This window comes from Macaca fascicularis, chromosome 9, assembly GCF_037993035.2.
Source record: "Macaca fascicularis isolate 582-1 chromosome 9, T2T-MFA8v1.1".
Lineage (NCBI taxonomy): Eukaryota > Metazoa > Chordata > Mammalia > Primates > Cercopithecidae > Macaca > Macaca fascicularis.
This window is the reverse complement of record NC_088383.1, coordinates 77,415,602-77,558,372: the sequence shown is the minus strand read 5'-3', so window position 1 is coordinate 77,558,372 and position 142,771 is coordinate 77,415,602. Positions and strand designations below refer to the sequence as shown.

Here is a 142,771-nt window from a genome sequence, read left to right as displayed (position 1 = left end):
AGCATGAGTGGATATGGTAAGCCTGTTTTTGTTTTTTTAATATACTTAGAATAAGTTTTAGGCAGATTTCTTTAGTTGGGAAGATGCAGGCTCCTTTTTGGTGAAATCAGGTTATTACATGTATGCTTTCAATCCAAATATAACTGTTTTTACTAGCTTAATTTTCAGAAACAATCATTGGGAGGGGGAAGTGTTCTGTGAATTAAAAACTAGTCATTGCAGCCGGCTGGGAATAGTGGCTCACGCCTGTAATCCCAGCACTTTGGGAGGCCGAGGCGGGTGGATCACGAGGTCAGGAGATCGAGACCACCCTGGCTAACATGGTGAAACCCCGTCTCTACTAAAAATACAAAAAAATTAGCCAGGCGTGGTGGTGGGTGCCTGTAGTCCCAGCTGCTGGGGAGGCTGAGGCAGGCGAGTGGCGTGAATCCGGGAGGCGGCGCTTGCAGTGAGCAGAGATCACATGACGCCACTGCACTCCAGCCTAGGCGACAGAGCGAGACTCCATCTCAAAAAAAAAAAAGAAGAAAACTAGTCATTGCAACTTTGGTGGAATACTGTCGAGCCAGAAAATATCTGCCTCCATTTATTAAAACGGTAAATAAAGTTGTTCACTTTTTTGTCTTTTGGTTAGCATTAAATCAATTTTAGATTTAGGTAGAATTTGAAACAGTAGAATGATGGTTGGGTTCAGGACCATGTGTATTAGTCAGTTAACCTAGGATTGGTTTTATTTATTTTTTTTCAATTGGTCTAAAGAATGGTGATTTTGGTATTATAATCTTACCCCACAAAACCCTTTTGCAGACCAAGTTTTACAGGAAAACTTCAGTGATTTTTCTTTTTTTTTTTGAGACAGAGTCTCGCTCTGTCGCCCAGGCTGGAGTGCAATGGCGCAATCTCGGCTCACTGCAAGCTCCGCCTCCCGGGTTCACGCCATTCTCCTGTCTCAGCCTCCTGAGTAGCTGGGACTACAGGCGCCCGCCACCGCGCCCGGCTAATTTTTTGTATTTTTAGTAGAAACGGGGTTTCACCGTGGTCTCGATCTCCTGACCTTGTGATCCGCCCGCCTCGGCCTCCCAAAGTGCTGGGATTACAGGCGTGAGCCACCGCGCCCGGCAACTTCAGTGATTTTTCTTTTTTTTTTTTTTTTTTTTTTTTTTTTTTTTTTTGAGACGGAGTCTTGCTCTGTCACCCAGGCTGGAGTGCAGTGGCCGGATCTCAGCTCACTGCAAGCTCCGCCTCCCGGGTTCACACCATTCTCCTGCCTCAGCCTCCAGTAGCTCGGACTACAGGCGCCCGCCACCTCGCCCGGCTAGTTTTTTTGTATTTTTTTAGTAGAGATGGGGTTTCACCGTATTAGCCAGGATAGTCTCGATCTCCTGACCTCGCGATCCGCCTGTCTCGGCCTCCCAAAGTGCTGGGATTACAGGCTTGAGCCACCGCGCCCGGCCTACTTCAGTGATTTTTCAATCAAACATTGCATAGGTAAATATTCTCTCAAAAAATATAAATTCCCAATAGCAAATATTGATATGTTGTAATAATATTTTCTATAGCAGTCAATGACTCTGACTTAACTCCATAGAGGCTGCCATTTGGGCACAGTGAGTTGCCTTTAGTCCAACTTGGTTGTCACACTTCCTGCCCACCATGAATAGGAAAAGCAAGAGACTTCTCCTGTGTTTCCTTTTCCCAAATGCCATTTGAGGGACACATTGTGAATGTTTATGGTAAATGTTTTAAAAAGATGCCTTGTTTAGCTTTAAAAATACGAAGTAATTTTGCAGTTTTTGAAAAATACTAGTTTTCCTTTAAACTTAATTGTTCACGTTGATCCTGAAGAATTTGTTAAAATAGTGGCACAAGAGTCTGGCAAGTTGGTACTGCAGAGAAAAGGGGTTAATTGAGGCTTGTTTGGAGTCGGGATTCCCCTTTCCCAAACATGCGTCTCACCACTTGGACAGCAGCCATTTGTACTTGTATACTTTTTAAACTTTTTCTTGGAATACTATATTTTATTTGACTGGTAGTCTGACATTACTCCTAACTTGTCAAATTGATCTCTCTGCAGGTAACCAAGGAGCAATGAACAGCAGCTACTACAGTAGTGGAAGCCGTGCATCTATGGACGTGAATGGAATGGGAGGGATATCTAGCATGTCCAGTATGCGTGGTGGATGGGGAATGTAATTGATCGATCCTGATCACTGACTCTTGGTCAACTTTTTTTTTTAAAAGAAAAAAAAACTTCAGTTTAACAGTTTCTGCAATACAAGCTTGTGATTTACGCTTACTCTGTAAGTGGAAATCAGGATTGTTATGAGGACTTGAGGCCCAGTATTTTTGAATATAGTACTATCTAGGATGTAACAGTGAAGCTGAGTAAACGGTAACTGTTAAACTTAAGTTCCAGCTTTTCTCAAGTTAGTTATAGGATATACTTAAGCAGTAAGCGTATTTAGGTAAAAGCAGTTGGATTATGTTAAATGTTGCCCTTTGTCACGTTACATTGAACACTGGATGCATGTTGAAAGACATGCTTTTATTTTTTTGTAAAACTCAATATAGGAGCTGTGTCTACAATTAAAAATGAAACATTTTGGCATGTTTATTAATTTTAGTTTCATTTAGTAACCTGTGAGGCACATAAGTTTAAGCCTTTTTTTTTTTTTTAAGTTAATGGGAAAAATTTGAGATGCAATACCAATACTTTAGGATTTTGGTCTTGGTGATTTTGGTCTTGGTGTTTGTATGAAATTCTGAGGCCTTGATGTAAATCTTTCATTGTAGTGTGATTTCCTTTTAGGTATATTGCGCTAAGTGAAACTTGTCAAATAAATCCTTTTAAAAACTGCACTGTGTCTCATCTGTGCTTCAGTGCCATGTGAACTGAGTCTTGGTGCTCTGTGCTCACATGGGGCCCAGGGCCACATCTCTGGCTGTGGCAGAGCGGCTTGGCAGTTGAGGCTGTTGTATAGATGTCTCCAGCTCACAGATGGTTCCCTCCCCTCCCTCCTGAGGCGTTCACAGATGGTTCCCTCCCCGCTCCCGAGGAGGAGTCCTACTCTTGTCTCAGGCTGGATTACAGTGGTGTGATCTCGGCTCACCTGCAATCTTCACCTCAGGCTGAAGCCATTCTCCTGCCTCAGCCTCCCAAGTAGCTGGGGTTACAGGCGCCCGCCATCACTCCAGGCTAATTTTTTGTATTTTTAGTAGACGCTGGGTTTCACAATGTTGGCCAGGCTGGTCTCCAACTCCTGACCTCATGTGAGCTGCCCACCTCGGCCTCCCAAAGTGCTGGGATTCTAGGCTTCAGCCACTGTGCCCAACCTTCACAGATGGTTTTCAAATTGAGGTTTTGAATTTTGTATTTTTGGCTCATTCCTAAAAATTCCACTTGGAAGCAAAATTCCATGTAAATCTCCTGAGGTAAAATGATGGATAGTGGTTGAGAGCTAATAGGACTAGTTGAAATGAACTCTAAATATATCCCCGTTTTGGTAGTTTGGAGCTCCAACGTGATGCTAGAAGTATTCAAGCTGCTTTAAAGTAGTCCTGAAAAGTGTGGTCCCAGAGTTCCTTCAGTAGATGCTTAGGGGCACTGCAGTTTGGGAACCGATGCTACTCTTTCATCCCATTGGATTCAAGTCCCTGATAATGAAATTAGAATGTAGCGTCTGAGCTAGGCTGTCACATAGGCTTGTGCCCTTTAAAGCAAAGTAGATAAGCTTTCTCTTTCCTGTGACTACACTGAAGCTTTTCTTGAGTTTGTTGTTGGGTTAGGGCTAGGTAGGGTGGACAGAGTGGCTTAGTATCGGTCATTTCTAACCATCTGCCCACAGGAGCAGTGCATGCAGGAGACATGGAGGGCTTTGCAGATCCTACCTTGCTTGCCCTACCAGGTTGCCCTACTAGGACTGGACACTAGCAGAGGGAAGGGTCTGGAATGTGTATTGTTGGTTTTGTCTTCAGCAGGTCTAGAGAGAGCAGCAGTTTTCAGTGGGGAGGCAGTGTTGAGAATTGTTGAGTTGTATTCTAAGCCTGGTTACTGCCCTTGAGATCTTGTGTTAATAGAGTTTGGTATTGAGGCCCAGTATTGAGAAGGCTTGAGGGTTCCTTCTCTGGGTCCTTTAGTTAACTGTGGTACATTTAGGGATAAAGCTTGCCCTGTCAGAGAAGGGACTAGAACTAGAAACTCGGAGTAATGTTAAACTAAATCCAGAGCCGTATGACTTTTAAGAAGTGAGTCTAGGCCAGGCACAGTGGTTCACGCCTGTAATTTCAGCACTTGGGAGGCTGAGGTGGGTGAATCACCTAAGGTCAGGAGTTTGAGACCAGCCTGGCCAACGTGGTAAAACCCTGTCTCTACTAAAAAATACAAAAATTAGCTGGGTGTGGTGGTGCACACCTGTAATCCCAGCTACTGAGGCAGGGGAGAATCACTTGAACCCGGGAGGCAGAGGTTGCAGTGAGCCAAGATCACGTCGTTGTATTCTAGTCTGAGCGACGAGCAAAATTTCTGTCTCAAAAAAAAAAAAAAAAAAAAGTCTAGAAGCATTATAGTTCTTTGGAATCTTGTGCTCCATAGCTTGTTTGCAGTGACTTAACCTCCTGACATTGTCAGTTGGAATCTGCATTTTAAACAAAATCCTGACCACTCACCCCTACCTCAGTTGACTTGGGAAGTGCTGTCTTAGAACATCTATCCTTCATTTCTCAGGCTGGGTAAAGGTGGTATGGCACCAGAACAGAGACTGGAGATTCCAGAGTTAAGGCTTGGAATATGTTTGAATTTCTGAGTAGGAAAGTTATCTTGACCAAATATTGCCAACTTTGAAAATGGTATGATAAATTTTCACTTAAAAATAAAGTGTCAGGCACAGAGGTGGGAACCTCCTGCATGTTTTGATTGAGCTGAACAGAACAGAACAGACTTGAAGTAGGGGGAGTGATAGATTATTCTGCTTTTGTGTGTGCAGAAGAGCGCTCAGACTCAAATGAACTGACTTGCCTAAGGCTGCCCAGCAAGTTAGGGGTCCAAACTGGGTGTATTGAAAAGGCATAGGCCGGGTGCGGTGGCTCCATACCTGTAATACCAGCACTTTAGGAGGCCGAGGCAGGCGGATCATGAGGTCAGGAGATCGAGACCATCCTGGCTAACACTGTAAAACTCCATCTCTACAAAAATACAAAAAATTAGCCAGGCGTGGTGGCGGGCACCTGTAGTCCCAGCTACTCGGGAGGCTGAGGCAGGAGAATGGCATGAACCCGGGAGGCAGAGGTTGCAGTGAGCCGAGATCACACCACTGCACTCCAGCCAGGGTGACAGAGCGAGACTCCGTCTCAAAAAAAAAAAAAAAAAGAAAAGAAAAAAGGCACAGATGTCATATATGCCAGTTGGGGGTAGTGAGTGATAGGCAGTTTTTTCTGAAAGTTTGGCCCTGTATGAGACGCAGCTGCTACAGCGAGGTGAGGGAAGGGGAGGGCTGCCAATGTGCTTCCCTAATAGGGTTGGAAACCTGCTAGGACATGCTTTGGAGCAGGGCAGACATCATCTTGAAGTCTGGCCACACAGTCCTAAGCTGTATAGGATGGAGGGTGAATCCTTGAGCCTTCCCCAAGCTGCCATCTTTTCCATCTTTAGAGTGGTCTGAGGGAGTGAGTGGCAGAGGAGGAATCTCAGTTGAGGGTGCCATGCAAGCATCTACCAGGGCTGACTAGGTCATGGAGGAGCCTGCTTCGTGGGAAGAGCCCGGAGGAGGGGTGGGATCCTGAGGCCTGGATTTGGTGGGAAGGGAAGGTAGGGTCGAGGACAAGGTGTATGTACAGAGGTGAAGGACTGACTGCTGGCTGTCTGGACTTGACAATGCTGTTATCTCTACTGTTATCTCTACCCAAAGAGATCCCCGGGCCATTGGCTCTTTGAAGGGGGGGTCTCTGAGGGAGGGACTGGAAGCCAGTCCTAGCACTGCATTTGAAATGTAAAAAATGGCTGCCTGGCAAGTGCCTTTCCACAGGTGTCTCTATCTGTAACCTATCAAACTCCCAATTATGTGAACTACTCTTGCACTTTGGTGACAGGCTTGGGGTCACTTCCTCTGCCTGTTGATGGCAGGCTGACCCTGCAAACTGCCCTTGGCTCACCAGGCACAGCCCTGCAGGCTCTAGGGCAGCACCTCCTGCTCACACTGGGCTGGGGAACAAGGGGTGCGCTGAGGCCTCCTCCAGTAGTAGGCTGGAGGTGAGGATGTGGTGGGCTCTTTGGAAGCTGACACAGGCTTCTGCACGTGCCAGAGTGAAAAATAAATGATTTTATTGCAGGGCCAACGACAGGTAGTCACAGGGCATGGAATGGCAGATCTCTTGACTGAAGCAGAGAAGGCACACTGACAGACCCCATGTGTGTCAAATGCTGTGCACAAATCAGGTTTTTAGAAGGGAGGTGGGAGAGGAAAACTACTCACTAGCAGAACTGAACTGCTGTAAAATAGGTTAAATTCTTTGAAAAGTGAAAAATGATAGTAGCAAAATCATGATGTTACGTCTGAACCAGAGCCGTGATGTAACCAAGTACGACGGAAGTTTCCATCCAGAGGAGTTAATTCCAAACAAATCACGGAAAGGTGAGAGCTTCTGGTTCCAGCACACTATCTTCTGGAGTGCCAGTGGCTGGGCAAGAAATTTGATTTTTTCCTTTGATTCTCTTGGGAGAGAACACATTTCTCAAGCCCCTGGTTGGCCCCTGGAGACCCACAGGGTTTGGCACTGTCGGTGAGGCTGTGTTCCTGAGGATGGATGCATAAGGGTCTTTTTTTTTTTTTTTTTTTTTTGAGTCTCTGTCACCCAGGCTGGGGTGCAGTGGCACAATCTCGGCTCACTGCAACCTCTGCTGCCCGGGTTCAAGCGATTATCCTGCCTCAGCCTCCCAAGTAACTGGGATTATAGGCGCCTGCCACCGTGCCTGGTTAGTTTTTCTATTTTTTTAGTAGAGATGGGGTTTCACCATCTTGGCCAGGCTGGTCTTGAACTCCTGACCTCGTGATCCACCCGCCTTGGCCTCCCAAAGTGTTAGGATTATAGGCGTGAGCCACCGCGCCTGGCCTAAGGGTCTTTTTAAGACAAAAAGTTTACTTTTGCTGTCCTTTACTAAGCCAGTGAGCTGCTAGTCCATGTTACAGGAAGAGTCTGGTTCATTCTCTTTGCTGCATTCCAAGGGGGTGGGAGTGGGTCTTTCACTTTCTAAACAGGTTCCCTGGGTCCTAATAAGACACCGAGATGAGCACCTGTGCAGCCTTTGCTTCTGTGACTCCACAGATGGGGACAGCCAGGCCTTGCAGACACATGTCATCTCAAAGGCAGCCTCAGGACATGGTTTCTAGCTCTGAGCTTACTGTGAGGCACTGCCTGAAACTTGGGGGGCGGGTGGTGGGGTGGGGGTGGGGGTAGCTGTGTCTTCCTCTTTTCCACAGAGGTAGGCTATTGATGGGAATAGACAGAACACGGCTGTGGCAGGAAGGGAGGTGGCGCTGGTAGTATTTCCTTTAGCTCCCAGGTTTGCTTATACCCAACTCTTCCCCTACCCACAAGCCCCTGGTTCTCAAGCCCCTGGTTGGCCCCTGGAGACCCACAGGGTTTGGCACTGTCGGTGAGGCTGTGTTCCTGAGGATGGATGCATAAGGGTCTTTTTTTTTTTTTTTTTTTTTTTATTAACAGTCTCGGTGAGACTGTTAATAAGGCCCTGTCAACCCTGGACCCAAGGGTGAGCCCAGGACCTTGTTTCCAGAACCTAAAAGGCAGGGGCAAGTACCCTGCCTAGATCACCAGTGATTTTTGGTGACCTACTGCCCTATAGGTTCCCCATAGATTCTGTTTTTGCCTAGGTTGGGCCAGATTTTGGTCCTGCCACATAGAATTTTCAATGACACTCCCCTGGAGCAGCTCTGCACACAAGGAGCCCCATCTCCCCAAAATTCATTGTCAATCACTGAAAGGATGTGCTGGAGACCAAGGGCCTATGACTGGCCAAGGCCTCCCAGAAAGAGGTTGCCAGGATGGAAAGCCATCTGCACAGGCAAGCAGGAGAGGTGGGGCTGCCCATCTGCCAACCAGTGAGCACAGTCACAGGGCAGTGAGCCTGGTCTGATGCGGGCTTCTGGAACCAGAGAAAGGGGAATCTCAGCGGGCAATGACTCAGGGCACTGGGAGGGTGGGTGGAGCCCTCACATACATTTCTCTGGGAAACGGAGAACTTTTCACACTGCCTACAGTGCATCGCTTCGTCATCTTTCAGCCAGGCATGGCCCTGAAGAGGAAAGGACATTCTAGAATCTACTTTCTGTCTAAGCCCCTGACGAGTAGATAGCTGTGTTCTGGCTGCATCCATTGTCCCTCATAGCACCTGTTTCCTAGTGAGGCACTGTTTTTTCTCCATCAGATGTGGCTTCACAGCACTGTCATCAAGGGGCCCTTTTCTGGTCTGGCCGCAGCCGCAGCCGGGATTCCTGCGTCCTAGCTCCGTGCTCCACCTCCTGGCCTCTGCAGGCTGCCCTGGGGCCTCAAGGCAGTCTCCAGCATCCGCTCACTCAGGCGCACTGCCACTTTCAATGAGTTCCCTTTGGCTGAAGTAAGCAGAGTAAGCTTCTAGTGCCTGCAACCCTAGACCTGCCGGAGACACTGGCCAAAGTGACTAGCTGAACTGGCAGGTGGGGGAGAAGGGCCAAATCTGAGTGAGACTGGCACACTTGCTGACGCTGATCCCTGTGGAGAGACAGAAGGTGATGGACGGTGGGCACCGTGTCCCACAGGCCTAAGGAAGCCCTTCTCTATGTGGGCCAAAACCCTGATTCTTGAACAGCCCTGGGGAGCAGACGGACGGACTCCATTCCACAGGGGAGGCAGCCGAGGCTTTGAAAGGTGGCTCTTGGGAGGGCTTTCTCAGGGAAAAGCAGCACCTGTGATTTATTCAGGCTTAGGGACTGGAGTGTTCCAGAGAAGTCAAAGGCATGAGGTACTTTTCTGACCTGTTAGCATCTGCTGGATGTGATTTTCTTGCTGACAAACAGATCCTCATGACTGAGCTAGAGTCACATACCCTTGGGGCTGCCAGTGTGTGCCCAGGACATTCATCCTGGCATCAAAGAGCTCTGGCGGCTCTAGAGTCCTGTTTTATGATTTTTATCCCTCCTCTAATGCTGTGAAACTGATGTTACCTAGAAGTCCAGGCTGCTGTTAGTTGCTGCCCCTGACCTGGCACTTGGAAGTTAGATGCCCAGAGACATTAGGGTCCCTGCTCTGCACCACGTGGAAGAGTGTGGAAAGGGACTGCTTTTGCATTGCTGCCATGGCACAGCTGAGGCCATAGGGTGGACGCTCCTGCAGGCAAGGCCATCTTGAAGGCCAGGCTACCATGACCCTGAATGTCTGCCTCCTCTCCCATACTCTCTGCCCTGCAGCTCAGCCTGGCACTCGCACCCGCACCTGCACCAGGCCACCTGCAAGCTGCTGCTCTTCAGTGGAATGTGCCATTCTGCCCTCTCCACAAGGGTGAGCAAACCTGGCCCAACTCCGGGCTTCTTTCCTTCCTTCCTTCCTTCCTTCCTTCCTTCCTTTTGTTTGAGATGGAGTCTCGCTGAGTCGCCCAGCCTGGAGTGCAGTGGGGTAATTTTGGTTCACTGCATCCTCTGCTTCCTGGGTTCAAGCGATTCTCCTGCCTCAGCTTCCCAAGTAGCTGGGATGACAGGCACCTGACACCACTCCCGGCTTATTTTCTTGCACTTGTACTAGAGATGGGGTTTCACCATACTGGCCTGGCTGGTCTTGAACTCTTGACCTCAAGTGATCCACCTGCCTCGACCTCCCAAAGTGCTGGAATTACAGGCGTGAGCCACCATGCCCAGCCTGGCCTGAGTCTTTCTTAAAAACTGAGATTAGTCTGAACTATCATCAGACTAATCTAAGTGACAAAATGGCAGGTCTCTGGGAAACACAGGCTAGACTTCTAAGGGAGGGATTAGAAAACAGCATCAGGACATTTAGAAAAATCTCTGTGGCTTTTACTAAAGATTGGGAGGCAGCTCCTTCCCTTCTGGGTCCGGCTACAGAAATAGGAAATAGGCCAGCAGATTGACAGGATCAGAAGAGGCTGCCCAGATGGACAGACCTTGGGAAGCCAGGTAAAGATGGCAAACTGAACATACAAGAACTCTGGGAAACACAATTTAGGAAGAATCCAGATGTTCCCAAGATAATGAAACTGGAAAACTGTTCCTGAAGCTAATGTAGGGTCTGCGAAGAGGCTTTGCCATCTCTGTCATCCAGTATAGGCTTGCAAGAGGAAGAAGGGAAGAGGGGAGAGAGCACAAAAGCAACTCTTCAGGTAGCCCTGTCTGGGTTTGCATACAACTGATACTGTGATACCCACAGCACTCTCTGGGAGGGAATGGTGACCAGGCAGCCTCACACTGGGATTCGGAAGCTAGGTGAGCCAGTAGCGCCAGGTGGCTACAAAGTGCAACAATACATTTTTTTGTTTTTGAGACAGAGTTTCACTCTTTTTTTTTTTTTTTTTTTTGGAGACGGAGTCTCGCTCTGTCGCCCAGGCTGGAGTGCAGTGGCCTGATCTCGGCTCACTGCAAGCTCCGCCTCCCGGGTTTACGCCATTCTCCTGCCTCAGCCTCCCGAGTAGCTGGGACTACAGGCGCCCGCCACCTCGCCCGGCTAGTTTTTTGTATTTTTTAGTAGAGACGGGGTTTCACTGTGTTAGCCAGGATGGTCTGGATCTCCTGACCTCGTGATCCGCCCATCTCGGCCTCCCAAAGTGCTGGGATTACAGGCTTGAGCCACCGCCCCTGGCCCAGAGTTTCATTCTTGTTGCTCAGGCTGGAGTGCAATGGCGTGATCTCGGCTCACTGCAACCTCCGCCTCCCAGTTCAGCAATTCTCCTGCCTCAGCCTCCTGAGTAGCTGGGATTACAGGCACACTCCACCATGCCCGGCTAATTTTATATTTTTGGTAGAGATGGGGTTTCTCCATGTTGGTCAGGCTGGTCTCGAACTCCCGACCTCAGGTGATCCACTCACCTCGGCCTCCCAAAGCGCTGGGATTACAGGCATGAGCCACCACACCTGGCCACAATGATACATTTTAAAGATTAGAGACCATCCACAGTTTCAAGGTCTATGGTCCACTAAGAGGGGACCTATGACACTGCCTTGCTGTCCATCCAATGTAAAGAGGAAAACACTGGCTGCAAACCCCAGAAGCCAGCTCCACACCAGCCTCTGTTCCACGTCTGCTTCTGGTGAGTGCTCTTGGGATGCCCTCACAGCTGGCCTATGCTCTAAGCATGGGGACAGACACTGGGCCTTGCTTCACTCCCTGGGGGTTGGGGAGGAACAGGGGCCAGAGCATGGCAAGTTGACAGGCCAGAGCAGCACAGGGCACTCAGCTGAGTCAGTGGCAGGCAGGGCGGAGGGTGGGAGGGGAGGGAGCGGTGGCCATGGGCTAGTCTAGAAAGGTAAGGGGTGTAGGAGAGATGGCAAGTGGACAGCACCTGCATCTGGGAGTGAACAGACCACATTCCCACCAGATATATCATATTCTTTGACCAGCTACTTTTTTTTTTTTTTTTTTTTTTTTTTTGAGACTGATGCTTTTGTCACTCAGGCTGGAGTGCAATGGCGCAATCTCAGCTTACTGCAACCTATGCCTCCCGGGTTCAAGTAATTCTGCTGTCTCAGCCTCCTGAGTAGCTGGGATTACAGGTGCCTGCCACCATGCCTGGCTAATTTTTGTAGTTTTAGTAGAGACCGGGTTTCACCATGTTGGCCAGGATGGTCTCGAACTCCTGACCTCAGGTGATCTGCCCACCTCAGTCTCCCAAAGTGATGGGATTACAGGCATCAGCCACTGTGCCTGGCCTATTTTCTTAATAGTACTAGACTCTACAAATTTCTAGACTGTGAGAAAAATTCTAAGGCTGCACGCATCTATACACTAGTGTTTCGAGCTGATTCTCATTTTGGTCTCCATGTGTGGACCTTTTCTGGTCAAATATATGCAGTGCTGGACCTGAGCCCAGGCTGTGCTAAGGTCGTGAGCCCCATCTCCTTGGTCATGGTGCTTATGTCAGGCATGGGTACTCGGTAGCAGAGAATCAACCTCGGGTGATCTTCGGAGCTATGCAGAAAGAAGAGGGACTTTGTTCCTCTGATAGGTGTTTTTGCTGAGTGCTGTTTTGCCCCTACAAGGTCCAGACCCACCTGTGAGGTAGACAGGATAGCAGAGGTAGGAGAGAGAGGTCGATTCCTGATGGCTTCTTTTGCTTAAACCACTTTGAGTTGGATTTCTGTTACTTGCAACCATGAGTCCTGACTCAAGGAGAAAAAGCTACCCACTGTTGAAAATGCAACCATCACATAAATGGACAAGTTCCACAATCTGCAGTGTGATCTACCCCAAGGCCCAGGTGTCCAGAGCAACGTGTCTAGACTGGGACACCAAGGAGGGGAGCTGTCAAGTCAGAGGGGAGCAGAACTGCCAGGGTCTGCATCCCATCAGCACCTGCAGCACACAGATGGACTCTGGCAGATACAGTGGCCAGTTCCCCGAAAGGAAGGGGGCTGTACTGCGCAAGGCCGGTGAGTGCACCTCTACCATGCCAGGCTTCCATTCTCAAACCAGCCACGCTCCCTCTGGCCTGACTGTAGGCTGACCAAGCAATCCTCTCATTGCCCATCTGTTCCCTAAGGCCCTGGATATGAAGCTAAGCAATAGGAGTGTCCTGGTCACCAGGAGTGAACATACTTGATGAATTAACTAAGAGCTGACTGACATCCCCATATGGTTAGCAGAAATCAGTCCTCAGGTCCTTCTGAGGCCTGGCTTCCTGAGAGCTCATCTGTGAACAGCAGACTGGGCTCCTAAATGGCCCACCCTCCTTTCGCCAAAAGGAGGTAGCTTTGGGGCCTGAGGGACATGGTGGGTAGACTGGTGTGCCTGCAGTTGCAGACGAGGGGAGTGGGGTTCTTACTGGCTGAGGTGCAGGCCCGTTTCCTGAAGAGGTTGTTCTTGCTCCTCACAGATCTTCTGCAGCTCTGCCTTCTCGTCCTGATGCTCTTGCAACTCCTAAAATGAACAGACCAACCAGAAGCTGGATAGAGGATTACACTGTCCTTTTTTTTTTTTTTTTTTTGAGACAAGAGTCTTGCTCTGTCGCCAGGCTGAAGTGCAGAGTCACGATCTCGGCTCACTGCAACCTCCACCTCCTGGGTTCAAGTGATTCTCTTGCCTCAGCCTCCCAAGTAGCTGAGACTACAGGCGCATGCCACCACGCCCAGCTAATTTTTCTATTTTTAGTCGAGATGGGGTTTCACCATGTTGCCCAGGATGGTCTCAAACTCCTGACCTCGAGATCTGCCTGCCTCTACCTCCCAAAGTGCTGAGATTACAGGCATGAGCCACTGTACTTTTTTTTTTTTTTTTTTAATTTAGCAACCAGAGCAACAAGCAGATCAGAATGTTTTTTCCTTTTTGTTTTTTGGTTTTTTTTGAGATGGAGTCTAGCTCTGTCACCCAGGCTGGAGTGCAGTGGAGCCATCTCGGCTCACTACAAGCTCTATCTCCTGAGTTCAAGTGATTTGTAGATGGCAGTGAGAAGTCAGATGGTGGAGATAGAACGTGGAGATAGAAGGGAAGCAGAATGGTTACCGAATGGCTTGGGAGTAAAAGAGAAGTTCTGAACGAGAGGTTTAGAGAAAGGTGGAAGGAGTCTGGTAGACATTTAGCAATTCATCCACATTTTGGTCCATTTCCACTCATGGTAAGACCTAGAATTTTCTCTGTTAAACCTTTTCAGACCAAGTAGTGGAATGGTCAATTCTCTTGGGTTTGGGGAACATGGAGCAATCAAGACTGGTTTCAGCATGTCGAGAAGATGATTGAGGGAATGTTTTTTCTTTTCTTTTCTTTTCTTTTCCTTTCTTTCTTTCTTTCTTTCTTTTTTTTTTTTTTGAGACAGAGTCTCGCACTGCTGCCAGGGCGGCAGTGAAATGGTGTAATCTCAGTTTACTGCAACCTCTTTGCCTCCCAAGTTCAAGTGATTCTCCTGCCTCAGCCTCTTGAGTAGCTGGGATTACAGGTGTGCACCACCATGCCTGGCTAACTTTTTGTATTTTTAGTAGAGACAGGGTTTCACTATGTTGACCAGGCTAGTCTCGAACTCCTGACCTCGTGATTCACCTGCCTCAGCTTCCAAAGTGTTGGAATTACAGGCGTGAATGATTGAATAATTGGAGAGTGTCTCTGTCTGACTCTCACCATACTGACAACAATGAAGTCTAGAGAGAAGACTAGCACTGGAGAACTTTGTGCAGTCCCTGTGGAAGAGCAAATGACATTCACTGCTCTCTTTTGCAGTGGTCAGACCACTCACTCTTGACTACTGGTTTTCAGTGGACCCCAATTGACTGACATACCATTGCATTCTGACAAGATTAATTGTTGTCACAACGACAGTGTAAACCCTGCTGCAGGTGCCAAGAGAGGTGGGTAATCTGGAATAGAAAAGACTTGTAGGGGAAGTAGAGGTGAGAGTATTGTTTTAGGGGGCCTTACAGCATGGAATCAGCACCAGTGAATGGAGGTTAAGAGAAGTATTTTAACAATGAAAAAAAATTTTTTTGAGACACGGTATCTGTCACTCAGTACAGTAGTGTGATCACAGCACACTGCAGCCTCAACCTGTTGGACTCAACTGATCCTCCCACTTTAGCCCCTGAGTAGCTGGGACTATGGGCGTAAGCCACCAGGCTTGTCTAATTTTATTTTTTGTAGAGACAGGATCTCACTATGTTGGCCAGGCTGGTCTTGAACTCCTGTCCTCAAGCAATCGTCCCACCTGGGCCTCCCAAAGTGCTGGAATTACAGGTGTGAGCCACTGTGCCTGGCAGAATTTTCTATTAGACAAAAGCTGTCTGAAGATGAAGTAGGCAGCTTTGGAAAGGAATGAATTTCCCATTGTTTAGGGCATTCGAGCAGAGGTTTGGTGATCCCTTTACTGATATGTTGCAGAGCAATTTCCAGAACTTAGTTTAACTGGCTGGCTGAACTATATGATTTTGAAGAATCCTTCCAACTATAAGGTTTTTAATTTGTTTTTTTTTTTAGGAGATGTGGTTTTGCCATGTTGTGCAACTGATGAAGTCCATCTAATTTTGCCACTGGATGCATTATGACACTCTGCCTGTTTTAAATGAATGTATTAAATGAATCAAGCTCATTATGAAACCAGTAAAATTTTCTCCTACGAAACTTATCATATAACACAGACATTACAGATGGGAGATTATTCTCTAAAATAGTTGACCTGCATTTTTCTCCCCAGTAATAACTGCTTTTTGTGACAACTTTAGTTATTGATTTATCTTTCCTAATGCAGTCTATTCTGTAACGAGAAAACTGTTTTCTTGAGGCAGCTTAATGATCTGAGCTTAGGAGTCGGACACAGGTTTGAATTTCAATTCCAAATCCTTCGTAGCTGTGTGATGGAACAAGTCACCAGATTCCTCTGAATTGGTTTTCTCGTCTGTAAAAGGGAGATAGTAATGATGTCTCCCTTACGGGATTGTGGTGAGGCTTGTGGATGATCTATCAAAAGTGCCCAATGTAGGCCTGAGCAACCCCACTGCAGGCACGGCTGTGGAATGGCTTCAGGTCTTAAAAAAAAAATGCCCAATGCAGGAGGTACCTATTATTATTATACATATATATGCATGTATTTTAATATATTTTATAGTGACAAAACTTGCTTGATAGGTAAATACATGGCCCACTACACAGGTCCCCTGTTTTTGTCAGGTTGTCTGGAATTCCTCCATTACAGATTTAGTCCTTCGGGAAGGTTATAGGATGTATCTGCCATCAAAATCCAAGTATGCCACGGGGAGGTATTATGCCTTTAACTAACAAGTTTTCAGTTGATAGCTTATAAGTAGGAATAAAATATACAAAATATGGGCTTATTGCAGACATTCATGTTTCATATAACATTCATTCTCTCTCATTTGAGATTTCAGACTCCTAGGAATCTCTGGCATAGCTAGGTTTTTTGCAAAGTATTTTCATTATTTCAAAAATTCTAATATAAATTGTACTCATTTCCTTTGCCTTACTCTAACTCCTTGCTAGCTAGAAGATCATTCCTTTACAAATAGTTGAAATTACACCAGCTCAGTAATACAACACTATCTCATGCTGGTGTGGTGGTTAAACTGCATTTGTATCTTATTCTTAGATTAGAATAATGACCATGGATCAATTATCCCTAAATACAATTTATCAGACAAAATGTTACAAAATTTCAAATCTTCTTTTTATTATTATTTTTTTTCAGAGTCCCGCTGTGTTGCCCAGGCTGGAGTGCAATGGCATAATCTCAGCTCACTGCAACCTCCGATTCATGCGATTCTCTTGCCTCAGCCTCCCAAGTAGCTGGGACTACAGGTGCGTGCCACTATGGCCAGCTAATCTTTGTATTTTTAGTAGAGATGGGGTTTCACCATGTTGGCCAGGATGGTCTCGAACTCCTGACCTCGAGATCTGCCTGCCTCTGCCTCCCAAAGTGCTGGGACTGGTCTTGAAACAGGCCGGGCCTTTTTTTTTTTTTTTTTTTTTGAGACGGAGTCTCGGTCTGCCGCCCAGGCTGGAGTACAGTGGCCGGATCTCAGTTCACTACAAGCTCCGCCTCCCGGGCTCACGCCATTCTCCTGCCTCAGCCTCCCGAGTAGCTGGGACTACAGGCGCCCACCACCTCGCCCGGCTAGTTTTTTTTTTGTATTTTTTTAGTAGAGACGGGGTTTCACCGTGTTAGCCAGGATGGTCTCGATCTCCCGACCTCGTGATCCGCCCGTCTCGGCCTCCCAAAGTGCTGGGATTACAGGCTTGAGCCACCGCGCCCGGCCGTTTCCTTTATTTTTTTAGTATTTATTTATTTATTTGAGATGAAGTCTCACTCTGTCACCCAGGCTGGAGTGCAGTGGCACAATCTCTGCTCACTGCAAGCTCCACCTCCTGAGTTCAAGTGATTCTCCCTGCCTCATCCTCCCAAGTAGCTGGGATTATAGGCAAGTGCCACCACGCCCGGCTAATTTTCATATTTTCTGTAGAGATGGAGTTTCACCATGTTGACCAGGCTGGTCTCGAAATCCTGACCTCAGGTGAACTGCCCACCTCAACCTCCCAAAGTGCTGGGATTATAGGCGTGAGTCACCACGCCTGGCCCCAGATCTTTTTTTCATGTAGCAGTGCGCACACATGCGCATGCGTGCACACACACACACACACACACACACACACACACCCCAAACCAAGGTGTCAAGTCCATGAGGAAGAGCAATGGAAAGAGCCTGTAGAAGGGAAAAGATTGGGAACCATGGCATTTTGAGAACCTATCTACAGCTACTAAGGCTTTTTGGGTGTTGGGAAAACAGGCTATTGCTTAACAGGGGTGGGGAAGAGAGACGTGAATGTCATGAAACAAGAATGGGGGCATCAAAGACAAATTCATGATTACTTTGCTGGTGTGTTACAGGACTTTCTCCCCTTTGAAATCTTAGCAACATTTTTTCCTCTTTAGCACAAGCAGCTTCCTTCCAAACATTACTTGGATAATGGTGCCCTCTTCTGGGAAGACTGATATGACTCTGAAACCCTCTCTCTACTACTTGGTTGAAAACATCCAGAAAGTAATTGACTACAGGAACAATGAGACTAAAGGTTAAGCACTTAATCATTTAAAAGTCTGAATTTAGGCGCTAGATACATGCATAAATGTACATATGATAATGTGCTCAAAGATGTCCCTTTTCCAATGCTGTCAAAACCTCAAGCTAATGTAAGCACCTCTGTACCTCAGTTCCATGGTGCTGTTACATCAGCGGATCCAATTTCCTGTGCCGCCAGCATTACTCTCCTCACTTACTAGCAAGATTTTAGAACTGACTTGGTTTAGGTCCCATGGCAATGGGAAAAATACCCTCCTCCTTCCCTTCTATTCTCTTTGCCTTTACTTTCTGCTTTTCCACACTCTACACTTATTTTGTGACCCCAGTGTGTCTTAAATCAGTTTTTAACTGCCCCTTAAACTATTTCCATGTCACAGCATTTTAAAATGATGGTTCATGACAAAGCTGCTTGGGATAAAGTAAAAAGAAAAAAGGTTCAATTCCTCTTGTCACATAAGATTGACGTGCAGATGCAAAATGGTTATTTGATGACTTTTACCTTCAACTCTCTAACTACAGAGTAAAACTAATCTAGCCCTGTAGTTCTAAAAAGATTAGAGAGAGGCAAGTTTGGAAATAGTCATCATATATATATATATACACGTGTGTATACACACACATATATATACACGTATATATATATACACACACAGACATAGATATATATATTTTTTGAGATGGAGTTTCACTCTTGTAGCCCAGGCTGGAGTGCAATGGCTTGATCACGGCTTGCCGCAATCTCCACCTCCAAGGTTCAAGCGATTCTCCTGCCTCAGCCTCCAGAGTAGCTGGGATTACAGGCATGTGCCACCATGCCCGGCTAATTTTCTATTTTTAGTAGAGACGAGGTTTCTCCATGTTGGTCAGCCTAGTCTTGGAACTCCTGACCTCAGGTGATCCGCCTGCCCTGGCCTCCCAAAGTGCTGGGATTACAGGCGTAAGCCACCGCGCCCGGCCCTTTTCTTTTTATATCTTAATGGTCAGTTTAAACAAGCTGAGGCAAAGGGCAAGGGAAATCTTTATAGGACCTTGTAACAGTAGTAGCAATTGAAGCACCCAACTCTTAAGTGTTGTAAAAGAGAGTGTATCAGTGACTCTGGTAAGATGTTTGGAAAATAAAGATGTTCTAATAAGATCGTATCTTGAATTGTTGTGCATTTTAATTATTCATGCACAGTATGCCTCCCCCCAACCCCAAATCTCATCAGACACAATCTCTTGAGATTTACAGAGGGAGCAAATATGAAGAAAACAAAGTTCTCCATTCCTGCATCCCATTCCCACGTTTTCTAGTTGATTGAGGCAAAATGATATCCCCAGAGACAGATGTGTAATGTGGCACATATTTTTTTCAGCTAAGCCACTCCTTGGTCAAATTACTGACACATCAGCTTATACTCGCCCTTTCCACCTGACCCAGACCACAGCCAGAGATTTGGTTCAGTGAATTTAGGGCTTAGAAAGGCACAGTTTGTAGTGTTGCAAGTCACAGGTCGTCATTCTGAAACACTCGTATACTTGTTAATCACTTGAATAGGGAGATTTGAACAATCTACTCCTTTCTTTTTTCAGGCCCGCTCTTAGGACCTCTGACATACAAATGAATGCCAGAGTGCTCAGGAGCTCAACTTTCACTTCATCTGTTATTAACCTTCAACCACAGGACAATACCATCTGTTCCTTTTATCCCAATTTTACGTGCGGCATTCTTAGCCATATTTACACTGTGTTTTTATGCACATCATCATACCCTGTTGTAGGGCGATAAAGACCCTACTATGGTAGAATTGGGAGTGGATTGAGGGATTAGGATAAAAGGATGTAGAAACCCGCAGATCTAGAGATGCATAGCTATTCTAATAACCTAGGAAGACAGGTGCCTTTCTGCGTCATCAATTACTGAACACTCCTTGTGTTTGTAAGTACTGAATCCATAAAGTTACATGCAAACGTATAGCCCTTGCCTTCAGGCCAAGCCGTAGTTATGCAGAAGGCTTGAAAAAATCACAGATTTAACATTTCTGGTTCCAGCTGTTCAGGACCAATTCCCAAACTCCACAACACCTAACAATTTGTAATTTTGCTAGGACACAGTTTGATGCTTAGGTTTTAAGGCGGTGTGCTAGACGTTATCAAGAGGTTTATGAGTAGCCCTGTGTCTCCATTGGGTTGAGTAGCTGGGTTGAAAGGATCATGAAGAGATGAAGAAATGACTGTGAAAAGGCAACTAGCTAGCCTCGGTGATAGTAAGCAAAGGTATACAAACACACTAAGGAAGTTACCATTTGTATTGTCAAAGGTTTCAGTTTTGTGTAAGGTGATTCACGGGCAGTTAATCCCCATCGCTAAAATTAAATCATTTTTTACTGCAAATAGATACTCTGTGGAAGACATTTTGGCTCTTTCGGCTAGCAGAAAATGTGAGGCTTCTTCGGGTTTTTCCTGTAGTTTCATGGGAGCATCTTCCCCAAAACACTGCAAAACAAAGTTTTCAGGTTGATGTGGCAGAGAAAGCACTGATCTCGGCTTCAGGAGCTGAAGTCCCTGGTCCTGACTGTGCCACTAACAGGCTGTGGGACTTCAGACAAATACATTCCTATCTCGGGTTTCTTCTTAGGTCAAATGGACAGCGTGAGAAGGATCACAATGAACCAGTGACCAACTTCACGATTAAAACCTAAGACTTCAGGGACAGACATCTGTCCGTTCCCGGCTATACCTCCGACCCATCTGGCCCACCGCAAACTTCGAAAACCCAGTCTCCACCGTCGCCAGGCCCGTGGCCTCGCGCTAAGCCGTTGGTCGTTAACATCTCCCCCGCAATGGGCGGGGCGGAGGGCTTCAGCTTCCGGCGGCAAATAGCGAGGCGGCGCGTGGCGGTGCCCACTGGCCTCAGCGCAGACCTGCCCACGCACCCGCCCACCGCGCGCCGGACAGTGTCTACCCACGTCGAAGGGCTTCCCAGCCCCAGCAGTGAACACTGGGAAGCCCCCTTCCCAGCCCCAGCAGTGAACACTGGGAAGCCCCCAAAAAACTATGCGGGGCCGTGGAGACCAGTTCGGAGTGGGGGAGGGGAAGATAAACCGAATTATTTATGCTAACCAGTGCGTGCTTTCCTTATGGAGATTGGCCAGGGCTTTACTCTAGTAGCCAATCACTTCACAATAAGGGTGGGCCAGTTGAGATCTCTCACACTCATTGGTTCAGAAGTTGCGGCGCAATGGAAGGACTTAAACTGAGAGTATCCGGGATTATTTTTCCCCGCCGCGCGGTGCGTGTCCCGGAAGTGACGCACGGCCAAGGCCGGGCGGCCGCCCTGCCCCCGCTTCCTTTCACGCTGTCGCTGCCCGTAGGTGGTAGTGGCCACTGTGCCCCGAGGGAGGCGGCGGTGGCCAGTAATGCCTGGGAAACTCCTGTGGGGGGACATTATGGAGCTGGAAGCACCCTTGGAGGAGTCCGAGAGCCAGAAGAAGGAGAGGCAAAAGGTGCGCTGAGCATGGGCCGCGCCTCCTTTTGGGCTGCGCCGGCTTGGGCGGGGAGGGGAACTGTCTGTCCCTGATGATGGCCTGTCAGAACCGGGCCGGAGCATCTGAGGGCCTCTCTTCGCGCCGCCCTCGGCCCTCTGAGGTCGCTCAGGGACCATTTCCACCTCCATACTCCCGACCTGGATAAAGATGGCCCTGGGCTTTGGGCCTCACCCCCGCGTGGCCCCTCAGCCGTTCCCGTTGGCGCCTGAATCTCAGAGATGGGCAGACTCAAGCTCGCATCACCGTGGAATCTGTTCTTTCTCTCCATAAGCAGTGACGCCTGTCATTTCGTTCTCATTGGCCCTCTTAGAAGATAATTAAGAAAAAATGATTGCTTTGAATATGTGTTGCTTCTGTCACTCTGTCCCCTGTGCAAGAATCCTGGGGAAAGCGATCTTAGGTTTACAAACCTCCATAACTATAGAGGCTTAAGGAAAAGTGTGACGGTGAGCCTTGCCAGGATTTGTCAGTGATGGAGATCGTGTGGGTTGCATTATTAATAGCTTTTACGGTCAGTATTTTCATTCAATCCGCAGGTGTTTATTGAACCTAATTTGTACCATACTCTTTGCTGAGCACCAAGGAGGTTAAACTAAATAAGTAAAGAAATAGTCCCTGCTCTCAAGGAGCCTGTAGAGGAGTTGTAGTCTTTCCTCCTCCCACCCCCATGGCCTCCAAAAAAAAAAAAAAATAGGAAAAGGAAAAAACATCCTGAAACACTCAGAGGATCACAAGGTGCTGAAAAATGCCCAGGTAAAATTATTACTGGAGACACTTGACCTGGAAAAAAGAAATCAGCTGAAGAGGCTAAGGTGGCAGTATTCGGAGGCTGACATTCAACCAAAGAATGAGACTTACTTGTATAGCCTTAGAAAGCAGAATCTACCTCTCTGACCTTATCACTAAGGTAAACTTGCCATTCCAGCTAACACTTTTCTTTATTGTGCTAAAATATACGTAACATTTATCATTTTAACCATTTTTAGGTATATAGCTCTGTGACATTAAGTATATTTACATCGTTTTGCAGCTGTCACCGCCATCCATCTCCAGAACTTTTCATTGTCCCAGACTGAAACTCTGTGCCCATTAAACACTCACTTCTCATTCCTCTCTCCTTCCACTCCCGGCAACCACCATTCTACTTTCGCTCTGTGAATTTGACTACTGAAGGTACCTAGAGTGTAAGCAGAAAACCAAGCAGGTATTTTTAAAAAGGCTTCTTTTGAAATTCTTATGTTTTGCATCCAAATCCTGTCCACCCGTCAAGGCCTAGTTTATGTCTTTCCTAACAACCCTAGTTTACAGTTACCTAGTTTCAGTGGCTATCTTTATCATTTGATTGATATTTATTATGCATTTCTATGTAAAATTAGTTCATTTTTCCTATATTATGCCACATATTTCCGAAAAGTTCTTGAGGAAAATGACCAAATCGTTTTCCATCCTTATGTTTCACTATATTGTTGTAAATTGGTGGCTTTCACATTGTAAATTCTCCAGAAATACGTGTTGACAGCCCTTTAACTATGAAATATAACCAGAGATTTGGAAATGGATTGGAATACCAGCTAAAAGAAATGGAGCATTAGAATACTGGTCTGGTGGCTAGCCGCAGTGGCTTATGCCTGTAATCCTAGCACTTTGGAACACTAAGATGGGAGGATTGCGTGAGCCTAGGAGTTTTAGGTAGAGTTTTGTAGAAACCCTGTCTCTACAAAAAATGAAAAAATTAACCAGGCGCGGTGGCTCATGCCTGTAATCCCAGCACTTTGGGAGGCTGAGGCAGGCGGATCACCTGAGGTCAGGAGTTCAAGACCAGCCTGGCCAACACAGTGAAACCCTGTCTCTACTAAAAATGTAAAAATTAGGCCGGACGTGGTGGCTCTGTCCTGTAATCTCAGCACTTTGGGAGGTTGAGGTGGGTGGATCATGAGGTCAGGAGATCGAGACCATCCTGGCCAGCATGGTGAAACCCCATCTCTACTAAAAATACAAAAAAAGACCAGGTGCAATGGCTCACGTCTGTAATCCCAGCATTTTGGGAGACTGCGGCAGGTGGATCACCTGAGGTCAGGAGTTTGAGACCAGCCTGAGCAACATGGTGACACCCCGTCTCTACTAAAAATACAAAAATTAGCCGGGCGTGGTGGCAGGCGCCTGTAATCCCAGCTACTCAGGAGGCTGAGGCAAGAGAATCACATGAACCTGGGAGGCTGAGGTTGCAGTGAGTCGAAATCGCGCCACTGGACTCCAGCCTGGGTGACACAGCCAGACTCCATCTCAAAAAAAAAAAAAAAACCCCAAAATTAACTGGGTGTGGTGGTGTGTGCCTGTAATCCCAGCTACTCGGGAGGCTGAGGTATAAGAATTGCTTGAACCCGGGAGTCAGCGGTTGCAGTGAGCCAAGATCCCACCATTGCAGTCCATCCTGGGCAACAGAGCAAGACTCTGTCTCAAAAAAAAAAAAAAAATTAGCCAGGCATGGTGGCAGGCGCCTGTTAATCCCATCTACTCGGGATGCTAAGACAGGAGAATCGCTTGAATCCAGGAGGCAGAGGTTGCAGAGAGCCACGATCACACCATTGCACTCCAGTCTGGGCAACAAAAGCGAAACTCTGTCTCAAGAAAGAAAAAAAAAATTAGCCGCCGTTGTAGCGCGTGCCTGTAGACTCAGCTACTCAGGAGGCTGAGGTGGGAGGATCACTTGAGCCAGGGAGGTTGAGGCTACAGTGAACCATGATTGAGCCACTGCACTCCAGCCTGGGAGATGGAGTAAGACCTGTCTCAGAAAACAAAATAAAACAAAAACGAATAGTGGTCTGGTATTGAGATGAAGATAACTTTGGTTTGGATGTGTTGAGATATGGAGCTGGTCCTTAGATTCTTAGAATTGGAATGTAGGTGAGGAAGGGAGTCTGGAAGTACGTGTTGAGCCATGAAAATAGTAATAAAAGTGAACATAGAGAACAGATACTCAAGGAGCATCCACTGGAGGAGGAAGGAGAGGAACATTGAAGAAGATATGTGGTAGAGGTAAGAAGATAGAGGTAAGAAGGGAATATAAAGTGTAACTGAAACCAAGTAAACGGAGAGTGCCAAGCATTGTGGGTCTAAAGTGGAATAATATATTTAATCACCTTGAGATGTTACTGGGCTTGGACCGAGAGGTTTCACTTTGCCTTGCTTCAACTTCTCCCTGAAGTGCAGGGCCCAGGAGCAATTCAAGCCCCAAGGCTGACTCTATAAATAATCTTGTTTTTCTGTAGAACCTATTGGTTTGGAAAGATATGGGCTAGTGCAGTTAACTGTAGATCAATCAGATGATGTAATGTGTAACTGCAAAGCATTTTCACAAATATTGTTCAATTCTCACAGCAATTCCAATTTTATGGATGAGAAAATTATATGTGAAAGAACTCTAAAAGTTGTGTAAGTTATGGTGAACATTTTGGTGGTGGTAGTTTTTACTGTCCCGAGTCACTGCTATCTGTTTTGAACATTTGACCGGGTAATTCATTTTTTTGAGAGTGGCTGAGATTACAGGCGTGTGCCACAACCCCCAGCTAATTTTTGTATTTTTAGTAGAGATGGGGTTTCACCATGTTGGCCAGGCTGGTCTCGAACTCCTGACCACAGGTGATCCACCCAACCTCTGCCTCCCAAAGTGCTGGGATTATAGGCGTGAGCCACCGCAGCTAGCCACCAGGCTAAAGTCCTAAATTCCCAAATCCTTTCTTGTGTTCTGTAAATATCACAACACTGACCAGTAGTTTGGCATTTTAAAATTGAAGTTGCAGAATAGTGCTTTTTTTTTTTTCTTTAACTAAATTAAAAAAGTAAAAAAAAAATTCCAGGGATTACTGTCCTTCCATGGAGGTATAACAATTGGACTTCTGTATGAATTATATAGTTTTGTTTCGTTTTCCTTTAACCTGTGAATTGTCAAAGTACAGGGAGAAAGTATAATGTGAAAAGAGAATGGGCTTTCAAGTCAGGCAGTGCTAGATTCAATTTCTAGTACTTAGAGCTGCGGGAAATCCCACATGTGGATCTTTGGCAAGTTGCTTAACCTCTTAGAGCTTCTGTTTCCTTGTCTATAAAATGGCAAAGGTGGCTGGGCGCAGTGGCTCTCGCCTGTAATCCCAGCACTTTGGGAGGCCGAAGCGGGTGGATCACCTGAGGTCAGGAGTTTGAGACCAGTCTGGCCAACGTGATGAAACCCCATCTCTACTGGTGGTGGTGTACGCCTGTTGTCCCAGCTACTTGGGAGGCTGAGAGGCAGGAGAATCACTTGAACCTGGGAGGCGGAGGTTGCAGTGAGCCAAGATTGCGCCACTGCCCTCCAGCCTGGGTGACAGAGCAAAACTCTATCTCAAAAATAAATAAATAAAATGGCAAAGGTAATACAGGTTCACTATCCCTTATCCAAAATCCTTGGAACTAGTTGTATTTTGGAATTCAGAATTCTGGGGATTTTTAGAAGGATAACACCCAGGTAGGGTTTGGGGCCCAGAACCTGTAATCAAACACCTTAATATTAAATATGAGTAGTCATACTAAGTGGGATAAATAAAGACTATAAAGAGCCTCACATTAGTTCAAGTTAAATTTTGCCATCAAATGAGTTCAGGTAAGGTTTTGCCTCCAAATAAGTTACAAAAAAACTTTCGGTTTTCAGAGCTTTATGGATATCGCAATTTCGGATAAGGGATTATGGACCTGTACTTCCCTTATAGGGTTGTTATGAAGATTTAAACAAGATAAGCTGAAAACACATTACACAGTGCTGGGTAGGTATTCAATAAGTATTAATTTTTTTCTCTTGGAAATGTTGCAAGTTTTTGTTTGTTTAATATTTATAATTCTGGAGTTGTCTTTCTTTCCTTAAGGAGAAACCGTTTTAATTTTCCTTAAATCTTATGAAGGGATTAGAGAGGGGCTAGAGGATGAGCCTTGAGAATGAGGAATGGGATGAGAAAGATAGCAATAGTCGAGGCTTAGAGCTTGGCATTAGTAACCAGTCTGGATTTTTACCAGGTAGGTTTTCAAAGTAACTGTAGATTGAACTGAACTGGTGGGGGAGTCATACGCTAACTTCTCTAGAGTCTTAAAAGAAAACCTCTGACCATCTTGTCATTGCTACTTTCTTTGTTCACAGAGTGACAGAAGGAAGTCAAGGCACCATTATGACTCAGATGAGAAATCAGAAACAAGAGAAAATGGTGTTACAGATGACCTGGATGCTCCCAAGGCCAAAAAAACTAAAATGAAAGAGAAGCTAAATGGAGACACTGAAGAAGGATTTAATAGACTTTCAGATGAATTCTCTAAATCTCATAAGTCAAGAAGAAAAGATCTACCAAATGGAGATATTGATGAATATGAAAAAAAATCAAAGCGAGTATCATCCTTAGATAGTTCTACTCATAAATCAAGTGATAATAAACTAGAGGAGGTATGGATGCTTTTTATTTTGCATTTGACATTATACTTGAACTATAGGTTGATTTTTTTAGGCTAATTATAATTATATAATATTTCTTGATTAGTGTTTAGTACTTACTTTTAGTTACATTAGAGAGTCTGTACAGGTGAAGTCTGAGTCTTTTTTCCTTTGGCCCTTGTTTATTTCATTGTATGACTTTTTTCTTGGAGCCTGATGGGAGAAATAGTCAAATTTAAACCTTTTCTGTACATTTGGGTTCCTAAAGTTATTCTGAATTGCTTGATGGTCACCTACTTGAATTGCTTTTCTTTCTTTTTTCTTTTTTTATTTTTGAGTCAGAGGCTCACTCTGTTCCCCAGGCTGGAGTGAAATGGCACAATCTCGGCTCATGGCAACCTCTGCCTCCTGGGTTCAAGCGATTCTCCTGACTCAGCCTCTCAAGTTGCTGAGATTACAGGCACGCACCACCATTCCTGGCTAATTTTTGTATTTTTAGTAGAGATGGTGTTTCTCCATGTTGGTTAGGCTGGTCTTGAACTCCTGACCTCAAAGTGATCCACCTGCCTCGGCTCCCGAAAGTACTGGGATTACAGGTGTGAGCCACTACCCCAGGCTGATAATTAGTAATTCTTTATATTCTTTAAATATGATAATTGCTGATACACATTTGAGCTTAATGCCTAATCTTTGGGGAGCATTGGGAAAAGATGTTGAATCCTTGTCTTATGACTTTTGACTTTTTTTTTTTAATTTGTGAATTTGCTGTTTGTCAGGAAGCACATGTGTTTGTTGATCTAAATAAGGTCCTTTAAATCTGTATTGCTAACAGTGGAATGTATGGCTTGCTTCTCGCTTTGATGGGATTTTGCTTGGTAAAATCTGTATTATAATAGGTTTAAGAGTTTATTATTTTGTTTAGATCACATGAGAGTTTAGGAATTCTACTTAAAGGAATTTATCCTAAGGAGATGATCAAGAGGTGTGCAGAGCTTTATGAATAAGTACTCTTATCACAGTAATATTGTTGATAATAGCAAATATTTAAACATCCTAAATGTCTGATAGTAGACAATTGGTTTAAATAAAACATACAATAGTTATGTAATAGAATACAGTTATCCCAAAGGGTCTACAATAGAAAAGGTAGTCATTGTATCTTGTTAAAAGATAAAAATTGGATGGGCGCGGTGGCTCATGCTTGTAATCCCAGCACTTTGGGAGGCTGAGGCAGGTGGATCACCTGAGGTCAGGAGTTCCAAGACCATCCTGACCAACAGGGTGAAACTCCGTCTCTACTAAATACAAAAAAATTAGTTGGGTGTGGTGGCACATGCCTGTAATCCCAGCTACTTGGGAGGCTGAGGCAGGAGAATTGCTTGAACCTGGGAAGCGGAGGTTGCAGTGAGCCGAGATCGTACCACTGCATTCCAGCCTGGGCAACATGAGCGAAACTCCATCTCAAAAACAACAACAACAACAAAAAAAGATTGTAAAATGGTATATATAGTGTGATTTTATTTCTATTTAAAAAATTTTATGTGCATAGAGTGAAGATTGGAGGAGTATGTTTCAAATGTGGCTTTAGCTGAGTGGATTATAAATAACTTTTAAATTTGTTTCTCTTTCCTCTGTAGTTATTAAAGTTTCTTTTCTTTTTTTGTTTTTTGTTTTTTTTTTTTTTGAGATGAGGTCTCACTCTGTCACCTAGGATGGAGTGCAATGGTGCGATCATGGCTCACTGCTACAGCCTCATCCTTCCTGGGCTCAGATGATCCTCTCACCTCAGCCTCCTGAGTAACTGGGACTATGGGCATGTACCACCACGCCTGGCTAATTTGTGTATTTTTAGGAGAGATGATGTTTCATTCACTGTGTTGCCCAGACTGGTCTTGAACTCCTGGGCTTAAGTGATCCAGCCGCCTTGGCCTCCCAAAGTGCTGGGATTACAGATATAAACCACTGGACCCTGCCAATTTCAAAAGTTTCTATGATGACAGTGTATTATTTATTTTTTGTTTGTTTGTTTTTGATAGAGACAGGGTCTCACTGTGTTGCCCAGACTAGTCTTGAACTCCTGGGCTTAAGTGATCCTAGCACCTTGGCCCCCCGAAGCACTGGAATTACAGGCATGAGCCACCCTGCCTGGCCAACAGCGTATTATTTTTGTCATTTTTTTTTAATCATAAAAAGGTAACAGCAGCCTTGAGGTTTGTTTAAATGGCATGCAATTTGAATTTGAAAGTATTTTTTATCTAATTCCAAGTTTGAAAATTGTTAGTGTATGTCTCTTTAAACACATGAACAGTAAAGCTGACTGGGTAGGCATACTGTTTTTGTTCTGTGTACACATTAGTGTACAAAGTTTTCAATAAATGTTAAATGATAATGTCATGCTAACTTGTATATATGTTAAAGAAATCTTCAAACTTACAGTAATTTTCTCTTGTATTAGCAACCTAAATAAAAATCTTTCAAAAGCTATAGAATAAATTAACTTATTTTCAGAAAAACTTTACATTCCTCATTATGTAATTTCTTTTAGCTTAGTTTATAGGCTTGTGTTAATCTTTATAATTTTGTCTACATCTGTATGATTTAGATTAATAAATAACCTTTTTGGCTGGGCATAGTGGCTCATGCTTGTAATCTCAGCAGTTTGGGAGGCCAAGGTGGGAGGATCTTTTTTTTTTTTTTTTCTTGAGATGGAGTTTCGCTCTTGTTGCCCCAGCTGGAGTGCAATGGCGCAATCTCGGCTCACCACAACCTCCGCCTCCTGGGTTCAAGTGATTCTCCTGCCTCAGCCTCCCGAGTAGCTGAGATTACAGGCATGCGCCACCACACCTGGCTAATTTTGTATTTTTAGTAGAGACAGGGTTTCTCCATGTTGGTCAGGCTGATCTTGAACTCCTAACCTCAGGTGATCCACCTGCCTTGGCCTCCGAAAGTGCTGGGATTACAGGCGCGAGCCACCGCACCTGGCCAAGAGGATCTCTTGAGGCCAAGAGTTTAAGACTAACCTGGGTAACATGGTGAGACACTGTCTCTACAAAAAATAAGAAAGTAAGTGAGCATGGTGGCGTGCGCCTGTGGTCCTGGCTGCTTGGGAGGCTGAGGTGTGAAGGGTTTGAGCCCAGAGGTTGCGGCCACAGTGAGCTGTGATGGTGCCACTGCACTCCAACCTGGGCAACAGAGTGGGACCCTGTCTCAAAAAAAAAAAGAAAAAAAAGAGTGTTCCACTAAGTTTCCTTGTAAGTGAATCTGTACAAAATTAAAAACAGTAAATGAAGAAGAGTTGAATATAAATTATATTATTTAGGCCATTGATTTCATTTTTACAGACCTTAACACGTGAACAGAAAGAAGGAGCCTTCTCCAATTTTCCTATTTCTGAAGAGACTATAAAGCTTCTGAAAGGTATGTGGTTTTGTTGTTGTTGTTGTTGTTTTTGAGATGGAGCCTTGCTGTGTTGCCCAGGCTGGAATGCAGTGGCGCGATCTTGGCTCACTGCAACCTCCACCTCCTGGGTTCAAGTGATTCTCCTATCTCAGCCTCCTGAGTAGTTGGGATTACAGGCTCGTGCCACCACGCCCGGCTAATTTTTGTGTTTTTAGTAGAGACAGTGTTTCACCATGTTGGTCAGGCTGGTCTCGAACTCCTGACATTGTGATCTGTCCGCCTTGGGCTCCCAAAGTGCTGGGATTACAGGCGTGAGCCACCACGGCTGGCCCAAAGGTATGCAGTTTTAATGGATATGCAATTAAAAATCTATCACTAGATTTTGTAAAACTCTTGTGCCTTTTCTGACCAAAAGGAGAACATAAAAAGAATGGAGAAGTAGCTCTTCTTTAATTGCACTTACTTTTACATCATCCTTTTCAATATTCTGACTTGTGTTTAGCTTTAAGATTTATATGCATTTGTCAAAAGTTTAGACTAATTTTTTAGTAATTCTTGTTTGTGGTAGGAATAGCTGTGTCACCAGGTGGTATGTCTTTAGGCAGACGTAGAAGAATCATGATTGTCATTTTCAAATGAATATATTTTTCCTAATGCTAGTCGTAAAGAAGTATGTTAATTAAATCTCATTTTACAGGTCGAGGGGTAACATATCTCTTTCCTATTCAAGTTAAGACCTTTGGTCCTGTATATGAAGGAAAAGATTTAATAGCTCAAGCACGGACAGGAACAGGAAAGACATTCTCTTTTGCCATCCCCTTAATTGAAAGACTCCAAAGAAATCAAGAAACAATTAAAAAAAGCCGCTCACCAAAGGTAATCATTATAGGGGGTAAAAGCTTTAAATGTTACTCTAACAGCAAGGGAAAGAAAGTTATACCAGTCCTGAGTTCTAGTACCCCCAAGATAGAAAAGTTAACACTGTGTTATAAAGCAAAAATACGTTGTTTTTCACAAAAAGAAATTTCAAGCATAGTTAAAATGAAGTAGTTTTTGCATATGAATGTGATGTGAATGGATCCATAGATAACTTTTATAATTTCATGAATTACAAAGCCAGTATATCTTATTTACAGTTTATATATTTAGTTGAGCCTTTTCTTCTCTTTTTTTCAGTCCTGACCTTTGCTTTTAAACAAATGAATTTTCTAAAGAGGTGTTCATTTATTTGTCATTCAGTAAATGTTCAGCATCATTTATTTCAGTGTTGACTTTTTTTCCCTTTAGTATGGAATGCATCATGAATGCTCATGTCATCCTTGTGCAGGGGTCATGCTAATCTTCTCTGTGTCATTCCAATTTTAGTGTATGTGCTGCTGAAGTGAGTACACACAGATGGACTTTTTTTTTTTTTTTTGAGACGGAGTCTCGCTCTGTCACCTAGGCTGGAGTGCAGTGGTATGATGTTGGCTCACTGCAAGCTGTGCCTCCCGGGTTCACACCATTCTCCTGCCTCAGCCTCCCGAGTAACTGGGACTACAGGTGCCTGCCACCACGCCCGGCTCGTTTTTTGTATCTTTTAATAGAGACGGGGTTTCACCGTGTTAGCCAGGATGGTCTCGATCTCCTGACCCCGTGATCCACCCGCCTCGGCCTCCCAAAGTGCTGGGATTACAGGCATGAGCCACCGCGCCCGGCCCAGATGGACTTTTTAAGAAGAGTATTATTGAAATGATATTGCTTGTTTATATATTATTGGGGTGCTAGACATCTGTCTTATTTTATAAATGTAAAATCAACCGACAGAGGGGTCTTGTAAAATGTAAGCCTAAAATATGACCTAAAAAGCTGTGTGCACTTAAGGTTTGTAAAAGTGAAGAAAAAATCAGCATCATAATATGAATAGTTGTATGACTAAAAGTAATTTGTTCTTTGTAAGACAACTGAGTGGTATTATAAGAGCAAATTAACATATATAAATATAATTAAATCATAATAGTCTTAGATTAACTATCCCAAATCAGGTTGGCTGTATTGACTTACAGGATAAATCTTTTCGGAGAGTTATGTTTTTGGGGTGAAATTAGGAAAAGACTGAAATAGGACATAGGATATAATCTCAACACTGCCTTTTTTTTTTTTTTGAGGCGGAGACTCGCTCAGTCTCCCAGGCTGGAGTGCCTTGGTGGAATCTCGGCTCACTGCAGGCCCCGCCTCCTGGATTCATGCCATTTTCCTGCCTCAGCCTCTGGAGTAGTTGGGAATACGGGCGCCATGCCCGGCTAATTTTTTGTATTTTTAGTAGAGACTGGGTTTCACCGTGTTAGCCAGGATGGTCTTGATCTGCTGACCTTGTGATCCGCCCGCCTCGGCCTCTCAAAGTGCTGGGATTACAGGTGTGAGCCACCGCGCCTGGCTTTTTTTTTTTTTTTTTTTTTAAAGACATGGTCTCACTCTGTTTCCCAGGATGAAGTACAGTGGGGTGATCATGGCTCACTGTAACCACGAACTCCTGGGCTCAAGCAATTCTCTCTTCCTCTCAGTCTCTCCAGTAGGTAGGACTACAGGCGGGTGCCACCACACCTGGCTAATTTTTTATTTTTTGTAGAGTTGGGGGTCTCACTGTGTAGTCCAGGCTGGTTTTGAACTCCTGGCCTTGAGTGATCCTTCCACCTTGGCCTCCCAAGGTGTTGGGATTACAGGTGTGAGCCTCCACACCTGGCCCCAAAGCTGCCTTAAAAAACTTTTGTATTAGAAAGATGTTACTGGAGATTCCAGCTCCACCATTTCTAGGTGTTTGATTTTGGGCAAGACTTTAATTCTCTGAGACACGAGTCTGTCATTTATGAAAATGGTGTAATAATGCCACTCATGGGTTTTTATGAGAATCAAATTAGATAATTCCTGTAAAGCATTAGTTCCTAGCACATGGTGAACATTCATTCGTTTATCAAACATTTTTGAGTTTCCTGTACTGTACCAGGCACTGTTTGAAGTGCAAGGAATACAGTAACCCAACCTGACATAAATTCCTGCCTTCACGGAGCTTACATTTTATCGGGTGAGATAGACAATCGCAAATCAGTAAAATATCAGTATCTTGGGTGATGTAAGTGCTGAGCAGAAATAATAAAGGGGCAGGAGGATATGAAAATGGGCTTGGAAACCTTACTGAAGAGACCTGAAGGAAGTAAGGGAGGATATAATAAATATACACCGCTGTTCTTGTTGCTATTTGTGTTGTATCTTTAAATACTATGACATTAATGTAGAGTTTCCTGGTTTTAAATGCACCTACAAAAAGTCTTCTCGGTTTTAATTCAGATATGTCTTTAGAAAAATATCTTTTTGTTTTTTAAACCTCTTGCTCAGGTACTTGTTTTGGCTCCAACAAGGGAACTGGCAAACCAAGTAGCCAAAGACTTCAAAGATATAACTAGGAAACTCAGTGTGGCATGTTTTTATGGTGGAACATCATATCAAAGCCAAAGTGAGTAAATATGTATGATAGAAACACAAAGATGTATTTGGTACTTATATTTAAGTAAATAATGTGAAAGTGTGAATTTTACATATTGTTGGCATTTCTCTTCTCACAGTTAATCATATTCGAAATGGTATTGACATCTTGGTTGGAACCCCTGGTCGTATCAAAGACCATCTGCAGAGTGGCCGATTGGATCTTTCTAAACTGCGACATGTTGTGCTTGATGAAGTGGATCAAATGTTGGATTTAGGTTTTGCTGAACAAGTTGAAGATATTATTCACGAATCCTACAAAACTGGTATATTCTAATTCAAAATAAGCACATTAGCAATTATTCTTCGATCTTAAATGCAAACGAGTTTTTATTTAATAATTCTTATTGCAGTGTCCCCTGTGTTCTAACAAAACTAAAATAATTTGGTATCTGTTCTGTCCTTGAAAAAGAAAGTATGATAGCATCCTTTTAACTATTTTCTTAGCTTTCTATGCTTTATTCTTTTTTTTTTTTTTTTTAATAGTCAGTGGTTAGATTTACTAACTCATTTTATTGATTTTTTTGTTCATTGTTCCTTCTTAAATTCTCACCTTCCTTTTAGGTTCAGTTCTCTTCCTATTGTCCCCCAGTTTTGCAAGTTGAAAGTTTTAATAATTACAATGAAGTCTCTGTGTTAAAAATTCACCCCAAGTTTTAAATTTTTCATTATTTTTTTGAAGCTTGGGGGAATTTTTAAAAGCTGGCTACATCATGGGAAATTAAGAAAACATTTGAATTCTTTTTGTTTATTTAAGATTCTGAAGACAATCCTCAGACTTTACTTTTTTCTGCAACTTGCCCACAGTGGGTATACAAAGTTGCAAAAAAATACATGAAATCCAGATATGAGCAGGTTGACCTTGTTGGAAAAATGACTCAAAAGGCTGCAACTACTGTGGAAGTAAGTAGCTTTCTAGCATGATAGATTTTAGCTTTTAGTTGGTATTTACTTTTGACATTTGTTGAAGCTAAACTTAAGTTTTGGGTACCTCTTCAGGCCTAATCTTTCTTTTTTGCTCTGAGTAAGATACCTATATAATTTTATAGTCTGAGACTGAGTAGCAGAATAGAATAAATAGAGGGAAAACAAGCACATGAATAGGCAAGTCCTAATAGGAAACACACAAGCAGCCATAGAGACAGATTTGAAGTGTTTCTTTCTCTCTTTAAAGCAGCTCAAAAAACAAAAACAAAAAACAACAAAATATTTACAACATGACAAGGCTATTTATATTGACTAGAAAAGAATAGTGTGGAGATAATTTGTTAAAGCTGAGGTGAAAAAAAGTTAGATCCTCATCCCATTCCCCCAAACCAAAAAAATTTCTCAAAGATTTGAAAAATTAAGCTGTAAAACAACTTAAAGCAGATGTAGGTGAATAAAGAGTTTTTTGATTTCAGGAGAGGGAATGCTTTTCTAACATACAAGTTGGGCGGGGCATGGTGGCTCATGCCTATAAACCCAGCACTTTGGGAGCCCAAGGTGGGCAGAGCACTTGAGGTCAGGAGTTTGAGACCAGCCTGGCCAATATGGTGAAACCCTGTCTCTACTAATAGAAAAATTAGCCGGCCTGGTGGTGGGTCCCTGTAGTCCCAGCTATTTGGGAGGCTGAGGCACGAAAATCACTTGAACCCGGGAGGTGGAGGTTGCAGTAAGCTGAGATTGCGCCACCGTACTCCAGCCTGGGTGACAGAGGGAGACCCTGTCTCAAAAAAAAAAGCCCAGAGAAGTCAGAGGAAGAATCCATGAGGGAAAAGGTTTATAATTTTGACTCCTTGAAAGTTAAACCAATGGTATGTTTAAAAAAAGAATTAGGGCTGGGCGTGGTGGCTCTCGTGTGTAATCTCAGCATTTTGGGAAGCCAAGGCAGGCAGATCACAGGGTTAGGAGATCAAGACCATCCTAGCCAACATGGCGAAACCCTGTCTCTACTAAAAATACAACAATTAGCTGGGTGTGGTGACGCGCAACTAATCCCAGCAACTCGGGAGGCTGAGGCAGGAGAATTGCTTGAACCCAGGAGGCGGAGGTTGCAGTGAGCCAAGATCGTGCCATTGCACTCCAGCCTGGTGACAGTGTGAGACAGCATCTCAAAAAAAAAAAGTAATGTTTACAGTATTTATGACAGTCAACTAGGTAGCATATGTCATCTTTCTATTTAATAGATGCATATATATGTGTATGTAGGAAAGACTAGGTGACTGAATAGTAGTATCTGCAGAATGTAATGCAGTGTTTAAGAATTAGTGATAACCAAATTATGCAATGATGTGTACAAAAATTACACTATTTAAAAAAATATACAAAGTGCTAAATGGATTCCTTAGGCATTTATGTAAATATGCGAAAACAGGTTGAAAGAATAAACATCAAATAATGATTACTTCTGGGAAAGGGAGTGCTGGATGGTCAAAAGAAGCTTTGTGGGCCGCGCATGGTAGCTCATGCCTGTAATGCCAGCACTTTGGGAGGCCAAGGCGGGTGGATCATGAGGTCAGGAGATGGAGACCAGCCTGGTCAACATAGTGAAACCCCATCTCTACTAAAAATACAAAAATTGGCTGGGCATGGTGGTGCATGCCTGTAGTACCAACTACTTGGGAGGCTAAGGTAGGAGAATTGCTGGAACCCAGGAGGTGGAGCTTGCAGTGAGCCGAGATTGTGCCACTGCACTCCATGCTGGGCAACAGATTGAGACTCTGTCTCAAAAAAAACGAGTAAAAAATAAGAAGCTTTGTATATTTTGTAATGGTTGAAAGTTTTGCAGTAAGAGTGTAAAATGTACCAGTAAAAAAAGTTGATAAGGACATTTTCAAGCATATAAAATTGAATAGTAAATTGAATAGAAAGATTGAATAGTATAAAGAACATGATGTACCCATTACCTATTACTAGTCTTTAACAATGATCTTTTTTTTTTTTTTTTTTTTTTTTTTTTTTGAGACTGAGTCTGGCTCTGTCGCCCAGGCTGGAGTGCAGTGGCCGGATCTCAGCTCACTGCAAGCTCCGCCTCCCGGGTTTACGCCATTCTCCTGCCTCAGCCTCCCGAGTAGCTGGGACCACAGGCGCCCGCCACTTCGCCCGGCTAGTTTTTTTGTATTTTTTAGTAGAGATGGGGTTTCACCGTGTTAGCCAGGATGGTCTTGATCTCCTGACCTCGTGATCCGCCCGTCTCGGCCTCCCAAAGTGCTGGGATTACAGGCTTGAGCCACTGCGCCCGGCCAACAATGATCTTTTCTTCACCCCTGCATTTGAAACAATCCCAGTCATTTCATCTTCAAGTAATAGTATATTCTTCTAAAATGGTAACTAAGGACTCTTTAAAACCACAGTCATTATCACAGTAGAAGAAAAACAGTAATTTATTCATTTTTTTTTGAGACGGAGTTTCACTCTTGTTGCCCAGGCTGGAGTGCAGTGGTGTGAGCTCAGCACACTGCAACCTCCGCCTCCCCAGTTCAAGCGATTCTCCTGCCTCAGCCTCCCGAGTAGCTGGGATTACAGGTGCCCACCACCACACCCGGCTAATTTTTTGTATTTTTAGTAGAGATGGGTGTTTCATGATGTTGGCCAGGATGGTCTCGAACTCATGACCTCAGTCTCCCAAAGTCCTAGGATTACAGGCATGAGCCACTGCGACTAGCATAGTAATTCTTATAATGTCATTAAATACCTAGTGTGCACATTGCCATTGCTATCTTTTTAAAATAGTTTGTTTGAATCTGGATCCAAATAGAATTCTTACATTGCTACTGATTGATATGAGTCTTAAACATTTTATAATCTATAGTTCCTATTTTTTCTTTGCAATTTGCTGTTGAAAAAACTGATTTGTTGGTCAGGCGCGGTGGCTCAGCTATAATCCCAGCACCTTGGGAGGCTGAGGCCAGTAGATCACCTGAAGTCAGGAGTTCGAGACCAACCTGACTGATATGGTAAAACCCCATCTCTACTAAAAATACACAAATTAGCAAGGCACAGTGGCACGTGCCTGTAGTCCCAGCTACTTGGGAGGCTGAAAAAGGAGAATCGCTTGAACCCAGGAGCTGGAGGTTGCAGTGAGCTGACATCGTGCCTCTGAACTCCAGCCTGGGCGACAATGTGAGACTCCGTCTCAGAAAAAAACAATAACAACAGAAAAACTCATTTGTCTTATGAGTTTCCCATAGTCTGTTTTGCTGATTTGCATCCCTGTGGTTTTCATTTTTATTTTATTTTTTTACTGTTAACACCACTCAAAGATGTGGTGGGTTTTCTTGTTTGTTTGTGTTGTGTTTTTGTTTTTGTTTTGAGACAGAGTCTTGCTCTTGTTGCCCAGGCTGCAGTGCAATGTAATTCTTTAATATCATTAAAAAATTAAAGCATAATCTCAGCTCACTGCAGCCTCCACCTCCCAGGTTCAAGTGATTCACCTGCCTCAACCACCTGAGTAGCTGGGACTACAGGCATGCGCCACCATGCCCGGCTAATTTTTGTATTTTTAGAAGAGATGTTGTTTTGCCACGTTGGCCAGGCTAGTCTGAAGTCCTTATCTCATGTGATCTGCCTGCCTCGGCCTCCCAAAGTGCTGGGATTACAGGCGTGAGCCACCATTCCCAGCCTCCATTCCCTCCTTTCTTTATCCACTGTCAATCACTAGTCTGTTTTTTGTCTCAATGGATATACCTGTTTTGGATATTTCGTGTACAGTCATGTGCTGCATACCAATGTTTTGGTCAGCGATGGACCATATATACGGTGGCACATATTCGATGGTGGTCCCATAAGATTATAATGGAGCCGTCCTATACAGGTGTATCAGTTTTTATCTTTTATGCCATGTTCTTACTGTACCTTTTCTGTGTTTAGATATGTTTAGAGACACACATACTTACCATTGCCTACAATGTTCAGTACAGTAACATGCTGTTTAGGTTTGTAGCCTAGGAGTGATAGGACGTACCATATAGCCTAGGTGTGTGTAGTAGGCTGTACCCTAGGTTTGTGTACGTACACTCTGTGATATTTGCATAATGATGAAGCTGCCTAACAATACATTTCTCAGAACGTATCCCTGTCATTAAGCAACGCGTGACTGTAAATGTAATCATACAATATGTGACTTTTTATGTCGTTTCATTCACTTAGCATATGTTTTTGAGGTTCATTCATAATATTTTTATTATGTACAATGAAATGCAAAATCTTTGTACATTTGCCTATTTTTGAAAAATTCATATGTATGTAACCCGAACCCTTATCACCATATAGAATATTGCCATCATCCCAGAAAGTTCCTTATGCCTCTTCCCAGTCAGTATCCCCACTTCAGAGACAACCAGTGTTCTGATTTTTCTTCCGCAGTTGATTGGTTTTGCCTATTCTAGAACTTCATATAAATGAAATTATACTGTGTGTGCTCATTTTCTGTTAAGACTTTATTTGGCACTTTTTTTAAGGTTCATATTGTTCCATGTATATCAATAGTTGGTTTCTTTTAATTGCTGAATGGTATTCTGTTTGAATATACTGCAGTTTGTTTATTCTTTCATCAGTTTATTGATGTCCATTTGTCTATATTGTTTTTAAGTGCTGTTGAAGAGAGTCTTTGTCTTACAGTCTCCCAGAGAGGCTAATTCTTGACCGGATAGAAAAACTACACAAGAGAAATATTTTTAAATAATTTTAATGAAACAAATAATGTGATATTTTCTTTCTTCAAAGCATCTGGCCATCCAGTGTCATTGGTCTCAGAGGCCGGCAGTTATTGGAGATGTCCTTCAAGTCTACAGTGGGTCTGAAGGGAGGGCTATTATTTTCTGTGAGACCAAAAAGAATGTAACTGAAATGGCCATGAATCCACACATAAAACAGGTAAGTCTTTTTTTCATGCTTTCTGTAATTGAAATTATGGGGATGAATCACTGAACAAAAATTATTTTGTCCTTTGTGGACTAAATTTGATAGTCATTCTCAAAATTGAGTTGTAAGGCTGGGTGTCGTGGCTCACACCTGTAATCCTGTGACTTGATAAGTCAGGATAGATTTTATCAGTTTTGTTTGTCTTGAGACAGGGTCTCCCTGTTATGCCCAGGCTGGAGTGCAGTGGGACAATCATGGCTCACTGCATTCTTGACTTCCTGGGCTCAGGTGATTCTCCCACCCCAGCCTCTTGAGTAGCTGGGACTACAGGTGCGTGCCAGAATGCCCAGCTAATTTTTTGCATATTTTGTAGAGATGAGATTTCACCATGTAGCCCAGACTGGTCTTGAACTCCTGGGCTCGAGCAATTCCCCGCCTTCCCCACTCCCTGGCCCCCGCACCCGCCTTGGCCTGTCGAAGTGCTGGGATTATGGATGTGAGCCATCACACCTGACCTCTATCAGGTGTTATCATTTTTTTTTTAAACTTTGAAAATGTGATCTGGAAAATATAAAAGTTGAAACAAAATGAATTTCTATGGGTAAGAGAGAGTAATATTTTAGAGTTGTGTTACAAAACTACAAATTTTTATTAAATTACTAAATCAGAATACTAAATCCATGTGTCTTTTTCTTTCTTAAAAAAATATATTTTGGCTGGGTACGGTGGCTTACGGCTGTAATCCCAGCACTTTGGGAGGCCGAGGTGGGTGGATCGCCTGAGGTCAGGAGTTCAGACCAAGCCTGCTCAGCATGGTGAAACCCCATCTCTACTAAAAATATAAAAATTAGCTGGGTGTGGTGGTGGGTGCCTGTAATCCCAGCTACTCAGAAGGCTGAGGAAGGAGAATCGCTTGAACCCAGGGGTGGAGGTTGTGGTGAGCTGAGATTGTGCCACTACAATCCAGCCTGGATGACAGAGTGAGACTCCATCTCAAAGAAAAAGAAAAAAAAACCTTTCATAGAAAATTTCAAACATGTACAGAAGTTGATAGAATCATGTAATGAACCCCTGTGTATTCATCCACCAGCTTCAATAATTATTTTATGTATATGCTAACATACCTCCTCTTTCAGAATTATTTTTATGCAAACCCTAGATACCATGTTGTTATATCCATACATGTTCGGGTATATATCTCTAAAAGAAAAGGATTTTCAGAAAAACCAACAATACAGTTATCACTTCTAAAAAGTTAATATTTCAAAATATTCATTTTACATTATCAGTTGTCTTAGAAATATTTATTTTCTTTTATTGTTTGTTTTCTTGAATCTGGGTCCAAATAAGATTTTTACGTTGTGTGATTATTAAGTCGCTTTTTATATATGGATTTCTCCTTTATGTATTTTTTATAGCTTTTTTTGTTTAAGAAACTACATTGTCATAAATCTAGAGTATTGCTTCCCCATGATGTCATTTAACATGTTCCTTTGTCGTCTATATTTTCTGAATATTCAGGTTTGTTTGTTTGTTTGTTTAGGGCAGAACTGCTTCATAGGTGGTGTACTTCTGGCAGGAGATATGTATGTCTAGTTCTTTTTGTGATGCTAACATCCACCAATAATCAGTGCCGTCAGTCCTTATGTCAGTGTCTCCAGTCATTTTTGTTGTTTGTGACTTGTTATTGGGTAGATTCCTGAGAAAGGGCTTATGGAAACAGTACTGCCTGAGCTCAAGCGATCCACTTGCCTCTGCCTCCCAAAGTGCTGGGATTACAGGCGAGAGCCACTGTGCCCAGCCAATATATGATATATATGTATATTTTATTTTATTTCTTATTTATTTATTTATTTATTTTTTGAGACACAGTTTCACTCTATCACCCAGGTGGAGTGCAGTGGCAAGATCTCGGCTCACTGCAACCTGCTCCTCTTAGGTTCAAGCGATTCTTATGCCTCAGCTTCCAGACTAGCTGGGATACAGGTACACACCACCACACCTGGCTAATTTTTGTATATTTAGTAGAGATGGCGTTTCACCATGTTAGCCAGGCTGGTCTCAAACTGCTGACCTCAAGTGATCTGTCTGCCTCGGCTCTCCTAAGTGCTGGGATTATAGACATGAGCCACCGTGCCCAGCCATGTATGTTTGAGTTCATTCAAAATGGTATGCTTTTATTTGTTTTGTGGATAAGCCTTTCTAGATCACTTTATTTGTGGAGATAATCTGCTTATTTATTTATTTATTTATTTATTTTTTAAGATGTAGTCAAGCTTTGTGACCCAGGCTGGAGTGCAGTAGTGCGATGTCAGCTCACTGCAACCTCTGCCTCCTAGGTTCAAGCGATTCTCCTGCTTCATCCTCCAGAGTAGCTGGAATTGCAGGTTCCAGCACCACACCCAGCTAATTTTTGTATTTTTAGTAGAGATGGGGTTTCACCAGGTTGTCCAGGCTGGTCTAGAACTCCTGACCTCAAATGATCACCTAGGCCTCCCAAAGTGCTGGGATTACAGGCATGAGCCACCGTGTCTGCCAAAATTGTTTTTTTTTTTAAGAGACAGAGTCCCACCATGTTGCCAGCATTGGAGTACCTTGGCACAGACACAGTAATAGTACACTGCAGCCTCTAACTCCTGGCCTTAAGGGATCCTCTCTCATCAGCCTCCTGAGTAACTGGGATTACAGGCATGTGCCACTGCTCCCAGCTTATTCTGTTTCCTCTTTTTTCCTTCCTAATTACTTTCTGTGAGATTTGAGTGTGATCTTTTCTGTTGCTCATTTTTAGATTAAGTTAAACTTTTTGAACTGTAGATGGGAAGGCATTGGTGAGAATACTTCTGGCGTCACAGCTCTAGAGCTGCTGCTTCTGTTATTTTTGTTAGTGCTTAAAATATAGTCTGTAAATTATATCTGAGTGAAGCTGTTAAAAAAAAAAGGTCTACTTTCTGGTTCTAGCTGTGTCTTTCCTCACTTTTCTCTGTATCTTTTTTTTCCTTTGATCCTGTTATTCTTGGCATCCTTAGTTTAGATCCTCTGTCCAGCAGTTTCTCCTCAGTATGGGGCTTTGTCCCGGAAAGTGAGCATTGGCTGTTAGTTTAGAAAGTTTCTATAGGGCCCAGCTTGCTCCAGTCCCCGCAGACCTTAACTCTGGCTCCTCACAATCACCCTCAAGTATATAAAAATCCTCCCAGGTTCAGCTGCTGTTGTCAACAATTTGTTTGAGAATACGCCTTCCAGGTAGCTTTTCATTATGCTTTCAAGATGGCAGACCTGAAAGACTAGGTCCCTGAATTGCCTGTTCTTAGGACTAGCAAATTCCCCCACATAGATAAAAGAATTTATCCTTCCCTGCTCATGTTTTTTTCTTTTTTTTGAGAAGGAGTTTTGCTCTTGTTGCCCAGATTGGAGTGCAATGGCGTGATCTTGGCTCACCACAACCTCTGCCTCCCAGGTTCAAGTGATTCTCCTGCCTCAGTCTCCCAAGTAGCTGGGATGACAGGCATGTGCCAACATGCCCAACTAATTTTTTTTTTTTTTTGTATTTTTAGTAGAGACAGGGTTTCTCCATGTTCGTCAGGCTGATCTTGAACTCTCGACCTCAGGTGATCCACCTGCCTCGGCCTCCCAAAGTGCTGCGATTACAGGCATGAGCCACCGCACCTGGCCTTTGCTCATGTTTTGGAAATCATGAGACTACTTTTGTCACTTGTTTGTTATGTGTGTTGTCTATGGATTTTTAGTTTTGTTATCCTAGTTGATATGTGTTATGTGGGAACTAGAGATTCAAAGTCACTGTCTTCCTCTGTGTCATTTTAACTAATTGTATAGCATTAGCTTTGATGTTTACATGTCCAGTATAGGCCAGGCATGCGTGTAATTCTAGTACTTTGGGAGGCTGATGTGGGAGGGTCACTTGAGGCCAGGAGTTTGAGACCAACCTGGGCAGTATAATGAGACACCATCTCTATAAAAAGTTAAAAATTAGCCAGGGCCAGCTGCAATGGCCCCCACCTGTAATCCTAGCATTTTGGGAGGCCGAGGCAGGTGGATTGCCTGAGCTCAGGAGTTCGAGACCACCTTGTGCAACATGGTGAAACCCAGCCTCCACTAAAATACAAAAAATTAGCCAAGTGTGGTGGTGCACACCTGTAGTCCCAGCTACTTGGGAGGCTGAAGGACGAGAATCACTTGAACCTGGGAAGCGGAGGTTGCAGTGAGCCGAGATCGCACTACTGCACTCCATCCTGGGCAACAGAGCAAGACTCTGTCTCAAAAAAAAAAAAAAAATTAGCCAGGTGTGGTGGCATGTTCCTGTATTCCTGTCTACTTGGGAGGCTAAGGCAAGAGGATTCCTTGAGCCCAGGAGTTAGAGGTTGCAGTGAGCTATGAACATGATACTGCATTCCAGCCTGGGCGACAAAGTGAGACCCTGTCTCTTAAAAAAGTAAAAAAAGGCCGGGCGCGGTGCCTGACACCTGTAATCCCAGCACTTTGGGAGGCCGATGCGGGCGGATCATGAGGTCAGGAGATCGAGACCATCCTGGCTAACACGGTGAAACCCCGTCTCTACTGAAAAATAGAAAAAATTAACTGGGCGTGGTGGTGGGCATCTGTAGTCCCAGCTACTTGGGAGGCTGAGTCAGGAGAATGACATGAACCCAGGAGTCGGAGGTTGCAGTGAGCCGAGATCACGCCACTGAACTCCAGCCTGGGCGACAGAGTGAGACTCCATCTCAAAAAAAATAAAATAAAATAAAATAAAGTCCTCTATAAACAGATATTTGCTAAATAGTGAAAGAGTGGTAGAGGGTAATTGATTTACTTTTCTTTTCATTGCTTTAAAATACTCAGTAGCAGTTGTCTTGCAGAAGCCATTTTTTAATCTTGAAGAAATTGCCTTGCTACAAAGGCTGGGGGAGAATTCTCCTTTCAGTGGACAATAATCTGTTTCTGTGATTTGGAGAATGGAATTCTCTATTCTCCATTCTGCTGGGTGACTTTTCTATTTAGGTAGAACATACTAGTAGTATCTCATTATGAGTTATATGGGATTTTATGGATTAACCAGAGAACCTGAATAGTTGCTTTTTTTTTTAGTTTAAAATTGTAATTTACTTGTAAAAAGTCAGATTTTACTTGGTTTCCCCCAGAAACGAATGCCTTCTAAATTCTAAACAGCTGGGTTTGGTTGTGCACTTGTAATTCCGGCTACTCAGGAGGTTGCAGCAGGAGGATCTATTAAGCCCCAGGCAACACAGCAAGAACCCCCTCTCTGAATGAATGAATGAATGAATGAATGAATGAATGAATGAATCGTTAAACAGTCTGTGTGTCTCACAAAGAGAGAAACACACACACACACACACACACACACACGTTTGGAAAAAAAAATTACTCAAAAGTTGGAGACCTGGAAACCATCGCTGATACTATGAATGTAGTATGTTCCTCTTAGGACAAATTATCAAGTAAAAAAAACCCTGTGTTTTTTTGTTTTGTTTTGTTTTGTTTTGTTTTTAGACAGGGTCTTACTCTGTCACCCAGGCTGAAGTGCAGTGGTGTGATCATGACTCACTGCAGCCCCAATCTCCCAGGCTCCAGTGATTCTCCCACCTCAGCCTCCCAACAAGCTGGGACTACAGGCATGCACCATGACACCTTTCTAATTTTTTATTTTTTGTAGAGACAGGATCTCCTTGTGTTACCCAGACTGTTCTTGAACTCTTAGCCTCAAGCAGTCTTCCCACCTTGGCCTCCCAAAGTGCTGGGATTAAAGGCATGAGAAAAAAAACCTGTGTTGCAATTGAAAAATTCACTATGAAAAACTGTCCAACTTATTTAAAGTATATTTGTTTATAACTTTCTTTCAAAAATTGGGTGTTTCTTTTCTTGAAAGATTTTTCTTAACTTGGGTTATATGATAACCACGCAGGTCTATTTTCTTCTTTGGCTAACCTTTCCCGGTTCCTGCTGATCTTTTTGTATTCTTGTCTGTACTTTAAATATTGGCGTTCCTCATGGATCTGATTCTTACTCTACATATTTTTCATGGAAGAAAAAAGAATAGTGATTAATAGCACAGACTTGGGAGTCAGATTGGGGTTTAAATCTTAGTTGTGCTACTTACTAGCATAATTTTGTACCTACGTACATATGTACACATACTTATGTATATATATTGTCCTGTTCTTACGAAGTGGTATTTCAAGTATCTGCTTTTGGTGAAGAAAAAGTAAATTAAAAATATATATATATATATTAGCCAGGTATGGTGGCCCATGCCTGTTATCCCAGCACTTTGGGAGGCCAGGGTAGAAAGATTGCTTGAGTCCAGGAATTTGAGACTAGCGTGGGCATTTCATTTATATAGTAGATATATTTTTAAAGGGAGTCTTATGCATAAATTAAGCATCTTAAAGTGTGTTATGGAAATTGTATTAATTAAGCTTCCTATTTAAAGGGATACTTTTGAGCTGGCTGCCATGGTTCATGCCTGTGATTCTAGCTACTCAGGAGGCTGAGGTGGGAGGATCTCTTAGCCCAGTATTTTGAGGTTGTAATGAGCTATGATTTTGCCATTGCACTGTAGCTTGGGCAACAGAGCAGGATTCCATCTCTTAAAGATAAATGAATAAGGCCAGGCTTGGTGGCTCACACCGGTAATCCCAGTATTTTGGGAGGTTGAGGCGGGTGGATCACTTGAGATCAGGAGTTTGAGATCAGCCTGGCGAACATGGTGAAACCCCACATCTACTAAAAACACAAAAATTGGTGGCACGTGCCTGTAATCCCAGCTACTTGGGAGGGTAAGGCACGAGAATTACTTGAACCCAGGAGGTGGCAGTTGCAGTGAGCTGAGATTGTGCACCACTGTACTCTAGCCTAAGAGACAGAGTGAAACTGTGTCTCAATAAAATAAAATAAATTAAAATAAAATAATAATAAAAGGATGTTTTCGAAATTAAAAGAATTTCCCTGGGAAGCCAAGACAGGAAAATTTATTGAGGCCAGGCATTCAAAAGCGGTCTGGGAAACATCGCGAGACTGTCTCTACAAAAAATAAAAAAATTGCCCAGGTGTGGTGGGACACACCTGTGGTCCAAGCTACTGAGGCTGAAGTGAGAAGCATTTCTTTTTTTTTTTTTTTTTTTTTTTTGAGACGGAGTCTCGCTCTGCCGCCCAGGCTGGAGTGCAGTGGCCGGATCTCAGCTTACTGCAAGCTCCGCCTCCCGGGTTCACGCCATTCTCCTGCCTCAGCCTCCGGAGTAGCTGGGACTACAGGCGCCCGCCACCGCGCCCGGCTAGTTTTTTGTATTTTTTAGTAGAGACGGGGTTTCACCGTGTTAGCCAGGATGGTCTCGATCTCCTGACCTCGTGATCCGCCCATCTCGGCCTCCCACAGTGCTGGGATTACAGGCTTGAGCCACCGCGCCCGGCCGAGAAGCATTTCTTGAGTCCAGGAGGTCGAGGCTACGGTGAGCAATGATCATGCCACTGCACTCCATCCTGGGTGACAGAGTGAGACCCTGTCTCCAAAATAAATAAATAAAATTAAAAAGGTGGTATTAAACATTTCTTTCTTTTGTACCATTTTAAGATTTAGATGTGCCAGGCACGATGGCTTATGTCTGTAATCCCAGCACTTTGGGAGGCCAAGGCAGGAGGATCACTTGAGCTCAGGAGTTTAAAACCAGCCTGGGCAACATAGTGAGACTTCGTCTCTGTTTTATTTAAAAAAAAAAAAAAGTTTATTTAAAACATTTTGCATACTGCATTTATTTTCTTGAAGCAAGGAGTCAATTAGTATAGGAATATAGAAGTATAGATATGTATAGATAGATCTAATCACTCCTATGGCTCCAGTTATTGAGTATACGCTAATGATAGGCAAATCTTTTTCTCACTGGGATCTGCCTCAAGAATACTAGACCTACTGGCTACAGACACACCAACCTGTATGTTTCTAAACCTAAATTAATTAACTTTCTATACTCCTATACGCAGTCTGTCTCTAGCATTATCCGTTGTTTAAACCAGAAATTTGTGTATCACTCTTGAATTTATTCCTTACCCTTGGCCATCCAGCCAGCTACATAGTATTTTTGGATTCTGTCTCCTATGGTTTAAAGTGTTCTGTTTATTTCTTTTTTTTTTTTAAGACGGAGTCTTGCTTTTTTACTAGGCTGGAGTGCAGTGGCATGATCTCGGCTCACTGCATCCTCTGCCTCCCGGGTTCAAGCGATTCTCCTGCCTCAGCCTCCCCAATAGCTGGTATTACAGGTGTGTGCCACCATGCCCCACTAATTTTTGTATTGTTAGTGGAGACGGGGTTTCACCATGCTGGCCAGGCTGGTCTGGAACTCCTGACTTCAAGTGATCCGCCCACCTCGGCCTCCCAAAGTACTCAGATTACAGGTATGAGCCACTGTGCCCAGCCTTGTCCATTTCTTTCTTTTTCTTTTTTTTTTTTTTTTTTTGAGACGGAGTCTCGCTCTGCCGCCCAGGCTGGAGTGCAGTGGCCAGATCTCGGCTCACTGCAAGCTCCGCCTCCCGGGTTCAAGCGATTCTCCTGCCTCAGTCTCCTGAGTAGCTGGAACTACAGGTGCACATCACCACACCCAGCTAATTTTTGTATTTTTAGTAGAGACGAGTTTTTCACCATTTTGGCCAGGATTGTTTCAATCCCTTGACCTCATGATCCGCCCACCTTGCCCTCCCAAAGTGCTGGGATTATAGGCGTGAGCCACTGCGCCCGGCCTCATTTTTTTTTTTTTTGAGATGGGGGCTGGAGTGCAATGGTGTGATCTCGACTAACTGAAAAGTCCGTCCTCCGCCCCCGGGTTCAAGTGATTCTCCTCCCTCAACCTCCCTAGTAGCTGGGATTACAGGCATGCACCACCACGCCCGGCTAATTTTTGTATTTTTAGTGGAGACAGGGTTTTGCCATGTTGGCCAGGCTGGTCTGGAACTCCTGACCTCAAGTAATCCGCCCACCTCGGCCTCCCAAAGCAGCCTGGTCCATTTCTTTCTTTCTTTCTTTTTTCTTGTTTTGAGATGGAGTTTCGCTCTTGTTGCCCAAGCTGGAGTCCAGTGATGTGATCCCAGCTCCCTGCAACCTCTGCCTTCCGGGTTCAAGTGATTCTCCTGCCTCAGCCTCCTGAGTAGCTGAGATTACAGGTGTCCGCCACCATGCCTGGCTAATTTTTGTATTTTTAGTAGAAACAGGGTTTCACCACATTGACCAGGCTGGTCTCAAACTCCTGATCTCAGGTGATCCACGGGCCTTGCCCTCCCGAAGTGCTGGGAATACAGGCAGGAGCCACCGTGTCCAGCCTCCATTTATTTCTTATACCAGTTGCAAAATCTAAAAATCTGAGAATCGTGTATAATGTATCTCTTTCCTTTATACGTAATTTCTACTCCCTTGAGTATGTCCTTGCAATTTCGTCAACTAGTAGTTCTTGAATTCAGTTATGGTGTAGCCCCTACTTACCTTTCCAGCCTCATCTTATACTTCCCTCTCATTTTTTCATTTTGTGCATACACTCCATCCATGGTTTTTTTTTTTTTTTTTTTTTTTTTGGGTGGAGACAGGGTCTCACTCTGTCTCCTGGCCTGGAGTACAGTGGCGCAATGGCTTATTGGAGCCTCAACGGCTTGGGACCAAGTGATCCTCCCACCTCAGCCTCTCAAGTAGCTGGGATGACACGTGTGTGCCCCTACACCTGACTAACTTTTTCTTTTTTATAGAGGTGGTATATCCTTATGTAGCCTAGGCTGGTCTTTTTTTTTTTTTTTGAGACGGAGTCTTGCTCTGTCACCCAGGCTGGGGTGCAGTGGCCGAATCTCAGCTCACTGGAAGCTTCGCCTCCCAGGTTTACGCCATTCTCCTGCCTCAGCCTCCCAAGTAGCTGGGACTACAGGCACCCGCCACCTCGCACGGCTGTTAGGCTGGTCTTTAACTCCTGGGTTCCAGCAGTCCTCCCACCTTGGCCTCCCAGTGTGCTGGGATTATAGGCATGAGCCACAATGCTGGTCAGCTCTTGAATTTGTAGTCTACCTTGCCTAACAACTCCTACTCATTCTTCAGATCTCAGTCCAAAGCATCACTTTTTAGGGAATCCTTTCTTGCCCCAAGCTAGGTCAGGTTGTCCTCATATAAAGCCTCATTGCCTCTTAGACCCATGCATCATCCATTACATTCATTGTCTAAATTTATTTGTGTGTCTAATTATTTGATTAATGTCCATCTTTCTGACCAGGATATGAAGACTATGAGGACAGAAGCAGTCTTTTTTTTTTTTTTTTTTTTTTTTTGAGACAGAGTCTCGCTCTGTCGCCCAGGCTGGAGTGCAGTGGCACAATCTCGGCTCACTGCAAACTCCGCCTCCCGGGTTTATGCCATTCTCCTGCCTCAGCCTCCCGAGTAGCTGGGACTACAGGCGCCTGCCACCAAGCCTGGCTAATTTTTTCTATTTTTAGTAGAGATGGGGTTTCACTGTGGTCTTGATCTCCTGACCTCGTGATCCTCCCGCCTCGGCCTCCAAAAGTGCTGGGATTACAGGCGTGAGCCACTACGCCTGGCAGCAGTCTTATTTTTGTTCACTTTTTTATCCCTAGTGCCCAACATGTTGTAGGTCATTATATATTTGTGGAGTAATAGGTGGTTATTGCCACCACCTTAGTGAGGCCACTGATAACTCTTTATTTCCTTTTTTAGAAACAGGGTATTGCTCTGTCACCCAGGCTGGTGGGCGGGTGACAGAACCTAAAAAAAAAAATTTATATATATATATATAGAGAGAAAGAGACGGAATCTTGCTCTGTCGCCCAGGCTGGAGTGCAGTGGCACAATCTCGGCTCACTGCAAACTCCGCCTCCTGGGTTCTCGCCATTCTCCTGCCTCAGCCTCCCGAGTAGCTGGGACTACAGGCGCCTGCCACCACGCCTGGCTAATTTTTTCTATTTTTAGTAGAGATGGGGTTTCACTGTGGTCTCGATCTCCTGACCTCGTGATCCTCCCGCCTCGGCCTCCAAAAGTGCTGGGATTACAGGCGTGAGCCACTACGCCTGGCAGCAGTCTTATTTTTGTTCACTTTTTTATCCCTAGTGCCCAACATGTTGTAGGTCATTATATATTTGTGGAGTAATAGGTGGTTATTGCCACCACCTTAGTGAGGCCACTGATAACTCTTTATTTCCTTTTTTAGAAACAGGGTATTGCTCTGTCACCCAGGCTGGCGGGTGGGTGACAGAACCTAAAAAAAAAAATTTATATATATATATATAAAGAGAGAGAGAATCTTGCTTTGTCGCCCTGGCTGGAGTGCAGTGGCACAATCTCGGCTCACTGCAACCTCCGCCTCCCAGGTTCCAGTGATTCTCCTGCTTCAGCTTCATGAGTCTCTGGGATTACAGGCACTCGCCACCACACCCGGCTACTTTTTTAGTACTTTTAGTAGAGACGGGGTTTCACCATGTTGGTCTCAAACTCCTGACCTCAGGTGATCCGCCTGCCTTGGCCTCCCAAAGTGCTGGGATTACGGGCATGAGCCACTGTGCCCGGTCGTATAATTTAATATGTTCATGATATTTTCCTGCTTATAATCATTCAATTGTTTCATATTGTCCTCAGGATAAAGTTTATATTCTATTCCAATCTCATCTCTCACTCCCTATCCTCTCACCCCCGCTCCCTTTTCACTCTGTTTCAGCAGTGCTCAAATATTTGTAGGTTTCACTCCCCACTCTTTATGTATGATATTTCTTCTACCAGGATCTCCCTAGCCTTCTGCTCCTTCTTTTACCTAGTGGTTCCTTATGATGTTAGGTGTCAGCTTCAGGGCTGCTTTCCCCTCAAACAAGATTGAGTTAGATTTCCCTCTTAAGTATTCCTGTAGCACTCTGAACCTACACCTGTGATAGCACACGTCATATTTATTGAAGATGTCTGTCAGCTGGTGGCCCCAGAGTCGTGTTTCTTTATGAATGTTCTAGAACCAGGTATAATTCAGACAGATAGCAAGTGCTCACTGAATTCATTCATGTATGCATTAAACTATTTAGATACCAAGGCTGAAATACTGTTGGGGTTAAATTATTGTTGTGAACTTTTGTTTTTTGAGATGGAGTCTCGTTCTGCCGCCCAGGCTAGAGTGCAGTGGAGTGATTATGGCTCACTGCAACTTTCACTTCCCGGGTTCAAATGATTCTCCTGCCTCAACCTCTCGAGTAGCTGAGATTACAGGCATGCACCACCACACCTGGCTAATCTTTGTATTTTTAGTAGAGATGAGGGTTCACCATGTTGGCCAGGCTGGTCTTGAACTCCTGACTTCAAGTGATCCACCCATGTCAGCCTCCCAAAGTGCTGGGTTTATAGGCCTGAGCCACTGAGCCCGGCCTGATCATTGTTATGAACTTTTTGACTTTAATATAGTGGCCAGGAATACTAGGAAGTGTATTTATAATACCAGGAAATTTGCAGCAGAGATGAAGATCAACCTAATATAAATCGGTTCAGCATCACTAAAAATTACAGACATGTAAATTAAAACATCATTGGGAAATTATTTTTGCCTATTAAATTCACAAAGATTACAATGATTTATAATATACAAGCTGGGTGGGGTATGATGAAATAAATACTCACAGAGTATTGAAGAATAAAAGGTACACAACTTTTTTTGTAATACAGTTTTTTTTATAATACAGTTTCTGTTAAAATGCTACGTGTTCATAATTTTTGGCCCAGAAATTCAACTTCTAGATATATATCCTACTGAAATATACAGATACTGAGGCATCCAGAGATACAAGTACAAAGTTGTTCATTGCAATATTGTTTCTTTCTTTCTTTCTTTCTTTCTTTCTTTTTTTTTTGAAACAAAGCTTCATTCTTGTCCCCCAGGCTGGAGTGCAATGGCATGATCTCAGCTCACTGCAACCTTCGCTTCCCAGGTTCAAGCAATTCTCCTGCCTCAGCCTCCCAAGTAGCTGGGATTACAGGTGCCTGCCATCACACCCGGCTATTTTTTTGTATTTTTAGTAGAGACAGGGTTTCACCATGTTGGCCAGGCTGGTCTCAAACTCCTGACCTCAGGTGATCTGCCTGTCTTGGCCTCCCAGAGTTCTGGGATTACAGGCATGAACCACCGCGCCTGGCCCATTGCAGCATTGTTTCTAAAGGTGAAAATTTGAATACAGCCCAAAAGTTCATCAGTGGGATCCATATGAATAAATTATATACAGTTTAAAAAAATTAAGTAGCATTTTATCTGTAGATGTGGATAGCTAAGATACACTAAATTTATAAAGTAGGTTACAAAACCCTACCTATGTAATATCTCATGTTATAAATAAATACATAAAGTCATAGTATATGCTTGTGTAATGTATGTGTGTATTAAAAAAAAAAAAAAAGTGGCCAGGTGTGGTGGCTCACACCTGTAATCCCAGCACTTTGGGAGGATGAGGCTGGCGGATCACCTGAGGTCAGGAGTTCAAGACGAGCCTGATCAACATGGTGAAAGCCTGTTTCTACTAAAAATACAAAAATTAGCTGGGCATGGTGGCAGGCACCTGTAATCCCAGCTACTCGGGAGGCTGAGGCAGGAGAATCACTTGAACTCGGAAGGTGGAGGTTGTAGTGAGCCGGGATCACTCCATTGCACTCCAGCCTGGGCAGTAAGAGTGAAACTGTCTGGGGGAAAAAAAAAAAAAGTCTGACAGAATATTTACCAAACTCTTAGCAGTGAATTATTTCTAAGTGACTAGTATTAGGGAAGCTTTTACATTTTATGTTAAATATTTTCTGTCATGTTTGACTTTTTTTAAACAGTAAGCATGCGTTGTTAAAATTACCAAAATAAGATTTAAAAACATGCAAAAGGAGCACAGACTAGATGATGTTGCGGTGCTATCAGTTGCAAGTATGAACTGTACACTTAATTTTCTCCCCCTTTCTCAAATAGAATGCCCAGTGTTTACATGGGGACATTGCACAGTCACAAAGAGAAATTACACTAAAGGGCTTCAGAGAAGGTAGTTTTAAAGTTTTGGTGGCAACCAATGTGGCTGCCCGTGGTTTGGACATTCCTGAAGTTGACCTGGTGATTCAAAGTTCTCCTCCTCAGGTAGGAAATGGGATTTGATTTGGGAAAAATAAGAGCAATTTTATAAATTACCATTTGATTTACAACATATTGCTTGGGATGTGAAAAATATGTCATCTCTTCTTGCTCTTAGCCATTTTTTGTTAGTGTGATATTAAATTGATCAGATTCTGATACCTTTGCAGATGATTAACTCTGTTGTTTGGATTTGAAGCATGGAGCAACAAAATCAGGCAGAGAATTTTAAAAAGTTGCCATGTAAAGAAACCTGGGATGAGGTGGATTAAAAGGTTTTAAATCATATTGCCTTTACCCCAAAATCCACACATATAATTGTTTGGAATGTTGAAAAGGGCAACAGGATTGAAATAAATATATTATTATTAACATTATTATTTGGATTCCAGAATAACTGGAACTTGCTAGAGTTTTAAAAAGTATTACCTCTTATAATCTTTAGGATGTTGAGTCCTATATCCATCGCTCTGGACGCACAGGTAGAGCTGGACGGACAGGGATTTGTATATGTTTTTATCAACCAAGAGAAAGAGGTCAACTAAGATATGTGGAACAAAAAGCAGTAAGTAGAGTTAAATTATTTCAGACTTATTGTCTAAATGGTGCCTTAAAAGAGAGTTCTTATAATTATTCTCACAAGTAGGTCTTCATAACTTTTCTCAATTTAAGCTGCATTTGGATGTGAAGCCTGCGGAGATCTAAATTTATATTAGCTTCAAGACTTTAATACAGCTTTTATTTTGAAGACAGTGGAGCTGACTTTCTCATCTTTTCCTTGAATTTCTCTCTTCAAAATCAGAAGTGCATTGTGATTTCACTGCTTCTTAGTCCAGCATTGTAAATGGGTGACTAAAAGATTGTCTTGGAATAATAGTTAAGATTCTTTTAAGTAATGGTACAAGTTTCTTTAGAAACTGTACGTTTTCTGTGGTCTGAATTTTCAGTTTTTCCTAATTTTATGTGTTTTTATATGCTATTTCATATACTTTGTAAAATAAGGAAAAAGCTGATAGATTTAAACATCTTTTTTTTTTTTTTTTTTTTTTTTTTTTTAAATCAGGCTTGTTTTACAAGTGAAATTCCGTGATTGTAACTAAGGGGCAGTTCAAAAAATTATTTTTCTCTTTTTGAAATTTGTAATTGATTATTTATTAGAAAAAAACAGATCTTGGCTGGGTGCAGTGGCTCACGCCTGTAATCCCAGCACTTTGGGAGGTGGAGACGGGCAGATCACTTGAGGTCAGGAGTTTAAGACCAGCCTGCCCAACATGGTGAAACCCCATCTCTACTAAAAATACCAAAATTAGCTGGGCATGGTGGCAGGCACCTGTAATCCCAGCTACTAGGGAGGCTGAGGCAGGAGAATTGCTTGAACCTGGGAGGTGGAGGTTGCAGTGAGCCAGGATCACGCCACCACACTCCAGCCTGGGCAACAGAGCAAGACTCTGTCTCAAAAACGAAAAAAAAAAAAAACAGATCTTTTAATCTGCTAGGGCTATGAAATCTTTAACTCCAAGAAATAGAAATTCAACGAACTATTAAAATATTAATTTAGGAATTAATTGTAAAGACTTCCATTTTTCTTTAATGTAACTCTTTCATTTTCAGGGAATTACTTTTAAACGTGTAGGTGTTCCTTCTACAATGGATTTAGTTAAATCTAAAAGCATGGATGCCATCAGGTATGCTTTCTGAACTTGCTGAATAATTGTTTCTTTTGTATTAGGCTATTCATCTGTAAGCTCTCCCTGTTTAAATAGCGGAAAATTTTAATCACCAGTTTTACCAGCAGACATTTAGTTATATTAAAATATAAAAATGTGGCTGGGCACTGTGGTGCATGTCTGTAATTCCAGCACTTTGGGAGGCTGAGGTGGGCAGATTGCTTGAGCTTAGGAGTTTGAGACTAGCTTGGCCAACATGGCGGAACCTTGTCTCTACAAAAAATACAAAGATTAGCCAGGAATGGTGGCGCATGCACCTGTAGTCCCAGCTACTTGGAAGGCTGAGGCGGGAGGATCGCTTGAGCCCGGGAGGTTGAGGCTGCAGTGAGCCAAGATCAGGCCAGTGCACTCCAGACTGGGTGACAGAGCAAGGCTCTGTCTCAAAAAAAAAAAAAAATTACTCTTTCTTTTTCCCATTTATCCTCTTATCTTTTATTTTTTCCCTGTGTCTTGACCAAGAATACTATTTTTAAACCATAGGTCTCTGGCTTCCGTTTCTTATGCTGCTGTTGATTTTTTCCGACCATCAGCTCAGAGACTGATAGAAGAGAAAGGGGCAGTGGATGCATTGGCTGCAGCTTTAGCCCACATTTCTGGTGCATCAAGCTTTGAACCACGATCTTTGATCACCTCTGATAAGGTAGAAATCTGTGAGAAAATTGTACTTGAGTGGGAAAAGGTTAAAATTGAACTATAGTAAATATTGTATAGTGAATTACTGTGCTTTTTGTGCAGAAAAAAACTGTTTTGCTCTATGAGAAACTGGTCTCTTTATTTCTACTCTCTAATAAATCCTTTTTTGACAATCACCTCTTCCAAATTTTTCAAATCCACAGAAAAACTGAAAGAATAATGCAGTAACCACATACAATCCACCTAGATTCAACTGTTAATAGTGTGTATCATTTGCTTTATATCCTTTTTGAGCTCTTAATATGTAATTTTTAAAAAAATATGACATGTAATAATTGTACAAATTTAAAGGGTATGTAGTGATGTTTCAATACATACTGTGTATAGGGATCAGATCAGGGTCATTAGCATATCCATCGTCTTAAACATTTATCATTTCTTTGTTTTAGGAATCATTCAATATCTTCCTTCTTGCTTTATAACTTTATAAGTATATATATATTTTTTGAGATGGAGTCTTGTTCTGTTGCCCAGGCTGGAGTGCAATTGCGCGATCTTGGCTCACTGCAACCTCTGCCTCCCAGGTTCAAGCAATTCTCCTGTCTCAGCCTCCTGAGTAGCTGGGACCACAGGCACATGCCACCACGCCCAGCTAATTTTTGTATTTTTAATAGAGATGGGGTTTCACCATATTGGTCAGGCTGGTCTCAAACTCCTGACCTCAGGTGATCCACCCTCCTCAGCCTCCCAAAGTGCTGGGATTACAGGCGTGAGCCACCTCACCCGGCCTGTATTTTTTTCCTAAACCATTTGAAAGTAAGTTGAAACACTGTGATATCATCCCTAAATATTTCAACATGCATCCTCTGAGAATAAGGATATTCTGCTACATAACCACAATCTAATAAGCTTATCTGTGAAAAGTAATGATAGTTCTGTATTATCATCTAATATTTAGTTTATATCCATTTTTTTCTCATTATCCTGAAAATGTCTGTCTGGGTATTTGGAGAGAAATATAGGAAGTGCTTACTTTGCACAGACCTTTGTTAACTGAAACTTGTATACCAGAACCTACATTTCATTTTGTAAGTTTCCATGGAATCCTGCAAAGTAAGAAATAGACTCTGCACAATTAACACAGTAGCATGCAAAGTAAGTAAATGCCTGTGTGTTTGTGTGTGTGGAGGGGTTGTGTAAGTGTGACACCATCTGAACTCGCCTGCTACCAGGTTCGTATCACGTGCCAAAACATACCACACCAGAACCATTGGTGCAGGTAGCTCAGATATTTTTTACTTATTCAAGTGTAAGTGAGGGGAGTTTCTTGGTGAAGTGAATTTTAAATAAGAGTTCTTTTATGTCTGAGTGGAGAGAGAGAGTTAGCGAGCCTGGTCCTGGAGACATCTATAAGACTAGAGCCTGCTGGTGGGATTTTCAAATAACTGAACAGACTAATTTTGGGCAGCACATCCCTGTGATGGGTAGGAGGGAACAAAAAGGGCAGGGCAGGTTCACTTGGATGTGACTTATTTGGTGTAGCGCAAATGAATGCAGCTGGGGTATCTGATGGTTTCTATCTGGTAGATGTTAATAGTTTAGCTAAATGTCATTTTGCTTCGAGTGACTTATTGGGCTCCATTCCATTTATCCGTATGTATACATATACCTGTTTGTATGTATCTTTTTAAAAATTCAGAATCTAGTTAAATATGTTACATTTGGTATTATGTCTCTTTAGTCTTTTTTAGTCTGGAACTGTTTTCCCATCTTTTTAATTTTTTTCTGATATTGATTTGGTGAAGAGTCTAGGTCGGTTGTTTGGTATAGTATCTCACTGTCTGAATTTGTCCGAATCTCTTCAAACATCATTTAACTTTTGCCTTTATCCTCTTTTAAACTGGAAGTAATATCAAAGCTTGGTTTTTATATTTAGGTTAAATATTTTTGGCAAGGGTACTTTATAGTTAATATGTACCTCATACTGCATCACATCAAGAGGCATAAAATGTTAGGTTGTTCCAGTACTAGTAATGCTTAGTTTGAGCATTTGTTTAAGATGGAAACTGCCATATTTTAAAGGTGTATTTTACTTTCTGTAATTAGTAACTTGTGGGGTGATACTTTAGCATTGAGCAAATATCCTATCCCTAATAACCCACCAAATGCTTCTTAAGACAGTATTTAAAACATATATCTTTAGAAAGCATTGAGATTTGAGCTAAGAAGTACCTAAGAAGTTATTTAGTCTCAACCCTCATCCAATAAAGAATCCCTCTTTGGCAGATGGGTCATTTAATCTCTGATTAAATATCTTAGAAACAGGGTGTTAGTGGCTTTAAATTTCTTTCATGGGTTAAACCAAAATCCAGTCTTTATCATGAATGTCCTATAGGCTTTTCCTCTTGCTGTCTCCTTGATATAATCTCTTATCACTCTCCCCTTTCTTATTTCAGACACCCTAACCTATTTGGTTTTCCTCAGACATAAACTTAACTATTACACAAGGCCTTTGCACTTACTTTCATTGTCTTGAATGTTCTTTCCCTCTAATAACCATGTTGCTTACTCCTTTACTTCATTCTGGTCTCTGCTCAAATATCATACCAGAGAGGTCTTTCTTGATCACTCTAAAATAGCTTACTCCTCCCTGTACTCTTTGTTCTCTAAGCGCTGCTTTATTCCTATTTGTGATGCTTACTATATGATATTCCATATATTTGCTTATTTGTTTACTGTGTACCCACCCAACCCCACATACAGGTGTAGGTACATGCACATGCACTAGAATCTACTCTCCATGAGAGAAAGGACTACTTATTGCCGAATCTCTAGCACCTAGTACAGTCTGTGGCACATATATAGGGGGCACTCAATAAATATTTGTTTGCTGAATGCATCCCCATATCTTCTTAATGTTGATTCTTTTGCAATTAGTGAAGCTTTACAGAACAAATAATTTTGGCTTATGTAACAGTCCTTCAAAAGTTTAAAGAAATTGGTCAGGCATGGTGGCTCATGCCTGTAATCCTAGCACTTTGGGAGGCTGAAGCAGGCAGACTGAGTCCAGAAGTTCAAGACCAACCTGAGCAACCCCGTCTCTACTAAAAATACAAAAATTAGCACAGCATGGTGGCACACACCTGTAGTTCCTGATGCTTGTGGGGCTGAGGTGAGAGGATTGCTTGTGCCCAGAAGGTTGAGGGTGCAGTGAGCTGAGATCATGCCACTGCATTCCAGCCTGGGTGACAGAGCGAGACCCTGTCTTTAAAAAAAAAAAAAAAGGTTAAAGAAATTTATGTTGTATTTATTTATTTATTTATTTATTTATTTATTTATTTATTTATTTGAGACAGGGTCTAGTTCTGTCACCCAGGCTGGAGTGCAGTGGTGCAATCTCGGCTCACTGCAACCTCTGCCTCCTGGGCTCCTGGGCTCAAGCCTCCCGAGTAGCTGGGACTGTAGGAGTGCGCCACCATGCCTGGCTAATTTTTTTTTTTTTTTTTTTTGTAGCAATGGCATTTCACCATGTTGCCTAGGCTGGTCTCAACTCCCGGGCTCAAGTGACCCTCCCGCCTTGGTTTCCTAAAGTGCTGAGATTACAGGTGTGAGCCACCACACCTAGCCAAGGTTTTCACTCCAAGCTGACTTTGACTCCCTCAACATTTCCTTAATTCTTCACTTCCATGTTGTCTTTCTTGGCTCTGGTTTGCTTAATTCTTAATTCTCTCTTAAAGCATAATGGTAGGCCGGGCGCGGTGGCTCAAGCCTGTAATCCCAGCACTTTGGGAGGCCGAGACGGGCGGATCACAAGGTCAGGAGATCGAGACCAGCCTGGCTAAATACGGTGAAACCCCGTCTCTACTAAAAAATACAAAAAACTAGCTGGGTGAGGTGGCGGGCGCCTGTAGTCCCAGCTACTCGGGAGGCTGAGGCAGGAGAATGGCATAGACCCGGGAGGCGGAGCTTGCAGTGAGCTGAGATGCGGCCACTGCACTCCAGCCTGGGCGACAGAGCGAGACTCCGTCTCAAAAAAAAAAAAAAAAAAAAGCATAATGGTTAGAATTAAATAGAGTCTTGCAGCAATACATAGGATAGTACTTTCAATTATCTGTAAACACTATTCTTCTAATAATGTAGTTTCAAAAAATTTTTTTAGCTGCAGTGTTATATACTTTTGGCTCATAAGAAATGCACAGTTACATCTTGAAGGATTATAGAGTTAGAATTTCGTTGTACTGCTGCTGCTGATTTATTTCCAAACATAATGTGGTTTTTATTCCTCAAGGGATTTGTGACCATGACTCTGGAAAGCCTAGAGGAAATACAGGATGTCAGCTGTGCTTGGAAAGAACTTAACAGAAAGCTGAGTAGTAATGCAGTGTCTCAGATTACCAGAATGTGCCTCCTGAAAGGAAATATGGTAGGCTTTTCTAGACAATTAAAAAGCTTTTTAATCAACTACCCCAAATGTTTACAAACACTAGCAAATTTTGTTTCCTCTTTGAAGCCTAATGGCGTGAATAATACTGTTTTCTCTTTGTTAGTTTGTTTCCAGTTATAAATTTGGGCATTATATATGTAACCCATTCCTCTAGAGCTGTAAGTCATTCTGTTCAGTTTGACTATCTGATACCCAAGTTATCTAAGTTTCTGCCACATACCGTATGTGGTTGTGTACATGTGTTTATTCTTTTTTTTTTTTTTTAATTTATTTACTACTTTACAGTGATGAGGTCTCACTATTTGCTCAGGCTGGTCTTGAACTCTGGGACTCAAGTGATCCTCTTGTCTTGGACTCCCAAACTACTGGGATTATAGGTGTGAGCCACTGCACCTAGCCTTTTTGTATTATTATTTTTATTTTTTTATTTTTTTATTTTTATTTTTTTTTTTTTGAGACGAAGTCTTGCTCTGTCGCCCAGGCTGGAGTGCAATGGCCGAATCTCAGCTCACTGCAAGCTCCACGTCCCGGGTTTACGCCATTCTCCTGCCTCAGCCTCCCGAGTAGCTGGGACTATAGGCGCCCGCCACCTCGCCCGGCTAGTTTTTTGTATTTTTTTTAGTAGAGACGGGGTTTCATCGTGTTAGCCAAGATGGTCTCGATTTCCTGACCTCGTGATCCTCCCGTCTCGGCCTCCCAAAGTGCTGGGATTACAGGCTTGAGCCACCGCGCCCGGCCTATTATTTTTATTTTTGAGACAGAGTTTCACTCTTGTCACCCAGGCTGGAGTGCAATGGCACAATCTTGGCTCACTGCAACCTGTGCCTCCTGGGTTTAAGCAATTCTCCTGCCTCAGCCTCCTGAGTAGCTGAGATTACAGGCGCCCACCACTATGCCCAGCTAAGTGCTATGCCCTCCCAAAGTGCTGGGATTACAGGCATGAGCCACCATACCCTGCCCATATTGTTATTATTGTTATTATTATTTTGGTAAAGACAGGATTTTGCCATGTTGCCCAGGCTGGTCTTGAACTCCTGAGCTCAAAGGAATCACCTGCCTCAGCCTCCCAAAGTGCTGGGATTACAGGCTTGAGCCACTGCACCTGGCATGTGTGTTTATTTTGTAAGACTAAGTAGCTTATGATTGCAGTAGTTAAGCAGCTCTATAATTTTGAGGGACATGCAGGTTAGTTTTTAAGTGCCCTGCTCTTCGTTGTTAATGAATTAATGATATGAATTAAATATTTTAATACATTTAGATAGCAAAATTAAAACTGTAATCTTGTGACTGATTTCTTCTAATGGTTTTGAAAAATGATGTGATGTTATTAATTTAACTTTACTGTATAGGTTCATTCTAGCTTGGAATTTATTAACTAGATTGTTTATTGCAAATAATCATCTCTCTCAAAGTTTAATATTACTTACCTTTAAAAAGGATGTGGTGGCCGGGTATGGTGGCTCACGCCTGTAATCTCAGCACTTCGGGAGGCCAAGGTGGGCAGATCACGAGGTCAGGAGATCGAGACCATCCTGGCTAACACGGTGAAACCCCGTCTCTACTACAAATACAAAAAATTAGCTGGGTGTGGTGGCGGGCGCCTGTAGTCCCAGCTACTCGGGAGGCTGAGGCAGGAGAATGGCATGAACCCGGAGGCGGAGCTTGCAGTGAGCCGAGATTGCGCCACTGCACTCCAGCCTGAGCGACAGAGCGAGACTCTGTCTCAAAAAAAAAAAAAAAAAAGGATGTGGGGCAAGTATGAGACAAATACATACTTTCAGGAAAAAAATGTAGAGGGGAGGGAAAAAATAACAAGACATATAGGCCAAACTAGTTGCTATACTTGAGTGTTAATTTTCAGCTTATTGACAACTAAGACCGTGGAAGAAACATCTTGGGTTATATAATTCTTATCTAATAAATATTGCAGCTTTTTTCTTTTTTTTGAGACAGGGTCTCACCCTGTCACCTAGGCTGGAGTGCAGTGGCGTGATCTCAGCTCATTGCCACTTCCACCTCCCAGACCCAAGTGATCCTCCCACTCCCACCTCAGCCTCCCGAGTTGCTGGGACTACAGTCATGCATCACCACACCTGGATAATTTTTGCTTTTTTTTTTTTTGTAGAGATGGGGTTTTCCCTATATTGCCCAGGCTGGTCTCGATCGAATTCCTGGACTCAAACAATCTGTCCACCTTGGCCTCCGAAAAGTGCTGGGATTCATGAACTACCACGCCTGGCCTATTGCAGCTCTTTATAAATGAAACTTTCCGTCATTAAATTTTAAAAGAAATTTATTAGAAGGATCATTTTACAGGGCACATGGAACAACATACAGTGTCTACACAAACTCTTCTAGAGAATACTCTAGATTCTTAGCAGTAGTTGTAAATGCTTATTGGATAATGTGTTTAGTTAACTTTTTAAATTTAGAAAATATATTAAGCAGCCACTGAGTCATGCATTATTAGTAAAATAAAAAAATCAACACACATATGCATGTAATTTAAAATGTTTTGCTTTGTTTTGCTTTTAGGGTGTTTGCTTTGATGTTCCCACAACTGAGTCAGAAAGGTTACAGGTATTTTTAAAATTTTATCTTTTAAATAGTTGAGTACATTCTCTAACATTTAGATTGGGATATTTTGGGAATCATAGTCACAATGTCATTATCATGCCTAAATCAATGAAGAATTCCTTAATATAAAATAACTAGTCTGTCTTAAACTTAAATGTATTTTTAAAGAGATGGAGTCTCTCTCAGTCTGGAGTGCAGTGGCATGATCATAACTCATTGCAACCTTGAATTCCTGGGCTGAAGTGATCCTCCCACCTCAGACTCCCAAGTAGCTAGGACTACAAGGCATGTGCCACTATTCCTGGCTAACATGTGCCACCACACCCGGATATCTTTTTTTTTTTTTTTTTTTTAAGTAGAGATGGGGTTTCTCCATGTTGGTCAGGCTGGTCTGAAACTCCCGACCTCAGGTGATCCACCCGCCTTGGCCTCCCAAAGTGCTGGGATTACAGGTGTGAGCCACTGCTCCTGGCCCCATGCCTGGCTAATTTTTTAAAAAAATTTTGTAGAGACAGAGTCTGTAGCACAGGTTGGTCTTGAACTGCTGGCCTCAAGTGATCCTCCCACCTTGACCTCCCAAAGTGTTGGGAATGTTGGTGTGAGCCACCATACCCAGCAAAAAATTTTTTATTATAAATCATTTCAAACATATTTTTTAGATGAGGGACTTGTATAATGAATCTCCATATACCCAACACTCAGCTTCAACAATGATCAGTTCATAGCCAGTTTTGTTTCATTTCTGTGTTCATCTACTTACCCACTTTTCTGCACTCTTTTGAAATAAATTCTAGGTATTCTGTCATTTCAACCATAAACATTTGCATATTTCTAAATATTAACGACTTTAAAAAATACATTATCATAATACCATAATTAAACTCCCCCAAAATAATAATTCCTTATTATCGTCCAATTTTGTTTAAATTTTTCCATTTGTTTCCTAAATTTTTTAAATATAGGGTCCATAAAGGTCATACATGGTAATTTGATGTTTCTTAAGTCTCTTTTAATATATAGGTTCTTTCTGCTCCCTCTCTCTTTTAAAAAAGTATCCCTGTATTTTATCTGTTGAAGAAAGAAGTTGTCTACTGGATTCCCATAATGAAGAATTTGTCTATTATATCTCAGTACATACTTATATACCTACTTTGAAACAAAAATGAGTATTCTGCTTTTGAAGTCTTTTTAAAAATTCAGAATATATTAAAGGCACATTTTTGTGTCAATAACACAGTTCCTTTTTTTCTTTTCTTTTTATATTTTAATTTTTTTTTTTTTTTTTTTTTGAGACAGAGTCTTGCTCTATTGCCAGGCTGGAGTGCAGTGGTGCAATCTCAGCTCACTGCAACCTCCGCCTCCCGAGTTCAAGCAATTCTCATCCCTCAGCCTCCTGAGTAGCTGGGACTACAGGCGCCCGCCACCACGCTCGGCTAATTTTTTGTATTTTTAGTAGAGACGTAGTTTCACTGTGTTAGCCAGGATGAAATTTTTGTATTTTTAATAGAGATGGGGTTTCACCATGTTAGCCAGGATGGTCTTGATCTCTTGACTTCATGATCTGCCCGCCTTGGCCTCCCAAAGTGCTGGGATTACAGGCTTGAGCCACTGCGCCTGGCCTTTTTATATTTTTAAATAGAGATGGGGTCTTGCTATGTTGCCCAGGCTGGTCTCAAACTCTTGGTCTCAAGTGATCCTCCCACCTCAGCCTCCCAAAGTACTGGGTTCACAGGTGTGAGCCATTGCACCCAGCCACAGTTACTTATTTTTAATTATTCCCTGACATTTTGGCATTTGGGTGGCTGGTTTTCTTAACCAGTGTCCTATTTTCTGAAATTTATATTTTTTCTAAAATTTACTATTATTAGGACTGCCCTAAACATTAGTATAGCGAATTCTTTATGCATTGCCATGTTTATCTCTTTTTTAAATGTGATTGCTTGGCCAAAAGGTTAGTGCCTTTTTTTAAAATTTTGGTTATATATTGCCAAACCCACCAGTGGTATGTTCGTTTGTCTTTTCCCAAAAAGTACCGGTATTGGAAAGAAAGATAGCCTTAGCAACAGAGTGTCTTAATAACAACTTTTTTTGAGACAGAGTCTCTCTCTGTTGCCCAGGCTGGAGTGTAGTGGCACGATCTAGGCTCACTGAAACCTCTGCCTCCCAGGTTCAAGCAATTCTCCTGCCTCAGCCTCCTGAGTAACTGGGATTACAGGCACTCACTACCACACCTGACTAATTTTTGTATTTCTAGTAGAGTTGAGGTTGCACCACATTGGCCAGGCTGGTCTCGAACTCCTGACCTCAAGTGATCTGCCCACCTCGGCCTCCCAGAGTGCTGGAATTACAGACATGAGCCACTGTGCCCAGCCAATAATAACTTTCCTTGCCAACTCATGATCACAGTAAGGAACAGTTAGTGTAGCAAGATATAAAATAGTGATGTTCTTATAGGTTACCGATTTGTATATCTTCACTTGTTTACTCCAATATCAAAGTGTTTCCAGTGGCTACATTTTTTAGTCCTTGGCTGGTGTTGACTTGTATTTAATCTCCATCATGGGCTCTTTTACTTTTTGCTTGTCAGTGTACCTGCTGAAAACAATGCACTACTTATTAATGGCCTATCTGCACTGTGCTGAGATACCAAATAGTGCTGTTTTAGAATGTATAAACTGAAGCCGGGCACGGTGGCTCAAGCCTGTAATCCCAGCACTTCGGGAGGCCGAGACGGGCGGATCACAAGGTCAGGAGATCGAGACCATCCTGGCTAACCCGCTGAAACCCCGTCTCTACTAAAAAATACAAAAAAAAAAAAACTAGCCGGGCAAGGTGGCGGGCGCCTGTAGTCCCAGCTACTCGGGAGGCTGAGGCAGGAGAATGGCGTTAAGCCGGGAGGCGGAGCTTGCAGTGAGCTGAGATCTGGCCACTGCACTTCAGCGTGGGCGACAGAGCAAGACTCCGTCTCAAAAAGAATGTATAAACTGAGTATAATGTATACTTTTATACATTTATTTAATCAGTATATTTATTAATACATAGTATAATTTTGAATGTATATTTATTTATTAGAATATATTTATTTAGAATGTTAGAATTTATTAGATAAATGTGCTGAGATACCAAATAGTGCTGTTTTAGAATGTATAAACTGAGTATAATGTATACTTTTATACATTTATTTAATTAGTATATTTAATTCGTAATATGTAGTATAATTTTAGAATGTATATTTAGAATGTTAGGATTTATTAGAAGTATATTTATTTAGAATGTTAGAATTTTGAATGTGTATTTATTTAGAATGCATATTTATAAAATGTAATTAGTATAATTAGTAATACATAGTTTAATTTTAGAATTTATGAACTGAGTATGAATTTATGATCTCGAAAATAGAAAATATTTTTGCTTATTTTCTGGTTTTCATTTTTGTTCCAGATACTTTAACAGAATAGATGGCCTTTAGCTAATAGATATGAAAAAGGTGTCTTCTATACTTACATGTTTACTTATGGTTTCTATTTTGCATTTATATTAATCCTGTAAATTCCCCTAACAGGCAGAGTGGCATGATTCCGACTGGATACTCTCAGTGCCAGCCAAATTACCTGAAATTGAAGAATATTATGATGGAAACACATCTTCTAATTCCAGACAGAGGAGTGGCTGGTCAAGTGGTCGATCGGGCCGGTCAGGCCGGTCAGGTGGTCGATCTGGTGGCCGGTCAGGTAGACAGAGTCGACAAGGGAGTCGCTCAGGAAGTCGACAAGATGGTAGAAGACGAAGTGGGAATAGGAATCGATCAAGAAGTGGGGGCCACAAACGGAGTTTTGACTGAGTATTTGATAGTTAATCTACCAGTGTGAGCTTGCCTATTTCTGCCTAATCATGTACATTATCCACCAAAAATTAGGTCATCATAGTTGAGGTATGTGTCTGCTATTTGCAAAGAAGTTGGTCGTATTTTTTTAAAAAGTATTTCACAAGAATGGTTGTAAACAAATCTACTTATCCAGTTATACCTTTGAATAAAAAAACCGCCTTTTATTGTCTCTTTTCACTTACGTGTTAAGAATTTTCTCAATGTAATCTTAAAAATATCTTTACAAACTTGGCAGTCAGGCCAAGTGTGGTGACTCATGGCTATAATCCCAGCGCTTTGGGAGGCTGTGGTGGGCGGATCACTTGAGGTCAGGAGTTTGAGACCAGCCTGACCAACATGGTGAAACCTCAACTCTGTTAAAAATACAAAATTTAGCTGGACATGGTGGCGCATGCCTGTAATCCCAGCTACTTGGGAGGCTGAGGCAGGAGAATCGCTTGAACCTAGGAGGCGGAGGTTGCAGTGAGCCGAGATCATGTCACTGCACTCCAGCCTGGGCAATAGAGTGAGACTCTGTCTCAAAACAAACAAAACTTGGTAGTCAAGCTAATCTTAACGTAAGATTACCTGCATTTTACAAAATGTGATGTATTTGTATTCATATCATTCCTTCCATAGGTTATGTGATAAAAATAAGAAATTCCCTTCTACATTAAAGGACTGTGTAAACTGGTGACATGGTTAGTTAGGTGTATCATTTTAGTCTAGATACAGTTAATTAAAAGGGTGTGCAAACAGTGCATGCTCATTAATTTATTCCACAGATATTTATTGAATTTCTACTATGTTTCCCTCACTATGCTAACCACTGGGGAGTATAGTTGTGAATAAGGCATAATCACTATCCTTAAGAAACTTAGAGTCAATTATTACAGACTTAACAAATGAAAGCTAAGACAGTGGTAGGTATGGGATGCTAAGGACCTACTTGGGGTGCACCTGACCAGTTTTAGGAGTCAGGAAGGCCTTTTAAAAGTGATACCCAACAGAGAAATAAAGAAGTATCCATTTAACCACATGTATGTACTGGTGGGAAGAGGAGTTTAGAAGGGAGAGGGCTTGCAGGCAGAGAGAACAGCATATGTGGAACCCAGAGGCAAAGAATAGCATGGTAAGTCTGAGGTTTCCCTATGACAGAGAACAGGAATCAGAGACCGGTTTAGTATTTAACAGGGACAGATTTTAAAGACCTTATGTACGTTGTTAAGGAGTTTAAAGCTTTTCTTGAAGACAATGGGTAATCATTTAAGGGCTTAAAGTAAGGAGTAACATGATTTGATTTATATTTTAGAAAGAATGCTGGCCACACTGAAGAGACTGAATTGGAGAAAAGGCAGACTGGAGGCCTGGAGACCTCTTAAGATGCCATAGCAGTAATCTATGGTAGAGATCTAGCTGGCGATCTGAACTAATGCTAAGTAACGTATTTTGAGGGATGAGAACTGAGGCACTTGAGAGGTTGTTACTTGTCCAGAATCATGCAGCTGGATGTGAGGTAAATGAGGATTTGAACCCAGAAAAATGTCTAGCTTCTGAACCAGCACTCTTAACCACTGTACTAAATAGTGACAGTGGACATGAAAAACATGGATAGGTTTCAGAGGTTTGTTTTTTTTTTTTTTAATATGGAGTCTTGCTGTGTCGCCCAGGCTGGAGTGCAGTGGCGCGATCTTGGCTCACTGTAACCTCCGTCTCCCAGGTTCAAGTGATTCTTCTGCCTCAGCCTCCTGAATAGGTGGGACTACAGGCACGTGCCACCATGCCCAGCTGATTTTTTGTATTTTTAGTAGAGATGGGGTTTCACCGTCTCTAGCCAGGATGTTGTCGATCTCCTGACCTCATGATCCGCCCGCCTCGGCCTCCCAAAGTGCTGCAATCACAGGCGTGAGCCACTGCGCCCAGCTGGTTTCAGAGTTAGGAGGCAGAATTGTTAGGACTCAGATAGTGGATTAAAAGATGAGAGGGAAATAGAATAAAACCTGGATTTTGTTTTTGTTTTTTAGATGAGGTCTCACACTGTTGCCCCAGCTAGAGTGCAGTGGCTCAATCTAGGCTCGCAGCAACCTCAACCTCCTAGGTTCAAGTGATCCTCTCACCTCAGCTACTCTAGTAGCTGGAACTATAGGTGCATGCCACCAAGTCCAGCAAAAAACCTAGATTTTTTCCCTGAGATAGGGTACTAGGAGGAAGAGCAAGAAAAGTTATATGAAGAGGGGTTGGGAATATGATTAGTTCAGGATTAGATATATTTTAATATTAACTAACCCATGAAATATGTAAAAGGAAATAAACAGTAGACAATTGGATTTGTAATTCTGAACCTCAGGAGAGAGATTTGTTCTAGAGATATAATTTTGGGAATGATAGACCAAAAAATAATGATAGTTAAGCTAGTAGATGAGATTATCCAAGTATGGTAAGAGCAGAGGACTGAGGAGGGAAGCCAGAGGACTACCAGTGTACTTAATTCATAGTAGAAGAAAGAGGACTCCATTGAGAAGAGATGAGGAGGACAGAAAGCCCAGGAGTGTGTGGCTTTTAGAGGAAACAAGACGAGCTAGAAATGGCCATTGGATTTGGCAAAAGAAACTTTATAGGGAGCAACCATAGTAATAAGAGTATTGAGAATAGAAGCTATTTAGCAGTCGGTTCAGTAGGAAATGGGAGATGAAGTGGTGAGAACAAACATGAAGATCTCATTCTGAAATTTGATTGTCAATAGGGAAGAATAAGCAAAAGCTGGAGATAGAAGGACATGAAATTCTGGCAAGGATTTTATGTGTATGTGTGGGAGGTGGGGTATTTGAGCATGTTGAAATGTGGTAGGAAGAAGCCCTAAAGGAGAGAGGGCAACATGAAGTTTCAGGAGAAGGAATTTATGGGATCAAGCACACAACTAGAGATTTTAGCTTTAGTTATTCATTGTTTATTTTTTAAAAGTTTATTAGGCCGGGTGCGGTGGCTCATGCCTGTAATCCCAGCAGTTTGGGAGGCCAAGGCGGGCAGATCACCTGACGTCAGGAGTTCAAGACCAGCCTGGCTAACACAGGGAAACCTTGTCTCTACTAAAAATACAAAAATGAGCCGGGTGTGGTGGTAGGTGTAATCCCAGCTATTCGGGAGCCTGAGGCAGGAGAATCGCTTGAACCTGGGAGGCAGAGGTTGCAGTGAGTGGGGATTACGCCACTACACTCACAGCCTGGGTGACAGAGTGAGACTCTGTCTCAAAAAAAAAAAAGAAAAAATATATTTATTGATTGATAGAGTCTTGCACTTGCCCACGCTGTTGTGCAGTGGTACAGTCATGGCTCACTGCAGCCTCGATCTCCCAGGCCCAAGTGATCCTCTTACTTCAGCCTCCTGAGTAGCTGGGACTATAGGTGTGTGCTACCATACCCAGCTAGTTTTTGTGTGTGTGTGTGTGTTTTTTTTTTTTGGTAGGGATCGAGTCCCATTATGTTGCCCCGGCTGGTCTGAAACTCCAAGGCTCAAGCAATCCTTCTATCTCGTCCTCCCAAAATGCTCAGTTGCAGGTGTGAGCCATGTGAGCCACTGTGCCTAGGCTTTTTTTTTTTTTTTCAATTGGCTGTGTTGCCCAGGCTGGTCTTGAACTGGACGCAAGTAATCCTCTTGTCTCAACCTCTTGAGTAGCTAGGATTATAGTGCATGCCACTGTTCCTGGCTAGAGATTTTAGCCTTAGATAGCATAACATTTTGTCAGGGAGAAAGTATGATTATCTTGCAGATGTTAAGGTAACAACTACAGGTGGAGCAACTGAGTGATTTCCTGTATTAAACAGCATTATATTGTAGGAATGAAGATGAGGGATAGTTTGACTGATCCAGGATTGGAGTTTCACTTTGTGAGTGAAAGGATGACGAGGTAAAGATGCCAAAGACTCTGGCAAAAGTGATAGGAGTAATGGTCCATGGAGTCTAGACTGCCTAGGGATTGAAGTGGAAATGGGGTTGATAACAGAGAATGTAGAGGAGGCAAGGGACTGAAGGTCCGTGAGGGCTGTCTGAACTTGAGATTTCAAGAATGGAGCAACTGGGGAGAAGCAAGTGCAGAGTATGACCTTTGTCTGTTGGGGCAAAAGTCACTTCAGTTGCGGTGGTCAAAGCAGTGGGTACCTGGGTGGTACTCAAGGACAGTGAGGTCTCCTACGATGAAAACAAGCCAGGACTGCAGTGAGGAAGACTAACCCGATTCGAAAATATCAGTGAATGGTGGGGGTTGGGAAATTACCTGAATGAGGAGGGGTATAGGGTGACATTATGCCTTATCTTTTAAAGGGACAAGAGCTTTTACATGAAAGTGGAGTAATGGTTTGAAAATGGATTTGAGGAAAAGAGGACGCTGACATCAACTGGGATATGTGGAATTTCAGGGAATGGGCAACATCTGTGTGTGAAACCTGCAGAGGGTGGGTTTTCAGAAAGAGCCAGATTTCAGTTAAGCCAAGGAGGCAGGGAAGGACTTTCAGTGCTGGCTTGTGGAAGGTGGAAGTTTTGATTTGGGGGACTAGTGTTACAGACACACAACTGGGGGGAAAATGTCAGTCTGCTTTGCATTTGAGCAACTGAGTTGTTGTATAACCAAGATGAAATGGGCTCCATTCATATTAAGTTGCATGAGTACTAGTATATTCAGTCAGAATATGTTGTGTGCCTACAATGTCACGGGCAATATGTTTTGGGTTAATAAGCAGTGCCCAGTCTCTGTACCCTGGAGCTCAGAATCTAGTGAAATAAGTGGACAATAAACCTATGTCCATGGGAATGACTAAGTACAATGATTTGTGAATACTGAGCAAGGGCACCTGGCCCTGGAATGGGAGTGGGAGTTCAGGGAAAGCTTTTTAGACATGATGACTGAGCATTAAGTAGGTAAAAGAAACAGGAAACTGGGAATGGGCATCCAGGCAAAGTCACAGAAAAGCTGATGAAACAACATGGTCTTAAGTATGGGGAACTATGAGTAGCTCTTGTTGCTGGGATTGTGACTATGAGGAAGGCAATTGTGAGAACAAGGCAAGATGTATTATATCTTGGAGGGCTTTGTAGGTCTTGTTTTGGATAGCCATTGGAGGGTTTCAGGGAAGAGTGAAAAAGATAAGTATGTAGGTAAATGCCAACAGGGTGGATGGGTTTAAGAGAGTCTACCTGCTAAAGGTCAGCTGCCCCTATTAGCAAGAGTCCTAACAAAATTAAATAATAGCTTTCCATATGTTTTGAAAGTAGGATGGGGCAGGGCAAATTTCTCATCAGATTCGCAGCTTTGGGCTGCACTTGGCCACTGGTATTACTCTTCTTCCTTTTAGAAGCCAGTACCTTCATGGCTCCATTTTTTGGCTTTTGGCCTCCTGTTTGGTACTCTGTGCTCTAGTCATTTAACAGCTATTTGAACTAGAATCAGTTACCCTGATCTTCAGTTTTTGAATTTATAAATGAAATAACATCTGTTTTATTATCTCCAGCTTTAGAATTATGAATTCACTTAGGTTTAAATCTTGAGAGTCTTCTCTCACATTGTTTTTGTTTCCTATATTTTGGGGATAGTGCTTAACAGTAGTTTTTAAAAACCATATTCCTTTTTTTTTTTTTTTCCTTATATACATGTCAGGCAGAGCGCAGTGACTCACGCCTGTAATCCCAACACTTTGGGAGGCCGAGACGAGTGGATCACTGAAGGTCGGGAGTTTGAGACTAGCCTGGCCAACATGGTCAAACTCCATCTCTACTGAAAATACAAAAAATAGCTGGGCGTGGTGGTGAGCGCCTGTAATCTCAGCAATTTGGGAGGCTGAGGCAAGAGAATTGCTTGAACTCAGCAGGCGGAGGTTGTACTGAGCCAAGATCACGCAACTGTACTCCAGCCTGGACGACAGAGTGAGACTTCATCTCAAAAAAAAAAAAAAAAAGATACATGTCCATTGTTGGGAATCTGAAAAAATAGAGAAGCAAATGGAAGAATATAAAAACCACCCACAGTCACATTACTCAGAAATAATGACTGCTAACATTTTATTTTGTAGACTTGAATTCGTTGTGTATGCATATACATGCTCTTAAAAATAGAAATTCTCCCTCTAATTTTGTGAAAACATTACATCATCCAGATCAGAGGAAATGGGCCTGGCAAAATATTGATATTTAAGCATTCAAGGATATTCAACATTTCCTATCAAAGTTTTTCTCTATTTTTTTTTTTTGTTTTTTGAGATAGGGTCTTGCTCTGTCACCCAGGCTGGAGTGCAATGGTGCAATCTTGGTTCACTGCAACCTCCGCCTCCCAGGTTCAAGCAATTCTGCTTCAGCCTCCCAAGTAGCTGGGACTACAGGTGTGCACCACCATATCCAGCTCCTATCAAATTTACATAAGCTATTCTTCCTCTTGTTACTGAATTTTATACTGATGACAAGATAATTGGCCACCTTTTGTCCAGTGGGCCTTTTGCATGTTTCCTGGTGGAAATTTGGGTTTGCCCCTATATGCAGGTTACAAAGGAACTTAGTTTATAAGCTTTGAAAAGTTTTCCATTTAGTACCATTCTGGGGCTTACTCTCTTGTTGAATATCTCTTGATGATAAACATGTCCCTGTACTGTATGCAGTAGTATCATGTATATAGCAGGATCATGTAGTGTTGTGGTTTGTCAACCAGACTGCAGGTTCTTTGAGGCAGGGACTGGGCCTCCACTTAGTATCTAAACTACATGATACAATGGTGAAACCAGAGATGTTAAGCATTTTGTTGGCCAATTAGTTGACTGCATTCATGCTTGCTCTCCTTTCTTCTACATCTAACACCAGGATTACTCAAGTACTTTTGCACCTGGGCATATAGCTAAAATTTATTTCAAGGGGTTCCCCTCCACCACTGCTATGTTAACATTCAGTAAACACTTAATTACAGATTACTATGTACCAGGCACTGTCTGAAATTTTGAGGACACAAAGATGAATAAATCAAGGCTCCTGGCTCAGGGATATCAGAATATAAGTTAAAGCACTGTTGCACATTTTCACAAAATGTTAAAAAAATTTGACCCATCCTGGCTAACACGGTGAAACCCCGTCTCTACTAAAAAAATACAAAAAACTAGCCGGGCGAGGTGGCGGGCGCCTGTAGTCCCAGCTACTCCGGAGGCTGAGGCAGGAGAATGGCGTGAACCCGGGAGGCGGAGCTTGCAGTGAGCTGAGATCCGGCCACTGCACTCCAGCCTGGGCGACAGAGCGAGACTCCGTCTCAAAAAAAAAAAAAAAAAAAAAAAAATTTGAGACCATGGCTGGGCGCGGTGGCGCACATCTGTAATCCCAGCGCTTTGGGAGGCCAAGGCGGGTGGATCACCTGAGGTCAGGAGTTCGAAACCAGCCTGGCCAACATGGTGAAACCTTTTCTCTACTAAAAATACAAAAATTAGCCAGGCGTGGTGGCAGGCACCTGTAATCCCAGCTACTCGAGAGGCTGAGGCAGGAGAATTGCTTGAACCTGGGAAGCGGAGGTTGCGGTGAGCTGAGATTGCGCCACTGCACTCCAGCCTGGGCGACAGACAGACTTGTCTCAAAAAAAAAAAAAAATAAATAAACGAGACCATGAAACATCAAATAATAGTTTAGATGAAACAAAATTTTTCCTTGAAACTCTGATTAAAAAATGTGCAGTAATCAGAAATACTTTTCCAGCATTTTCCTTTATCATAAAATGTAATATTTTAAATTGTGTTTTTAAACCCTTGTGATACTAAGTTTTAACAGTTCTCATTGATTGTGCTCTATGTACCCGGGACTGCCAGACCATTTTCTGCCATTATCTTACTTAATTTTCTCAATAGATGAAGTAGGTTTTGTTATCCTCATTTCATACAAGGGAAACTTAGGTTCAGATTAGGTAATGTGTCCAAAAATAACAGAGCAGACTGGGTATGGTGGCTTCTGCCTGTAATCCCAGTACTTTGGGAGGCAGAGGTGGGAAGATCACTTGAGCTCTGGAGTTCAAAACCAGCCTGGGCAACATGGCAAAACTCCATCTCTACAAAAAAAAAAAAATTAAAAAATTAGCCAGGCATGGTGGCACATGCCTGTAGTCCCAGCTACTCGGGAGGCTGAGGTGGGAGGATCGTTTGAGTCTGGGAGGTTGAGGCTGCAATGAGCTGTGATCACACCATTGCACTCCACTCAAGCCTGGGCAATAGAAGGAGAACCTGTCTCAAAAAAATGAAATAAAGACTGGGCGCTGTGGCTCATGCCTATAATTCCAGCACTTTGGAAGGCTGAGGCGGGCGGGTGGATCACCTGAAGTCAGGAGTTCGAGACCAGCCTGGCAAAGATGGTGAAACCCCATCTCTACTAAAAATAGAAAAATTAGCTGGGTGTGGTGGCGAAGGCCTGTAATCCCAGCTACTAGGGAGGCTGAAGGATGAGAATCGTGGAGGTTGCAATGAGCTGAGATCGCACCACTTCACTCCGGCTTGAGCAACAGAGCTAGACTCCGTCTCAAAAAAAAAAAAAGGCTGATTGTCAATGTCAGGTATTCTATGATTCTAACCCATTTTTGAAATTTATTTTTTCATATATATATTATATATATAATATTATATATTTATATATGTATATATAAAGACATAGGGGTTTTGCTATGTCGCCCAGGCTGGTCTTGAAGTCCTGGCTTCTTTGGAGGCTGAGGCAGGAGATTCGCTTGCGCCTGGGAGGCAGAGGTTGCAGTGAGCCCAGGTCGCGCCATGGCACTCTCTAGCCTGGGTGACAGAGAAGGATACTCTTGTCTCAAACCACAAGACTTCTCTCTCTCCCGCTAGTCTATAAAGCTTCTTGAGGATAAGGCTTTTGTGTCTGCTAGTGAATCCTAGCCCTGTTTGTCCTACCTGACACAGTGAACGCTCATAAAATGTTTGAGTGCACGCATGAATGACCGACTAGAACCGACTGAATTTTTTTTTCCTTCAGGCTCCTGAGTCTGGCCGACACTTTCAGAGTAGACGTTTCCAAGAGATGATTAAGAATACACATCTGCGCCGGGCGCGGTGGCTCACGCCTGTAATCCCAGCACTTTGGGAGGCCGAGGCGGGCGGATCACAAGGTCAGGAGATCGAGACCACGGTGAAACCCCGTCTCTACTAAAAATACAAAAACAATTAGCCGGGCGCGATTGTGGGCGCCTGTAGTCCCAGCTACTCGGGAGGCTGAGGCAGGAGAATGGCGTGAACCCGGGAGGCGGAGCTTGCAGTGAGCCGAGATCGCGCCACTGCACTCCAGCCTGGGCGACAGAGCGAGACTCCGTCTCAAAAAAAAAAAAAAAAAAAAAAAAAAGAATACACATCCGCGAGTCTGCACGTGCAAACTCGAACAATATAACATAAAGCACTGAAGATGCTCCACTCAAAAGCAACTAGAAGCCTTCATTTTTCAGGCTGGGGCTAGGGGAAATCTGGCCAGTGTTGGAGAATACAAAGCTAACCTTTGTAATTCCTTGCGGTTTTACCGTTCCATAGGTGCCTTCTAGACCAAAGGCCGCCAGTGGTCAGTCAATGCACTAAATTTAGCCACAGTCACAGGCCGTTGCTTTGAATTTACCTCGCGGAGAGCAGTCTTTCCTGTGCTTCCTGCTTTCCCCGGAAGTGCCTTGCTACGGGAAGTGACGAGAGCCGGGTGGACAGAGGCGGGGGAACTACCTCTTCCTCTCCACGCGGTTGAGAAGACTGGTTGACCTGGGCAGCCTGCGCTGAAGATGCCGGGAAAACTCCGTAGTGACGCTGGTTTGGAATCAGACACCGCAATGAAAAAAGGGGAGACACTGCGAAAACAAACCGAGAAGGTGAAACGGAGGGACCTGGGGCCAGGAGGGACGCTGAGTGGAGCGGAACCCCGGGGTGCGGGAGAGGTGCCCGGGCTGGGATCGTGAGAGCGCGCGGCGGGTAACAGCGCGTCCAGAGACCCGGCGTGGGTCTTGACGGGCGGTCGTCCAGGAGTGGTGCGCTCCCAGGCAGTGGATGCGTCTGCCCGACCAAGCCGGGGCCGCCGCGCGCTGACCTCTTCCTCTGAGATTAGAGGCATCCACATTGTTCCAGGAACTCTGGTAGAGAGGCCCTATTGGAGCTCGGGAGAAGGCCGGGTGTCCCACGTGGTCCCCGGCGACTGGGCGCGCCTCACACAGTGCGCAGAGTTGGACATTCAGTCAGGCTCCACGTTGCTGGCTGAGACATAACTCCCGGCTTGAGCGTGCGCGAAGGGAATTACAAGTCAAGTCAAAGTGGGGACTGGAGGCAGGATGCGGTGGCTCATGCCTGTAATTCCAACACTTTGGGAGGCCGAGGCGGGCGGATCATGAGGTCAGGAGTTCGAGACCAGGCTGGCCAACATAGTGAAACCCCGTCTCGACTAAAAATACAAAAATTAGCCGGGCATGGTGGCTCACGCCAGTAGTCCCAGCTACGCGGGAGGCTGAGGCCGGAGAATTGCGTGAACCCGGGAAGCGGAGGTTGTGGTGAGCCGAGATCGCGCCACTGCAAGTCAACCTGGGCAACAGCGAAACTCCGTCTCAAAAAAAAAAAGTGGGGACTGGAGCTTTAGAGTAGACTGGAGATATCTTAACCTCATCTGCGCACGTGGGCGGCGTCTTTAGTGACTTTTTAAACTCTAGTAAGGGAAGTACAGTTTGTTTTCCGGTAAGCCGCCCTGAGAAGATGACGTAACTCAGTTCTTCTTAGTATTATATTGACTAGATTTCCCATGGAAATGTAAAGGCATGTGTTGCGGTGCTGAGTGTACACCATGTTTTTTTATATAGGCCAGCAGTGTGCAGTAGTCTTAACCTTGACAGCCGTCCCTTGCTTTGCTGTTGCTTCCTAGTGATTTAACTTGTGACTGAGTCTCTGTTCTGAGATAAGTCAGTGGGAAGAAAGATTGTTCTTGGACTTAGGTTGTACACTACTTAGAATGAACTTTACTTGTTTGTTTCCCTGCCTTTTGATATGGAGCTCTTACAATAGCAATATTTTAGAATCGTAGGAAGCCGCGGCAGATTTGTACTCAGGTGCAAGAAGTAGTGGTCCTGGTTTACATCGCATCAGTCAGTTGCTTTCAATTTGGCATGCTCAAATCCAGAGATACATGACCAAACTCTGTTATATTCCAAAAGAGACCACCAGGATGGGAAACTTGGTCTTATTTGGTGGAACCAAGGGATGAAAACGAATAAAATTTTGGAAGGAGACTAGCTTGTTTTTTGTTGGCAAGGAGATTATTTTTAATCTATGATTTGAGAACAGAGACCAGGCCTGACGTTTCCAGGAGGCAGAATTCAGTGTAATATGTATTTCCAAGATTGTTCTGGGGCTCTGCCAGAATAGGTTTCTAAGGAGGCTACAACATGTGTCTAATTGCTTTCAATAGTATGAAAAGTTGTAGGGGGTCAGAAAGTTCAAATAGGAGCCACAGTCATCTGTCTTACTTGGTTCTGAGGTGTCACTCCTTCCATATTCTTGTAACTTATTTATTTTATTTTAAATTAAGTACATCTTTTTTACACAAGGGTGATAGACTGAGTTTTTATAACTTTTTGTTTCATAAAGTGTCTCTTTTATTTTATTTATTATTTGTTATTTTTTTTTGAGATCGAGTTTTGCTTTCGTTGCCCAGGCTTGTTCTCCATTGGTCAGGCTGGTCTTAAACTCCCAACCTCAGGTGATCCGATCGCCCACCTCGGCCTCCCAAAGTGCTGGGATTATAGGCATGAGCCACCGCGTCCTGCCCTTTTATTTTTTGTAGAGACAGTCTTACTGTCACCCAAACTAGAGTGCAGTGGCATGATTATAGCTAACTGCAGCCTTGAATTCCAGGGCTCAAGCAATCCTCCCACCTCAGCCTCCTAAGTAGCTAGGAGTATAGGTGTGTGCCGCTACGTCTGGCTAATTTAAATTTTTTTTTTTTTTTTGAGACAGTCTTGCTGTGTCGCCCAGGCTGGAGTGCAGTGGCGCGATCTCAGCTCACTGCAACCCCTGCCTCCCGGGTTCAAGCAACTCTCCTGCCTCAGCCTCCCAAGTAGCTGGGACTACAGGTGCATGACCATGCGTGGCTAATTTTTTTTGTATTTTTAATAGAGACGAGATTTCACTGTATTAAGCCAGGGTGGTCTCCTTCTCCTGACCTTGTGATTCGCCCTCATTGGCCTCCCAAAGTCCTGAGATTACAGGCGTGAGCCACCATGCCCAGCCTAATTTTTAAAGTTTTTCAATAGAGAAAGGGTCTTGCTATATTGCCCATGCTTGCCTGTAACTGCTGGCCTCAAACAATCCTCATGCCTTGGCCTCCCAGAGTGCTGGGATTACAGGCATGAACCACTGCACCTGGCCCTAAACTGTCTTTATATAAATTAATTTGCTCTTGTGAGATAGGCAAAGTGCAGAATTCCTGTTTTGGAGTTAAAGGCTGCAGTGAGCTATGATGATGCCTCTGTACCACAACCTGGGTGAAAAATAGAAATTGTCTCTTAAAAAAACAAAAAAATCACTGTTGTTTTACCTGGGATTTTAGCAGGAAGAAAGAAAAGAAACCCTGCTTAACATCATCAATCTGTAGATACATGGCCTTATTCTATTGGAATTGAATTTGGACTTTCTATATTATTGAGTTTGGAGCCTGTTGGAGTATCCTATGAGCTTATCCAAATCCCTTACAAAAATCTGGTTTCCAGGCCAAGTGTGTTGGCTCATGTAATCCTAGCAGTTTGGGAGGCCCAGGTGGGTGGGTTGCCTGAGCTCAGGAGTTTGAGACCAGCCTGGGCAACATGGCAAAACCCCGCCTCTACTAAACATACAAAAATTAGCTGGGTGTGGTGGTGCACACCTGTAGTCCCAGGTACTCGGGAGGCTGAGGCATGAGAATTGCTTGAACTCGGGAGTGGAGGTTTCAGTGAGCTGAGATTGTACCACTTCACTCGAACCTGGGTGATAGAGCGAGACTCTGTCTCAAAAAAAAAAAAAAAAAAAAAAGAAAAAATCTGTTTTACAACTGTTTGACCCACATGAGTTGAATAGTTACTAAGGGGCACTCTTCATTTTCCAAGATAGTAAAACTATTGATATATACTTGTCTCTATATATAGCTAAGAAGTGGTTTTTTAAAAAGTTTACTATTTTTATTTTTATCTCATCACAACGTGAAAGTACAAATGTCAAAATGCCTCAGAACTATATTTTTCAAAGGTGAAAATGATCTTGAAATAATCCAGAATTGATGAATTTTGCAAATGTATAAATGCCTTATTCAGTGTTTGTATTTTCCTTTTGAATTTTTTAGAAAGAGAAAAAAGAGAAGCCAAAATCTAATAAGACTGAAGAGATAGCAGAAGAGGAAGAAACTGTTTCCCCCAAAGCTAAACAAGTTAAAAAGAAAGCAGAGCCTTCTGAAGTTGACATGAATTCTCCTAAATCCAAAAAGGCAAAAAAGAAAGACGAGCCGTCTCAAAATGACATTTCTCCTAAAACCAAATGTTTGAGAAAGAAAAAGGAGCCCATTGAAAAGAAAGAGGTTTCTTCTAAAACCAAAAAAGTGACAAAAAATGAGGAGCCTTCTGAGGAAGAAATAGATGCTCCTAAGCCGAAGAAGATGAAGAAGGAAAAGGAAATGAATGGAGAAACTGGAGATAAAAGCCCCAAACTGAAGAATGGATTTCCTCATCCTGAACTTGACTGTAACCCCGGTAAAGCTGCCAGTGAAGAAAGTAACGGTGATATAGATCAGGTAAATTTTCACTTCATTGGGTAGAAGATATCTTTCATTGTTGTTTTAGATAAATAAGTAGGTAACTGCTATATGTAGCCTTTAATTGCAGGACAAAATGTGATGTGTCAGCACCTCATGGATTGGGGAATACCTTAGGCTAAGTGGAACTTCATCTTAAAAATTAGCATATGACAGGGCACGGTAGCTCAGCTAAGATGGAGCCCTGTCTTTTTTTTTTTTTTTTTAAATGGAGTCTCGCTCTGCCACCCAGGCTAGAGTGCAGTGGCATGATCTTGGCTCACTGCAACCTCTGCCTCCTGGGTTCAAGTGATTCTCCTACCTCAGCCTCCTCAGTAGCTGGGATTGCGGGCGTGTGCCATCATGCCCGGCTAATTTTTTGTATTTTTAGTAGAGGTGTGCTTTCACCATGTTCGCCAGGCTGGTCTTGAACTCCTGACCTCAGGTAATCCACCGCCCCCCACCCTCAGCCTCCCAAAGTGCTGGGATTACAGGCGTGAATCTGTTCTCAGCAGACTCTGTCCTAAAAAAAAAAAAAATGGCCGGGCGCCCTGGCTCACTCCTGTAATCCCAGCACTTTGGGAGGCTGCGGTGGGCAGATCATGAGGTCAGGAGATCCAGACCACAGTGAAACCCCGTCTCTACTAAAAATACACAAAATTAGCCATGCAGGGTGGCGGGCGCCTGTAGTCCCAGCTACTGGGAGGCTGAGGCAGGAGAATGGCATGAACCTGGGAGGCGGAGCTTGCAGTGAGCCGAGTCTCGCCACTGCACTCCAGGCTGGGCGACAGAGCGAGACTCTGTCTCAAAAAAAAAAAAAAATTAGTGTAGTGTCACAATGCTTCCTTTACAAATAAGCAGATACTGTTTAAGCTTAGGGAGAGTCTTGGTCTGCTTATTTGCCAGTCAGTCATCAACAGAAGAGATACAGTTGTGTAAATGGGCCCTAGTTTCCCTCTGAGGGGTTTAACCAAATAAATTATTGGAATTACTGAAAAGGTTGATTGTATAAGTCCTTTTGGTTAGGCCATTAAGTAATCATCCTGGAGTTGAACAGGATGATAAAATGTCTGTCCAGAACCTAATTCTGTTACCTTTCAGAAACTCAGTCATGAAAGAAAAATACTAATTGTATTAAAAAAATTTTTTTTTAGACATGGGATCTCGCTATGTGGCCCAGGCTGGTCTAGAACTTGTGGCCTCAAGCAGTAATCCCGCCTAAGCCTCCTGAGTAGCTGGGATTACAGGCATGAGCCACCACACCCAGCTGAAAAATACTAATTCTAATAAATTTTCTTTTTCTATAGATCATGGTCAACATTTGTAATTTTTTTCCTGATTATAAAAAATATGTGATCCAGAGAAAATAGAAAATGCAGACATTTTGAAAAAAGAAAGAAATGCTTCCTGGAATTTCACCATTCATTTAGTAAATATTAATACCTGTACTTTTCAAGTGCAGAAGTAATCTTGTTCATTTTTGGTGTTTCCTTATAGTACTTTTAATATATGCATCTATTATTTTTAATCAGATTAGGATTGTACTATGCAATCTTGTATCTTGACTTCTCTGTTTCTATCTAAGCATTTTTCTCATTAAGTATGCTTAATGGTTACATAATCTTTCATATAAATGTCTTGAAGTCTACTTACTACTTTTATTGAGCATTCAGATAGATATCTTACTATCAAATAATGCCACAGTGACTGCTACCTCATAAACGTTTGTTCATTTTCTATGGATGTGTGTATACGAGAGATGCTGCTTTGGAAGAGGGCTAATGACATTTCCAACAGTATATTGTTGTATTGTTGGTTGTGGTTATGGAGTAGATCTTAGTTGAGATCTAGTCACACATAATATACCCAGTATATATTTGCCTCAGATTTTTCTTTTGTTAAGGTTTTATAGATTTATGACAATGTTTCCTTTTCAGATCTCGATTTACCTATCAAGGTTTTTGTGTCTTTTTGGTTGATTTTTAAACTGATGTGTTTAGAAGAATTGCTTTAGGATAGCTTGTTTTGTCTCTTTCTCAAAAGGTTCTCTGTTAATTTGTGTAGGTGATTATTGATTTCTTTCTGTGGCCCTTTACTTGATAGGAAATATCTGTGGAACAAAAAGAAGGCGCTTTCTCTAATTTTCCCATATCTGAAGAAACTATTAAGCTTCTCAAAGGTAATGTTCTTGGAAATATCATATGATGTTAGAACGTATTATTTTAACAGAAGCACTCCACTGTTTTTGTTAAGATGAACCAGGATATATTCTTATTGTAGGCGGACACATGCAATCATATAATGAAGTAGGCTTGTGTATTCAGTATAGTACTATAGTAGTGATGGTTCTTCATGCCTCTTAAACAAGTGGTTAAAATTTCTTCAGGCCCTCTGTGGTGGCTCACACCTGTAATTGATTGAGGCCAGGAGTTTGAGACCTGCCTGGGTAACATAGTAACAACCTGTCCCTACAAAAAGTTTAAAAATTAGCGGGGCACATGGTGACACACATCTATAGTCCTAACTACTCCAGAGGCTGAGGAAGGAAGATCGCTTGAGCCCAGGAGTTCAAGGCTTCAGTGAACTGTGATCACACCCCTGCATGCCAGCCTGGGTGACAGAATGAAACCCTGTCTCAAAAAAAATTGTATTTAATACAATATGTATTCAGAAGTGTAATGAATAATGATGCTGGTGAAATTAAGCAATTAGGTGATGCCATGTTAATGTTTTATCTCTTTCGCTTCTGAGGCATCTCTAGGTTAATGAGCCTAATTTATAGGTGTAAACCCAGAATTCATTTAATAATCTGCTTCTGAACTAGCTGACGGACGAGTCGCAGTTACTCAAGTAGGTGCTTCCTAAATCAGGAGCAGCACAGTTGGATTGCAAAGCACCAGATTTTCACGTTTATGGATGAGACTTCAAATATTTACTGTAATTGGGTGCTTTAAAGTTTGCTGATATTTTTCAGTCAAGCAGATTCGTTGCTATCAGAATATTTTTGAGCCAGGTATGATGGCTTGCACATGTAATCCCAGCTGTCCATCAAGCTGAGGCAGGAGGATCACTTGAGCCTAGGAGTTCAAGGCTGCAAGTGAATTATGATCACACCACTGTACTCCAGAGTGGGTGACAAAGCAAGACCCTGTTTCTTAAAATATATATATATTTGACCCTAACTTTGTAGATGTTGACCAGAAGGTAGAATTCCTTAATTCTGCAGGACCAGAAGCATGAATAGTATACTTCAGTATGTCAGTATGGCTAATATTTTAAGAATTGTGGTGTGAGATAACACAGTTAATTTGTTCATAGGCCGAGGAGTGACCTTCCTGTTTCCTATACAAGCAAAGACTTTCCATCATGTTTACAGTGGGAAGGATTTAATTGCACAGGCACGGACAGGAACTGGGAAGACATTCTCCTTTGCCATCCCTTTGATTGAGAAACTTCATGGGGAACTGCAAGACAGGAAGAGAGGCCGTCCCCCTCAGGTAACTGTCTTAAATACAAGGGCTGTCAGTCAGCACGGGAAAAAACACCACTTGGGCATTGTGTACATACCCTACGATTTTTTATTGAGTTCTTATAGTCACCCATTCTATTTACTGTGGATCTTTATGTGAAAGTAATCCAGGATAATTCTTTTATATTTAATAATATATACAGATCATTCTCTGTATATTTCAATATTTTAATCTTTCCTACACTTTTGATCATCTATATAATTAATGCTTATCATATTTCCTTCAAACCATTAGATATCCCCGGGGCTCATAGCTTTGGTCGAGTGTCTGACCATTTTTGCCTAGATGGAGAAAGCATTTTTAATAGAAAAGCATGAATGGAAGGAAGGGCAAGTCAGAGATGAAAAGGCCAAGCCCCCATATTAGGGTGAGTCCATTGGGCTCATTTCTAGAGAACTTGACATTTGATAGACATTAACCGCATTGAAATGACTGTGAATGCCCATGTTGTCACTTTGGCTGTGGGTTCTTGCAGTTGTCTTTCTGGTCTAACCTCACTTGCTCACTGGCCTTCCAGTGTCCATGCTCCCCTTTTGTTAATTTGTTTACTGCTGTGTCCCTAGCACACAGAATAGTGCTTGGCCAATAGTAGGTAGTCATTAAATATTTTTTAGATGAATGTATTAGGTGTTCTTTAATCGTGTTAGTTTCATACCATTACCCTATTTTGAGGACCTGTAGCAGTTTTTTTTTTTGAGATGGAGTCACGTGCTGTCGCTGAGTGGTACAATCTCAGTTCACTGTAACCTCTGCCTCCTGGGTTCAAGCGATTCTCCTACCTTAGCCTCCCAAGTATCTGGGATTACAGATGTGTACCACCATGCCTGGCTAATTTTGTATTTTTAGTAGAGGTGGGGTTTCACCATGTTGGCTAGGCTGGTCTGGAACTCCTGACCTCAAGTGGTCCGCCCACCTCAGCCTCCCAAAGTGCTGGGATTATAGGCATGAGCTACTGCACCTGGACTTTTTTTTTTTTTTTTTTTTTTTTGAGACAAAGTCTCATTTTGTTGCCTGGATTGGCAACAATAGTGCGGTGGCGCAATCTCAACCTCCGCCTCCCAGGTTTAAGTGATCCTCCCACTTCAACATCCCAAGTAGTTGGGATTACCTGTGAGCCACCACACCTGGCTCATTTGTAGTTTTAGTAGAGATAGGGTTTCACCATGTTGGCCAGGCTGGTCTTGAACTCCTGACCTCAAGTAAAGCCACTCACCTTGGCCTCCCAAAATGCTGGGATTATAGGCGTGAGCCATTGCGCCTGGCCAGCAATTTCATGTTTTTTATATATATATATAGATCAAACTCATGTTGCTCTAGGATTCAAAGCCCCTTACATTGTTGGCTTTACCTTACTTCTCTGACTTTGTTCTGCTTCAGATGTTCTCTACTGTAGAGGTTAAGACTACAGGTTTTGGAGCCCAATTGCTTGAAAGCTCTGCTCCTTCTTAGCCTTTGGGGTTTAGTCAAGTTATTTATCCTCTAATACCTAGCTCAAAAGGTTGCGAAAATTAAATCAGAATAATACATATAAAGAATTTAGTAGAGTCTAAGATCTATTAGACAAAAATATTAGCTAATGTTATCATCATCATCAGTGTTAGACCTTGTTCAAGTCGTTCTTTTCCTAGAATGCTATTCTTTAAGAACTAGATTAAGAAACAAATACTACACAGTAATTCGAATTCAATTATTTTTCTTTATCAGGTACTGGTTCTTGCACCTACAAGAGAGTTGGCAAATCAAGTAAGCAAAGACTTCAGTGACATCACAAAAAAGCTGTCAGTGGCTTGTTTTTATGGTGGAACTCCCTATGGAGGTCAATGTGAGTACATTAAAAAAGTGAGGGAAGTATAATGCCACCCATTGTTGACTACTCTTATTGGATTTCTTTTAACCTTCACATCTGGCTTCTCTACATGGGATAGTCGTTTATGGGGATTTTCTTTTGCCATGGTTTAAACATGGTCAAGAACATGGTCCTGCATGATGATAGGCAAATCTTGTATATGGTTCTTAGTACTTTTATCTATTTATATTTATCTAGGGGCTACAAAGGTAACTTATTGAACCCAGAAAAACAGTCCATTTGGGCTCTAGGAAATAGGAAGTCAGAATTCAAGGTTACTCTTGTCTGTTAGGACCTTGGGTCTGTCCCTCTTTCTGCATGGTTGCTTCTTTCTTGATGTATGCAGGCTTTCTTTCCTTGGGGCTCAACGGCCAGATGTTAGAGTCTCTGCTCTTGTATTCCATTACTTCCCAGTTCAAGGCCTTGGAGCTTTATTATTAGAGCGGATGTATAAATTAGGAAGGGATTTAAGGAATTAAAAAAAATCATAGTTTTGGCTGGGCGCAGTGGCTCATGCCTGTAATCCCAGCACTTTGGGAGGCTGAGGTGGGTGGATCACAAGGTCAGGAGATTGAGACCATCTGGGTAACATGGTGAAACCCCGTCTCTACTAAAAATACAAAAAATTAGTCAGGCTTGGTGGCAGGCACCTGTCGTCCCAGCTACTCAGGAGGCTGAGGCAGAGAATGGTGTGAACCCAGGAGGCGGAGCTTGCAGTGAGCCGAGATCGCGCCACTGCACTCCAGCCTGGGTGACAGAGTGAGACTCTGTCTCAAAAAAAAAAAAATTCATAGTTTCGGCACACAGTCTTACGGCTATTTCTTTTCAGCTTTGGCAGAATGAATATAGGGTTTGGCACCAGAAAAGCTTGAATCTAGACTCTGCTCACAGAGTAGCTGTTGTGTTCGAGTTGCTTAATTTTTCTGTGCTTTAGTTTCCTCATCTATAGAAAAAGATTACTAAACCTACCCTGCAGGGATGTTGTGAGGATTGGGTTGGATAATGTATATAAAGTGCCTAGTATTATCCATAGACTGCAACAGCAGTTCAGTACAAAGCTAAATTATTATTACCATCTCATCGCAGTTATATTGAGCTTCATTTTTCCAAATGTCTTTATATATCCTTGGTCTATTTGCTGTTTCATTATGTCTCATCCTCCCTGTACCTGTTTACTTTATAGAAAGTTCCTATTTCTGTTAGATTCTTATTCGTACTCTGCGAAACCTTGATACTTTCCTCCAGCCAAGGAAGTAATTTCTTTCTTTTTTTGTCTTGAGACAGAGTCTCGCTGTGTCACCTAGGCTGGAGTGCAGTGGTGCAATCTTGGCTCACTGCAACCTCCGCCTCCCGGGTTCAAGTGATTCTTCTGCCTCAGCCTCCCGAGTAGCTGGGACTACAGGCGCGTGCCACCACGCCTGGCTAATTTCTGTATTTTTAGTAGAGACGTGGTTTCACCATATTGGCCAGGCTGGTATCGAACTCCTGACCTTGTGATCTGCCAGCCTCAGCCTTCCAAAGTGCTGGGATTACAGGCGTGAGCCACCACACCCGGCTGGAAGTAATTTCTTTCCTGGTGCTATGGTCCTCCAGTAGTGTACATTTCTTCCTTTTCTTCCCTTCCCTTTCCCCTTCCCCTTCCCCTTCCCCTTTCCTTTCTCTCTCACTCTGTGGCCCAGGCTGGAGTGCAGTGGCGTGATCTCGGCTCACTGCACCCGGGTTCAAGTGATTCTCCTGCCTCAGCCTCCCAAGTAGCTGGGATTACAGGCACCCGCCACTGCGCCTGGTTAATTTTTGTAGTTTTAGTAGAGATTGGGTTTCACCATGTTAGCCAGGCTGGTCTTGAACTCCTGACCTCATGATCCACCCACCTTGGTCTCCCAAAGTGCTGAGATTACAGACGTGAGCCACCACGCCCGGCTGCATATTTCTTTTATGTCACTTTATACACTAGATGGTCACTTCAAATATTTACTATAATTGGATGGTTTAAATTTTGTTGATATTTTTCACTTTGAATGTTTTTCCCACTAGATTAGGAGTGTCGTGAGTATCTTTATCATTATTAATTACTTAGCATATTACTTTGTACTTGCAGGTATTTAACAAATATTTTAGAATAACAATACAGTTAACGGTGGTACCCCAGACCGATAAAAACCCAGAAAATCTTGTCATTGTTTTTTATAGTTGAACGCATGAGGAATGGGATTGATATCCTGGTTGGAACACCAGGTCGTATCAAAGACCACATACAGAGTGGCAAACTAGATCTCACCAAACTTAAGCATGTTGTCCTGGATGAAGTGGACCAGATGTTGGATATGGGATTTGCTGATCAAGTGGAAGAGATTCTAAGTGTGGCGTACAAGAAAGGTAATCCACAAATTCAAGAAGCTGATAAAAAAGACCAAAGGAAGGGTGGTAACTAAATAATTGTCTTTATTTATTTATTTATTTTGAGGCAGAATTTCACTGTCTCACTCTGTTGCCCAGCCTGGAGTGCAGTGGCATAGTCTTGGCTCACTGTAACCTCTGTCTCCTGGGTTCAAGTGACTCCCGTGCCTCAGCCACCCGCGTAGCTGGGATTACAGGCACCCGCCACCACGCCTGGCTAATTTTCGTATTTTTAGTAGAGATGGAGTTTCACCATATTGCCCAGGCTGGTCTCAAACTCCCAGCCCCAAGTGATCCGCCTGCGTCACCCTCCCAAAGTGCTGGGATTAGAGCATGAGCCACTGCGCCTGGCCTGGTGACTAAGTAGTTTTCTAAGAGATGAATAAGCCCTTGGGAAATTGGAAGGGGGCTTATTTTATCTAGAAATTTGGATTAAAAAAAAAAAAAAAGTCATTACTCTGGGATTAAAGCTGGTGAGGAAAAAAAAAGTCATGATTTATCATATAACCACAATGGGGAAGACTTGGGAAAGTAAAAGAAGAAAAATATCATCATCTGTCATCTTGGTGTGGTCTACTTTTGTTGTATTCCTGAAGTTTTGCATTTTATTGTATATATGTTGATTATACTCTGACTATACATATAAAAATTCAGCAAAAATACTGTATGAAGTGGTTGGCCATGATTTAATTCTACTTTCTGCCTATTTTGATTTTTTATTCAATATAAATAATTCTGTTTAGCCACTTTTATATGGGTAGCTTCTCACCTCAATATCTGGAATTGGCTTTTTTTTTTTTTTTTTTTCCTTTTGAGACAGGGTCTAAATCTTTCACCCAGGCTGGAGTGCAGTGGTGGGATCTTGCCTCATTGCAGCCTCCACCTTCCAGGTTCAAGCGATCCTCCAAGTAGCTGGGACTATAGGCATGCGCCACCATGCCCAGCTAATTTTTCTGTTTTTTGTAGTGATGGGTTTCACCATGCTGTCCAGGCTGGTCTCGAACTCTTGGGCTCAAGTGATCCTCCCTTCCACTTTGGCCTCCCAAAGTGCTGGGATTACAGATGTGATCTACCACAGCCGCCCTTTTTTTATTTTTAAGATAGGCCCTCACCCTGTCACTCAGGCTGGAGTACAGTGGTACCATCATAGCTCACTGCGTCCCTGAACTTCTGGGCCTCAGCTTCCTGAGTAGCTAGGGCTACGGGGGTGTACCACCATGCCTGGCTAATGTTTTTATTATGCATAGAGACAGGGTGTCACTGTGTTGCCCAGGCTTGTCTTGATTCCTGGCCTCAAGTGATCCTCCTGCCTCTACCTCTGAAAGCATTGGAATTACAGGCATGAGCCACTGTGCCTGGCCTGGAATTGGTTCTTTAGGATAGATTTCCAGAAGTGGAATTACTGAACTTAAAAGTGTAAATAATTCATGCTCCTCAATATACATTGTCAGATTCTCTCCAGAAGGGTTTGACCACACTTCTATTTGGAATGTTTGAGAATGTGATGTCACTCTTAAGTAGAATTGAATAAACAAAAATAGTAGCTGGACTCAATGATTGGACAAGAATTCTAAATTCATAAAATATTAAGAATAGAAATCTTAGAATATATTTCGTTTGTAATTCAAAGCCTAAATGGTCAGAAAGCAAAATAACTTTCAAGTACTTTCACTATTTTAAGGATCTTTTAGATAAATTACCTAGTGGTTTCTTTGCCCATTGGGAAACCTCTGTCTTCCAGTTTTGTGTCCTCAGTACCTGACTTGCCTCAGGTGGTTGCTGGTGAACATTGATGGACTGTGGAAGTGTTAGGTTAGGTGGAATACTATGTAGGCTTGTTTGGATTATTCATACTGACTTTTTTTTTCCCCTCCTCAAAGATTCTGAAGACAATCCCCAAACATTGCTTTTTTCTGCAACTTGCCCTCATTGGGTATTTAATGTTGCCAAGAAATACATGAAATCTACATATGAACAGGTGGACCTGATTGGTAAAAAGACTCAAAAAACGGCAATAACTGTGGAGGTAAATTATTTACTTAGTTGCCAGAATATAAAATTGTATATTATTATTTTCTTGTCTGTTAGTATTAAGACTGGCAAATACTGTTTTTCCGGATAAATACTAAATCCATGTGAAAAGCCAAGGAAAGATATTTCTATTTGAGCTATATATGAGATCTGTGTTTTTATTTTTAGTTTTTGTTTTTTGAGATGGAGTCTCGCTCTGTCGCCAGGCTGGAGTGCAGTGGCGCGATCTCTGCTCACTGCAACCTCTACCTCCTGGATTCTCCTGCTGAAGCCTCCCTAGTGGCTGGGACTACAGGTGTGCGCCACCACACCCAGCTTAATTTTTGTATTTTTAGTAGAGATAGGGTTTCACTATGTTGGCCAGGATAGTCTCAATCTCTTGACCTTGTGATCCGCCCACCTCGGCCTCCCAAAGTGCTGGGATTACAGGTGTGAGCCACCACGCCCGGCCCAATATCTGTGTTTTTAAAATTTCATCATGTGATGGCCTCATTTCATTTCAGAATAATTTGGAACTTAAATCTATCTGAATTATGTAAACGTAAATCACACAATTTAAACATTAGAGGGCAGCAGAGAAACCTAGTGCTTTGGGTTTAAGCTTAAAAGTGTTGAAGTTTAAAATTTCACTTTTGATTCTGATACCTAGATGAATTAATTTCACTGAGGAACAGACCTGGATATTAATCTACAGATTGGATTCTTAAGTAAATGAAAGGGCAAAACATACAGAAACTTGTTGGTTATTTGGTTTCCTGTAGAAAGCTAGGGAATGGCATTTCCTTTCCAGCATTTTCCTGGTTGTCAGAAAATAAAGTTAGGTGCTCCTTAGAGAAAGGGGAGAGGCATGGGGAGATGGGCAGATCATGTTGCTTTCTGCTTTAATGACTTATTTAGGTTTTTTTCTCTCTGCAGTGGTGGCTGCAGATAGCTCTTATCAGGCTTGAGTAGTTGTTTCCAGGAGCAAGACATTAGAACATTAGTGTTGTGCTCATTGATCATTGTGTTGTGATTTTAGTTTCCAGCAAAGCTTTACTAACTAGATGTTTTTTTTCTTCTTCTTATATAAGCATCTGGCTATTAAGTGCCACTGGACTCAGAGGGCAGCAGTTATTGGGGATGTCATCCGAGTATATAGTGGTCATCAAGGACGCACTATCATCTTTTGTGAAACCAAGAAAGAAGCCCAGGAGCTGTCCCAGAATTCAGCTATAAAGCAGGTTGGTCCTTCCCCTTATGCCAGCAAAGCTGGGGATATCAACAAATCTTCACCTTGGGCATATTTGCTCTTGGTCTAATTTTCATTCATTCAGTGAATACCAGTTTAGTTTCTTTTAGTTTAGAAATGAGAGGAAGCTACTTTTTTTTTTTTTTTAATTGAGGCAGAGTCTCACTCTGTTACCCAGGCTGGAGTTCAGTGGTGTGATCTGGGCTCTCTGCTTCCCTGAGTTCAAGTGATTCTCCCACTTCAGCCTCCCAAGTAGCTGGGGTTACAGGTGGGTACCACCACGCCTGGTTAATTTTTTTTTTCTTTTTTTTTTTGAGATGGAGTCTCGCTTCTTTGCCCAGGCTGGACTGCAATGGTGCGATCTTGGCTCACTGAAACCTCCACCTCCTGGGTTCAAGCGATTCTCCTGCCTCAGCCTCCTGAGTAGCTGGGATTACAGGCATGTGCCAGCGCACCCAGCTAGTTTTTGTATTTTTTAGCAGAGATGGGGTTTCACCATGTTGGCCAGGTTGGTCTTGAACTCCTGACCTCAAGTGATCCACCTGCCTTGGCTGCTCAAAATGCTGGGATTATAGGCATGAGCCGAGCCACTGCACCTGGCCAATTTTTTGTTTGTTTGTTTTGGAGACAGGTTCTCACTTCCTTTGCCCAGGCTGAAGTGAAGTGCACTGGCGTGATCTTGGCTCACTGTAGCCTCAACCTCCAGGTAGCATGCACTACCATACCTGACTTTTTTTTCTGGATGGTGTTTTATTGTTGATATAATTCAAGTGCCACATATTACCATTTTAAAATGTACAGTTCAGTGGCTTTTAGCATAATCATGAGGTTGTGCCATAGTCACTACTATCTAATTGGTAAGACTTTTTTTTTTATCATCAACTTTTAGGTTCAAGGGTACATGTTAGGATGGGCAGGTTTGTTACATAGGTAAACGCAAGCAAAGATGGCTTGCTGCACAGATCATCCCATAACCTATGTGTTAAGCCCAGCATTTATTAGCTGTTCTACCTGATGCTCTCCTATCCACCCTCCACTAACTTTATTTTATTTTATTTTTTTATTTCTAGTAGAGACCGAGTCTTGCCATATTGCCCAGGCTGGTCTCAAACCCCAGGCTCAAGCAGTCTACCTGTTTGGGCCTCCCAAAGTGCATGAGCCACTGCACCTGGCCTCACTTCTTTCTGATAATTAGAGTGTACATGTTAGAGCTCTTAATCTGTCATGGCATCTCACCGTACAAATGAGGAAAGGGTGGCTCAGACCTAAGGTTACACTGACAAAATAGGTTTGATCACTCTTCTGTCATATTCTCAACTTCAATAAGTAAAGTTGGATACAGTTGGAATTGATGACTGAGGATCTTGAAATAATATTGAGGCTTATCCATTCAAGACACATTTTCCCCTTTGTAATGTTTTCAACAGGCATATCACCAAAATATGAATGTCTTTTACAGGCCTAATTGATTATGAGAAAAAGTACTTGTGTTGTTGGAGCTGGTGTTCTTACATCCGTTTATTTATTGGCAGGATGCCCAGTCATTGCATGGAGACATTCCACAGAAGCAAAGGGAAATCACCCTGAAAGGTTTTAGAAATGGTAGTTTTGGAGTTCTGGTGGCAACCAATGTTGCTGCACGTGGGTTAGACATCCCTGAGGTTGATTTGGTTATACAAAGCTCTCCACCAAAGGTATGTACTTTATGCTTAGATTTTATTTTGTTTCTTTTGGGTATTAAAACAAATGGGAAATTGTACTATTTACTTTGATATAATTAGTATATAGCTATCTTTTGAGTGCTGGGATGCTAAAGGTGATTTTGAGAATGAACCTGTTATAAGACACCCCCCTCAGAACTGACACTTGAATAGAAGTGCAATCAGCAGACAGAGGTTCAAAAGGTGACTTTGGGATATAGTGTGATTTTTGAGCCAAACCTTGAAGATGGGTGGAAGGACTTAGATGGGATAGGGGTAAGTAAGATAGATAAATGCATGAGTCTAGAGGACAGGGGAGAGAAAGGGCTTGTAATTAACCTCTGTGGTTAGAGATGCTTAGGTTTGTGAGTTATAGGAACCTCTCAAGGAGGATCCTGAAGCATAGTTTACTTGATGTGGATAGTTTTCATGTAAATAAAGGTTGTTCTAAAGGTATTCCAGTCACTTCCAACATGAAGACCCCATAATCTCACCCAAATTGGCAAATCCCCTATGGTTAGAGGCTACTTACAACAATGGGGAAAAATAACTGAAGACTGTGAATTCACCAGTTCTTAAAAAGGAAGTCCTGCCGGGCACGGTGGCTCACGCCTGTAATCCCAGCACTTTGGGAGGCCAAGGCAGGTGGATCACGAGGTCAGGAGATCGAGACCATCCTGGCTAACACGGTGACACCCCGTCTCTACTAAAAATACAAAAAATTAGCCAGGCGTGGTGGCAAGCGCCTGTAGTCCCAGCTACTCAGGAGGCTGAGACGGGAGAATGACGTGAACCCGGGAGGCGGAGCTTGCAGTGAGCTGAGATCGCGCCACTGCACTCCAGCGTGGACTACAGAGCGAGACTCCGTCTCAAAAAAAAAAAAAGGAAGAAAAGGAAGTCCTATGAGTGTGTGGTATAAACATTGTTTCATGAGCCTTTAGACTTTTTGATATGGTAGCCCCTAGCTGTGTTGAGCACTTGAAATGTGGGTGATCTGAATTGATCTGTAAAATACAAGTGTAAAATACATACTGCATAACTTTTCATTATGCGGTCTGAATTTTGAAGACTTATGAAAGAATATAAAATATTGCATTGGTACCCTGGTTTGTATAGATAGTATACTGAAATGATAAGACTTGGATATATTGACTGGTGTGGTGGCTCATGCCTGTAATCCTAGCACTTTGGGAGGCTGAGGCAAACGGATCACTTAAGGTCAGGAGTTCGAGACCAGCCTGGCCAACATGGTGAAACTCTGTGAAACCCTGTCTCTATTAAAAATTCAAAAACTAGCCAGGCCTGATGTCGGGTGTCTGTCGTCGCATCTACTTGGGAGGCTGAGGCAGCAGAATCACTTGAATCTGGAAGGCGGAGGTTGCAGTGAGCTGAGATTATGCCACTGCATTCCAGCCTGAGTGACAGAGCGAGACTCTCTCTCAAAAGAAAAAAAAAAGACTTGATATATTGAGTTAAAATACATTAAACTTCTTAAAGAAATCTTTTCAGTGTGTCTACTGGAAGATTGAAAATTGGAATTACATATATGCCTCTAATGGACAAGCACTATTTAGACAATGCTCTTTGTAAATTTGCCTATAGGACAGGGACCACTGTTCTAGAAGCTTTAAAAATTGCCAGAGGTCAACCGGGCGCGGTGGCTCATGCCTGTAATCACAACACTTTGGGAGGCCGAGGCAGGTGGATCACGAGGTCAGGAGTTTGAGGCCAGCCTGACCAACATGGTGAAACCCTGTCTCTACTAAAAATACAAAAAAAATTAGCCAGGTATGGTGGCACGTGCCTGTAATGCCAGCTACTCAGGAGGCTGAGGCAGGAGAATTGCTTGAATCTGGGAGGTGGAGGTTGCAGTGAGCTGAGATTGTGCCACTGCACTCCAGCCTGAGCAACAGAGAAAGACTCTGTCTCAAAAAAAAAAAAAAAAAAAATTGCCAGAGGTTTTTAAATTGAAGTGCTAAGGGACCTTCTCCCTCATGCCCCCAGGCTTATAACCACAATTGCTAGTGTTCACTGACCTGCATAGGCTACTCAGGTGTTTGTCTCTCTTTTTTGGTTTAGTGTTATTTATGTATTTTACTTCAATAGGATGTAGAGTCCTACATTCATCGATCCGGGCGGACTGGCAGAGCTGGAAGGACGGGGGTGTGCATCTGCTTTTATCAACACAAGGAAGAATATCAATTAGTACAAGTGGAGCAAAAAGCGGTACAACTATTCTTACCTTTCATTAAGCAAATGTTGAGTTCTAAAGTCAGTCTTTAGTTTCTTCGATTTTTATCCACTTTAAAATATTTTTATTTCTAGTGTGTGGCAATGACTGAAAGCTTACTGTTAAGTACATATGTTGTCCTGTGATAAAAGGCCCATTCTGAAGTAACTTTGCATTTGAAAACAGTGGTTTTGTTTTCATATGTTTGAAAGGCAGTTTTCAGACAATGATAATATGAACCAGAGATAATTAAGATTGAGGGGCTATAGGAATTGCTTGAAAATCAAATGAATTTGGGCATGTCAAAAGGATAAAGGGGAGAAGAGACTAATTTTTCCTCCAGAAGAATTGGAATAGTGTGTGTAGATTCTTGCCCCTTCAGGGGCTTAACTCATCTTCTTCCTCTTGAGTGGACTGCACTCAGGGACTTGCTTTCAAAGAATAGAGTAAGGTGGGAAGTGAGGACTTTACCGTGGAGAGATGAACAAACACTACCTGGGCCCGCTGATTGTGGGTCACGTCATCAGTGATAGGCACATAGGCATGTGCCCCGATAAGAGGTGGTGAGGCGAGCATTCACGCCGGGTATTCCTCCCCCAAGTATATAACCCTGAGCATGAGGAAAACACCAGACAACCTCAAATGGAGGGACATTCTACAGAACTGTTGACCAGCACTCCTTAAAACTTTCAGTCATGAAAAACAAGGAAAGAAGGAAAGACAGACATGGAATAAAGTCTGGGGTTTGGTTAATAGTTTAGCAATGTTGGTTTCTTAGTTGAAACAAATATACCTTAACAGTGTAAGATGTTAACAGTAGCAGAAACCTGGAGCTCTCTGAACTGTCTTTGTAGCTTTTCTGTAAATCTATAATTGAAAATTCATTTTTTAAGGTAATAAATACATTTGGCCTATATTTAAAAAATTAGGGAACTACTTTATCTTATTGGAAACAATTGATGGCCATTGTACATTAAACTGTGGTTCATTTTCCTGTAGGGAATTAAGTTCAAACGAATAGGTGTTCCTTCTGCAACAGAAATAATAAAAGCTTCCAGCAAAGATGCCATCAGGTATGTCCCCTACCACTGCTATGGTCTGTTTTAGTGTTTGTTCAAATACTGCATGTCTTTGTACAGTAATAAGATTTGACTTTTTAAAAATTTATTTTTTTAATTTTTGAGACAGGGTCTGACTATGTTGCCCAGGCTGGTCTCAAACTCCTGGGCTCAAGCAGTCCTCCCACCTCAGCCTCCCAAGGTACTAAGATTACAGGTGTGATACTCATTCCTGTCCAATCCTGTTTACCAAAGGAAACCACTATTAAAATAGTTTGCTTTGTCTAGGATATTTTAAGAGATAATATCTTAGGTATAGTATAAGTGCTTCTCACCCACTGGCTGATTAGACCACAGATTACATTCCAAATCTACGTTAATCGAGTTCCTCACCTGGTAGGATGAAAGTTGATTGTTTCGTTAATATTAAACGTCTAGATGCTGAGGATTGGGTTCATTAACCGTTTGTCAAATGGAGGTGCTGCTGACATTGGAGGCAAGAGAATTATTTTTTATGGGATTGTCCTGCAAATGGAAGGATATTTAGCTGTTTAGGATCCGTGGCTGATTCCCCTGTGCAGCATACTCAGGGTAGGTAGGGTTGGCATTATAAAAACCAGAAGCCATTTTCCAGATGCCTCCTGGTGGTGACCTACATTCTCTGTTAAAGAACCACTCATTTTGGGCATCATTTTTATAGTGGTTTCCACAATTACTGCAAATGCTTATTTAAAAAACAGACACAGGGAGTCCATGATCAAAGGAAATCCTGGATGTCAATCAGCATGTTAATAGTTCAGGAAAGTTTTGTAAATGAAAGAGTTTTGGGCCAGGCATGGTGGCTCATACCTGTAATCCCAGCACTTTGGGAGGCTGGGGTAGGCGGATTGCTTGAGCTCAGGAGTTCAAGACCAGTCTGGCCAACACAGCAAAACCTCATCTCTATAAAAAATACAAAAATTAGATGTGATGGCACATGCCTGTAGTCCCAGCTACTCTGGAGGCTGAGATGGGTGGATTGCATGAGCCCGGGAGGTTGAGGCTGCAGTGAGCTGTGATTGTGCTACTGTACTCCACCCTGGGTGGCAGAGTGAGACTGTCTCAAAAAAAAAGAAAGAGAAGGAAGGAAGGAAGGAAGGAAGAAGACAGGGAAGGGAGGAAAGGAAGGATGAGTGGGTTTTTTTTGTTTGTTTGTTTGTTTTTTGAGACGGAGTCTTACTCTGTCGCCCAGGCTGGAGTGCAATGGTGCAATCTCATCTCACTGCAAGCTCCGCCTCCCTGGTTCACACCCTTCTCCTGCCTCAGCCTCCCGAGTAGCTGGGACTACAGGCACCCACCACCATTGCTGGCTAATTTTTTGTATTTTTAGTAGAGACGGGGTTTCACCGTGTTAGCCAGGATGGTCTCGATCTCCTGACCTCGTGATCCACCTGCCTTGGCCTCCCAAGGTGCTGGGATTACAGGCGTGAGCCACCGTGCCTGGCCCAGAAGAGTGTGTTTTAACTACATTTTTCAAATTTATTTTAGCATGGCGTTTTTTTTTAAGTGTCCTACAGACGGGGTTCCCTTGGGTGCCTGTTAAGGAGAGTTGGGGTTAGATGGCGAAGAAGGGGAATGGGACAAAGATGCTGGTGGTATACAACAAACAGCCTCCAGAGTGCCAGCCCTGACACTGCTGCATGTCACTTTCTACCCTTTTACTGGATGATCTTTTTTAACTTTGAATGGGACATTTATTATTGCCAAGATAATAGTGACCCCCTTAAAAACGTGCAAATAGTCCCATAAACGTCCTTATCATTTTTTCAACTGACTTTGGAGGTCTTTTTCTTATTTCTTTTATTTTCTTTTTTTTTAAAAGAGATGGGGTTTCTTAAAATGATTATGTGTGGCACAGTCATAGCTCACTGTAGCCTCAAGCAATCCTCCCACCTCAGCCTCCCAAGTAGTTGGGACTACAGGCATGTGCCACCACACCCAGCTTTTTTTTCAACTTCAGAATGGAAATAGGTATTTTCTGATCCTAAAAGTAACACATGCTTCTTGTATAAAAACTCTTGACATTATTCATCATCACATCTAATGGTAGTATAACATTTTATTATATCTGTTTTGTGGTTTATATAAGCAGTCCAGATGATGCACATTTTAAAATTGTTTATACTTTTTGTGTATCATAAGTAACACCGTGGTGGACTTCTTGTTTTATTATTTCCTTAGGATAAAATGGTGCGGTAGGTGGTAAATTAGAATTGCATACAGTCAAAGGAATGGATGTACTACTATAGAAATATGATGATTATACACTGCATCAAAATAAATGTGTTACACATGTGAAAGATTTGCAAAGTTACTCATTTATCTTGAGATGTCTTAGAAATGAAATCTGTCCATTTCTAGTATCCTTTTTCCTAACACACTCTCAAACAACAGGCTTTTGGATTCCGTGCCTCCCACTGCCATTAGTCACTTCAAGCAATCAGCTGAGAAGCTGATAGAGGAGAAGGGAGCTGTGGAAGCTCTGGCAGCAGCACTGGCCCACATTTCAGGTGCCACGTCCGTAGACCAGCGCTCCTTGATCAACTCAAATGTGGTAAGGTTCTGCGGCACATTCCTGATGCTTCATAATTTGGGGTATGAACAGGATGTGAAAGGGTTTCATTTAAACTTCCCAGTTGTTTTCACTTTCTCATGAAGGTAGTAAAGTATTAATTGTATTTTACAATTTCTGGCCAGACATGGTGGCTCATATCTGTAATCCCAGCCCTTTGGGAGGCACAGGTGGGAGGATGGCTTGAGCCTACAAGTTTGAGATCACCCTGGGCAACCTAGTGATACTCTGTCTCTACAAAAAAATAAAAATAAAAAATTAGCTGGGTGTGGTGGCATGCTGTGGTCCCAGCTACCTGGGAGGCTGGGACGGGAGGAGGGAGTATCACTTGAGCCCAGGAGGTTGAGGCTGCAAGGATCCACGATGGTGCCACTGCATTCCAGCCTGGGTGACAGAGTGAGACTCTGTCTCAAAAAAGAATAGAACCAATAATTCCTGTGTTTAAACACATGTACACATATATACACACACATGCAAATCCATAGAGGCAGAAAATATGAGTGGTCCCCAGTGGCTATGTGGAGGGAGGAATGGCAGTGGCTAGTAATGGACACAGGATTCTTTTGGGTGGATTATGACATGGCTGAAATTTTACATAGTGCTGAATGGTTGCAGATCTTACCAGTATAGTAAAATAAAAAACACTGGATTGTGTACTTTAAATGGTGAATTTTGTGGTATGTGATTTTTAATTGTTTTAATCCTAAAGTAGCCCAAACATATGTATGCATAAATGCATATAATACATTTAGGCAGCATACCTAGAAACTTTAGAAGGTGTATACTTTTCCTGTAAATTCAAATTTTTATTGAGATAATTGTAGCTTTACATGTAGTTGTAAGAAATAATACAGAGAGATCCTTCGTGTACTCTGCCCAGCTTCCCTAAAAGGCAAATGTATTTTGTAAAAATATAAAATTTTGGAAAACTGTAATACCACAACCAAGATATTGACATTCAGTCTTACTCAGAGTTCCCCAAGTAAAACCAGAGACTGTTTGTACTAATTGTTTGTGTGAGGTATATGTTTTTAGGAATAACTTTTCAAGAAATATTTTAGAATCACAAAAGCAGGTATTTACCAATTAGGTTTATTTTCAGCACTTTAATTTTATTCCCCTTTCTTCTGTAAGGGTTTTGTGACCATGATCTTGCAGTGCTCAATTGAAATGCCAAATATTAGTTATGCTTGGAAAGAACTTAAAGAGCAGCTGGGCGAGGAGATTGATTCCAAAGTGAAGGGAATGGTTTTTCTCAAAGGAAAACTGGTAAGGCTGGGGTCTCTTGTAACCTTGATGGGGCTTTATGTGGGCAGGAAAGCATAAAGTGGTGTGGGTTCTTCCTCTTCTGTGGGAATGCTGCATCTCTTCACTCTCTCATCTTCCCTGGGTAATCTCATCTGTGATCCTCAGTTGCCACTCTGCCACTGACAACTAGTGTACCTCTATCTCCAGCCTGTACCATTCTTCTCACAGTGCCAGACTGGATCCAGCTGCTTCCCTGACATCTCCACCTAAATAGCTTATTTAAAGTAACTTTTTCAGAATCTTTTTTTTCTTTGCAATCCTTTTCTAGCACTGGACTTATTCAGAATCTTGAATTCAAATTAAAAATGAAAACTTTTGCCTCCTAAACCTGGTGTTCTTTCTTCTGAGGACTTCTCTTGGTTAATGCCATAGACTTATCACAAGGATTCTCAAACATTTTGGTTTCACAATCCCTTTAGCAAATGTTAGGGACACCCAAAAACTTTAGTTTATATGGGTTATATCTGTTGATACTTACTGTATTAGAAATTAAAACTGGAACTCTAAAACACAATATCATTTTCCATTAGCCATCAGAGCAATGATTTTATCACGTCATATAGTGTCTAGGAAACTCCACTGAACCCTTGAGACAATGGGTGTGGAAAGGGCAGCATTATTATGAAAATAATTTTGACTTGGCGAAGCCCCTGAAAGATTTTCAGGTTTCCAGGTGTCCACTGGCCTAGTGAACCAATTAGGTTTATCTTCAGCTTATCGCATGTCTAGCCATGTTGTTTATCTCCACAAAACTTGTGGGATAAAGTCTCAACCCTTTCATAGGAGGGTAAGATCCTTCATGTCCTGGCCTCTGCTAGCCTTACAGCTTCATTTCTACCAACACCATTTACTCCAGCAGTGCCCACTACACCATGTTTATCTCATCCTCAGTGCCTGCTGAACCTACTATTTATAGTAATCTTTTGGCCGGGTGCGGTGGCTCACACTTGTAATCTCAGCACTTTGGGAGGCCAAGGTGGGCGGATCACCTGAGGTCTGGAGTTTGAGACCAACCTGACCAACATAGAGAAATGCTGTCTCTACTAAAAATACAAAATTAGCCAAGGATGATGGTGTATGCCTGTAATCCCAGCTGCTTGCAAGGCTGAGGCAGGATAATCACTTGAAAACCCAGGAGGCAGAAGTTGCAGTGAGCCCAGATTGCGCCATTGCACTCCAGCCTGGGCAACAAGAGTGAAATTCTGTCTCAAAAAAAAAAAATGTTGTATATATATAAATCGTTTCCTCCAAAGTAGCTTTTATGACTTTGCTTAGCCTTAAATCTTACCAGGCAATATTAGGGGCATCTTTATCTGTACTTCAAAGTCTTTAGGACACATGTTTATGCAGGTAAACTTTTACCTTGCTGTGTTTGCTTACGGAGAGCCTCAAGAACACTCAAAGGCAAAAACTGTTTTCTAGTTACCTCTATCCCCAGTGAATGCCTGGGATTATACTCTACTTCATAAATATGTAAGTGAAGATTACCATGAATGGCAAAATCCACCAGTAGGTGATGATACCTATGTTGTGATTGGGTAAATTTTGGGGTGAAAGGGGTGTTCCTTATAAAATACTGCAGTTGAAGACAGCAGGGAGAGGAGTGCCTGTATTAGTTAACACATAATTTGACTATATTTTTAGATGATTTCCTTGATTGGAGAGGATGGCACTTAATATTAAAAATGGTGTCCTGGCTAGGTGCCATGGCTCACACCTGTAATCTCAGTATTTTGGGAAGCTGAGTTGGGAAGATAATTCTTGAGACTGGCCTGGGCAACATAGTGACACCCTATCTCTACCAAAAAAAAAAAAAAAAAAAAAAAGCCAGGTGTAGTGGCATGCCAAAGTTACAGTAAGTTGTTAATTGCACCACAGTACTCCAGCCTAGGCAGTAGAGCAAGACCCTATCTTAAGAGGAAAAAAAAAAGATGGTGTCCTGTATTATTTTTTTCATACTCTTACAGAAGGCTGAAGTAAGAAAAACTAGACAATTAACAATAGAAGATCACTTGTTCTTCACTTTTAGTTAGGTCATTCTGAATAGCTGGCATTGCTTTTCTGATGGAAGGCAGTATATAGTTTAACTATAGGTTTTAGAGCCATACAGACGAGATTTTAAATACTTGCTCCATTTAATAGCTGTGGGGCCTTAGACTAGTCAGTTAACCTTTCCAAGCCTGTTTGCTCAGCAATAAAATGTAGCTAATAGCCACTAGAGGGTTAGCGCGGTGTTAATAGCTAAGACTCTGTCTATAGTTAGAAAGTCCTAATTCGTTTGGAGTTTTTTTTTTTCAGTATTCCTTGTCTTTCTGCAGTGTACTTTTGCCAGCTGTAATGTATTAGCTTTGGTCTAAAGTTCATCTAAAATTATACCTGGTGGTTTTTTTTGCTTTATGTTTTTTGTTTTCTTTTTTTCACAGAATACGTGGTCTTTTAAAGGGAGTATTTTTATTGTGCGTTGGTTGGATTAACTTCCATTTACTTTGATTTCTAGGGTGTTTGCTTTGATGTACCTACCGCATCAGTAACAGAAATACAGGTATTCTTTTCTCTTAGATTTTAAAGTTAATGTACCTAAATTGTAGAATGTTAATTATGAAAATAGAGAATAATAGATTGGGGAACAATAGTTCTGGTTCCTTTCGTAAGAGATAATTGATAATTAAATTTTGGAATATTCCCCCCTAGCTTTTTAATTCTGAACAGCTTTTGTAGTTGAACCCACCTGGTTTCTGTAATTCCTTTATACAAAGTTGTGAACGATACCCAGCTCTCCCCGCCCTTTAACATACATATGTTATACAGGTTTTGTGTGTGTGTGTGTGTGTGCACATGTGTGTGTGTGTTTTCAGAGTCTTGCTCTGTCGCCCAGGCTGGAGTGCAGTGGTGCAATCTTGGTTCACTGCAACCTCCACCTCCTGGGTTCAAGCGATTCTCTTGCCTCAGTTTCCCAAGTAACTGGGATCATAGGTCCACCATCACCCCTGACTAATTTTTTGTCTTTTACTAGAGATGGGAGTTTCGCCATGTTGGCCAGGCTGGTCTCGAACTCCTGACCTCAGGTGATCCACTCACCTCCCAAAGTGCTGGGATTATAGGCATGAGCCACCACATCCAGCCTACAGGTGTTCATAGACATTTAAAATTGTTACATCTTTATTCAGTACTGTGAGAAATGTGTGCTTAATATATTTGTTTTATTACCTTTGGCTGTAGATACCCTGTAGCAATTGAGTTGAATAAATGGTTTAATAACTTAATAAATGAAGTAGTGATGAGGGCTATTTCTCATAATAAAACTATATTTTCCCACACTTTAGTGACACTGGCTTTTGGACCATGATGGTTGGCCAGTGTTATTTTTGACCAGTGACTTGTTAAGCACTTATGTTATCACCTTTTCTTTGAAAAAATGGAAAAATTTTGTTTTTCTCATGCTTTTTAAAAATTGAATAGTAATTAAAGCACATGAAAACAAAACGTTCTCTCACAGGAGAAATGGCATGATTCACGACGCTGGCAGCTCTCTGTGGCCACAGAGCAACCAGAGCTGGAAGGACCACGGGAAGGATATGGAGGCTTCAGGGGTCAACGGGAAGGCAGTCGAGGCTTCAGAGGACAGCGGGATGGAAACAGAAGATTCAGAGGACAGCGGGAAGGCAGTAGAGGCCCGAGAGGACAGCGATCAGGAGGTGGCAACAAAAGTAACAGATCCCAAAACAAAGGCCAGAAGCGGAGTTTCAGTAAAGCATTTGGTCAATAATTAGAAGATTTATATAGCAAAAAGAGAATGTTTGGCAATATAGAACTGAACATTATTTTTCTTACAAAGTTAAAAGCACATTGTGGGCCGGGCGCGGTGGCTCAAGCCTGTAATCCCAGCACTTTGGGAGGCCGAGACGGGCGGATCACGAGGTCAGGAGTTCGAGACCATCCTGGCTAACACGGTGAAACCCCGTCTCTACTAAAAAATACAAAAAACTAGCCGGGCGAGGTGGTGGGCGCCTGTAGTCCCGGCTACTCGGGAGGCTGAGGCAGGAGAATGGCGTAAAAACCCGGGAGGCGGAGCTTGCAGTGAGCTGAGATCTGGCCACTGCACTCCACCCTGGGCGACATAGCGAGACTCCGTCTCAAAAAAAAAAAAAAAAAAAAAAAAGCACATTGTGCCTCCTTTTGACCACTTGCCGAGTCCCTGTGTCTTTCAGACGCAGACAAGCTTCATTTAAATTATTTCATTTGATCATTATAATTTATAACTTTATTGCTACTTCTTCAGTTCTTCCTTTTGAAAGGTGTATGAATTCATTACATTTTTATTCTAAAGGATTATCTGTAGATTAGAAGATAAAATCAAACGTGTATCTGCCTATACTTTGTGAGTTCACCTTTCTTTATACTCAAAAGTGTCCCTTAATAGTGTCCTTCCCTGAAGTAAATACCTAAGGGAGTGTAACAGTCTCTGGAGGACCACTTTAAGCCTTTGGAAGATTTCCTCAGCCACCTGCCGAACAGTTTCTCATGTGGTCCGATTGTTTGTCTACTGAGACTTAATACTGAGCAATGTTTTGAAACAAGATTTCAAACTAATCTGGATTGTAATACAGTTTATACCAGTGTATGCGCTAGACTTGGAAGATGTAGTACATTTGATATAGATTACCTATACTTATGTTCATTTTGATACATTTTTAGCTTCTCATTATAAGGTGATTCATGCTTTAGTGAATTCTTCACAGATAGTATATATAAAAGTACATTTTAATAGAAAGCCAGGGTCTTTAAGGAATTTCAAATGTATAAGGTGGCTCCATAACTTTATTTGTAAGTAGGCTGGATAAATGGTGCTTAAAATGATAATGTACTCCACTTCTTCCTATTGGAAGATTAACATTATTTACCAACAAGATTTAAGGGAGTAGGGGGTTGCAGATTAACATTGCCAAAGAGTATGTAAAAAAAAAAAAAAACCAAACCACTGGAAATAGTCAAATGCAAAAATGTTACAAATTCATAACTGGAGAGCAAAGAGAACAAGTATGATTTGCATGATAAAGCATTGTTTTAATGGTGAAAACTTCACAGATCACTAATGTTTCTAGAGGTTAACTTCAAGTGGGCAAGCTGGGGTTTTTAGGTAGTCAGTGGCCTAGTTTCTAAAGCCGCAGTATAGGGTCTGTTTGTTAAACTGAATCTCTGTTGAAAGTTTGTTTTAGCTGATTGGAGGCTTCCTTTTAAGACAAACTGTATGTGATTAAGTTGTTTTAAGGGAACTGAAGAAGTTGATGTAACCCCTGGCCAGATAACACTGTATCTGATTTCTCAGATACTATTTCTCTGGGAAACATTCTACATAGCACAGGAGCTTGAGTGGCATTATCTTCTTGCCTTAATTTCCAGAGATTATTTCTGTACTGAGAGTCCTGGAACTACTATGCTAGGAAATTTAAAGCCGCATGGTCTGTCTTGTTTTCATTTAATTATTGTGAACACCTAGAATCTTTCTAGGTCCTGATTTCTCTTGCTTAATCCAGTCTTTATCTCTAACTGCCGCTTATTTGATCACCATGTACTAGGGGCTCTGAGAGCCAGCTCAGCTCCTGATCCTTGAGGCAGCATCCTTTTTCTATTTGAACTTCAGTTTTGTCCTTGAATCCTGACTAGATATTTCTTGCCCTCTGGTCTCAGAATTCTCTTGGCTTTTATTCGTTGATCCACTTGCCAGTTTTATCACTTTACCCTTGTTCCTCATGACTTCCCATCAAGCCATGGGTATTAGGTGACAGTGTAATTTATTAAATTCTGATTTTGCCCAAATACTAGGCATGCTTTAATAACAACTGAACCTTTTCATTATTTGGATAGGCATGGGTACCTTATCAAGCAGATTAAAAGGATATGGTACCTGTCCTTTAGAAAAGAACAGCTAAAACCTTGTTGTGGATTATGGATTTAGCATAAAGAAAAATAATCCAGCACAAATTAAGAGTAAGAGGGAAGATTAATAGAAATTTCACTTCACATAACTTAAAACATGGCTATTTCAATAAATGAAACTAAAGTTTCTCCTGGATCCCAGAATTCAACCTGTATTTATAAATGTATAATGTATTTAGCTACTTTTTGGTTTAAATGAACTTGTTGGGTTAGCTTGGTAAATGTTACAATTTTTACTATTTTCTACAGAGAAAATATTTTCTAATTTAAGTTGGAGCTATCTGTGCAGCAGTTTCTCTACAGTTGTACATAAATGTTTTTACTATAAAATGAGCTAATGTATAAAATACTACTCTATACCATAATAAAGATAGTAATACTTGATTTTGGTGGCTTTTGTTTTCTAAAATGAAAATAGCTTGAAATATTTATTATAAAAATAATAAAAGCTAGATATAAAAATCTAAAGAGAAAAAAAAAACCAGTCACCCTTATCTAATATTTTAGTGAGCAGTCTTCCACATATTCTTTTATAAAATTGGAATCATTTGATTTCGTGAATTGCTTTTCCCCCCTCAACATGTTGTGCACAGTTTTGTACAGGCCTACATGGACATGTTTGATGACTACATGTTATCTTGTATAGATATGCCACTACACATTTAACCAGTACTTGATGGCCATGCTGGTTATTTCTAATTTTTCACCATTATAAACAACCCTAAAGTTAATATCTTCATATACGTGTTTGCATACTTGTCTGTCACCTTAGGATACATTTACTAAAGGTAGAACTGCAGCTTTGAACTCCTGGGCTCAAGTTATCCTCCCTCTCAGCCTCCCAAGTAGCTGAGACTACAGGTGGGTACCACCAAACCTGGATAATATTTAAATTTTTTATAGAGGTGGAGTCTCATTCCGTTGACCAGGCTGGTCGTGAACCCTTGGCCTCATGCAATCGTCCTTCCTTGGCCTCCCAAAGTGCTGGGATTATAGTGTGAGCCACCATGCCTGGCCTCTTCTAATTACCTGTCATGAGATGGATCTCTAGTCATTGCATTATGGTTTATGTATTTAATATGTTTAGTGTTTTCTCTATACCAGGGCATGGATTTTTGTCTTTTTTTGAGATAGGGTCTCTATCTGTTACCCAGGATGGAGTGCAGTGGCATGATCATAGCTCATTGCAGCCTTGAACTCCTGGGCTCCAATAATCCTCTTACTTCAGTCTCCCACAGAGCTAAGACTATAGGCATGTGCCGTCACACCTGGCCAATATTTTTTTAAAAATGTTTTTTGTAGAGCTGGGGATCTCACCATATTGTCCAGGCTGGTGAATTTTTGTCCATTTTTTACTGCTGAATTTCCAGCACCTACAACAGTGCCTGGCAAATAACAGACACTCAATAATGAACAAGTGAACAAATTTTTTTTTTTTCTTTTTGAGGCAGGGTCTCTGTTCCCCAGGCTGGTCTTGAAAGCCTAGGCTCAATCAATCCCATGACCTCGGCCTCCCAAAGTGCTAGGATTACAGGTAGGAGCCACCGCGCCCAGCCCAACTCATTTTAAATGTACTGGGAAATGCATTGATAGGAGGCCAAACCGGCAACAGGACTGCCTGTTAGAAGTAATCAGATGATGGCCTAAACTAATGGAGATAAAAAGATGTACACAGAGCTCTTTAGTAGGTGGACTAAGCAGTACTATTTGGTTTTAGGTTTAATGACAGAAAAGGCCTGGTGCGGTGGCTCACACCTGTAATCACAGCACTTTGGGAGGCCAAGGCAGGCAGATTATTTCAGGTCAGGAGTTCGAGACCAGTATGGCCAACATGGTCCCACCATCTCTACTGAAAATACAAAAATTAACCAGGTGTGGTGATGCACACCTGTAATCCCAACTACTCAGGAGGTTGAGGTTGCAGTGAACCGAGACCATGCCAATGCACTCCAGCCTGGGCAACAAAGCAAGACCCCATCTCTACAAAAAAAAAAAAAAAAAAGTACAGGAAATCAGCCTGGTGGATGGTGGTGCCATTCACTGACATGTAGAATTGCAAATGTGGCAAAATTGGTATGGGAAGGAAGGGGCATGTGAAGAGGAAGATCATACATTTAGACTTGAACATATTGATACACAGCAGCTATTGAAACATTCAGGTGTGATTGTTCTAGCTGGATGTTGGATATTCCAGTCTGGAACTCTGGAGAGCCATCTGGCCTGGAGACAAAGTGGGAGTGAGGAGCACATGTAATGATAGACTTGGAAATGGATGAGATCTCCCAGGGATAAGGTTTAGGAAGGAATTTTTAGGAGCATTAACACTTAAAGGATAGATGTTTAATTTTATTTATTCTTCAGAATAATTCTGTAGAGGTAAGTAGTAGTATCATTCAGATTTTACTATGGGAAACCTGAAGCTTAAAAAAGTTTAACTTGTCAATTAAGAAAGCAGGTCAATCTGAGGTTCAAATCATATGTATATGAACTTCCAAAATCAATGCTCCTTTGTACGTCTCAAAGCACTTTACACAACTGGTGCGTAATAGTTAAAATCTTATCTCACCCCTCCCCATTTGACTTGATAACTTAGGAAGGTAAAAGGCATGAGGTGGCTTTCACAGCTGTGGGACTTAGCTCTTGTTACCTTGGGCAGTTGTACAGATTCCTACAACCTGTATTTCAGGGTTGAAGTGAAAGTATTTGACTATCACTGAGTGTTTTGTGTATTTATGGCTCTCGATCAAGATATTATATGTTGATAATAATCAGCTCTCGGCTACATTTCAATCTTTTTTTTTCTTTTAGTTTACTTTAAATTCTGGGATATATGTGCAGAACGTGCAGGTTTGTTACATAGGTATACATGTGCCATGGTGGTTTGCTGCACCTATCAACCTGTCATCTAGGTTTTACGCCCGCATGCATTAGGTATTTGTTGTTTTTTTTTTTTTTTTTTTTTTTTTTTTTTTTTTTGAGACGGAGTCTCGCTGTGTTGCCCAGGCTGGAGTGCAGTGGCCGGATCTCAGCTCACTGCAAGCTCCGCCTCCCGGGTTCCCGCCATTCTCCTGCCTCAGCCTCCCAAGTAGCTGGGACTACAGGCGCCCGCCACCTCGCCCGGCTAGTTTTTTGTATTTTTTAGTAGAGACGGGGTTTCACCGTGTTAGCCAGGATGGTCTCGATCTCCTAACCTCGTGATCCGCCCGTCTCGGCCTCCCAAAGTGCTGGGATTACAGGCTTGAGCCACCGCGCCCGGCCAGGTATTTGTTCTAATACTCGTGTTTTCTTTTTTTCTGAGGCAGTCTCGCTCACTGTAACTTCCACCTCTTGGACTCAAGCGATCCTTCCACCTCACGCTCCGTGGTAGCTGGAACTACAGCCGCGCGCCACCACACCCGGCTAATTTTTTAAAAAAATTATTGTAGAGATGGGTCTTGCTATGTTGCCCACTCCAGTAGGCATCCCAAAATGTTACTGGCATTGCAAAATGTTGGGATTACAGATGTGAGCCGCCACGCCTGTCCTTTTTTAAAAAAGAAAGTTTTATCCAGTGACAGGCTGGGGTATATACACTTAATGTCTAAAGGTTTTTGCCTTTCAGTTCATATCAACGCGAGTAGAGTTAGCTAGCTATGTTTGTAAAAAATATTTCGGCATGCTTCGTTAAAGTAAGCTCATATTAAACATTTATATAAATCCATCCTCACAGGGTCAATCTAGAGATAAACTCTCCGCTGCAGGGGGCGGGGAAGGAGGCGGGAACACCCTCATTGACAACTTCATTTCCATGAGAATGGTTGTTGTGGTGATTGCTACGTCTTCCCATTGGCCACTGCCGAGCGTATTGCGGTTCTCCGGACGGGTTTTATTGGTTCTCGTTCCATAGCGGCCGCAACGTGCCGAGAGCCGTAAGTAAAGTGTCGCAAAGCAGAAGGAAGGCGGGAGTCCCGACTGCAAACATTGAGGAAAGCCAGGCAGTAGAGGCCGCTATGGCGAACGTTCCGTGGGCAGAGGTCTGCGAGAAATTCCAGGCGGCGCTGACCCTGTCGCGGGTGGAACTGCAAAAAAATCCGGAGAAGGAACCGTACAAGTCCAAATACAGCGCCCGGGCCCTGCTGGAAGAGGTCAAGGCGCTGCTCGGCCCCGCGCCTGAGGACGAGGATGAGCGGCCTGAGGCCGAGGACGGCCCGGGTGCTGGTGACCACGCCCTGGGGCTGCCGGCTGAGGTGGTGGAGCCCGAGGGGCCCGTGGCCCAGCGGGCGGTGAGGCTGGCGGTCATTGAGTTCCACCTCGGGGTGAACCACATCGACACGGAGGAGCTGTCGGCGGGGGAGGAGCACCTGGTGAAATGCCTGCGGCTGCTGCGCCGGTACCGACTCTCGCACGACTGCATCTCCCTCTACATCCAAGCGCAGGTGAGAGCGAGCCCGGCAGGCCGGCCCCTGTCGACGAATGGCGAGGGATGGGGAGGAGCCCCTGCCAAGGCCAAGGGCAGAAGTTCTAAGGCGCAATTCGTCCCCACGTTTTTGAAGCTCTGGACTGAGTCCCAGAGAGCGTCTGTGGTCTTCAAAAAAGCCAGTCTTAAGGACGTATTGCCTTGTAACTAGATCTCCCACAGTCGTCCCCAGACTCCCTGTCCACCCTCGTCGCCCACTCCAACATCGCTTGCTGCTGCTTCACTTAGTCGTGGCGATGCATTGGTGTCCGAGACCCTCCTACATCGTCATGCGCTTTCCTCTCCACCAGTCCAACTCCTGTTCATTCTGTTAAGAAAATCCAAAGTAATTTAAATCTTAACGTCTCAAGGAAATGATAATGACCGGAGTACATTCTTTTTTGGTTTTGTTTTTGTCTTTTTCTTGGAGATAGGGTTCTTACTGTGTCGCCCAGGTTGGAGTTAAGTGGCACCATCATAGCGCACTGCAGCTTCCACCTCTTGGGCTCAAGCAGTCCTCCTGCCTCAGCCTTCATAGTAGCTGGGACCACAGGCACATGCCACCATTCTTGGTAATTTTTAAAATTTTCTGTAGAGATGGGGGGTCTCACTATATTGCCCAGGCTGGTCTTGAACTCCTGGACTCAAGTGATCCTTCTGGCTCGGCTTCCCAAAGTGCTGGGATTACAGGCCTGAGCCGCTGTGCCTGGCTCGTAATACATTCTTAATTCAAAATAATGTGTCCAAAATCTTCAGCTTCCTTTCTTACCAAATTCATTTGTTTGCATCTTAGGGAATTCTTTCCCATTCTTGAAAACCTATCTCAAGAATCACTTCCTTTAGTATTAATAACTTTCTTGGGACCATTTTGAGCCAAACTGATCTCTCCTTCCTACCTTTGAATTATTATAATACTTTTTGTATATACCATTTATATGGTACTTGATTTATTAAATAAATCTGGGCAGGGCACAGTGGTTCCCATCTGTAATCCCAGCATTTTGGGAGGCCGAAGTGGGAGGATGGCATGAGGTCAGGAGTTCAAGACCAGCCTGGGCAACAAAGTGAGACTCTGTCTCTAAAAAAAAAAAAAGCAAAAGAAAACCGCACAAAACTAGCCAGGCGTGGTGGTACACACCTGTAGCCCTAGCTACTGGGGAGGCTAGGCTGAGCTGGGAGGATCACTTGAGCCCCTGGAGGAGCCGTGATCATGCCACTGCAACTCCAGCAACAACAACAAAATCCACATCAATATTCTAAAGTAATATTGGTCAACACCTGTGAAAAGAAAGGGTGAAAAAAAGAAAAATACTTTAAAAAGTTAATATTGAGACAGGTGAATATGGATGTTCATCAAAGCAGTGTTGATTTTTTTTTGGAGACAGAGTCTCGCTGTCTCCCAGGCTGGAGTGCAGTGGTGCAATCTCGGCTCACTGCAGTCTCCGCCTCTCGGGTTCAAGTGATTCTCCTGCCTCGGCCTCCTGAGTAGCTGAGACTACAGGTGCGTGCCACCATGCCCGGCTAATTTTTTGTATTTTTAGTAGAGATGGGGTTTCACTGTGTTAGGCAGGATGGTCTTGATCTCCTGACCTCGTGATCCACCCTCCTTGGCCTCCCAAAGTGCTGGGATTACAGGCACGAGTTGCCACACCCGGCCAGTGTTGATTATTAAAGAAGAAAAACTGCAGGGCTGAGGCAGGAGGGTTGCTTGAGCCCAGGAGGTCAAGGCTGCAGTGAGCCAAGATCATGCCACTGCACTCCAGCCTGTGCAACAGAGTGAGACCCTGTCTCAAAAAACAAAGAAAAGGAAAACAATATAAATGTCAGTAGGAATATGATTAAATTCCATTACATCCAAACAGAAGAACAGTACATAATTATTAAAAATAATAATTATATTTTAAAAAATTGGCAATATGAAGAGGGAGGGAGAAGACTGTAAGCCATGTTTAGAATTATGTAGAAAAGGCCAGGTATGGTGGCTCACACTTGTAATCCTAGCACTTTGGGAGGCTGGGATGAGATAATCACTCGAGCTTAGGAGTTCAAGACAAGCCTGGGCACATAGTGACACCTATTTTTAATCGCTACTAAAAATAAGAAAAAAAAATTATTCCAGGCATGGCTGCTTCGCTAGGCAGTATGTTCTTTGGGCAGCCATCAGAGCCCCAACCACCACCAGGGCTCTGGGACCAGGCTTCCCTTACTTACCAGCAGCTCCAGGAGCTCTGAGACCTTCTAACAATACTTTGGTGGACGATGTGAAGTCATCTTTCCAGACTTGCTTAGCCTCTCCGGTAAGTCAGGACTATGTCAATGGCACCAATCAGGAAGAAATTGGAACTGGTGTTGATCGGTGTATACACAAGTTTCTGGATATTGCAAGACAGACAGAATGTTTTTTTCCTACAAAAAAGATTGCAATTATCTGTCCAGAAACCAGAGCAAGTTATCAATGAGGATGTCTCCAAACTAAGAAATGAGTAACATTGGAGACATGCACTGGTCCAGAAGCACTTGACAAAGCTAAGGCGTTGGCAGCAAGTGCTGGAGGTCATCACGTGCAGCACAAAAAGCTAACCAATATCTGTCAAGGCTCCTTGGTCTACCTTCAGCAGGCATTCAATATCCCTGCACTTCTGAAGTGCACCTGAGCAAAAGGGTAAAGGCTGTGGGCCTGAGAGTGGTCTGGTGTGGGAGACAGCCACATGCAGATGGTTTGCCACACATCCCTTCTCGTAGACTTGGCATTTTGGAAGAACTGTTTGACAGAGAATGAGTTGATTTTAGTTTTATGCTCCCACCTAAAATTTTTTCAGTATTTTTATAAGGTGTTAATTTCTTGAGTACTTTATTTATAACATGCCTGTACCTTGGGTAAACCAAATAAACTTTTTTTGTCTTAGGCCAAGTTTAGACTGTTTGTATGATGATACAGTTTCTTTTTTATGTGGGTTTTTTTTTTTTTTTTGCTTGTTTTTTATTTTTATTTTTGAGACAGAATCTTTCTTTGTTGCCCAGGCTACATAGCAGTGGCACCTTCACAGCTCACTGCAACTTCCACTTTCCTGGCTTAAGCGATCCTTCCACCTCAGCCTCCCAAATAGCTGGGACCACAGGTGCATGCCACCATGCCCAGCTAATTTTTGTATTTTTAGAGAGACGGTGTTTCACCATGTTGCTCGGGCTGGTCTCGAACTCCTGAGCTCAGGCAATCTATCCACCCCAGACTCCCAAAGTGTTGGGATTACCGGTATGAGCCACCGTGCCTGGCCTTTTTAAATTTTTTGCATGACTTTTCATCTTTTTATGTGTGTTTCCCATTTGTTTGATATGAGGGAAAAAATTCTAATAGCTTGAGATCAAAGGGATGGGGATTTTGGTTGTAGGCCTTTTATAATACCCCTCAGTGGTGGTGTAGAAAAATAGGTAAGTTTTTTCTGTTTCAAGACTTCAGACTACCTCAAGAAGAACAATCTAATGCAATGGTATTTGTAATGCTTCCAGAGGTCTCAGAAGAGGAATTTTTTTTGTAAATGAGTTGGAAGAGGATTAAAATATCCTGGGTTAGTGTAGTAATATTACAGTAGGATCCTTAGGTTGATGCTGACTTTTATTTGGGGTAAGCTTATATTTTGTGTGGTGTTTATTTACTTTTTTTGAAGAGGAGGATATAGTAGGAGCAGTGTTACAAATCAGTTTAAGTAATGGGGTAGACCCTGTTCTCAGTAGGGGTATAGGTGAGTTATGAGGACTAAAGCTTGCTCTGATGGTCTCTTTTTGTTTTGCTTTCTTTGGTTTTATCTTTTTTGTTTTACATTTGGGGAGGGGAGGGATTTTCCATTAAGGAAGAATTTGCTAGTGGATTTGATTCCAAGGGCCTGGGGTATCACAGTGGGGTTGGGGAGGGACTGCAGGGTGATCCTTGGCTACTGACCCTCCACAAAGAGTATGTGGTGCCCCTGCCCTTTGAAGATAATTTGCTCTCTTGTTAGTTTTGCAGGCCACCTCAGATTCTCTGTTGAATTGCTGTTAAGAAATACAGACCAGCGTTGTTTCTGGGCTCTTGCTGGGTGAGGTTTTCCTCAGTTTTATGTCTCTTCTTAGTTCACATCGTGTTACCCAGAACAAATACTTCACTGTCTTCTGAACAGGCAGTACTCCTGTGGCTCTGTGTCTTGGCTCGTTTAGTTTTCTTCAGCCTTGAAGACTCCTTCCCACACTTGCTGACATCCACTCATGTTCCTGGTATGATCTGGATTGCTGCCTGGTCCCTGCAATATCCCAGTGCTCTTTCTGCTGCATTCTCAGAGCACAGGACTTTTCTCTTTTCTACTGACCTTGCTTGGTTCTCCCTTGTGGGTTAGTAATTTCTGTCTGTCTCTTTGTCCCTCACTAATTGTTCACCCATGAGAGTTAGGTATTACTCCTTTTAAATATACAGGGACCATATATAGTCTTTATCTTTTATACATGATACTTATTACTCAATTTTATGTGTGCAGGGTATCTGGCACATGGACCTATGATTAGTAGCCTGAGGTCGACAAATGCATAGGTTAAACAAAACTTTTTTTTTAAATTTAATTTAATTTTATCTTTATAGAGATGGGGTCTCACTGTATTGACCAGGCTGGTCTCAAACTCCTGGCCTCAAGTGATCCTCACATCTTGGCTTCCCAAAATGCCAGGATTACGGGCATGAGCCACTGAGCCCAGCCTAAACAAAGCTTTTAAAAGCTCCTGCAACCTCAAGGTTGTTAACCTGGTCATCTCTTGGTAATTAGAAAGTCTGATTGGCTGCTTTAGATTTCTTAATTAAAAACCTAAATAAACTGATTAAGTTTTAGGCATTCTTTCAAAGGTTTCTCAGTGAAAAGATTGGGAACTATTCTATTTGGTGCTTTGTGAAAATATTTTGAATTAATGTATGTACCAGTTATTGCCATTTCTTAAGTCCAAAATGTTTTTCTGGTCAAATAAATAGCAGCTTTTCAAAAACAAATTAGCAGGGTGTGGTGGCGTGTAGTTCCAGCTACTCAGGAGGCTGAGGTGGGAGGACTACTTAAGCCTGGGAGATCAAGGCTGCAGTAAACTATGATGGTGTCACTGCACTCCAGCCTGTGTGACAGAGTGACACCCTGTCTCAGAAAAAAAAAAAAAGAATTTGTAGAATGATCCTATTTTTGTATAAGACTATGTATACACATACACACACATATTTACATTATATATACACATATGATAAAAAGTTTATGTATGTGTGAATATATACAAATACATATATACGTGTGTGTATATGAAAGAGTTTTGCAAGTATCAGTTCATGAGAATTCATGATATTCTAACTGCTTTGTCTTAATCTGGTGTCTTCTCCTTGGGGAACTATAGAACTTGGCTTTACATTATTTATCAAAAGAGATTGATATTACATTAGATTATCAAAAGAGAATTCTGCCTTCTCTGGGTTCCAGGTGCCTTAGGAATAATTTTTATCTGGTATTCCTTCTGATCCTTGTTATTACCGATATATACTGGCACTACCAGCTTGATTTTAGTAAAATTTCTTGGGAAATTAGTAGATTACTCTCCCCACTCCAGGTTATATATGTATAAGGCATGCTTTTTGTTGTCATTGTTCACAGCTTCGTTGAGTTGCAATTGGCATATAATAAACTGCACTTTTGTTTTTTTTTTTTTTTGAGTCGGAGTCTCCCTCTGTCACCCAGGCTGGAGTGCAGTGGCAAGATCTTTGCTCACTGCAAGCTCCGCCTCCCAGGTTCACACCATTCTCCTGCCTTAGCCTCCCGAGTAGCTGGGACTATAGGTGCGTGCCACCACGCCCGGCTAATTTTTTGTATTTTTAGTAGAGACGGGGTTTCATCTTGTTAGTCAGGATGGTCTAGATCTCCTGACCTCGTGATCTGCCTGCCTCAGCCTCCCAGAGTGCTGGGATTACAGGCATGAGCCACCGTGCCTGGCTTTTAATTGCACATATTTGTAACGGTACAGTCGGATGAGTTTTGATACATGTGGTTTTTTTGTTTTTGTTTTGTTTTGTTTTGTTTTTTGTTTTTTTGTTTTTTTTTTTTTGAAACGGAGTCTCGCTCTGTCGCTCAGGCTGGAGTGCAGTGGCACATCTCGGCTCACTGCAAGCTCTGCCTCCTGGGTTCATGCCATTCTCCTGCCTCAGCCTCCCCAGTAGCTGGGACTACAGGCGCCTGCCACCACTAATTTTTTTTTTTTTTTGTATTTTTAGTAGAGACAGGGTTTCACCATGTTAGCCAGGATGGTCTCGATCTCCTGACCTTCGCCGGCCTTGGCCTCCCAAAGTGCTGGGATTACAGGCGTGAGCTACCGCGCCCCGCCTTTTTTGTTTGTTTGTTTGTTTGTTTTTGAGACAGAGTCTCACTTGTTGCCCAGGCTGGAGTGCAGTGGCGCGATCTCGGCTCACTGCAAGCTCCGCCTCCTGGTTTTGCGCCATTCTCCTGCCTCAGCCTCCGGATTAGCTGGCACTACAGGAGCGGGCTAATTTTTTGTATTTTTAGTAGAGACCGGGTTTCACCATGTTAGCCAGGATGGTCTAGATCTCCTGACCTCGTGATCCGCCCGCCTCGGTCTCCCAAAGTGCTGGGATTACAGGCATGAGCCACCGCACCCAGCCTGACATATGTATTTATACCTGTGAAACAATCACTGCAATCAAGATACGAACATACCTGTTACCACCAAAAGTTTTCTTGTGCTCCTTTGTAGTCCCTCCCTCTCTCCTATATTCTTTTCCTCCCTTCTGCTTGCCCCACCCCTGGATTTTGTAGATTTTTATTTTATTTTAGAGACAGAGTCTTACTGTGTTGCGTAGGCTGGCCTTAAACTCCTGGGACCATGTGAACCTTTCACCTCAGCCTCCTGAGTAGCTGGGACTATGTAGAAATTTATTTTATTTTATTTTTGGAAACAGGGTCTGACTCTGTCACCCAGGCTGGAGTGTAGCGGCAGGATCTTGGCTCACTGCAACCTCTGCTTCCTGGGCTCAAGCCATCCTCCCAAGTAGCTGGGACTACACAGTCATACCACCATGCCCAGCTAATTTTTGTATTTTTTGTAGAGGCAGGGTTTTGCCATGTTGCCCAGGTGTCAAGTGATCTGCCTGCCTTGGCCTCCCAAAGTGCTGGGATTACAGGTATGCACCACTGTACCCAGCCTATGTAGAATTTTATGTTACTGAAATCATATTGTATATACTCTTGTTTTGGTATACCTTTTTTCCACTCCACATCATTATTTCATTCTCTATCTACTGAGCTGATCATGTCTTTTCATATTCAGTCTGTTAATAGGGTGGATTACATTGATTTTTGTAAATGTTAAACCTTGCATTCCTGGGATAAACTCCATTTGGTCATAATGTATTATCCTTTTTATATATTGTTGAACTGAATTCACTAAAATTTTGTTTAAAATCTTTGCATCTATGTTCATGAAGGATTTCAGTCTGTAGTTTTCTTGTTATATCTTTGGTTTAATATGGGAAGTGTTCTGTCCTTTTCTCTTTTCTGGAAGTGTTTGTGTAGTGTTGGTGTTAAACTTCATTACATGTTTGACACAATTTACCAGTAATACTTTTTTAGCTGTTTTTATTTTGTATTTTACTTTTCTCCTTACCTAGTTTGATATGATGGCAAGGATATGATATGTGAAAGATGCCAGACCTTCCATTGTAGCTTTTCTACCCTTAGTAGAATTTATATTGCATTTAAAGAATAATTCACATAAAGACTGGGCACAGTGGCTCATGGCTGTAATCCCAGCACTTTGGGAGGCCGAGGCGGGTGGATCACTTAAGGTCAGGAGTTTGAGATCCAACATGATGAAACCCCGTCTCTACTGAAAATACAAAAATTAGCCAGGTGTGGTGGTGGGTGCGTTATCACAGCTACTCTTGAGGCTGAGGCACAAGAATCCTTGAACCCGGGAGGCAAAGGTTGCAGTGGGCCGAGATTGTGTCACTGCACTCTAGACTGGGCAACAGAGCAAGACTCTATCTCAAAAAAAAAACAGGTAATAATAATTCAAATAAAATGTCAATAGTGATTATCTCTGTGGAGTCAAACTTAAAAAAAAAAAATCCAAAACACCAAACCTAATTTAATTTTAAAAATAAAGGCAGGCCGGGTGTGGTGACTCATGCCTGGAATCCCAGCACTTTGGGAGGCCGAGGCAGGTGGATCACCTGAGGTCAGGAGTTCGAGACAAGCCTGGCCAAAATGGCAAAACCCCATCTCTACTAAAAATACAAAAATTAGCCGGGTGTGATGTTGGGCGCTTGTAATCCCAGCTACTCTGGAGGCTGAGGCAGGAGAATAACTTGAACCCTGCCTCAGGAGGTGGAGGTTGCAGTGAGCCGAGATCGTGCCACTGCACTCCAGCCTGGGCGACAAGAATGAAACACTGTCTCAAAAAAATAAATAGGCTGGGCGCAGTGGCTCACACCTGTGATCCCAGCACTTTGGGAGGCCAAGGCGGGTGGATTGCCTGAGATTAGCAGTTAGAGACCAGCCTGGCCAACATGGTGAAACCTCCTCTCTACTAAAAATACAAAAATTAGCCAGTCATGGTGGCAGGCGCCTGTAATCCCAGCTACTCAAGAAGCTAAGAGAGGAGAATTGCTTGAAGCCGGGAGGCGGAGGTTGCAGTGAACCGAGATCGTGCCACGGCACTCCAGCCTGGGTGATAGTGAGACTCCATCTCGAAAAAAAAAAAATAAAATAAAAAATAAATAAATAAATAAATAAATAAATAAATAAAGGCATTCTAGATTCCTTACATGGTCCTTACCTTCAGGACCTTAATAGGTTATGATCCAGAAGAAGAATTTTAGTCATTTTTGGACATACTCTAGGGTCTCTGTTTGGTTTCGGATTTGTCACATACCAAGAATTGTTGCTTTCTGTGGCATAGTCTACCCTGGATCTAGCAGGCCGAACACAACCCTGTCCCAAAAATAGAGTGTGACTAACCAGTTTCTGGTACTAGGTGAGTCTCCAGACTACCTAGGTTAGGTGCAGTGTGCTGCAGTGGGGCATGGTGGTGTCATGGTCAAAGGAGTTTCCCAAGCACTTTCTATAATCAAAGGAGAAATAAGTTGAACTAAAGAGTAAGGAAAGCCTGGGCGCAGTGGCTCATGCCTTTAACCCCAGCACTTTGGGAGGCCGAGGCGGGAGGATCACGAGGTCAGGAGATCGAAACCATCCTGGCTAATACAGTGAAACCCCGTCTCAACTGAAAAAAAAAAATACAGAAAAATTAGCTGGGTGTGGTGGCAGGTGCCTGTAGTCCCAGCTACTCAAGAGGCTGAGGCAGGAGAATGGCATGAACCTTGGAAGCGGAGCTTGCAGTGAGACCAGATGGTGCCACTGCACTCCAGCCTGAGCGACAGAGCGAGACTCTGTCTCAGGAAAAATAAAAAAAAAAAAAAAAGGAAAAGGTGACTTGTAAGTCTAAGATCAGGAAATTACATTCAGTAAGTTATTAGGAAGGCAGAGCCCTTTGTATTAGTCCATTCTCATATTGCTATAAAGAACTACATGAGACTAGATACTTTATAAAGAAAAGAGGTTTAATTGGCTCACAGTTCCACAGGCTGTACAGGAGGTATAGCTGGGGAGGCCTCAGGAAACTTACAGTCATGGCAAAAGGTGAAGGGGAAGCTCAAACATCCTACATGGCTGGAGCAGGAAGGGGAGAGAGCAAAGGGAAGTGATATACACTTTCAAACAACCAGATCTCATGAGAACAGCAAGGGGAAATCCACCCCCATGATCCAGTCACCTCCCACCAGGCTTCTCCTCCAACACTGAAGATTACAATTCAACATGGGATTTGGATGGGGACACAGAGCCAAACCTTATCACCCTTCAAGTCTCTGTTACTTATGAGGTTTAATAAGGTCATCTATTATGTCAAGCCTCTATTACTTATGTAGTTTAATGAGGTCCTGGAAAGGACCTCATAAGTAACAGAGGAGAGAACTATCCAATCTCACAACATTATCAGTATGACCTATAGTCCTGGATACTGAGGACTGATCAAGTCACGTAAAAAAAAATTATACAATAGATATATTTTGTGAAGCCAGAAGACCAAAGTGCTATGTTCCAGTGGAATGACCAAGTCACTTTTATTTCGTTTTTCTTCAAATAGAGACAAAGTCTCACTGTGTTGCCCAGGCTGGTCTCGAACTCCTGGGCTAAAGTTTCAGCCTCCCAAAGTGTTGGGATTATAGGCATAAGCCACTGTGCCCAGCCAAAATATTTTTATTTATTTATTTATTTATTTTTGGAGACAGTCTCTCTCTCTCTGTTGCCCAGGCTGGATTGCAGTGGCGCAATCTCGGCTCACTGCAACCTCGACCTCCTGGGTTCAAGCAATTCTCCTGCCTCAGCCTCCTGAGTAACTGGGACTACAGACGTGTACCACCACACCTAGCTAATTTTTGTACTTTTAGTAGAGATGGGGTTTCACCATGTTGGTCAGGCTTGTCTTGAACTCCTAACCTTGTGATCTGCCTGCCTCGGCCTCCCAAAGTGCTGGGATTATAGGCGAGAGCCACTGCACCCGGCCCAAAAGATTTTTAAAACAAAATGTGTGATATAGTAATATATATACTTCTTTATTAACGTATTATATAATGTATCTAATATCATTGATGATTTTAAAGTAATGATGAGCATAAATGATATTTTGAGATATCTGCAAACTAGCATAATAGGGTTTTTTTTTTTCATTTCTATTGTTCGCAAAGTCCCAGGTCCTATAATACTGCTACATTTTGTTTCCTGTGTTCATAATGAAAAGAAATGCTATATTTTAATAGGAGATTAGTGAAAAGAAATTTGTATTTTATTTTCCCTATCCAAATTCGTGGACTCTGAATTCTCTTTATGGATGCTTTGGGGGTCCTTAGACTTGAGGTTAAGAATTTCTGCATTAAAAACTCTGTTTCCTTAACCTGTTCCTTCCCTAGGGGAATGGCAAAAGATGGTAGAAGGCCAGCCTCAGAAGTATCCTTGTGCCTGAAGGACTGACTATTCCAAGGGAAGTGAGGTAGACTAACTCCACTACATATATACTTTTTTTTTTTTTTGAGATAGGGTCTCACTCTGTAGCCCAGGCTAGAGTGCAGTGGCATGATCTTGGCTCACTGTAACTTCCACCTCCTGGGTTCAAGCCATTCTTCTGCCTCAGCCTCCCAGGTAGTTGGGATTACAGGCATCTGCCACCACACTTGGCTAATTTTTTTTTTTTTTATTTTTCAGTAGGGATGGGGTTTCACCATGTTGGCCAGGCTGATCTCAAACTCCTGACCTGAAGTGATCTGCCTACCTTGGCCTCCCAAAGTGCTAGGATTACAGGTGTGAGCCACTGTGCTGGGCCCATATATATAATTTTTTGGTTTTGGTTTTGTTTTTGAGACAGAGTCTTGCTCCATTGCCCAGGCAGGAGTGCAATGGTGTGATCTTGGCTCACTGCAGCCTCTACCTCCCAGGTTGAAACAGTTCTCGTGCCTCAGCCTCCCAAGCAGCTGAGATTACAGGCGCATGCCACCACTCCCGGCTAATTTTTGTGTTTTTAGTAGAGATGGGGTTTCGCCATTTTGGCGAGGCTGGTCTTGAACTTCTCGCCTCAAGTGACCTGCCTACCTCGGCCTCCCAAAGTGCTAGAATTACAGGTGTGAGCCACCACACCCAGCCTATTTCTTTTTTTAAAAAAAGTCGGCCGGGCGCGGTGGCTCAAGCCTGTAATCCCAGCACTTTGGGAGGCCGAGACGGGCGGATCACGAGGCCAGGAGATCAAGACCATCCTGGCTAACACGGTGAAACCCCGTCTCTATTAAAAAATACAAAAAATTAGCCGGGCGTGGTGGCGGGCGCCTGTAGTCCCAGCTACTCGGGAGGCTGAGGCAGGAGAATGGCGTGAACCCAGGAGGCGGAGCTTGCAGTGAGCTGAGATCCGGCCACTGCACTCCAGCCTGGGCGACAGAGGGAGACTCCGTCTCAAAAAAAAAAAAAAAAAAAAAGGTCTCTGGAAGAGCATAGTATTTTCAAAGCACTATATGTTTCTGATCCATCTTTGTCTATTATCTCAGAAATCTCACCATGGCTTAGCTGATTGCCCCTTACTCAAAGGCCCACATCATATTGTTGACCTGCTGGGGCTCGCAGTAATACTTGAAGGCTGGGATGCCAGGAGGATCCATTTCCAACTTACTCACATGGTTGTCGGCAGGATTCAGTTCCTCACAGGCTTTTTGATGGAGGGCCTCAGACTGTTGACCTCTCTCATTTCCTTTCCATATGGGCCTCTCCATAGGGTGGCTCACAACATGGCAGTTGGCTTCTTTAAGAAGGAGCAGTCAATTGGCTGGGCGCAGTGGCTCATGCCTGTAATCCCAGCACTTTGGGAGGCCAAGGCGGGTGGATCACAAGGTCAGGAGATCGAGACCATCCTGGCTAACACGGTGAGACCCCATCTTCTACTAAAAATACAAAAAATTAGCCGGGTGTGGTGGCGGGCACCTGTAGTCCCAGCTACTGGGGAGGCTGAGGCAGGAGAATGGCAGTAACCTGGAAGGCGGAGCGTGCAGTGAGCCGAGACTGCGCCACTGCACTCCATCCTGGGCAACAGAGTAAGACTCTGTCTCAAAAAAAAAAAAAAAAAAAAAAGCAGGCAATAGATAGCACCCAAAATGGAAACCAAGGGTTTTGTTAACTAATCTTGGAAATGACTTTCCATCACTTCTGTGATAGTCTAGTTGTTAGAAGCACATCACTAAAACCAGCCTGTACTCAAGGGGAAGAGATTACAGAGCATGAATACCCAGAAGCAGAGATCATTGGGGGTTGATTTTAGCAGCTACCTGCTGCACTACATAAGGTCAATATCATTGTGAATAATTAATTGGTAATCCAACTCCACTATTTGGTTGGTAAGTATTGACTTTAAAACTATGAAATTTACTTTAATTGGAGGTCTTATATCATTGTTTGCTTCTCTTTTTCTTTATTTTCCAGAATAACCTGGGTATCTTGTGGTCTGAAAGAGAAGAAATTGAAACTGCACAGGCTTACCTAGAGTCATCAGAAGCCCTATATACTCAGTATATGAAGGAGGTATGTTACATGTCAGATAATTTTTAAGTTTTGATTGAAACTAGTCAAGAATTGATAGTAAGAATCCTTCATTCGTAATATTGGTGTGACTCTTCACTGTGCCCAGGAACTTCTCTATTGAGCTATCTGGGAAGTCACCTAATAGCTGAAATTATTGCATATTAAAGACTTCAGGGTTTTAAAAAAATAATTCTTGGATAGGACATAATGGCAACCTAGTCTAAATACCATTATAAAGGAAATATTATTCTAATGTTATCCTAAAATACTATTTGCATGTTTTTGTATTTATAATTTAAATATTTTATTTTGGTTTTCCATGAAAATAGCATTACTTGAAGGAAACAAGAACTACTTTAACAAAACATCTGAAATCTTTGAAGCAATGGTTCTCAAGTGTTAGCACCCATCAAAATCTGGAGAGCTCGTGAAAGCAGAGCAGACTGGGCATCCAGGCTCTGATTTAATAGTTCTGGGGTGGGGTCTAGGAATTTGCCTTTTTTTTTTTTTTTTTTTGACATGGAGTCTTGCTCTGTCACCCAGGCTGGAGTGCAGTGGTAGGATCTCGGCTCACTGCAAGCTCTGCCTCCCGGATTCACGCCATTCTCCTGCCTCAGCCTCCTGAGTAGCTGGGACTACAGGCGCCCGCCACCACGCCCCGCTAATTTTTTGTATTTTTAGTAGAGACGGGTTTTCACCCTGTTAGCCAGGATGGTCGCGATTTCCTGACCTTGTGATCCGCCCACCTCGGCCTCCCAAAGTGCTGGGATTACAGGCGTGAGCCACCGCCCCAGCCGGAATTTGCATTTTTAACAAGGTCCTGCCTGGGTGATATTTATACTGCTGGTCTAAGTACTATACTGTACTTTGAGAACCACTGCTTCAGGGCAATGGTTTTTCAATGATTTTTTTTTTTTAAGCCCGTGAAACCCTTCTGAAAATGCAGCATATAAAAATTGATTGAGTTACTCTGGTTAGGCAGGTTAGAAGGACCCAGAGCCCAATCTACTACAGATTCTTCCTCCTCCCCACTGCAGTAGTACAAAAGAGATGCTGTAGAACTTCTAGGGCTCTGGGGAGCCAACACTGAAGACTCTCACTTTAGGGTCACAGCCTGCAAAGGTGACAAGCCACTGTGTTACCATCTGTTTCCTTAATAAACTTGTTTTAATATGAAAGGGAAATTATCAGGCACAATATTTTCTTATGGATTACTATTTGTCACAGCTATCTGCTTTAAAAATCCATTAATAGGCCGGGCGCGGTGGCTCAAGCCTGTAATCCCAGCACTTTGGGAGGCCGAGACGGGCGGATCATGAGGTCAGGAGATCGAGACCATCCTGGCTGACACAGTGAAACCCCGTCTCTACTAAAAAATACAAAAAAACTAGCCGGGCGAGGTGGCGGGCGCCTGTAGTCCCAGCTACTTGGGAGGCTGAGGCAGGAGAATGGCGTGAACCCGGGAGGCGGAGCTTGCAGTGAGCCAAGATCACGCCACTGCATTCCAGCCTGGGCGGCAGAGCGAGACTCTGTCTCCAAAAAAAAAAAAAAAAATCCATTAATACGGCTGGACATGGTGGCTCATGCCTGTAATCCCAGCATTTTGGGAGGCCGAGGCAAGTGGATGACTTGAGGTCAGGAGTTCAAGACCAGCTTGGGCAACATGGTGAAACCCCATCTCTACTAAAAATACAAAATAGCAGGCATGGTGGCACATTCATTCCTATAGTCCCAGCTACTCCGGAGACTGAGGCAGGAGAATCGCTTGAACCTGAGAGGCAGAGGCTGCGGTGAGCCGAGATCACACCACTGTACTCCGGCCTGGTCGACAGTGAGACCCTGTCTCAAAAAAAAAAAAAAAAAATCCATTAATAAAGTGCTTTTATAACATTAAAAAACTTGAAATAACATTAGATATCACATAAAAGAGACTAAACATACAAAATTATGTTTGCTAAATTCAGGCATCAGAATGCTTAACTACAAAAGAATATAAGAAGCTCGGTATGCCTGTAATCCCAGCACTTTGGGAGGCTGAGTCTGGAGGATCACTTGAGCCCAGAAGTTTGAGACCAGCCTGGGCAGCACAGCAAGGCCTTGTCACTATAAAAAATTTGCCAGATGTGGTAGCACACACCTGTAGTTTTAACTACTTGGGAGATTGAGGCAGGAGGGTCACCTGAGCCCAGGAGTTTGAGGTTGCAGTGAGCTATCATCGAACCACTGTACTCCAGCCGGGGTGACAGAGTAAGATTCTGACTTTATTTATTTATTTTTTTCTTTTTGATACGGAGTCTCGCTTGGTTGCCCAGGCTGGAGTGCAGTGGTGTGATCTCGGCTCACTACAACCTCCACCTCCTGAGTTCAAGTAATTCTCCTGCCTCAGCCTCCCAAGTAGTTGGGATTATAGGTGCCCGCCACCATTCCCGGCTAATTTTTTATTTTTTTGGAGACCAGGTTTCGCTGTGTTGCCAGGCTGGTCTTGAACTCCTGGACTCAAGTGACCCGCCCACCTCAGTCTCCCAAAGTGCTGGGATTACAGGCATAAGCCACCATGCCCAGCCTCGCACCTTGGCATTTTAACTTTCTTCCTGAAGTACTAACAAGAGCAGAGTGCCACAAGGCCAAATAGAGATGTTAGTCTCCCCTTTCTTGCTTTTAGGCTCACAGTCTTGTACGTGAAATTGTTAATTTAAAATGTAAAGGCTGAGGCCGGGCACGTGGCTCACACCTTTAATCCCAGCACTTTGGGAGGCCGAGGTGGGTGGATTGCTTGACCTAGAAGTTCAAGATTAGCCTGGGCCACACAGTGATACTCTTGTCTCTATAAAAACTAAACAAAAATTAGCTGGGTGTGGTGATGTGTGCTTGTGGTCCCAGCTACTTGGGGGGCTGAGGTGGGAGGATGGCTTGAGTCCAGGAGGTCAAAGCTGCAGTGAGCCAGGATCCTCTGCCACTGCACTCCAGCCCAGGCAACCAAATGAGACCCTGTCTCAAAAATAAATAAAATGTAAAAGCTGAGTGTGGTGACTTGCACTTATAATCCCAGCACTTTGGGAGGCTGAGGTAGGAAGATTGCTTGATGCCAAGAGTTCAAGACCAACATGAGCAACAAAGCAAGAACCCGTCTTTTCAAAGAAAAAAAAAAGTTACTAAGCATCAATAGTATTTCATTAAAAATAGTATTTATATGGAAACATAACACATATAGTGAAATTCCTTGTGCTTAGTTGTACCTCTATTTCAGTTAAAAGAAGATACTGATTTGACTGTTAATATTATTTATGAAGTGTGAAAGCCATAACAGTGAAGTATGTACATAAAATAATATATTGATTAATTCCCCTCATCTAGACAGGGGTATGCTTGGTAAGCAGCCCTCGGCATTGTTGAGGAGTTCTCTGAAGAATTACTTATCTATTGTGTTTGCCTTGGGCCTTGCTTCCTGTCTTAGTTGTTTTTACTTTCTGTAAATCCTGGGAGCCCAAGTTGTGATGCTTTTAGTGTTCACATCCAGAATGTAAAATCATATTTTTATGAGAAGCATTGTTCCTTTTTGAGTTTAATGAATTCAGTTAAAAGCAAGAGTATGCTTCTAGATGGGACTATCCTCATAGAAGTAGAATGAGGCAGAGGTTAGGTAGTTCTGCTCTTTTGGAAGACGTAAGAGGGGGTTGTAAGTGATTTATAAATATTAACTCACTTAATCCTCATGAGATAGATACTGTTATTACTCTTATTTCATAGATGAAAAAATAGAAACACAAGAGATCAAGTGACTTGCCCAAGGCAATAAATAATAGAATCTGGTTTTAATGTCCCTGTATTGAAAGGGGGTAATATACTTTTCTTATTTTCTTGAGAAAAAAATATCAGAATAAATATTAAAATCTCTCATTTGATTTTTATTAGTGGCCAGTTTAGAATACTACTACTGTAGAAATATATACATTTTTCTTATTTGTTTTGCTTATGCAAGTTTTTAACAGAGCTCTTTTACCAGACAAAATTGCAATTTGACATACTTAAAGAGGGGTCAGGCACGGTGGCTCACACCTGTAATCCCAGCACTTTGGGAGGCCAAGGCAGGCAGATCAAGAGATCAAGACCATCCTGGCCAACATGGAGAAACCCCGTCTCTACTAAAAATACAAAAATTAGCGGGGGGTGGTGGCACATGTCTGAAATCCCAGCTACTCAGGAGGTTAAGGCAGGAGAATCACTTGAACCTGGGAGGTGGAGGTTGTAGTGAGCCGGGATGGCACCACTGTCCTCCAGCCTGGTGAAAGAGCGAGACTCCATCTCCAAAAAAAAAAAAAAAAACTTAAAGAGGTTGGGCACAGTGGCTTATGCCTGTAGTTTCAGTACTTTGGGAGGCTGAGGCAGGAGGATCACTGGAGGCTAGGAGTTCAAGACCAGTCTGGGCAACAGAGCAAGACCCCCATCTCTAAATAAATAAATAAGAACTTAAAAAAAGAAAAAACAAAATACTTAAGGAATTATATATATCTAAAAGCAAATTGGTGAATTTTTTGCATATTTGCAGTTTAACTGCAACAACAGTAAAATTTTGTCAAATGTGAACTTACAGGGTATCTTTTATTTGTTTGACTCAGATTTTATGGTTAAGAAAATTACTTGTTGAGCCGGGTGCAGTGGCTCACGCCTATAATCCTAGCACTTTGGGAGGCCAAGGCAGGTGGATTGCTTGAGCCCAGGAGTTCAAGACCAGTCTGGGCAACATAGTGAAACCCTGTGTCTACAAAAAAATACAAAAATTAGCCAGGCCTGGTGTTGCACACCTGTAGTTCCAGCTACTCGGGAGGCTGAGGTAGGAGGATTGCTTGAGGTGGGAGGATCGGGAGACGGAGGTTACAGTGAGCCAAGATTGTGCCACTCCAATCCAGCCTGGTGACAGAAACTGTGTCTGAATAAATAAATACAAATTAAAAAAACGGAAAATTACTTCTTGAGTAACATAAAAATGAACTAGGAAAAAATGAAATGTATTTGGCTTGCAAAAGTTGATTTCTCCAGGTCTTCCAGAAGAGGGCACTTGGTGTTTACAGTTTAAAACTTTAAAGAGCTTTTGTTTTTCTTAATTGTAGGTTGGGTGTCCTCCTCTTGATCCTACTGAGCGTTTTCTTCCTGAAGAAGAGAAACTTACTGAACAAGAGAGATCAAAAAGGTGAGTAGGTATAGAAATCAGCCCTTGCAAATATTTCCGCATAGCATAGATAAGTGATTGTTCAAAAAGGCACTTATAAAGGTTACAGAATGGGGATTCTGACATGAGTAAAACCTCCATTTACCGCTTACGTGTTATGTGACCTTGTTCAAACCTGAGACTCAGTTTCCTTATCTGTCAAATACATACAATAAACAAATCCAACTCAAAGGGTTGGTGGGAGGATCAAAATAAATATGTGTGAAATTTACTTATAAAACATAAACCATGGGCGGGACACAGTGGCTCACGCCTATAATCCCAGCACTTTGGGAGGCTGAGGCGGGTGGATCACAAGGTCAGGAGTTCGAGAATGGCCTGACTATTACGGTGAAACCCCGTCTCAACCAAAAATAAAAAAATTAGCCCGGCACGGTGGCAGGCGTCTGTAGTTCCAGCTACTCGAGAGGCTGAGGCAGGAGAATTGCTTGAACCCAGGAGCTGGAGGTTGCAGTGAGCCGAGAGCACGACACTGTATTCCAGCCTGGGCAACAGAGTGAGACTCTGTCTCAGGAAAAAAAAAAGTAAACCATTACATAAATATTGGTTTATTTTTCTTTACAGATTTGAAAAGGTTTATACTCATAACCTATATTACCTAGCTCAAGTCTACCAGCATCTGGAAATGTTTGAGAAGGCTGCTCACTATTGCCATAGTACACTAAAACGCCAGCTTGAGCATAATGCCTACCATCCTATAGAGTGGGCTATCAATGCTGCTACCTTGTCACAGTTTTACATCAATAAGGTAAGCATCTTGAAGTAGTTATCTAACAGAGTACCAATAGTGAGTATAAAAATAGAACCAGTAGTACCTTGAAAATGCCATCTTTTAAAAACAGGTAGCTTGTATTTTATGATTTGCAACTGGACCCGAAAATGCAGCTCAGTTTGCCCGTGTACTAAAATTTTGTAGCTTTTTGTTGTATGAATTATTTTAAGTTTTAAAATACCAAGTTTTATCATTGTTTTACATGTTACGTAAGACCAATTCTTTTTTTTAACATAGGCACGCTATCTCAACTCATTTTAGTGAGGTATTACCTTAAATTGCAGATTTTATCTTGTAGATATATCTTTATCTTTATGTAATGGTAATCTCATAACTCTGAGAATTTGACTGAGGAAGTTGACTGTTAAATGTGGGCTTTGATAAAAGCATGTGATGCATTTCAGTTATTTTTCAGAATTAACTCTGTAATAATTTTTTAATGTTGGAAATATGTCTGCTGAGTTCCAAAGTTCTAGGTCTTTATGACATACTTCTTTTGGATTGTTAAACAGGGACAATGTTTTTGAGCTTCTTAATTGTTTATCAGAATTTCTCATAAAAATTTTAAAAAGCATTGCTCACATCATGTTGATGTACCCTTAATTGACCCATTTATTCCTTTAATCCCTAAGAGTTTTTAATGCTAAAATAATTTTACACTACCTTTTCTAACCAGATTTTCCTATTAATCCTTAATAAGACATCTCGGCAATATAAATTACTTTTATTTATATTTCTAATTCGCAAGCCTCTCTGAAATTTTGGTAATTCTCTGCTTATCAGAGTTCCTTCTTTCATCTCTCTGGTAACCTGCTGCCTTATTCTTGGGCCTTTATCCTTTTTGAGCATTTCGTTAGCGTTGATTCTGTAAATGCGCCCTATGATTAAAGTATTGTCCCACAGAATTTCATTCAGAAAAGCTATTAGCAGGAGAGAAAGGGCTGTGGTGACTGCAGCATCGCTTCTAGGACTTTGGTCTAAGATCAAGTGTGTAAGTAACGCTACTGCATATATCAGAGCATTCAGTTAACTAATTCTCATGAATCCATTTCATTGTCCTCATCCAAAGTGTTATCCAGTGCCTCTGCTTGTGACATCTTTTTTACAGCTGTTGGAGGCCCCTTGTTCATTCTGTTTAGCAACTTTAAAATTATGTATTCACTATGACTTTAATTAATACTTAAAACTCCATGGATATTGGCAGTACTAAGATATCTAGATATTAAAGTGTGATTTAAAATTTAAAGTTGTTAAGCATTACTTATGTGGAGCATGCAGTAATTTTCATGAGACTTCCCACACCCTGCACTTTTATTTTTTGCCAAAATCTTTTTTAAGTTTTTGTTAAAACCAACTAAGTCGTATTGCAAAAAGAGGGATTTGAACCATGTTTTTAAAAATGCAATTGTCATTTATATCATTGTCATCTTCATCTGATTCCAATGATGAGGTTTTGCTACGTGGTGAATCCCTACCTGGCAGCTGCTAAAGTCCCACATTTACCAGCCACCTAGAGGGCATAAGATACTCACTGTTCTAGCAGCGATTGCTCACAGGGAGCCAATCTGGACAAAGCTGAAATGATGATAATGGTTAAGGGATTGGATTATAGAGAGATAATTAAAGTTTCATTATATAAACTCTGACTTTCTTTTGGCTTTTAAGATTTAACACATTTTTATCTATAGATGTTGCTGGGCCAATACTTGACATGCCCAGCTATTCTCAAGATGGCTTCTGAATTTGTCATAATGGAAAGATACATGTAATGCTGCGATTTTAAAGTTATAGCCAACCATTTAAAGCCTTTCAGGTATTACTATAATTAAGTAGACATTCTATTTAATGAGGGTGGCTTCCAACTAAAAGTTGGACTTTAACTTTGAACTTATGCTGGGTGGTCCTTTGACTTACATGACAAATACAAAATGTTTCTATTAATAAGGAGATCTTCTCTAATTGTTTGAGAAGTTTGCCATGCCCAGAATTGAATTATGAAGTCTTTAAGAGTGTTGGTAAAGCAGTTCCATAAAGTTCATCTGTAGAAATCTGTTGACTTCAAAATTTGGTGGGAAGCCTTATTGTATGTAAATTTCAAAGATTTTAGAACACAGAAGTCTCTCCTTATCCAAATTTATCCTAATTGCCTGTGTATAGTAGGATGTAAAAGGGCTCTATAAACCTAATAAAAATTAAATCTTCAGACTGGGCAAGGTGGCTTACATTTATAACCCCAGCACTCTGGGAGGCCAAGGTGGGAGCATTGCTTGAGGCCAGGAGTTGGAGACTTGTCTAGGCAACATAGAGGAACCCCAGAATTAGGCTTGGTGGCATGTGCCTATAGTCCAGCTACTCAGGAAGCTAAAGGTGGGAGGATCCCTTACGCCCAGGAGGTTGAGGCTGCAGCGAACTATGATTGTGCCACTGCACTCCAGCCTTGGGCTAGAGTGAGACCCCTATCTCGTAAGGAAAAAAAAAATTCAGTCCTGACACAATGTAAATAGTCTAAGAATTTATTGTGCGTGGGAGTTTGGCTATTTAGACTGAACCTAAAGGGCTTTTTGAGACAGTTTAAGTCTAGGATGACAGCCATTCCTGTATATCTATTGATTAAATAAGGAGAGCTAACTTTCAATTGGCAGTTGTCTTTCAACCCAAGTGGATTATTATTAAGAGTTTGGGGGCATTAATATTTTAACCATTGAGGTTACATTTTAACCAGATAATATGATAATATATCTTTTATACCTTCTGAACGATCTGCAACTCTATAGGGCCTCCTTTGTAGTATTTTTATCTGATTTTATACCTTTTCCCATATTAAAAGAAATTATGCAAGTATCAGTTGCAAATAAAGCTGTATGATAGTCACATTCACTGTTGTTTATTTCCCCAATAGCTATGCTTTATGGAGGCCAGGCACTGTTTATCAGCTGCTAATGTCATTTTTGGTCAAACTGGAAAGATCTCAGCCACAGAAGACAGTAAGTTTACCTTTGCATGTTTTACATAGCTTTTAAAAAAGTATTTTATTTTGAAATTATTTTAAACTTTTGAAAAGTTGCAAGATCAGAAGAGCTATCATATGCCCTTCTCCTAAATGCACCAATTTTTAGTATTTTCTTCGCTTGGAATCAAATTTTATTTTTCTCTCTGAACCACTAGAGAGGTTACATACATTAGGCTCCTTTACCCTTTCATACTTCAATATATATTTCCTAAGAAGAATATCTTCTTACATAATCATAGATCATTTATCAAATTCAAGAAATGTAACATTGGCTAGGCATGATGGCCCACGCCTGTAATGCTAGATTTTGGGAGGCCAAGATGGGAGGGGCCAGGAGTTCAAGACCAGCCTGATCAACATAGTGAGACCCTACCTCTATGTTTTTAAAGAAATTAAAAAAACAGGCCGGGCGCGGTGGCTCAAGCCTGTAATCCCAGCACTTTGGGAGGCCGAGACGGGCGGATCACGAGGTCAGGAGATCGAGACCATCCTGGCTAACACGGTGAAACCCCGTCTCTACTAAAATACAAAAAAAATTAGCCGGGCGAGGTGGCGGGCGCCTGTACTCCCAGCTACTCGGGAGACTGAGGCAGGAGAATGGCGTGAACCCGGGAGGCGGGGCTTGCAGTGAGCTGAGATCCAGCCACTGCACTCCAGCCTGGGCAACAGAGCCAGACTCCGTCTCAAAAAAAAAAAAAAAAAAAAAAAAGTAACATTGATACAATTCTTTTGTCTACACTGCATATTTCTGTTTCATCAGTTGTTGCCATAATATTCCTTCTAGCATTTGTTTGCCAGTACTGGATTATACAGTTCAAGATTGCATATTGCATTCAGTTGTCACATCTCTAGGCATTTTTCATCCAGAATTGTTCCTCAGTCTTTCTTTCCCTTTCATCACTTAACATTTTTGAAGAATATAGGCCAGTTATTTCAGAGAATTACTGCCAACTGGGGTTTGTGTGATGTTTCCTTACGCCACCATTCACATGATATATTTTTGGTTGGAATACTACATGCATAAACGATGTAGCCAAATATCCATCTTTTTAAGTATAATGTTTCATTTTGTCTTAGAAAATCATAGTTAACATGTATCTTTGAGCCATTTAACAGGTTTTGTAGTAAGTTCATCTTTTTTTTTTTTTTTTTTTTTTTTTTTTTTTGAGACGGAGTCTCGCTCTGTCACCGGGCTGGAGTTCAGTGGCCGGACCTCAGCTCACTGCAAGCTCCGCCTCCCGGGTTCCCGCCATTCTCCTGCCTCAGCTTCCCTAGTAGCTGCGACCACAGGCGCCCGCCACCTCGCCCGGCTAGTTTTTTGTATTTTTAGTAGAGACGGGGTTTCACCGTATTAGCCAGGATGGTCTCGATCTCCTGACCTAGTGATCCGCCCGTCTCGGCCTCCCAAAGTGCTGGGATTACAGGCTTGAGCCACCGCGCCCGGCCTCATTTTCTTTAAAAATAGTTTATTTTGAAAAATAGTTTGATTCTATAACTCACAGTTGAACAGTTTCCAACCTTCTTACGATGTTTTAGATTTTGAAACATCATGTCTTCCTTACAAATGGACATTCTAATTGTGGATCTGAAAAGTGCAGAGACTCTTAAGAGTTAAAGGAATGCACATTATCAAAGTAAATAGTTGCTTTCTCCCCTAATATATATTAGCTACATTGAATTAATTATAGATTAGTTGAAGTCTAAGAAGCACTTGTCTTAAAAAATGAACAAAAACTAAATTGCCGAGATATTATTTAATACTATACTTTATTTAAAATAATACCGTGAGATATTATTTTTTTACTCTTCAAAATAGCTGAAAAAATGACAGTGTCCAGTGTTTTCAAAATGTTCTTATTGAGCATTCTCGTATATTGTTGGTTGGCGTATTTGTTGAAAATAATTTGGCTATATGTTGTGAATTACTTAAAATTGTGTAAACTCTTCTACTCAGTAAATTCCACTTCTAGGAACCTGCCCTAAGGAAGTAATCCAAAATCCAGGCAGATTTTTGCACAAATATATTCATGTTTCGAGTGTAAAAATATGTGTGTGTGTGTATAAACTTTCTAAACCTTTGTGTTGAGGGCTGACTTTCAGTAGATTGCAGCAAGAAAGCTGCCCTGCTGTGTATGACACTCTGACCCAGAAGCAGGTCATCTGAATAGTTTAGCACCAGGTTCTCCACAACCATGTGTTGTGTGACATAGAGGTTTTTGTGATAGTACAGAAATGGAAACAACAAATTCCAGGTTCGAATTGGAAGAATGGCTAAATAATGGAATATCTATTTAATTGTATATAATGGTGTACTTAAAAATGAAGCTAAGAGTTGATAATGATATGAGTAAAGTGTTTGTGGTATGAGAAAGAAATATGCAAAAATAATAGTGAGTGCTTCTGGATAGTAGGATTTGGAGTGGATCTTTCTTCCCTTTTCCCCGAGCCCCCTGCTTCAGTAAAGATCTGTTACTTTTGTAGTCAGGAAAAAGTGATATAAAAAAATTACAGTACCCAGTGAAAATTACAGTTGTGACCATTAATTTAAACAAATCACATGTATATTTTAGCTCCTGAAGCTGAAGGAGAGGTGCCAGAGCTTTATCATCAAAGAAAGGGGGAAATAGCAAGGTGCTGGATCAAATACTGTTTGACTCTCATGCAGAATGCCCAACTCTCCATGCAGGTAATGCAGTCGGAAGTTGCCTTTTTCTTTCTTAAATGAGGACATTGTAAGTAAAAACTCATAGTGGGGACTGTGCTCATTGGGGTCACATTGTGTTTAATATGAAAGGCGTGTAGAATATTTTCATAAATATTTCTTTCTTGGTTTTAAATCGTACTCATCAAATTGATTGAATCCAGGAGGCAGAGGCTGCAGTGAGCCAAGAGTGGACCACTGCATTCCAGCCTGGGCAACAGAGCAAGACTCCATCTCAAATAAATAAATAAATAAATAAATAAATAAATAAATAAATAAAATCTTACTTATCATTCAAGGCCTATCTTAAATACTACATCTTCCTTGAAGACTTCTCTTTGGTTAGACTATAAGCTTCTTGAGAGCTGGGAACTATGTCATATTCTTTTTTTTTTTTTTTTTTTTTTTTAAAGACAGGCTCTCGCTGTGTTGCCCAGGCTGGCGTGTGGTGATATGGTCATGGGTCACTGCAACCTTGATCTCCCCAGCTCACACAATCATCCCACCTCATCCTGGGAGTACAGGCATGTGCCACCATGTCCAGTTAATTTTTAAGTTATTTTGTAGATACTGGCTCTCATTATGTTGCCAAGGCTGGTCTTGAACTCTTGGGTTCAAGTGATCCTCCCGCCTTTGCCTCCCAAAGTGCTGGGATTACAGGTGTGAGCCACTGTGCCTGGCCTAACTAATCTTTTTTTTTTTTGAGATGGAGTTTTGCCCAGGCTGGAGTGCTGGAGTACAGTGGTGTGATCGCAGCTGCAACCTCTGCGTCCCAGGTTCAAAGGATTCTCCTGCCTCAGCCTCCCAGGTAGCTGGGATTACAGGTGCCTGCCACCATGCCTGGCTAATTTTTGACTTTTTAGTAGAGACGGAGTCTCACCATGTTGGCCAAGCTGGTCTCGAACTCCTGACCTCAAGTGATCCACCCATCTCGGCCTCCCAGAGTGCTGGGATTACAGGTGTGAGCCACCACACCTGGCCAAGGCCTTACTAATCTTTATATACTTCTCAGTGTTATCTTACACACAGCATGGACTTGATAAAATCTAAAAGGGTAGACTTTTAAGAAATAGCTCATGTAATAGTTCAAAAATAGAAGCAGAAGTGATGGCAGTGAAGAGCATGGGCTCTGGAAACTCACTAGGTAGGTATGAACTCCAGCTCTGCTGCTTCGTAGCTATGTCTTTGTGGCAATTTACTTAATATATTTTTGCCTGTATTTCCTCACAAATAAGTTGGAGATAATAGTACTTAATACTGTTGTTATTAGAGTTAAATCAGTATATATTAAGGCCTCAGAAAAGTGCCTGAGACATACTAAGTCGTTAATAAATGTTAACTACCATCATCATTATTAATTTATACCCAATCCTAGTTTCTAACCACTAGGGAGGATAATAAAATTAATCATTTAGATGCAATATACTAATTGTAGATACATAGAAGCTTTCCTGGGGGAGTCATTGTGCTTTTGTTTTTTTATATGTGTGTATTAAAGTATGCTAATTTTTTTTTTTTTTACATGGGACTCTGCTTGATAAAAGTATAATAATCTTTAGTGGTTGTATTAGTCCATTCTCACACTGCTATAAAGAATTACTTGAGGCTAGGTGCAGCGCCTCATGCCTATAATCCCAGCACTTTGGGAGGCCAAGGTGGGTGGATCACTTGAGCTCATGAGTTTGAGACCAGCCTGGACAACATGTTGAAACCCTGTCTCTACCAAAAATACAAAAAATTAGCCAAGCATGGTGGTGTGCACCTGTAGTCCCAGCTACTGGGGAGGCTGAGGCAGGAGAATCACTTGAGCGCAGGAGGCAGAGGTTGCAGTGAGCCAACATTGCACCACTGTGCTCCAGCCTGGGTAACAGAGTGAGACCCTGTCTCAAAAAAAAAAAACAGAAAAAGAACCACCTGAGACTGGGTAATTTATGAAGAAAAGAGGTTAATTGACTTACAGTTCCTCAGGCTTAACAGGAAGCATGACTGGGAGGCCTCAGGAAACTTAGAGTCATGGCAGAAGGTGAAAGGGAAGCAAGCGTGTCTTACCGTGGCAGAGCAGGAGAGAGAGAGAGCAAAGGGGGATATGCTACACACTTCAAAACCATCAGATCTCGTGAGAGAGCTCACTCACTACCACAAGAACAGCAAGCAGGAAATCTGCCCCCAATGATCCAGTCACTTCCCACCAGGTCCCTCCTCCAGTCTGACGTGAGATTTGGCCGGGGACACAAATCCATACTGTATCAGTGGTAAATAATGTAGAACCTTGTGAAACTACTAAACGAAAGAAAACTAAACAAACCTCAACACATCAGAAGCATAGATCTTGAAGAGATAAAGATCATTTTAGAGGTTAGAGGGTAAAGAGGAGGCATATTAAGGAAAGACAGGAAGTAGGGAGAAGAACTATGGGCTTTATGTCTAGAGAATTTGGAGCCAGGAAGAGCTATCAAGTTTCTTCTGGTCAGGTAAGGAAAGCTGGAAAAGGAGGGTTGCAGGGGCTGTTGGAGCAAAACAGTAGGCTAATTTAAGAAAGCATCCTAGAGAGAACATGTAGATAAACAAGCAGCCCAGGAAGGAAGGAAGTATACAAGATTTAGAGACTTATGATCTATGTTTGAAGTAATTGTGTCAAGCATAATGCACTATGATTTGACCCTTACCTTTCATTCAGTTGATGTTTCTAGTCTGGGAACTTAGAACTTCATCACTTGGTTAGTTTAAACTCACATATTTGCCATGCTACTAAATTACTCAGATTTTCCTTAAACCCAATTTTGTTTTTTGAGATGGGGTTTCTGTCACCCAGGCTGGTGTGCAGTGGCATGATCTCCACTCACTACATCCTCCACCTCCCCAGCTCAAGCGGTCCTCCCACATCAGCCTGCCACGTAACTGGGACCACAGGTGTGTGCCACTGTGCCCGGCTAATTCTTTGCATTTTTGTTAGGACGATGTTTTACCATGTTGCCCAGGCTGGTCTTGAACTCTTGAGCTCAAGCAATCCACCCATGTCAGCCTCCCAAAGTGCTAGGATTACAGGTGTGAGCCACTGCGCTTGGCCCTGACTTTCTTTTTTAACCGTAACTTCATCCTGTATCATCTGTGTATTTATCTGAAAGACCTTCTTCAGTTCAAGCTTTTTTTTTTTTTTTAGACGGAGTCTCGCTCTGTCACCCAGGCTGGAGTGCAGCGCAGTGGCGCGATGCGCAGTGGCGCGATCTCGGCTCACTGCAAACTCCGCCTCCCAGGTTCACACCATTCTTCTGCCTCAACCTCCCGATTAGCTGGGACTACAGGCTCCCGCCACCACACCCGGCTAATCTTTTTTGTATTTTTAGTAGAGATGGGGTTTCACCGTGTTAGCCAGGATGGTCTCGATCTCCTGACCTTTTGATCCGCCCACCTCGGCCTCTCAAAGTGCTGGGATTACAGGCGTGACCCACCGCGCCCAGCCCAGCTCAAGCTTTAAGACATACACATATTTATTCAATTAAGTATTTATGCCAAACCTGTGCTAGTCATTGGCCAAGGATACTATGATGGACAAAAATGAACCTAGCCTTTGACTTCATGTAAAAGTACAATTTTGCTAAGTTCCACAAAGGAGAGACACATGATATGAGAAGGCACAATAGGAGGAAATAACAAGCAAGCTCTGGGGATGAGTAAGTAGGAGTTACCTAGCCTGAAGAAAAGAAGGCACACCATGCCAAGGAGCTGAAGCAGCATGTTTAGAAGTTCTGTGGCGTAAGGGAGGATGATATCAGAAGGGATGGAGCAAAGGCTGTGAGGTTGGAGCTGAGGGAGAGGGAGTGTGATATAAGGTAAAGTTAGAGTTAGAAAGGGGCTGGAGCAATCAAGGCTTTGAAGCATTGTTGTCTTCATCTTCTGAGCATTTGGAAACCTTGAAGGGTTTGTGGAGAGATCACTAGTGAGACAGTGTCAAGTGAAAAGAAGAAAAGGGGCCAGGCGCGGTGGCTCAAGCCTGTAATCCCAGCACTTTGGGAGGCCGAGACGGGCGGATCACTAGGTCAGGAGATCAAGACCATCCTGGCTAACACGGTGAAACCCCGTCTCTACTAAAAAGTACAAAAAACTAGCCGGGCGAGGTGGCGGGCGCCTGTAGTCCCAGCTACTCGGGAGGCTGAGGCAGGAGAATGGCATAAACCCGGGAGGCGGAGCTTGCAGTGAGCTGAGATCCGGCCACTGCACTCCAGCCTGGGCGACAGAGCGAGACTACGTCTCAAAAAAAAAAAAAAAGAAAAGAAAAGAAGAAAAGGACTTGGGATCTGTTATTTAATTTTATTGGCCAAGAAGAGCTTACTCTTATTTCTTAACTACCTTAGTTATTCTTAGTTATTCCCCACCCCCAAGAGGTAGAGGAGAAAACTTTAACTAGGAAGGTAGATTTAACTTTGTTCATTTTGATGTCTTTAAGAGACCTAGAGCATTTCTCTTTGATATATTTCACTAAATAACTAATAGCATAAACATGGTAGCATTAATTTTAATGGCATCCTTGTGAAGTATTTTTGTGATGTAGATTACAGTCTGTTTGTTTGTTTGTTTGTTTCTTGAGATGGAGTCTTGCACTGTCACCCAGGCTGGAATGCAGTGGCACGATCTCCACTCACTGCAACCTCCGCCTCCTGGGTTCAAGCGATTCTCCTGCCTCAGTCTCCCAAGTGACTGGGATTACAGGCCCCTGCCACCATGCCTAGTTAATTTTTGTATTTTTAGTAGAGACAGGGTTTCACTGTGTTGGCCAGGCTGGTCTTGAACTCCTGACCTTGTGATCCGCCCGCCTTGGCCTTCCAAAGTGCTGGGAGTAATGTATCACATGTATATAATGTTTCACAATTCTCAAAGTACTTCTACAGGTAGCATTTATCTTATTGGAAGGAGTAACTGTAAATGAATTTCAGTTCCTCAGAATAAATGATATGTAAGCAGGTTGTCTATTTAAATACTTTTTTTTTTTTTCACATTTCTTGAGTTTTTAATATAATTGGAAGAAAGAAAGAAGTTCTCAAAGGTGTTTAAGACTATGATACCCTTCTAAACCAGGCTGGAAAGTAAGAGACTTTTCTAAAAAAACTCTGAAGTTTGCTTTAATGTTATTTAACAGCAGGAGGTGAGTGTCCTACTTAACCATAATTTATTTATTTTTCTTCAGGACAACATAGGAGAGCTTGATCTTGATAAACAGTCGGAACTTAGAGCTTTAAGGAAAAAAGAACTAGATGAGGAGGAAAGCATTCGGAAAAAAGCTGTGCAGTTTGGAACCGGTGAGCTGTGTGATGCCATCTCTGCAGTAGAAGAGAAAGTGAGCTACTTGAGACCTTTAGATTTTGAAGAAGCCAGAGAACTTTTCTTATTGGGTCAGCACTATGTCTTTGAGGCAAAAGAGTTCTTTCAGATTGATGGTTATGTCACTGACCATATTGAAGTTGTCCAAGACCACAGTGCTCTGTTTAAGGTGCTTGCATTCTTTGAAACTGACATGGAGAGACGGTGCAAGATGCATAAACGCAGAATAGCCATGCTAGAGCCCCTAACTGTAGACCTGAATCCACAGTATTACCTGTTGGTCAACAGACAGATCCAGTTTGAAATTGCACATGCTTACTATGATATGATGGATTTGAAGGTTGCCATTGCTGACAGGCTAAGGGATCCCGATTCACACATTGTAAAAAAAATAAATAATCTTAATAAGTCAGCGTTGAAGTACTACCAGCTCTTCTTAGACTCCCTGAGAGACCCAAATAAAGTATTCCCTGAGCATATAGGGGAAGATGTTCTTCGCCCTGCCATGTTAGCTAAGTTTCGAGTTGCCCGTCTCTATGGTAAAATCATTACTGCAGATCCCAAGAAAGAGTTGGAAAATTTGGCAACATCATTGGAACATTACAAATTTATTGTTGATTACTGTGAAAAGCATCCTGAGGCTGCCCAAGAAATAGAAGTTGAGCTAGAACTTAGTAAAGAGATGGTTAGTCTTCTCCCAACAAAAATGGAGAGATTCAGAACCAAGATGGCCCTGACTTAATCCCTGTTTTTAAAAAAAGGAAATGTGCAATATTGAAGTGATCTTTTTCCCTAGTCAAACAGGCCCAATTCCATCGTGATATTTACCTTTACGGCCAGGTGAGTGCAGTTTGAGCTTGAGATACAGTCAACTGAGCGTTTGCTAGGATCCTAAGGAACATAAAGTTAATTAAAAACTTACACCTAATTATGTAAATTGCCTTGTTAAAGACATGTGATTTGTATTTTAGATGCTTGTTTCCTATTTAAATATAGACATTTCTACTCTCAGTTTCTAAATGTAGATTATTTGTTGGCTAGTACTTGATAGATTCCTTATAAGAAAAAATGCTGGGTAATGTACATGGTAGACAAACCTGTTACTATATTAAGATTGAAAAAGTAACTTCTCTAGTTACTCCTTCTAAAATATTTGATTTCCTAAATTCCCCCCACCCAAAATCTTTCCCTTTTGAAAATACTAAAAACTAAGTTATGTTATTATAAAGTGTAAAATGGTTTGTCTTAATTATAGGAGAAAAAGGCCTTGTTGGAAATAAAATAAACTGACTTATTTCACTAATAAAAACTTCCATTTCCTCTTTTGTTTTCTTGCGAGCATTGGTTTTGTTTTTTGATACCTCAAAGATACTAGCTTATTTGAAGCTAGAGAAGAGTATTTCTTCAATAACATTGCATAGTTAGAAAACATTAAAATATCATTCATGGCTGAGTGTGGTGGCTCATGCCTGTAATCCCAGCACTTTGGGAGGCCGAGGTGGGAGGATCACTTGAGGCCAGGAGTTCAAGACCAGCCTGGGCAACAAAGTGAGACCCCATCTCTACAAAACATACAAAAATTAG

The 142,771-nt window shown here is 42.4% G+C and overlaps 4 protein-coding genes, 1 non-coding gene and 1 pseudogene across 33 annotated transcripts in view; 5 read left to right on the top strand and 1 right to left on the bottom strand.

Moving 5' to 3' along the window:
• Positions 1-2,859, top strand: part of LOC123575481 (heterogeneous nuclear ribonucleoprotein H-like) — an 8,052-nt gene extending 5,193 nt beyond the window's left edge. For 11 of the 14 annotated variants that reach the window (XM_074001982.1, XM_065521034.1, XM_074001984.1 and 8 more), the window contains 2 exons: positions 1-16; positions 2,075-2,859. The exon at positions 1-16 is cut by the window's left edge. The gene's annotated coding sequence lies outside the window, so the exon portion shown is untranslated. Of the gene's footprint in view, positions 17-483; positions 598-2,074 lie in introns of all 14 variants that reach the window. The other 3 variants (XM_065521030.1, XM_065521029.1, XM_065521028.1) reach the window with 1 other exon arrangement.
• An 18,233-nt stretch (positions 2,860-21,092) lies between these two features.
• Positions 21,093-67,094, top strand: DDX50 (DExD-box helicase 50). Of its 15 annotated transcripts, none has more exons than XM_065520991.2 (17): positions 21,093-21,268; positions 22,484-22,514; positions 26,050-26,103; positions 26,472-26,768; positions 30,098-30,173; positions 30,853-31,031; positions 33,528-33,645; positions 33,755-33,940; positions 34,432-34,577; positions 39,381-39,530; positions 53,495-53,656; positions 54,096-54,215; positions 55,262-55,335; positions 55,858-56,017; positions 60,299-60,433; positions 62,990-63,034; positions 66,594-67,094. In XM_065520991.2, exons 4-17 carry the CDS (start codon positions 26,580-26,582, stop codon positions 66,870-66,872), a joined length of 2,019 nt encoding a protein of 672 aa, XP_065377063.1. In that variant the 5' UTR covers positions 21,093-21,268; positions 22,484-22,514; positions 26,050-26,103; positions 26,472-26,579; the 3' UTR covers positions 66,873-67,094. The 15 variants fall into 15 exon arrangements, 10 of the variants coding, with proteins under 10 accessions (XP_065377063.1, XP_065377062.1, XP_073858046.1 ...); XM_065520990.2 differs by having other exon boundaries at positions 25,992-26,103; XM_074001945.1 differs by having other exon boundaries at positions 22,341-22,514; positions 25,992-26,103.
• Positions 31,438-31,544, bottom strand: LOC123567056 (U6 spliceosomal RNA). The gene has a single exon (XR_006689751.1). It is a non-coding gene; the product is annotated as a U6 spliceosomal RNA (small nuclear RNA).
• A 9,498-nt stretch (positions 67,095-76,592) lies between the features above and the next one.
• Positions 76,593-106,938, top strand: DDX21 (DExD-box helicase 21). The gene is made up of 15 exons (XM_005565678.5): positions 76,593-76,752; positions 80,235-80,678; positions 82,782-82,857; positions 83,997-84,175; positions 85,913-86,030; positions 88,245-88,430; positions 90,332-90,477; positions 91,553-91,702; positions 93,243-93,404; positions 95,517-95,636; positions 96,640-96,713; positions 99,132-99,291; positions 100,444-100,578; positions 103,115-103,159; positions 104,114-106,938. Exons 1-15 carry the CDS (start codon positions 76,666-76,668, stop codon positions 104,381-104,383), a joined length of 2,352 nt encoding a protein of 783 aa, XP_005565735.2. The 5' UTR covers positions 76,593-76,665; the 3' UTR covers positions 104,384-106,938.
• A 3,545-nt stretch (positions 106,939-110,483) lies between these two features.
• KIFBP (kinesin family binding protein) lies at positions 110,484-142,496 on the top strand. 2 transcript variants are annotated; one of them, XM_045361117.2, is made up of 7 exons: positions 110,484-110,969; positions 124,063-124,161; positions 129,270-129,349; positions 129,953-130,136; positions 133,060-133,144; positions 135,741-135,856; positions 141,054-142,496. In XM_045361117.2, exons 1-7 carry the CDS (start codon positions 110,544-110,546, stop codon positions 141,927-141,929), a joined length of 1,866 nt encoding a protein of 621 aa, XP_045217052.1. In that variant the 5' UTR covers positions 110,484-110,543; the 3' UTR covers positions 141,930-142,496. The 2 variants fall into 2 exon arrangements, with proteins under 2 accessions (XP_045217052.1, XP_073858049.1); XM_074001948.1 differs by lacking the exon at positions 135,741-135,856.
• Positions 112,978-116,155, top strand: LOC135965130 (mediator of RNA polymerase II transcription subunit 28 pseudogene; annotated as a pseudogene).
• Positions 142,497-142,771: the final 275 nt, after the last annotated feature.

Bases quoted from the DNA above. Each gene is read 5' to 3' on its own strand.
- DDX50 (XM_005565684.5), top strand. From the start codon at position 21,182: ATGCCTGGGAAACTCCTGTGGGGGGACATTATGGAGCTGGAAGCACCC. The intron at 33,941-34,431 runs GTATATTCTAAT...TGTTTATTTAAG, and splicing joins TCACGAATCCTACAAAACTG to ATTCTGAAGACAATCCTCAG. The intron at 55,336-55,857 runs GTATGCTTTCTG...TTTAAACCATAG, and splicing joins AAAAGCATGGATGCCATCAG to GTCTCTGGCTTCCGTTTCTT.
- DDX21 (XM_005565678.5), top strand. From the start codon at position 76,666: ATGCCGGGAAAACTCCGTAGTGACGCTGGTTTGGAATCAGACACCGCA. The intron at 95,637-96,639 runs GTACAACTATTC...ATTTTCCTGTAG, and splicing joins TACAAGTGGAGCAAAAAGCG to GGAATTAAGTTCAAACGAAT. The intron at 99,292-100,443 runs GTAAGGTTCTGC...TTCTTCTGTAAG, and splicing joins CCTTGATCAACTCAAATGTG to GGTTTTGTGACCATGATCTT.
- KIFBP (XM_045361117.2), top strand. From the start codon at position 110,544: ATGGCGAACGTTCCGTGGGCAGAGGTCTGCGAGAAATTCCAGGCGGCG. The intron at 130,137-133,059 runs GTAAGCATCTTG...TTTCCCCAATAG, and splicing joins CACAGTTTTACATCAATAAG to CTATGCTTTATGGAGGCCAG. The intron at 133,145-135,740 runs GTAAGTTTACCT...TGTATATTTTAG, and splicing joins GATCTCAGCCACAGAAGACA to CTCCTGAAGCTGAAGGAGAG.